The sequence below is a fragment of the Bidens hawaiensis genome, unplaced genomic scaffold (genome assembly GCF_021521415.1).
Source record: "Bidens hawaiensis isolate Kalapana, Puna unplaced genomic scaffold, B.hawaiensis_p1.1 tig00040535_1, whole genome shotgun sequence".
In the NCBI taxonomy this organism is placed as follows: Eukaryota; Viridiplantae; Streptophyta; class Magnoliopsida; order Asterales; family Asteraceae; genus Bidens; species Bidens hawaiensis.
In genome coordinates this window covers 16,220-160,398 of record NW_027497146.1, presented here as the reverse complement: position 1 = coordinate 160,398, position 144,179 = coordinate 16,220, and the positions used below count along the sequence as shown (strand labels likewise).

The window sequence follows — 144,179 nt, the reverse complement described above, 5'->3', positions numbered from 1 at the left end:
ACTCAAGGAACTTGGTGTTATATTCCTTGAGATTGGTTTCCACAACCTTGTGGTTCCACAACTTGGTTTGAATCTGATCCATTTCATTAATCGGACAAAACTTCTTCAATACCATAGCTTTAAATGTTGCCCAGTCTAGATTGTATAAATTCTCTCTACCCTTGATTCCAATCAGGGTATTCCACCACTCTAATGCCTCCCCCCTTAAACATCTGGGAGGTATATTGCACCTTCTCGCTTTCCGTACACTTGCTAATCAGCATAATTGATTCCATTTCCTCCAACCATCGGAGGGTATGCATCGCTCCCTTATCCCCGTGGAACTCTTTGGGGTTATAGACTTTAAACACCTTGAAATCACAACCCTCATTTATTTTAAGTTTCTTTATCTTTTCATGGAGGTTGTTTTCAGCAGTCGAGCTTTCATCACTCGCTTCTTTCTTTTTCGGTTCTTTCTCTTTCTTACTTTCCTTCTTTTCTGATTCCTTTTTCGATTCTATCTTTGATTCTCTTTTCGAAGTAGCAGATTCGCATTTACTTCGACTTGTTCTTTTGTTGGATTGCGAGGCAGTACGACTTTGATCATTCTTCAATATTTCATAGATTGGATTCACAGCCTCTTTTATTAGATTGCGGATACCAAGCACATAATTTTGTGGTATGGCTTGTATATTTTCCGCAGTTACTTCTTCTTGCATGATTTCTTTGATTGTCTTTCCTTTATTGTTTACTTGTGTTTCTTGATTACTATTTGCTTTAGACATGCTGTTACATGAATAAAACAAAATTTCAGAAAAGACACACTTTATATTACATTTATTTATCTTACAAGAAAAAGATCATAACAACTACAACAGTACATAGCTATGATTTCTAATCCTTAATCCATTTTGTAACAAGATTTTTCATCTTTTCACATTTCTTAGCAATCTTTCTCCCTATTCTCTTTTTGTCTACTTTCTCATTTCTCAGCTCGTCCATCACCGAATTTGGCGGGTTCGGATATCCTGTTGGTGCGGATGCGGCTGGAAAGAGATAAGCATTCTCTTGTGGATAGAGATGCGGGTTAGCAACGTATGCATGCATTTCTTCATCAGGGATGTTGTTGGTGTAAAACTCCTCGATGAGATTTGCCTCCTCCCGAATCTCTTTTGCTTGCTGGGAGATCGATGGTATTGATCCCTTATAGGATGGAAAAGAAGGATATTGATTCTCCTTATCTTCTACCTTGGAACCCTCCTCTTCCTCGGGGACTTCCTTGGATTCATAAGGATTCTTGATTGGTGATTGAACTAATCTCTTTTTGTATGGTAAGCTGACCCTCATCTTTGACTTATGACTTGGTTCAGCAATGGTCGGTGGGATTTGGTATTGATAACCCAATGGTGGTGATCCGAATTGCCATCCTCTTTGATCAGAGTGACAATTCATCCAGCTTGATGACTCCGATTCAGTTTCTTGCTTGATTTTACTCTGTACCACCTATTCTTCGGAAGGATGGTCTGTTGGAATGTCGGAGGGGTAATACTGGGGAACGTTGTCCTCGGTATTGTCGGAGATTTTGATTGGACATTGTTGACTGCCTGGAAGATACACAGGTTGACTTCCGTATGGTAACACCAGATTGATTGGTTGATCATGATTGAAAAAGCTAGTGTAGTAACTATTGCTACTTTCCATATCAGATGGTTCGTGAATGATTGTCGGTACTGATCGTATGGCTACTCGGTGTCTACGACCAAAGTAGTTAATATAAGATATCTGCACTTTAGTTAGGTTAGGGATAAGAGGTTTACCAATCCTATATTATCCCTACGAAGAATAATGATAACAATGATGATAATAATGGTTAAAGCATAGGTACTAATGTTTAATACCTAATTCGCTGAAACCGATGGCTCTGATACCAACCTGTCACACCCCGACTTAGGGCCTAGGCGTGTGACCATAAGTTGGTACCTGTTTTGTAAATATATAAGAGTTTATGGGTTAATTTTAGCGGAAGATTTTAGGTTGAATATAATATTAATTTACATTGAAAATTTACTCGGGAATTAAATACCCGAGTATTGGTTTACAAAAGATACGTTTTCATATTACAAGGATTTTATATCAAAAACGGAGCCATCTTGCACGCGCTTCTATCTTCATTAAGACTCCAATCCTTGTTAATGCTACTATTGCTTAATTACCTGCAATGGGTTGGAAAAATACGTCAGCTATATGCTGGTGAACACGTATGACTAAATAAAACATTTTAAATGACAATTACAATACAAATGTAGTTTTCTTGACAATCTCAGCGGAAGCATTTCTACTTCCGGTATATGTACCACTGCCCTACACACACAATGGTATTCCCCGAGCCAAACGGCCCTAAACTGAGAACTGGTCATAACCGTTTAAGCTTGTGGCTTCATTGCCTTTGATTGATTGACTGATTGGTTGAGCTTTAACAGTTATGTTTGGATCCAGACATATGCGTATTCGGTCTGAGTTGATATTATTCTCTACTTTGTATTATAATGTTTTAGAGATTACTCGATCTCATGTAGACATTTGATTGAATCGTTAAGACAAACACCCGTTCGTCTCATTGAGTATAAATATGTTTTGACTGATTGAAAAGGTTTGAACGTATTCACCTGTACCGGCGGTGTTGTAAACCTTGACTGATGGATTGATCGACTGTGAATGATATTAACCTATACATAAATAGGTTCGTATGAATGTTTTGAATGATGTTAAGCTATGATTGTAAGCTTAACCTTGAAATCGTCTATCTTTGATTGTGAATGAAAACACTTAGTTTTATGTGACGTTTGATGTAGCATGCTTTGGTCTAATAGGTTTTATCACGTTGGTAAGTTTCTCCAGGTAAGTAAACGGGTCCCTCGGTTGATTGGGATTTATGCGAATTACTTTTCCTTAGGGAAGAAACTTACTACTAATGATATCCCCCTTCCAGTTACTACATGCCCGTCAAAATATCTCTTTTGTTTAACATTACTTCATCAGGAAGTAACGTTTATGAAAACATGATTGTGAATGAATGTTTGTAAAATACGATCAAGGTTAAAGGCCATAGCCTCGATTGATAGTCTAAGCTATAATTCAAATAACTTAAACATAATTCCTACCTTAATTCGGATGCTTAGAATGATAATAAGATAAGGCAGGACTTGATCTACTCGCTTATGTGATTGTTAGCTTAATTACAACTTCGTTTCTTGCACGTATTACGAGAAAATGGCACGTCGGCTCGTCACGGCTATTGGGCACGCCTCCCTAGGTTAACTATGTGAAAATGAAGGTGAGTTTGGGATGAATGGGGTTCATACCCGTCCTCCCCTTTTATAGCCGTTTTTGGACCCTACCGCGATACGCGATAGGTCCATTGTGGCCCGTCGCGTATCGCGACGCCGCCATTTTACACCGCCTTATGCGGTGATGACACGTGGCCTGTCATATTGTGCCACGTGTCGACACGGTTTCAACACGTGTCCGGTGACTCACCAAGATCATCGCGCTACGCGATGGGTTGATTGTTACCCCGTCGCGTATCGCGATGGGAATAGATTTTCAAAATTTGCACTTTGGTCCCTGTACTTCTTAAGTTAGTATTTTTAAGCTTAAATTAAGAGGGTTAGGGACGTGGTGTTACAAGGTCACCTTAGCAAACACCACAGCGTTCGACTTAGTTAAGTACCCGTAAATATACACAACGGTGGTACTCCCTGCAGGAGAGCATCCTACGACCAAGTGTGGTGCGATCATGCCAATACATCGCATAGTACCACCTATGTAAGGATCCAGACATACGTATACTACAGCCTGAGGGCTTGGTTCATACCCTTTATTTATAACGGTTTTTTGGAACACATAGTTCCTTGTAAATAATTTCACAAAACAAGTTGACTCATTTTAAAATAATTAAAAGTTTGGGGGCGTATTCACATCCATCTCTTTAGGATCGGCTTCACTCACCGTCCAAGGGTCTTTCCCATCTTTATCTCGCACCTATAGTATGAGTATAAATATTTGTTAGTCCGATACACGATCCGGCTTAAGACCTTTAGTCTTATTTTATATCTCAATCCTCGATTGAACCTTTAGTTCAATTCTTGTTTACTTGAAAACCTTTAGTTTAAAAGTAGGTTATAAACCTTTAGTTTATATAGAAACCCGACGTTTCTTCTTCTCCAAGAAACGTAATCATTTTCTTTATTATTTAAGAATACTCTTTATTCATTAAATAATATTTTCATTACAAAGAATATATATATACATATATACTTACACACATATATACGTATTCATCATATTCAATAATCATATCTTATTCTTTTCTTTGTTATGTTTATTTTTCTGTCACACCCTCAAAATCCACTAACGGAGTTTTACCGTCAGAGGGTGTGAACTAACAGGATCGGAATCATTAGTTATAATCAAACCATAAAAACGTTTAAATGAAAATAAGTGCGGAAGCGTAAAAACCAAAGACAAAAGTTGCGTCATGCAGGACAACTTAAAAACCCAAGTAATAATAGTTAAAAACATGTTTGCATATCAGAATGTTCAAAAACCATGCATGATCCTATACCGCGCGCCCGTCTCGGCTACCTGAGAATAACATACTAAAAGTGTCAACACAAGGTTGGTGAGTTCACAAGTTTATATAAAATAAAGCGTTCAGCGTTTTGCGTTCAGCGTTTTGCGTTCAGATAGTGTTAAATCAATTATATATCGATAGGTAGCTAGCCTATACAACAAGAATAACTAAGTGTTCGACACCGAAGCTGACTGTTTATCAAGTGCCTTGCCACCAGGTCATCCAGACCATGGTATGTGTTAGCCAAAATTACACCCGCTCGACCTCCAGTCGAGTTTAGCGTTGGGTGGGGTTTGTCAAACCCAGTAGTACTACTTAACAGTGACTCGCTATTATCCAAATATTAACCGGTTCGATGTGTAGGACTTCAATTGTTTCGTTTGCCACTTAGCCTTTACAAGTGATATATAATTTACTAACAAAATCTTAAAAGCGTTTTCGGAGTATGTTATCTCCCCCAAGTGAAAAGCGTTTAAAACAGTTTAAAGGGGTAAGTGAAACTCACTGTTTGCGAAGAATTCCCAAAAATAAATCACCAAGTGATGCGCGTCACAGAAAACTCTCTCTAGCGTTCTAAAACAACAAGGAGATTTTCTAAGTATCGGAACTATTATCGAGTCTCTAGACCTGGCACATAATTCCTAAGCACAAGATACGTTTCGTGTTTGTTTGTGAATCGTGTGTGACTTAACAAGCACATTTGTGATACGCTACGTGTGTGAACAATCGTTTACGTGTCATGTATTAATAATGTACATCACTAGCAACTATTCCCCGCAGGGGCAATTTGGTCAAAACACCACAATTATTTAGCAAGTATTCCCCGCAGGGGCAATTTGGTCAAAACATAACAATTAACTAGCAGTTATCATGTTTCATGCATTTTCACAAAATTCAGCAGCTAGTTTCACCGAGACAGAAATTCTACTTGAAAGATTGTACTATTCCACTGATCATAGCATCTCAATTAATTTACCAAAAATCATCACACAAGCATACATGTATTAGGTTTCCAGAACATATTTTATTTTATTTTTATTCCACATAGGTTTCTCACAATAATCAAAACATTACAGCAAACTCATAACAGTCAAATTCATGCGCAACAGAATGTTATTTGAAATTCCCGTTAAATGAAAAATCCAACAAATTCAAGACCACTTGGGTTAGGTTCTTAACTCAACAAGTTATCTTCCAGAAGTGGAATCAACCCATTTGGTTTTGTAGTTCATGAGATATAATATTTATAACACAACCTAACAGCAGGTCTCAAAATTCAGATTTGCACAACGTTTTTGTAAAATCATAAAAGTTAACTTTTACACGTCCAAAAATTGCAAATTTATATTCTTTAGAAACTAGACTCAACCTAGTTTACTGTAGTATCAATTATCTCGACCAATTTTCAAATTCACACCCCGTTACAGTCAATTGAACATCAATAACACAATCTGTCCAGAAACTGTTTGCATCCAAACTCAACATATTAACTATCTATGGACCATAATCCGTTCATATGACCTTCTAGACACCATAATCACTATCCATGCACATCAATTACATATTACATCCATGATTAGGGTTTTACTTGAACTCAAAATCAAGAAACAAACGATTAACATGCAATAACACCAATACTAGCTATCAATTTGACAATCAATACATCTTTCAATCAAAACAAGACACATGAACACAATCACATATAAAAATCGGACCTAGGGTTTATAATTAACCCATTAAAATCGAAATTAAGCATAGAGGATGCATAGGATAGTTGTTTATACCTTCCTAGCACCTTAATCTTCAATCAAACTTGAACAATCTTGATTGTATGTGTGTGTGTGTGAGCCGATCGCAAGGGAGACAAGGGGGGGGGGGCTGCCGTCAATTGTGAGGGAGAGGAGAGAAAGAGATTAGGGTTCTACATATTATTAATAATAACAAGATGTTACACTTAAGTCCCTCAACTTTCAAATGTTACTTTTCTAGCTTAAATAATTTAGTTCTTGTTTCTTGTTTAGCATCACACATAATATAATCAAGTAACACATATGTCTAACACATAATTATCACATAATTATTGTTTTGAAATTTTTCGTTTATTCACCAATTGTTTGCGTCAACTCGTTTGCGTTTCGGTGCAATTCCCGAAAGACTACACATGTAGTAATTTGTCAAGCGTCATTTAAACCCTAGTTTAAATGTAATGAGGTGTGCTTTATGGATCCAATGATCTAAAGTTTGAATTGACGGAGTTGAGTTAACGGAGTTAACCTGAAATTGACGAATGTCACATTTTCTTTTATCGAGGTATCCTGTATAACCTCGACTTAAGGCTTAAGCCTTTAATATAATATTCGAATTATATTGTATTCATTATTACGCCTAACCTTTAGTGGCGTAAAGAAACCTTACGAAATTGAGCAGCACTCCAACGCCGCTTTACTTCTTTGATTGATTCTTTTCTTGACACGCGAATTGATAAAAACCAATCTTCAACACACGTTGCCACGTACTTGGAGAACAAACGCCATTCTTGGTATGCGGGTGGAGGGTGGCACGTACTTCAAGGAAACGTCGTTACACAAACGAGGGATCGAACACGTTTATCGAGAAAGTATGGCACGCTTATCGAGGTATGGCTAGAGAGAGAGTAGTGAGATGTGAGAGCTGATTTGGTGTGCAGAAATGAGCTGCCCTTGGCCGCTATTTATAGGCAAAAATTTGGATCCCATCGCGATTTGGCTGGCCCGTTGCGTACCGCAACGTAGGCCTGGCCAGTCACACACTAGACCTGCCACGTGTTGACACATGGCAAGCGCCGCTCCACGTGGCGTTACGTGGCGGCAGACGTTGCCACCGTGTGCCACGTGGCAAACGTGTCACACCTTGTTAGACACCCCATCGCGTATCGCGATGGGTGTTTCTTTTGACCTGAGCGCGTACCACTATGGGTCAAGAAAACAGAATTTTTCATTTTTAACCCTCAACTTTGGAATTTGGCCATTTCAGTCCCTAGACTTTGGAAAATTGACATTTTGAACTCGAAATTTTTACGTTGTTACATGCACAAAACCCTAGGTAGAGAGAGTAAATTCTAGAGAGAGAAAGAATTTTGGTGTGAGAATGAATGAGCCGTGAGCCCCCCCCTTTTATAGCTGATTTTGGGTCCCATCGCGATACACGATGGTCCCCCATCCTTAGCTGATTTTGGCACCGTATATTATCTGCCGCCATACCACAAGCTGACACGTGGTGCTGAGTCATCAAGGTCCATCGCAATACTCGGTGACCTTTCTTCTATGCTCATCGCGTATCGCGATGGCTTCCTGAATTAAATCTTTCACTTTTGGTCCATTGTCTTTTGGTAGTTTGTCACTTCTAGGTCTAACTTCCATTGTCCAAAAATACTAAGGCGGCTTACGGCGAAGCTAGCGTGCGAAGTGCAAAGTGCGCCATCAAATTGCCACATTGCGCCCATTGCCCTGAGCCCGTGCCCGTCGGGTGCTTCACACCCTCCGCTAGGACCATTGGGTGCATGCTAGGCATAAACGAATATTACTATGGAATTTATCTCTTTATAAAGAGCTTCCAAATCTTTACGACTTTCCATGTGGGATGGATTCTTAACTTTCTTATTTATACCCATGTGGAATGCTTTCATTTCTTTCATCTTTCCATGTGGGGTGGAATTTTCTTATTCCATATCCTTAACATGAGATGACTTTATTTATAAGATATTTTATTTCCTTAAAGAATGATTTTATTTTCTTTATTTAAATTTTCTCATTATTTATTTTATAGAATAATTTTGATCCTTCAACTTTACTAAGTTGTCAAATATGAACAAAAATTTTGGGGATGTTACAGTGGTGGTGGTGGATGATGGCGGTGGGTGGTGGTGGTTGATGATGGCGGTGGTGGGCGGTGGGTGGTGGTGGTGGATGATGGTGGTGGGTGGTGGTTAATGATTGTGGTGGGTGGTGGTGGTGTTGGTGGTGGGTGGTATGATTTTCAAAAAAGTTTTATAGACATCTATTCTTTTTATACAAAAAAAGATAACTTTCATCTAAAACCATCGAATTTAACTAATTTATAACAAAATCTATATTTTCTGACAACTCTTCTTTTTATACAAAAAAGTATGAAATTCACCTGAAATGCGTCGGATGCGGTGGGTTTCAAAAAAACGCGAAAACCGATAGCTTTTAAAAACTCACGGGGCCGATAACTTTAATTCGAAAACCATGGTTTTTCAGAAAAAGATTTTGGCAAAAAAACCATCGGCGCAGACAGATTTAGGAGTAACTTTCACGTACCTTTACACGTGTCACACTGTGAGTGGTTAACAAATCTTACGTCATGATTACCAATGTCACGTTGGAGATAAATTTGTATGAAATATTTTGGGAATCACTCTGTTCAAAAGTACTATTTGAAAATTTCTCTTCAAATTGACTATTTTGGAAAGAGACTTGTAGGTTGTGCTTTGTTAGGTATTTATTGTTATAAAACCAGATAGAAAGTGAAATAATGAATTAGAAAGTTGCAAATTTTTTAGTTATAAAATCAGATATGCCAAATTTTGATTACTTAATTTGGTGTGCTTCAAACATGCTATTCTTTTTTACTAATTTACTCTGGATTTTTACAAAAAATTACATAAACGACATAATTTAAACAATTTTAAAATTAATTTTTTCATATTAATTACAATAGTATTTCAAGATTATTTTATATAGGAGATATGAGTGATGACCCTGGCTTGCCAGGGTTCAAGTCCTGATCTTACCCGGTTTTACCGGCTCCTCGCTGTCATGCCGTTTGGCGGGCATTGGGGTCGGGTTTTAACCGGTGAATCCCTCAACAGGTGGACCGCTAGGGGCTCCGTCCGTCCGGACTAGTGGCCGGCTTGGGCTACTTTTAGCCAATGGGAGCCACGTACGGGGTACCCGGCGTTACTTAGTTGGCCGTTACAGAAAAAAAAGATTATTTTATATTTTCTAAAATTGGTTTAATAGTATTGAAATACAATATTTATTAATGAGATTTAATGTGAGCCGCACATTAGTCAAAAGTTGAAAGAGGTTGAAATATAAATGAACAAGGCATAAGAGCCACAAAAAAAAGGTGGATGCACATGTCTCCATAGTCAGGAACTAAATCAATTTTCCTATGGCGTTATTATCGGCTCTCTTTAACATTAATGTCTCTATATTTGTCATTTTTCTGGTATACCGATTGTTTCCATTTATATATATGGTCAACCTATTCGGTATACATATTAATCAAGGGTTCTGTTAAATATGATCTAATTATAATGAGGTGGTTGATTAAAGTTTCCCCGTATATTAAAATGTCTCATAGTTATGATTCCTAATATCGGTAATTTTTATCTATATAAATACTAAATAGTAAAAGTTGCGTTCTTTGTTGTCATACTTAAGGTTCGGCAAAACCCTAAACAACCTATTTGATGTACTCATATTTATTTCTATGTGGTATTGATTAGAGAAATTTAATAAGTGTTTATAATATAGACAGAAACGAGCACACGAACTATCCAATATGAGAAAACAACTGCTTAGACTTGAAACCCAAGCGACAACTAACTACTCTAAGGATCTAATGACTTTTATAACACCGGCAATCTAAGAAATGACACACTTGGTAATGCTAAGAATGATCAAATATGTGGTCAGTCTCACTAGTTTCTCTTAAACACACGTAATAATCGGGTTATCCACACCAGGGTAAAGGGTCACTAAGGTATCCTATAAGCAAATATCCAGCCAGTTATACCTCATTTATCTTCTATGGGTTGTTAGTAGCAACTACAGGGACAAAGGGACCGATTGATAACTCTAAGTCAAACGAAAAACAAAACTAGTGAAGACACCGCTCGTGATCACGTAACAAGCGTCTAACTTAGTAATGAAACGGGATAACTAGACTTGCTATCTCCGGGCAGTCTCAAGGAAGGTGCAAGCATCGAAAGGTGATGAATTACTAACAAGAATCCTATAACTAGCTTAACCAGAAAACAACCAAAACACCTAACTACCTAAGTAAATGATTTAATGCGCGTACCTAACCGACATGACACAAAATCATGCAGGCGAGATCACACAAAACTAAACTCAATATCCAATATGACTAATAAGCACATAAAGACATAATAAACATCAAAGGTGGACCGCTAGGGGCTCCGTCCGTCCAGACTAGTGGCCGGCTTGGGCTACTTTTAGCCAATGGGAGCCACGTACGGGGTACCCGGCGTTACTTAGTTGGCCGTTACAAAAAAAGATTATTTTATATTTTCTAAAATTGGTTTAATAGTATTGAAATACAATATTTATTAATGAGATTTAATGTGAGCCGCACATTAGTCAAAAGTTGAAAGAGGTTGAAATATAAATGAACAAGGCATAAGAGCCACAAAAAAAAGGTGGATGCACATGTCTCCATAGTCAGGAACTAAATCAATTTTCCTATGGCGTTATTATCGGCTCTCTTTAACATTAATGTCTCTATATTTGTCATTTTTCTGGTATACCGATTGTTTCCATTTATATATATGGTCAACCTATTCGGTATACATATTAATCAATATTAAGTTTCTCAATATTAAACGCATCCCATGATTCGCTAAAACCCAATAACAGTTAACAAACGTCATTATTCATCATAATCTAGGCATTACATCAAATTTAGCCAATAACAGTCATCTAAACGAAAAACAATCCAAATCAGAAGTGCTTGACATGTTCATAAATTCTAGAATTTGATTGAAATAATTTACTATAAAACGATTACAATAAAGTGGCAGGCAAACGGGCAACAAGTTGCGCCGCAACCCCCTTTTGAACAGCAAAGCCAATCCTGCTAAAAACGAAGTTTTGGGACCTAGAAGCTGAAGAGGTTCCGTGTACGACGCGCTGAACCCTACTCAAAAATTTCACAGCCTCTGGAGCCAGAAAACCAAATGTATCAAAGGCAAATGGTAGAAAGACATGTTGATTATCTAAACAAGCTTTCTCGTGTTTAACAACTTTGCCCGATTCAGCCTTCAACGCAGCCTGACCCACAACAAACCCACGGTCCCTGAGCCCAACAAGAGGAGACACTCCTGTAAGATCCACACAGGCGTGTTTCCCCCCTGCCCACCCGAACACAAGAATATCAGCTGGTCGTAAAGTAGACCTCCCTTCAATAGGATCCGTGAGAAAGTTAACAGGGGCCTCCTTTTTAGCAGAAATCCCTGCCCGTTTAAGAACATCACACAGAACATCCCTAACCAGATCATGTCTGTATTTAAAGCCAGGCAATTCTTTGCAATGCACCGCATGGTCACCAAAAGAATCCAAACAGACCTTACGACAAATTGGGCAAGGTTCATCCGTCGGGAACATAGGGATCATTAACCGGTACTTAAGGATAGCCCGATACTCCAAACCAGACATACGTTGGCCTAATCCTTCAATGGGGATGGCCGTTAGAAAATCCTGAGCATGAACCCAAACTTCAATCCAAAGCTCCAAGCAGCTCTATATTCTTGTCCTATGTCGTCTCTGAGCATAAAATCAATAGTTCAATTGAACAAACACATTTTATAACCCAATTACCATCAAAGGATGGATGGAAGTCCCCAAAATCTTTGATCACCATGATCATTAAACGAGATGCATTTTTATCATTCTATGTTAGTGGAGTGTGGCGTAATGTTAGGAAAATTAGTGGTGGTTCTTCACATCTTCATATCTTGAACTCGCATAATACTTCAAAGCTTCACGTTCCTTGTATGTTACCCATGAATACACAAAATTAAAAAAACTAAGCACAATCGAATCCATAGTCAAACCGAATAAATGTAAAGAAAAACTGACAAATAAATATATATACAAGAGAGTACATTTTGCACCCATGTTATCAACGAGCGGATCCACTTTGCAACCTCCTATGAAAAGTAACCCATATGCACGTATGACGTCTGCAAACTCATCCCTTATGCATTCAGAAATTACCCACATAAGTAATCCTAACCCGTTCTCTAAACCATGTTGACTGTAACATCCTGGAATTCTCAATAATAATATTTTATATATTATTATTAGTATTATTATTATTTATGATGGAAAAGTTTATTTGAAGTAACAAAGAATTTATAAAATAATAAAGATGAAAGGTTAAGTAGGCTAATTAAAGGGAATAAGTATGGACTAAAATGGAAAGATGGGCCTTAGGTCCATGGGCTTAAGGGAGTATAATTACCCCTTAAACCATAATCCTTTCCATTTTTATCCATTTCTACACCATAGTCTCCATACACACTCTAAAACACACACTCTCTCAAATTCACGGCCGCAAGCTAGAGAGAGATCCAAGAACGAAGTCAAGCTATATCTTGATAGATCTTTGATATACAAGCAAGATACAAGCTAACCGTAGCCTAAAAACGCATAAAAGGTATGTTCTTAATCTTTAAAGGTTATGTTTTCATGAATGATTTGCCCTAAAACTTAACCCTAGAGTAGATCGGGTATAGATAAATCATAAAGTTGCAAACTTGATTTTAAAATGGACTTAACAAACTCGAGGTTATATACGGCTCATAAAGAAACCCTAGATCTAGCTTTGAACGTTTTAAGCAATAAAGGTCCAAGCTTTATGGTTACACGGGTCAAGTCTTGGCCGAACATGGTTAGGGAAACGTTTACTGGATGATATTGGACCATAATAGGGTATTAAAGTCATGAAATGTAATTATAATGGTGATAAAACGGACCAAACTGTTCAGCTCGTTCGAATACATTGAATCAGTTCGATTATAAGGGGTATATTCGAATACAATATGGAAACTTGAATCCAATGGCCATGATCGCATACATTGATAAACTCGCATACAATGCTTGATTCGATTACACTAAGCCATTCGATTACGATGCTAATGCCCAAATACAATCTTACATTCGATTACATTGTATGTATTCGCATACAATGCACACATTCGAATACAATGTATAATTAGATTACAATCATGGACTCAATTACATTGTGCCATTAGATTACAATCATGGATTCAATTACAATGACTCATTCAATTACAATGTGATCATTAGGATGCAATGTGATCATTAGAATACAATGTGATCACTAGAATACAATATGATAATTAGAATACAATGTGATCATTAGAATACAATACGATCATTATAATACAATGTGATCATTAGAATAATTTGTGATCATTAAAATACAATATGATCATTAGAAGACAATATGATCATTTGAATACAAATGTATTCTAATCATATACCATTCGAATACAAAGGTATTCTAATACAAGTTGAATGCTAACACAAATTTATTCTAATCACATGCCATTAGAATACAAATGTATTCTAATACCATTAGAATACAAGATATTCAAATACAATGCTATTAGAACATACCAGACTTAACCATTTCTGGTGCAACCTAAAGAAAGAGTATATGATAAGGAAGTTGATACGTGTATATGATATACAATTAGCCATGCTCAATTGAAGAAATGAATCACTATTAACTCAGAAAGAAACCGGATACAGGTAAGTTTCTAGCCCCATTTCCTTTTATGTTTTCGGGGTTGTGTGTGTTTTGGATAAAAATCTGCTAAGGATAATGTATCCAAATCCGTAAAAGTGAGGAATAGTGTTATGCTAATAACAACGATTATATGAATGAAAATGGAGTGAACACCGATATTTGTTGCGAGGAAAAACCCTTTGATCTTGTTCAGATCAAAAGAAAAAACTTCCAGGTGATGACAACTCGTCGATCACCAATTTATTAATATCAAAAAAGGGTTATAATGGTTGTGGAGATTAGATCGATGTTACAGTAGTAGGTAACGTGTATAGAGAGAATAGTGAGTTTTGCTCTAAGAGTGTGTGAGTACAAGTGATATCTCTAATCGATCATATCTCGATGTTTATAAAGAAAATAAATACAACAATAAGTCCTATCTATCCGCAACTATTCCACTAGTCTTCCAACGTTCATTGACCACGTGCTGGTAGCTTCCAGTAGCGAAATTTAAGGTGGACCAACTCACATAGCCGTTACTTCTGTTGAACAATGACCTACACACATGAAACAATTGTTAGTTATATTAACCTCTGAGGATCCTTAATCTTCGACATGGTTCTGGAGCTCTTCGGGAGGATAACTGATCCAGACATATCTTCAAGGATAATATATCCTTAGCAGAGAAAATATCAGTCCTAACAATTGCCCCCAAAATGGCGGGTGATAGTGGAACACAACTGTCATTTTGAAATTCAAAACTTCTGCGAAAACAGGATGATGGGACGGTTTGCCAGATATATTTACCATTTGGCTCCTGAGATAATCATAACCGCATATATATGCCGCCCTATATCTTTCTTATAATCACATATCCAAGCGACGCATCAGGTATACATCTCTTTCTTCTCTTATTTTCTTTGTCTTTGTAATAATGTCTACTGTTTCGTCTTCTTCTTCTTCCCTTTCACACCATTCCAACCAAGCGTCCGACGAGTCTGGATTGTCTGAGATACGACCACAAAACCTAATAGCAAACCCTTCTATCGAAATCTGCAAGCTAATAGGCCCCGAAGTAGACAAACTTCGAGCATTGTTTCCATCGGGAACGGAGTTCCGTCCATACGATGCCAGAATCCGATGCGACGTTTACTCTCAGATCTGGGTTTGTATGTCGACTTGTCCTTTCTTGATCGGTTATTGCTATCCATTCCCTGCCTTTACCCAAAGCTTTTTTGATTCCACGGGCATATCCTATATTCAGGCTATGTCTATGGTGTGGCGAGTTCTCAGCACTACAGAAAGAATCATCGAGGAACAAAAGATCGACTTCGGTCTTCCAGAGCTTTCACATCTTTACACCCTTACTACCCATGGTCCTGCCCGATTCATCTTGAAATCCAAGCCTCGACAACTCCACCCGATCTTGAAAGTCACTTTAAATGATTCCTTCTGGAGGAATCAGTTTTCTTTGTAAAACGTGACTCCATACCTGGAGGGATTGACCTTCCTTCAAAGTGGGTTAGAAAGGGTAGGATCCTGGATCCTTAAAAAATAGTAGGATCCTTGATGCTTTAATTTTAACTCTGAATCTTCTTTTTGTTTGCAGTGGTCAACTTTGCTTCTTTGGGTAAGTTACCTGGTACAAAAGAGAAAACAAAACAGTACCTTGCACTGGATACCGAGGTTAGAACCTTTCAAGCCCGTTTCGTTGAAGCTTTCTGTGAAATCTCCTCGGGTTCCAGTATGTTAAGTAAGTCTATTACAGTAATTTTAAGGTAAATAAAATTAGTTAGAATACTTATCTGTTAACTTATCTTTTGTAGGCGTCAAGAAATCCCAGAAATCAGCTAGCAAGTTTTTCTTAGAAGACATTGATTGTATGGTCACCTCCCCGGACATCATGAAAGAAGCTTTGAAGGGAGCAACCAGTTCCGAGCCCAAGACTACAACGACCAGAGCTAAGTCCGTTGCTTCTAAAAGAAAGAGGTCCTCCGATCCCGAAACCCATTATGACACAGTCCTCTCTGTAAGTATCTTGTATCCTGATATTTTGAATTTTAGGATCCAATATCCTTCTACCCCTGATTACATGGTTGTATACAGGCTATGAATGCTTTCAAAGAGCATTATGAAAAGGTCATCAGCCAGATGAGTGAGAAGCTCTCAGGGCTAGGGAAAGCCAAGGTTGCCAAGGACAAAGCCATGATCCAACTTTCCAAGGACAAAAAACAGTTGGAGGATCAGCTATCCTTAGCGGAAACCCAGCACCAAGAGGCAGTGAAGCAGGCTACAGACGAGGCTAAGAAGTGGGCCGCTAGGTCGGAGTTTCAAGCACGGATTAAGATGGCGAAGGAGGCCGGTGATACAACTTTCGATAAGACGACCTGGGACGTGAAAAAGTGGAAGACTGCCTTGGAGGCTCTTGGTGGCGAAGATGATGAGGAGATGGCTGAGGAAAACGAGGCTGGGATTAGTGGTGTCAAGGAGATGGCTGAAGCCGGTGACAGAGAAGGTGCTGCAGAGGGTGAAGATGCAGCTTAAGTGGGCGATGAAGGATATAAAAGACAAGGCCCGAGCCCACTTTTTTGTTTGTGTTGATGTTTTTTAAGGATAATTTGGTTTGTAATAAACAATAGTAAGTAGGGTTTAAGGATCACTGATCCTCAAGACAATTCTCAGGGGTACCGAAGGTGGATGGATCATCTGTTTGTGGGGATGAAACCTTTGGTGCCTCTGACTTTTATTTTCCTGCACTTAAGAATAATTAGTAACACATGTTTAACCCGGGTGGATGGTCCATCTTTCGTATGGTGAAATCCGGGTTAAAAATTTTGGTAAGTCCAGGTAACTTATGCTTAATAATATAAAACTTTTAACTATCTATTTGTTATTTGTTATTTCAAAACTGTGTTTGATATATCTTTAGCTTTGTTGAAAGTTTTGAGAAATAATCTTGAATGAAAGATTTTAGGATAAACTATCCTAGGATAAAATATTTAGGATAAAATATTTTTAAAGAATAAATTGTAGGATAGAGTATCCTTAAAAATTTCTATAATAAAATATCCTCAAAGATATAATCCCCAAAATGTTTAAAAAATTATAGCAACTAAGACAATGTAAATCCGTTAACGGAAACCATACGAGAAGGTCTAGGTAGACCTAAGTTACCATAATTATTGAACCTTCAATGATCCATAGGATTTTGAATCCATAGAATTTTATCTTCGTGATGAACTTAAAAAATCTGTTGCAAACAAGTTATCACGTTAATTGGGATTAAGCCCATTAAGCTGGGGACAAGCCCAAATAATAAACTGGGGACAAGCCCGTGAACTTGGGACAAGCCCGTGAAACTGGGGACAAGCCCAAATACGGATATTAACTGGGGACTTGCCCAAATACGTATGTTAACTAGGTAAATTGCCCAAAGCGAGATCTAGCCCAAACGTAAGATAACGTGAAAACATTATAAACCAGTGGTATGGTACGTCTACCATAAATCGTAGGATTCTTCATATAGTCGAAGACAACGAAATTGTCAGCCACTAAGCATGTATTGGTCCCGCTGCACCGGACTACACGTTGGATAGCGTGCGCTACAGGCGAGAGTGTAGAAACTCTAATTCATAAGAAAGGTGAAAACCTTTAAACCTTAGGGGATATGACCATTGGGGGTCATATCCAATTGTGGGCTAGGCCAAGGGAAATAGTAAAGTACCTTGAATGTAAAGGAGAGGTGGCCAACCTCTTGGTTATTACACATCTTATTAATATCCTCAATTGATACTTAAAACTTGGAAGAAACAAATTGTTAAGAATTTATTATCCTGGAATTAATAATAGGAAATTGAAAAGAATAAGTAATCAGATAGATATTACCAATTCTGGGGATCCTTGATCCTCTAAGGATAATAGATCCTCACAGGATACTTGATCCTGATCAGAAAAAGTACTTCTTGAAGTGGATAGCATTCCATGTTCTTGAAATCTCCTGATCCTTATACTTTTGTTGTATGCCCCAGCTACCCGTTGTTGATAAGCTGCCATTTTGATCTTGGCTAGGTCTCTGAGTTCTTCAACAGTATACAAGTCTTCAAGAAGAATTTCTTTATTGGCTTCAGGATCACGGATGCTCGTTCTTGCTGTAGGAACCACCATTTCGGTGGGGATAACGGCTTCTGATCCAAACACCAATGAGAAGGGTGTTTGGCCTGTAGCATTTTTGGGTGTTGTCCTGTCGGCCCAAAGAACATAAGGTAGCTCCTCGGCCCACTTTCCCTTCTTGGATCCAAGCTTCTTCTTTAGATTGTTGATGATGATTTTGTTGCTCGACTCCGCTTGACCATTAGCTTGAGGATACACTGGAGTAGAGGTAATCATCTTGATGCCCCAGCTGTCACAAAAGTTATTGGTTCTTGTAAGGCCATGATTTTTATACTGAGGATCCTTTATCCTTGACTATCTTATAGATAGTTTATCCTTGAAATATACATCAGGATATAAAGGATCGACGATCCTCGGTATTGTTTGTTTACTAATGATTGCGTGACAGGTATATCAACTGTAAGACGAACTTGCATCAATTATCCTCACAAGACAACCTTTAGCTGGAGCATGGATCCAGGATCATACTTCAATGTAGCTGATTATGGATGAACTAATGTGAAGATAAACGCGTTAATATCAATAACGGCTATAAGACTCGTTCTCCCGCTTATATCACTTCTGGGTGGCTATTGGCACGTGGTCAAAGGTCGTGGAACGGCTAAGTGGAAGACTTCCTAATAGATAGGGAATATTGTTATTGTTATTATCTTATTTATACGAGATATGATCGAGCTAGAAACACATGTATCTACACACACACTAGAGCAGAACTGAACACTCTCTCTATTCACTAGCTTTCATTGTAATCTCGATCATAATCTCCTCAAACACTTGTAATACCTTTTTTGTTAATCAATAAACACGACGGTGATAGTTTTCACCGTCCGGGGGTTTTCTGTGCCGGAGACCACGATAATCATATACTCACCGACCAAAGGTTACCTTGTTGATCATTGACTAAAGTAATACGACCAAAGATTATCTTGATAATCCTTGACCGGAATTATTTTACCAACGATTGCCTCGATAAGTTTTGACCGAAGTAAGACTATCGTGATTAAGGGCTTTTTCCCTCGTGACCAAATCATTGTGTCCACCTATATTACAATCATACACTTGCTTTTACCGAGTTAGCACCTTACCTCACTTAACAGATTTGGATACGTGATCCTTGACAGATTTTTGTCCAAAACAGTTCTTTTCCCGATAAACTGGGAACCACTGTCACAAATAATTTCCGAAGGGATACCAAATCTAGTAATAATATTTCTTTTAATGAAAGATATAACCTCTTTTTCGCGTACTTTAACAAAAGCTTCTGCTTCTATCCACTTTAAAAAGTAATATGTCATTGCAAGCATGAATACTTTTCCTCCTGCTGCCTTAGGTAATTTGCCTACAATATCCATACCCCATTTCATGAAAGGCCATGAAGAGGATATAGGATACATAGGTTATGCTGGCTGGTGAAGGATGTTTGCATGTCTTTGACAAGCATCACATTTCTTTGAGTATTCCATTGCATCTCTTTTCATTGTTAGCCAGAAGTATCCTGTTCTTAGAATCCTAGAAAACATGGCTCTATCTCCGGTGTGATTACCACAATCACCTTCGTGAAAATCTTTGAGCACCTCTTGGATTTCAGGATCCTCGATGCACCTCAAGTATGGACCTGCAAGAGATTCATGTATATCATATCATTTAATAGAATATATTGTGATACCTTGAGTTTGAAGGATTTGGGATTCTCAGTGGTTGGAATCTCTCCAGTTTGAATGTACTTCTTGATTGGGAGGATCCATGATTCTTGATTATTCGAGGATAATGGATCCCAAAGTACAATTTCTTTGTCATTCGTTATCTCCCCAACTTCTTGTTCTCCTATTGCTGGTGAGAGAACATGAATGATTGGAATCTTCGTGTCTTCTGGAATTTTCAAAGATGAGGCTAAATTTGCCAGAGGATCTGCCCCAGCATTTTCTTCCCTTGGTACATGTACAATACTAAACAGTTCAAAGGATTTTGCTAATTCCTTCACAACATCTAGATATTTGATTAGTTTTTCTCCTTTAACAGCATATGAGCCATTAAAGTGGTTAGCAATCAATAATGAATTTATATATACTTGAATATACCTGATCCTCATGCACTTAGCTAATTGCAAACCTGCGATCAAAGCTTCATACTCTGCCTCGTTGTTCGTTTCTTGGAATTCACAGGCTATAGATTGGGGTAATATTTCCCCCTGTGGCGATTTCAGTAGGATCCCTAATCCTGTTCCTCTTACATTGGAGGCTCCGTCAGTGAAGAGTATCCAAGGATCCATGGTCTCTTCTAGTTGTTGGACCTCCAAGTCAGCTTCTTTCTGTAAGTCGCTACTGAAATCAGCCACAAAGTTCGCGAGTGCTTGTGACTTGATAGTTGTTCTTGGCTCGTATTGAATATCATATGCGCTCAGTTTCACAGCCCACTTGGCCATTCTACCTGACAACTCTGGCTTTCTAAGGACATTCTTGACAGGATAATTAGTTCTCAAAATAATAGTATGACTCTCAAAGTAATGTCTCAATTTAGTAGAAGCCATAATAAGTGCAAGAATTAACTTTTCTAAATGAGAATACCTGGCTTCTGCATCTAGAAAACTTTTACTTACATAATAAACGAGATGTTGTTCACCTTCATGATCCTTCACAATGACGGTACTTATAGCATTTCCTGAAATGGCCAGGTACAGATATAAGGATTCTCCATCCACGGGCTTCATCAGAGCTAGAGCTGAGGATAAGTAATCCTTCAAGGCTTTGAGCGCAGCATCTTGCTTTTCCGTCCACTCAAACTTCTTATTCTTTCTAAGAATGTCGTAGAAATCTTTGCACTTATCGGAGGATCTTGAGATGAACCTGTTGAGAGCGGCTATTCTTCCCGTGAGCCTTTGGACATCTTTAGCATTTGCAGGAGACTTCAAGTTTATGATGGCTTCTATCTGCTCGGGGCTTGCTTTTATTCCTCTTTTGGTCACCATATATCCTAGAAATTTCCAGCCTTAACACCAAAATGGCATTTTGATGGATTCAGTTTCATGTTATATTGGTCGAGGATATTGAATGTTTCTTCAAGGTCTCTAAGGTGATCCTCAGCTTTCTTTGATTTTACCACCATGTCATCTATGTATACTTCCATAGTCTTGCCCAACTGATCCTTGAACATCATGTTGACTAGTCTTTGGTATGTTGCCCCTTCATTTCTTAGTCCAAACGGCATAGCAATATAACAGTATATGCCGGTAGGAGTCATGAAGGCTATATCCTCTTGATCAGATGGTTCCATCTGACTTTGTTGAAATCCAGAGGAAGCGTCCATAAAGGTAAGCATTCCATGTCCTTCCGTTGCATCCACCATGGAGTCTATATGTGGTAACGGGAAAGGATCCTTGGGGCATGCCTTGTTTAAATCTGTAAAATCGACACATCCCCTCCACTTTCCATTCTTTTTTGAAACAACAACCACATTAGCCAACCATCGAGGATATTGAACCTCTCTGATCATACCGGCCTTAAGAAGTTTTTCAACTTCTTCTTGTATGATCTTGTTCCTCTCAGGAGCGAATTTTCTTCGCTTCTGATGGACGGGTTTAATAGATAAATCGAGGCCTAATTTATGAGTGATTAACTCCTTTGAAATACCTGTCATGTCTGAATGTTTAAAGGCAAAGGTAGATTTTCTTCGCCCTAAGAAGGATACCAAATCCTCCTCGATCTTGTTGGGAATATTGGATCCTAAGAACACCTTTACATCTGGATCCTCGGGGTCCAAGGATACTTCTTTAATGTCTTTCTCCCGAGCTTCCAGTACGTCTCTAGGATGTTGTTGTGGTTGCTATGCTATAGTTTGTTTGGTTGTTGGCTTCATTGATGAGGAATAATAGTTCTTGGCCTCCGCCTGATCACCAACAATCTTCACAACTCCCCATGGAGTAGGTAGTTTGATGCATTGGTGGTAAGTTGAGGCCACCGTTTCATTCCATGCAGCCATGGCCTACCGAGAATAACATTGCAACAAGAAAGGTTATCAATAACACAAAATTTTTGATATGAAGTTAACCCTTCAATATAAATTGGGAGGTTGATGTCCCCCAATGTCTTCTTGGTTTCTCCACTGAAACCGACTAGCACTGATGTTCTAGGGATGATCTCCGAATCTGGGATGTTCATCTTTTTGAGGACATCATGCTGGATGATGTTGACCGTGCTCCCACTGTCAACTAGGATCCTGCGTACATAATGGTTAGCGATAAATAAAGTAATAATCAAACCGTCATGGTGAGGATTCTGGATGTTTACTTTGTCTTCCTCATCGAAGAAGATCCTTTTGTCTGTCGTCAAAGTGGTGGATACTATTGGTCGGTCTCCGTTATCCAACTTAATCTCTTTGGCGAGCCTTTTTGCTGCGGAGAAGGAAGTTCCGCATATGTTTGATCCTCCAAAGATGAAATTGACCATTCGCACATCTAGTTCATCCTGGTGAAGATCCTGGACACTCGAATCGAAGAAGATTCTCTTATCAGTTATTCGAGTAGTAGGGATGAGTGGTCTTCTTTCATCGTCCAACTTGAATTCTTCTGCGGGACAAGAAGTTTGAACTATGTCGTAGTCTCTGGAGACGAAGTTGATCACGTGAGCTTCTTGTGGTGGTGGTGTTGCTTTTTGTGGAAGATCTTCAGGATCCTGGATCTTGGATTTCTTCCTTCCCAAGAGCTCTTTGAAGTGGCCCTTGCTCAGGAGGTATCCAATTTCCCTCCTTAAGCCAATGCACTCGTCTGTCATGTGGCCAAAATCTTCGTGGAAGGCACACCACTTAGACTTGTCTTTGAAGGTGGTTGACTTCTCGTTCTTTCGGGGCCACCTTGCTTTCTCCTCTAGATCCTTCATGGCATAAATCAAGCCATGGGTATCTACGGAGAAACAATACTCAGAGATGCAGGGATAGTCTTCATCGTCATCTCCTTCTTCGACTGCTCACACGTTTTGATTGTTGAACTTGTTGTACGGCTTTGAGTTGTTGTTCCTATACGAGGATCCTTTATTCTTGTCAGGGGATTCTTGTTTTGTCTGAGCCCCCAATCTTTCTTGAATCCTTTTGTCATCTTCCAGCCGTATAAACCTTAGTGCTCTGTTCCTTACTTCATCTAGAGACCTGCAAGAAGTCATCACAAGATCATCATAAAAGGGGGAGCCCCTCTGAAGTCCCATCTTGAAGGCTTCAACAGAAGTAGCCATGTCAAGATTAGGGATATTCAGAGCTTCCCTGCAGAAGCTAGTAACAAAATCCCTAAGGGATTCATCACTTGGTTGGATAACTCGGTATAAATCACTAGTTAACTTCTCAAATTTCCTGCTACAGAAAAATTAACTGTTGAACAAGTTAACTAAATGTGAAAAAGAACTAAAAAGGGAGGAAGACTTAGCAGCCATTTTAATGTTGATTCTATCAGTGTAGATCCGAATCCTTTGCACAAGCAAGCTTCCTTGAGTCCCTCAGGGATAGGATTGATCTCCATCCTTTCTCTGTATTGTGCCACATGTTCTTCAGGATCAGTGGTCCCATCGTAATTCTTCATGTTGGGGTTTGGAATCGCTTCGGGATTTCAGCATCACAGATAGGTGGAGCAAATCTGGTTAACTTGTGGCTTCCCTCAGGTATCTCAGGGATTGGTTGTATCACCCTGGGAACACTGGATATCATATCCTTGAGCTTCTGTAGCTTCTTGGCCATAGCTTTGTTGATACCTGCATCCTGCATTGGGACCACGGTTAGCGTTAAATGATATAGGAGTGTTGGGCGAAGGTTGGCATCCCGGATGAGTAGCTAGGATGAGAGGAGTCTGCGATAGGAGTTGGTCCTCCAGAAGCTATTGATATACGTCTATTTATACATCTCGAATCCCTTGTAAAGTTATGTTTATTTAATGTTTTGAGTTTGGTTTAGTTCGTGTTTTATTAGTCTTTTATTATTTAAGGTTTTGAGTCAATTTATTTATAGTTTTCATGTTTTATATCGTTTGGTGTCTTGAACGTTAAATCTAATTCTTTCTATCATCTCATAAGAAGTTTAAGTTCGTTTTGCTCGTTAATGATTACATGATTATTCCACTTAGTGTTTTGATTTGTTTGCATGTAGATGGTGGTTTGAAAGTCAAGGAAAAGAAGGTTCTAAGCGTTACCTGGAGTTCAAGGAAGAAGATTTATCAAGATTTTACAAGATATTTAATAAAATAAAAAAGAAAAATCTCCTCCTAGAGGGCGCCGCGCGACGGGGAAGGCTAGGTCGGTCGCAGGGAGCCTAGGCATCCTGATCAGCCATATTTTGTAATTTAAGGCCCAGATCGTTTATATATAAAGAGGGTTATAAACCTAGCCGATTGGAGAAGCTTTGGCAGCCGATTTTGGGAGAGAAAGAGCAAGTTTGTGAAGGTTTTGAAGCTACGAATCATTAGAGATCAAGGAGCTTTCATTCAATCGATCAAGAAAGGAGTCTTAAGGGTTTTATCGCTCTACTTTCTTCGTTCTTGTTATTTATCATGAATCTCTTTTGTTTTCTTTGTTTGGGATTGTTTTTAATAATGATTCTAGGCTAGACTTCATGTCTACCTAGGTTTGATGAACATGTGTTGATTTGATTCTTGCTTTGGACAATTGATTTGATTATGGTTTCGTTACTTTAATAGTAAAAGACTTGATTTTGCTTTCATGATGCATATGAATGTTTATTATCTTGGTTGATTATTAGCTATTTCTTCACATAGATCTTATATCTCTTGATTGTGTTCTTTAGATTTAGGGTTTATGTTTAATCATTACTTGGTGTTTTGAGTATTATGGTTGAATAGGCCTATTAGATCATAGAAGCTAGTTAATAGTTGGTTAGGGTTGTAAATGTACTGCTAAATTCCAATAGCTGTAAGGTGAGGAGTTGTTCATGTGTCTTGGTCAATCGCATGCTAGGATAAATTAGTGACAATATTCTTGCTTATTGTGTTGATCCATGTTCATGATGTCGTGTTTAGCTTATCAAGTTATCTAGGGTTTAGTGTTTCGTAAGATTTCTTGCTTTAGATACTATTAATTAACCCTAATTGATAACTGTAAGGAAATCAATATAACTGATTGCTTAATAATCTAATAATTATTCTTTAGGATTTTACTTGATGCGATTGAGGGTCCTTTAGGGTTTGTTAGATGAATACGTTTAGAAATCAGTTTCCATATCATATTAGTTGTCCATTGCTTGATGATTGTTGATGCATGGGATTCTTACCTAGGTAGATTCCTTCTCTGATTGGTTTCGATCTTGTGATTAATTGTTTGTTTTCTAGTTTACTTGTTTATTTGCTTTCGTAGTTTAATATTAGTTTAAAACCCCCTTAAAACATTAATAATAAATAGTCGTGTCGTAAGTTGAGTCTAATTAGTTAATTAACGTAATTTATAGAGTCCCGTAGGTTCGATATTCCAGATTACTTAGCTTTAGTACAATCGATCTGTTCACTTGCCGGTGTTTTGTGTAGTTGAGTCTTAGATCTAGTTTTTATTACTTGACTAATTTAGTTAATATTTAACTGACTGTTTCCAGCACATCAGCTATGGTCTGCATGGGGATTATATCTCCTTCATAGACTTCGGAGGATCGTTGATGTTGAACTCCTGAGGATCCTTGATTCTGAAAGAAGGATCCTTGAGATTGGGAATTATAGGATCCTTGGTGATATAACTCAGAGGATCCTGGTGGAAGGATGGATGATCCTTGTCGGAAGTATGGGGATCCTTGAGTTTGCTGACCCGGGACCCTTGCTGAAGGATAGATGATCCTGGCTGAACCAACGAGAATCCTTGAGTCTGTTGACCCATGGATCCCTGTTGAAGGATAGATGATCCTTGTGTGAACTAAGCCATGGATCCTGGACTAGTGAAATCCAGCATCCTGGGCATCAGGGCTGGCCTCTTAGTCTTTTTGAGATCTTCTATCTCACGAAGGATCCTCTGGTTGGTCTTGTTCTGCTGCTCCATGTATGCTTTAGCCTGCGAAACATAGATGAAACATCACTGTTAGTATTAACCACCGGCGCAGCAGCAGCAGCGGTTTTCGAGCTCTGGAAGACTGGTAGTTGCGTCTTGCTTCTAGCAGCAGCAGGCCGTTGTGCCCCCGTGATTGGCGGAGGCATCGGTGGCAAAGTCCTTGATGAGAGAGGAACCGATGACGACATGGTTGATGAAGCAGATATTGATTGAGAGGCCATTAATAGCGATATGGGTATAAAAAAATCGAAAATTGATAGGATTAATATGGATTATAGCACCAATTTCCCCATGGTGGGCGCCAAATTGTTTTGGATAAAAATCAGCGAAGGATAATGTATCCAAATTCGTAAAAGTGAGGAATAGTGCTATGCTAATAACAATGATTATATGAATGAAAATGGAGTGAACACCGAGATTTGTTGCGAGGAAAAACCCTTTGATCTTGTTCAGATCAAAAGAAAAAAAAACCCGGGTGATGACAACTCGTCGATCACCAATTTATTAATATCAAAAAAGGTTACAATGGTTGTGGAGATTAGATCGATGTTACAGTAGTAGCTAACGTGTATAGAGAGAATAGTGAGTTCCGCTCTAAGAGTGTGTGAGTACAAGTGATATCTCTAATCGATCATATCTCGATGTTTATAAAGAAAATAAATACAACAATAAGTCCTATTTATCCACCACTATTCCACTAGTCTTCCAACGTTCACTGACCACGTGCTGGTAGCTTCCAGTAGCGAAATTTAAGGTGGACCAAGTCACATAGCCGTTACTTCTGTTGAACAATAACCTACACACATGAAACAATTGTTAATTATATTAACCTCTGAGATCCTTGATCTTTGACATGGTTCTGGAGCTAATCGGGAGGATAATTGATCCAGACATATCTTCAAGGATAATATATCCTCAGCAGGGAAAATATTAGTCCTAACAGTGTGCATACTCAATGTGAATGTTAATACACTTACCTTAAATGGTAATTGTATGTCTTAATGACGAATATGATAGTTATGTTATTATTATGAATGAATGCTTGACGTTGCATGAACGATCTTCGGATATTGCACGTATCGTCAAGGAGTTTGGTTGTAGATGAATGATGTAAAGAATGCCTAGAGTGTTCATATGCTACGATGTAACTATCGTATATGTGAAGTATGTGTAAGCAGGTACATGGATGGTATGTGAGATCTACGTCCGGCATAGTAAGTTAGGATGGTAAATCCCTTTAAACTACTATCGGACCTAGACTCGATATGTGATAACGTAAATAAGGACTGTGAACCTTATTATTGTTCCTTATACGGATATTATATAACTTGGTATGCGTTCCTTCTATGGAGTACTTTCTATGGACAATATGTATGGTTCCTTCTATGGATCAGGTATAGGGCACCTTCTATGGATAATATGTAGTGATCCTTCTATGGAAAGTATATAGGGTCCCTTCTATGGGTAGCGTTTAAGGATCCTTTTATGGATAATATCTAGGGATACTTCTATGGATAGTTTATATAGATCCTTCTATGGATGATTCATGTTGTTACTTCTATGAATGATAGTAATTGTTCTTCTAATAGATATTATGAAATGGTCCTCTGGTCCTCTTACGGATAATTATAAAGTGTCAGGAATGAAGTTCGGCTAAGTATGAATATGTATCTTCGAATACGTATACGTGAATCTATGAGAATGAATTGTATGTTGCCTGATTATCTAGAGCTCACTCAGCGTAGCTGACTTTTAGTATGTACGCGTGTATATATGATCAATGAGCTAGCATGAGGAGGGCACCTGGCATGGATTGAACGGTTGACATATGAAGAAGGAAGAAATGACGTTTTAAATATGATGTTGTATTTTATGTTTTAAAGAAAAGATCGATTTTTTTGTATGGAATGATTGAAGTTAACGTTTCTGCGAAAGTTTTAATTAAATATGATTTGTAAGAACTGTGTTTATGAGTAATCCAACGTCCAAAGTGAGGCACCGGTATCGGAGCCTTACAAGTTGGATTCGGAGAAAAGTTCGAGAGAATTAAGCATTCTACATGCTTAGACTCGAACAGAGAATGGAATTTAAGTAAGAAAAGAAAGAAGATGCCAGTTCGAGAAATGCATGTGTCACTCAAGCAAGCTAAGTAAAGGTAAAGGTATGCCTAATTAATGTATTTTAATGTTAGCTTAATTGCAAAAGAAAATATATGTGAATGTTAGGGATAGGATTACTTGATTTTCTGATTGATTAACTGTTTAAAAGTAGAACTTAGCACAAATAGAATCATAAAGGGAAGTGTATAGGACACGGAAAATAACGTGATCAGCTGATCACAGCTGGCCACTGTTATTACCTGTTAGCCTTACTATCCTTGTACTTTCTTATATTTTTCGTAAAGTTTTAATGATGTTATAATATTCTTTAATTTCGGGACGAAATTCCTAAAGTAGAGGAGACTGTAACAACTGGATTTTTTTTGAAACATATATTTTACAAAAACCCGACCCATTTCGATGTTCGGTAAACTTTACCGCATTTATAAAGAAAACTAACTATTATTATATTTATTTTGTAATTAATTACTTTCATGTTTTGGCAAAACCGACCCACACCCAAACTTTTATCCCGAATTGTTTCCATCTTCATACTCCAAGGGCTAAAGAGAAATTAAGTTATAACCCATTCATAAACTGGTATCCAGACCCGTATCCTGATCCAAACCCCATACCTGTTACCCTTATTCACGAACCCGATTTCAATTTGGCATGTATTGGACCTCAATTTTCGTCGTGTTTATGGAAATTGAATCAATTACTACGTTATACTTACCAATCGCGGCCAAACCGAAAACATAATTATGTCATGTAGATCAATATGGATCCGTATTTCTTAATTCTTTGGCCGACCTCAACCCGTTTCTTGTTATACATGTAATCGTTGTTATAAATTCAATTAAACCTAGTTGCACAATCTTTATAACCTCGCAAACTAAAACCCTAAATCGAATTTTAATATAATTAATCTGGTCTGGTGTTTTTGATCCTCTCTTGGCCGACGGCTATTATACGCGTTTAAGCATTCAACCAACGTCTTTTAAGGTAATTATTATATGTATTCAGGACGTTTTAATCAAGGATTGAAAGCCCTAATCTAACTCAATCGATTATTAACAGGATTAACAGGTTAATGAATCTAGGGTTTATAGATAATTGGGTCTTTTGGCATATCTGTTTATTTCATTTCCTTATGATGTTTTAACAAAGTGCAAGCCAGCCCAATTGGCTTGTGTAAAGAGGATTAGATCTGTGTGGCTGGGGGTCGCTAGTTCGAACCCCCCAGCCCGTATTTTTGGTATTCTTTTGGAATTAATTCATTTAAGACATTCTAATAATATGTTTAACCAATTTAATTATACAATAAATATTATAATCAGTATTTTTTGTACAAACCGACAAGATTAGCATGTTGTTATCAGAACCTTGATTATCTGAACCCTTAACAACCAAACATTTTTTTAATTTTTTCTACATATTAACATTATTTAAGAGTAGTTTTATCATATGTTATATACATTTTTTTATTACATATATTAATCACAAGTTTACATATATATAAAATTTATGTACTAACAAATTTACATAGATGTCAAACAAAACATAGATATGTATAAAACTAATCTTCAAAATTGTAATTGTAGATATAGATATAAAAAGTGATAAAACTAATCTCAAAGAACATTAACATACAAAAATTTTTATAAAAAACGTTAGTTTTCAAGGGTTCTTTCAAGTTCTTAAATAATTTAACAGTTCTGTAATGATACTCATCATATATATATATATATATATATATATATATATATATATATATATATATATATTGTTAAAGGTTTTGAAAGAAAGACTTTACTAAGGTTTTAGATTAAAATGCCTAAAACGTATATTTTGTTAAAAATAATTATTTAAGACAAATATCTTTATATAATTTATTAAAAATCATAAATATTTAATTAAGTAATATTATCATAATTATGTATTTTATATATGTACTTAAACGATTTAATTAACCTTTTATTACTTATATATTATTAACATGGATATTAATTTATAAATTATAATATTTGATCAATAAAGGTGGTAGAAGCTATAATAAATCTAACTATTATATAAAGTAATAATAATTGGTCATCCAATTTCCACATTTCCTTTTATCTCGTCAATTATCTATATTTAATTTTCCGCACTCATTCTTTATTAGGCCATTTCGTCCGAGATTGATTTACCGTTCTCATCATTGCCTTAATATTATCTTTGATCATCTTCAGGTGAGTATTTCACTCTCCTTCTTTAACTTATTTTAAACGATTTGAGGACAAATGCATTCGTAGATATTTTTATATTATATATTACTCAACCGCAACTGTTTATCCTTGTGTGTTTATCAGTTTGCCTAACTTGCTATTTGCTTACTTGCTTTATTTGAATGCTACTTACTTACTTCGGCAACCGATGTCCATTTTTATGGCACGGTTTAGTCCTTGCTTGGTAACCAATGTCCATTTATATGGATTGGTTGAGCCGTTTCTTTATGGTTTGCTTTCTTTTTAGTTGTTTGATTGTTATGTGCTATGGCTTATCTGTATATCTCACAGGAACAGTTTGCACTTTTACTTATTAATATATAGTGTCTCAAATCTGGGGTTATATTCACTCAACATTGTGTTGACAAACCTATTTTATTTTTAACGCACATGCAGGTTGTCGTGTGATATGATTCTCAAGCTTGTATTTGAAGAAAACTTAGGTTGCATGCTAGGGAAAAAGACACAAGAATTAAAATATTAAATTTTGCTTTATTTGTTTAAATGTTAATTTATGAACTTTGGTTACTTTGATGTACTTGACTATTTAATAAAATTTAATAGATATTGACACTTTTATTATTTCATAATAGTACCTTGAGAGCTGTGACAATCAGTTCGCGCCCCGACATTTCTGCCGCAGGTTGGGGTGTGACAGATTGGTATCAAAGCCGAAGGTTTAAGATAGGTCGTTAGAAATTGCCTTCGACACATGTTTAGGAGCCCATACTTGCCATATGTTTACCTTTATGTGTTCAAAATTTGATTGTTTACAGCTTTCTTAGATAATTATTTATTTATTATCTATTGTATTGTTATGCACACACACACAAACTCTGAGGCTATGCCTCAACATTCAAAGTAAACTTTTCAAAAAAAGATAGATTGCTTTTATTTTGTGAAATTCCTTAAGAAATCCCACCTGTTTTTTTCGCTCATTCACCTTAGGGCTAGGTTATGTGGCATGTCCCTATCACAAATGAAAAGGGAAAGAGAAAGTGTGAGTTGGGCACTGGCAAAACGGTTCCAAGAACCAATGGTAAGACATTATTCCTTACCTGGGTGATAACCTGACTATAGTGCTCGACCCTATGGACCCGAGCGAGACCCCTTAATGCCATATGACCAACACCCTAAGCTGTCAACCGTAACCACGTTAGTGGTTGCATTTCTTATAATATTTTTAAACCGAATTCATGGTGGTTCGTGGCTTAAATTCGGTAACTTTACGATTATGGTTTTACGATATTTTAAGTGATTAGTTGGTAATCCCGACTATTCATTTCTTGACTTGTTTTCGTATTTTTGTTGGAGTAATCAACGTGGTGAATCACAAGATACTCCGACTATCCATATTTATTCCGATAGTTCGTTATTTAGTTTGGTCGGTTAAAACGCCGTGTAACGCTCATTGGGCCGACAAAACTTCATTGTATTGTTAATTCATTAATTAGTTGGGACAATCAAATTGCCATGTAACGCTCATGGGCTGTCCAACTCAGTTGTTTTTCGTTAGTTCATTGGTCCATTCAAATTGCCATAGAAAGCTCATGGGAGGCCAACACACAAACTTTGTTTCGTTAATTTTTTGTTAAGTTAACTCAATAAAATAAATTTTAATGTTTAAACTGACCACCTCTAATTATCACACATTAAACTTTTACTACATCAACTCATAAATATCTACGCAATGTAACCCTTACTTTACAATCTTTTACTTTTATTCCTCATGATATCACCTATTCTTAAAAGCAAAGTTGTCATAAAACAACTAATCTTCTATTAATGATTTCTTCAACTTACCATTCGCCTTATTAATGATTATTAGGTTGGTTAACGGCATAGGCTTTACGCTTGTTGCTATTGTTGTGGTTGTTGCGGTGATTGTTGTTGGAAGCAGGCTTGGGTTCGGCTTTAGTATCAACAGATGAATCGGTTTCGGTTTCGGTCTTGTTCTCCATATGATACTCCAATCTGCGTCAATCACAAATTGGGTGCTGAAGTAGACGGTGATACAGATGTGGACCCAACTCAATATCGGGCGATAGTAGGTTCTTTAATGTACTTAACTGCATCTAGGCCTGATATAATGTTTGCTGTTTGTCTTTGTGCAAGTTTTCAGGCAAATCCAAAAGAATCTCATTTGAAAGGTGCAAAGAGGATACTGCGGTATCTCAAGGGCAAGCCGAAGCTGGGGTTGTGGTACCCGAGAGGAGGAGACTTGGAGCTGGTCGCTTACACAGACTCTGATTATGGAGGGTGCAATCAGAGTCGGAAGTCAACAACTGGAGGATGTCAGTTTCTTGGTGGCAGATTGGTGTCGTGGCAATGCAAGAAGCAGACTTCAGTCGCAATCTCAACCTGTGAGGCATAATACATGGCTGCATCCAACTGCTGCTCTCAGGTTCTTTGGATACAACAACAGCTGCGCGACTATGGTCTGAATTTCTTACTTACTACTATTTGCATTGATAACACAGCTGCTATCTCAGTAACTAACAATCCCGTGAAACATAGTAAAACTAAACACATTGACATACGTCATCATTTCATACGGGATTGTGCTGAGAAGAAACTGATAATTCTTGAAAAGGTGGATACGCTTGATAATTTCGCTGATTTATACACTAAAGCGTTTGACAAATCCAGATTTCAAAACCTTATTGAACTAAATGGGATGATCAATCCCGAGTAACCATGCTTTTCTTGTGTTATTTAAAAAAAAAAAAAAAAAACGTCATTAATCGCTTAAAATTATGTCGGTTACATTAGTTTGAAGGACTTGTCTTCGGATATGTTTTGGTCCTCATCTTCTACTTGTAGATTTTGTGGATAGCCATTAACCAGATTACTGATAGTGACCGGGGCGGTTTATGATGAGTTTTTCGTTCTTTCGCTTAAAATTAGTCGATCATATTTAGTTAGAAGGACACATACTAGTATGTGGTCGGTCCAGCTGATCCTTTGGATCTTCGGGATAGCCGTTTACCTGAAGACTTTGTTTTGGTCGGGGCGAGTTTGGTTTAAATTTTGAAAGAAAAAGGGAAATGAAATTATTTTTCAAGTCTGTTACTTCGTAAGAAGTTCGTTAGCTATGTTAAACGGAAAATTGATCCAACCTTGGAAAATGATAGTATACTAATTCTGTGTGCTTAGCTAGTGAAGTTATTAGGCTTAAAAGGCTTTAGGACAATCATTGTATGCTATGGTAACTTTTAATGGTGCGTAAAAGTAGATGTGATACAAACTAAATTTACTTGATTTTACGTGGAAACTCCTTAAGAGTTTTGCGTGTCTTCATATATATCTTTTCGAATGATAGGCAGAAAAGCGACTACCCAGTCATACACGAGCCCATGTGTGTTCTGATTCCCGTGAAGATAGCGTCTCAAGATACTGCAGTGATCCAGATTCGGGACTTGCAGTAAATTTCTACTATGAAGTCTATGTTTGTTCGACAAAAAAAAAAAAAAAAATTAAAAATTAATTATTTTTGAAGTTATGGAAACATTATTAGAGATGACGAAATATCAAGACTTCTCAATCTTAGAGTAAGAAGAAGAACGGGAACCAGAAGAAGAGTCCTTACATGTTTAATCAGACACTATGGGTCGAAGTCAATTCGAGGTGACTTGGGGAAAGCCAAATACGCTTTGAGGATAGATAGGAGGCATCAATATTTCTGAGTTGTTGCCCACTTAAATTTTAAGGATTAATTGAACCTAACTCGTATCACAGAAACGATGAAAACCATCTTAAGTATATTACCTACTTACAACCTGTCTCTATATGTCATAATACAGCTAAACACGGATCTATGTTACAGTCACGTAGTTAGTATGATTCCTGTTCGGATCTTTTCTAAAACGTAGCAGTCCCTAGCAAGACTGAAATTTGATCCCTTATACTTTAAATTTTTTAAGTTTTTGTACTTAGAGAGTTTTATGATTTTTTATCTGGTTACTTAGAATTGATCATGTTATTTATTTCTTCTTGGAAAGTTTTATAACTTAATTGGAAAATTGTTAAAATTATAAGGTTTGGTTTTGTAAATATATAGGCGATGTTGTTGAACAGGCGAAGTTGTGGTTAACTTCGCCTAAGCGAAGTTATCTGTAACTTCGCCTGTACAACAGATCCCCTATATAAGGGATACTTAAGGTCAAAACTGTTCATCAGTTTATTAAAATTCAGCGAACTTATTCAATCTTATTCTCCGGCGAACTTGATCTTTATACCATTTACGTGTTATCTATTCCGATATACACACCGATCAAAGGTTCGAGATCTTACATTATCGTATATTACAAGTTCTTTCATGATAATCAAGGGTAGTTTCGACCCGGTTATTAACCTCGAACCAATCGGTTTTGAAACCGATTCTCTTAACTTGTGTTTTTACGTGTTAAACACCATACTGATCGTCAACATGTCCTTAAAACTTGTGTTTACGAGTGCTTAATCGTCTAAACTAGCCGAATCATCAACTGCACGTTGTTCCATGAATCTCACTGTCGCCGATTCAGATTCAGGCGAAGTTAGGGTTTAGGCGAAGTTATCCGTAACTTCGCCTGGAGCTTAAGTTCGCCTGAGGCGAAGTTAACATTAACTTCGCCCGAAGCTTAAGTTCGCCTGAGGCGAAGTTATCCGTAACTTCGCCCAGAACTTAAATTCGCCTGAGGCGATGTTGTGATGAGGCGAAGTTAACTTTAACTTCGCCTAAGATCAATTTTACTTAGTGTTAATTAGACGAATTTAAAGCTGAAGCGAAGTTGTTCCCAACTTCGCCTCAACTTTAACTTCTCCTATACATAGTTTATCACAACTTCGCTCATGGTAACAAAGCGAACTTGTGCTATGTCTTTGTGTCGTTCTAACTTGGTTAGTTTGTTGCAGATATGGCTGCGATAGCGGGTGCTGGTGGTGCAAGAGGCGATGATGGTGACAATCAGAGACAGTTTTTCCCGGGTCACAATATGTACATCACTCTTGACCCGGAGGCAAGCGGCGTGGACGATTACCGCGAGATTATCACGTTCCTCCTGCGCTCGAGGATTTTTCACGCGATTACCAACACGTTGCCGATATCTCTACCGAACATCGAAGACTTCTGGGAGACGGTAGAATATGATTGCCGTGTTGAGCCCCCGGTGATGAGAGCTACGGTGAATAATCAACAGGTTCAGTTCAACTCTGAACAGATCCGGGTGGCGCTACGGTTCGGAGACGAGACTCGAGACGACCCAACTGAGTTCGTAGCTCCTTTTCGTGATGGAGCATTTCTTCGAATGGGCTACTCTGGTCCATTAGGAGATACCCAGAGGAGGAAGGGTTTCCTTCTAGACCAGTGGCGCTTCCTCATGCACGTTATGATAGTGTGCATGTCGGGGAGGAAGGCGGGCACTGACGGCATGGGTGCGACCATGCAGTCTGCCTTGACTGCACTGACCTATAACAAGCGTTATAGCTTCAGCCAAATGGTCTTTTACGAGATAGACAGGCAAAGAAGGGCGATGTCTCGGGAGCGGTTCATCATGTACCCACGCTTTTTACAGATGATATTGAACCATGTGGCTCCGAGTCTACCTCAAAGACGCCCGATCAGATACGTAGAATCAGTGAGCAAACGTATCTTTGCTCAATGCCGCACGTCAAGTGCCAGGAGCAATCCTGAACGTCGTCCCAGGCATACTCCTCTATTTGGGTTTTTAATCAACCCAGAGTATGTTCCTGCTGGTGGGGACGAGTTCAGAGATCCTCAACCGCAACAGGCAAGAGCAACTCAAGCTGTTCCTGCTCCTGCTGTGCCTGTTGTATCAACTGCTGAGGATATAGACCTTGACGCGGCTTTTGGAGGTCAAGGCTACTTTGACATGGATCAAGTGGAAGAGGTGCAAGTCTCAGCTGCACAAAGTTTGGGTGTGAGTATGACTAGAGCAGCTACGTCGATGGCTGACTTCGATCTAGATGAGATTATGAATGAGGGGAGACGGTTGATGGTGTCTCGAGAAAGAACGATTGGGAAGAGGAAGAGAACGGAGGACGATGATGAGTCAGAAGAAGAAGAGGACATACATAAGCTGATTAGAAGATCTAGACGAGAGAGGACAGGTGCTGGCATGGGAGCTGGAGAGACATCAAGGACTGTACGATTTGCTCCGGCCGCACTGTCTGGTATGTCCATTGTTCCTTCTTCTATACAGGTGACGAGTACAAGCGCTGCGGATGTTCCGTGGTGGCTACATCAACGGCTGGCATTCCATCCACCGCTACCATCCAGACGCTTACTCAATCGGTGGTAGCTGCTCGTTTTGTGGAGTCAACGGTCGTCACAGCTGCAGGGATATCAGGTATGGTACCACCTGCGGTTACGCCTGCTTCTGGAGTCTCGCCTTCGCCAATGTCAGCTTCAGAAAGAATAGCTTCACTAGAGCGGATCGTGGCAGAACAGTCGAAGACTATTCAAAGCCTAGTGGAAGCAAATCAACTACAGGCATCCCTCCTGGTTGAGCACGGCAAAATTATAGATGCCTTGAAGGAGTTCTTGGCATCTCAGGGGGAGATGAGCTGTAAGGGCGACGAGCTCAGATCGAAGAAGAGGAATGACCGTGACGATGATCCCAATGCATCGAAAGATGCAGGTGGTGAGCTGCCAAGAACTTCTGAAGCTCTTGGTACTTCCACAGCTGAGGGGGAGTCTACTGACGTGGCTGGTGGTTCTGGTAATGATGTGGTGTTAGTTGAAGATGATGTGATAGATGCGCTGAAAGAACTGGACGATGACATGTTCAGTGACGATGTTCTGTTTGATGAAGATGTGCTACCGAGTGACATGATTGAGAAGATCGGTGAGCAGATAGAGATTGAAGATGGAATAGAAGAGGGGGAGATAGTAGAAGAAAACGTTGAACACGAGATCCCTGAGGTTGAGATGGATGAGACTGAGTGGGAGGAGCAGCCTAGGTGGAAGGAAGGTTGTGCTCATTGGTTTATTAAGACCAAGAAGCCTGCTGTTCCAGCCATGTTCAAGAAAAGTTATAACATCAAAGGCTATGCTGAGTCAAAGAAGGGAATCATCTGTTGGATTTATGATGAACAGATCAAGTTGTTTGTGGTGAAGCGTTATGATGGCATTCAATACTTCAAAAGAATGTTGAGATCTCTCAATACGTTGCCGGAATGCGAGGTGAAAGATTTGGGCAGGTTGGGCCTAATAAACAGAAGTGACAACAATATGGCAAGAATGATTGAGAAGATTGTGTGGAAAGAAGGCGTAAAAGAAAAGAAGTTTGAACTATTTAAAGCCACAGAAGGGAAAGCTCGTGGAGGATACAGAGAGGGGATTGAGAGCAGATGGCAAGCCATGGATGGTGATGAAGTACAAGCCGATCCGATGCATCAAGGAGGTTCCAATGAAGACTATGCCTCAAGATGTATTGAAGAATCTGAAATGGTGGTACGTTGATTGCCAGACTGCTGAAGCCGTGATGGAAGACGAAGATGAACAAGAAGTGCTGAGGGTGTACGACCCGATGCATCTTGTTAACTTATCGAAAGCTGATTTGCAAGTGTTGAACGAAAAGAAGATATTCTATATTCCTGCTTGGAAGGATGAAGCAAGGAAATATCAGCGAGTAGTCACGGTGTGTGTGAGAGAAGGAGTGCACGCATGAAGATACAGGATTACGAGACAAGAGCTGAAAGATCAAGATATGAAGCTACTGCCAAGGGGGAGTCTGTTGGTGCATAGATGTCAGTAGTTCATATGTATAAAGTCTGTAATCGAGTCTGTAATATTGTTTATGTAATTGTTTGTTTAGAAGCGAAGTTGTTGACAAGTTCGCTTAGGCGAACTTGTTAACCAAGCGAAGTTGTTGACAAGTTCGCTTAGGCGAACTTGGTCAACGAGCGAAGTTATAGACAACTTCGCCTGAGGCGAAGTTGTCGTGTATTTATATTGTTAACTGTTTACGGTTTTAGGTTAATCAGTTGGTCAGTTAGTGTTTTGGTTGATCGAGTTCAGTTTACGTGAAGTCTATTGACGTGAGTCTGTAAGTAACACGGTTCGGGTTATCAATATAACGTGAGTTTTGTTCGTATCGTGTGTATGTGTGTTTGTGTGATTATATTCTACGTCCGTAACGATCTACACAGGGATTCCGCACCTGTGTATATCGGGATATCTCGTGTGATCCGTCCAGGGAACCTACAATTGGTATCAGAGCTCTTGCTCGATTGTGTGGTTCGGGATATTCACGCGGGTGTAGAATTCGTCTCATTTCGGGTGTTACCGGGACGAGTTTGTGGTGTTGTTGCTCATTCTAGCTTCCTACCAGTGTGTTTTGTTGGTACATGTGTGTCAGTAGTTCGTAGTCTAGCATTTGTAATCGAGTCTGTAATGCAATTATGTTTTGATTATGTTTATATTTGTAACACGCGAAGTTGTCAATAACTTCGCTGATTCAACAAGTTTGCCAGAGCGAACTTGTTGACAACTTCGCGTGTTACAAATATAAACATAATCAAAACATAATTGCATTACAGACTCGATTACAAATGCTAGACTATGAACTACTGACACACATGTACCAACAGACTCCCCCTTGGCAGTAGCTTCATATCTTGATCTTCAAATCTTGAGTCTTGTAATCTTGCATCTCTACGCATGCGCCCCTTCTCTAACACATACCGACACCACCCGTTGATATTTCCTAGCTTGATCCTTCCAAGCAGGAATGTAGAAGATCTTCTTCTCGTTGAGCACTTTCAGATCAGCCTGCGATAGATTAACAAGATGCATCGGGTCGTAAACCCGAAGTACTTCTTGTTCATCCTCATCTTCCATTACCGCCTCAGCTGTCTCACAATCCACGTACCACCATTTTAGATCTTTGAGCACGTCCTTGGGCATGAACTTCATCGGTACTTCTTTAAGGCACCGGATCGGTTTGTATTTCATGACCATCCAAGGTTTTCCATCAACTCTCAGACCTCTATCCTTGTCTTCGACAAGTTTCCCCTTTTGTGGTTTCAGTAGCTCAAACTTTTTCTCTTTAACGCACTCTTTCCACACGATCTTCGCAATGATTCTAGCCATGTTGTCTTCACTTCTGTTTATCAATCCCAATCTGGCTAAATCTTTTACTTCACATTCTGGCAGTGTGTTTAGAGATCTCAACTTTCTCTGGAAGTACTGAATGCCATCGTATCTCTTGATCACGAAGAGCCGCAGCTGCTCGTCGTATAACCAGCAGATAATACCTTTCTTGGCTTCCGCGTATCCCTTAATATTGTAACTTTTTCTGAACATCTTAGGGACCGCCGGCTTCTTCGTCTTTACGAACCAGTGGGCACAACCCTCCTTCCATTTCGGTTGTTCCTCCCACTCAGCATCTTCCTCCGCGTTCTCATCACCCAACTCTGGTCTCTCAACCTCCGGAATCTCGTGTTCCACGGAGTCATCAACAATCTCCCCTTCCTCTAACACGTTTTCAACCGTAATCTGCTCTCCAATCCTCTCGATCTCATCAACTGGCAGCACATCATCTTCAATCATAAAATCATCATCCTCCTCATCCAACTCTTTCAATGCGTCGATAACATCTTCAACATCAGCATCATCATCAACCGCTACCACGTCGTCACCAGCTGCATTTGTAGACTCCCCCTCAGCTGTGGAAGCCCCAAGAGCCTGAGAGGTTCTTGGCAGCTCACCACCTGCACCTTCCGGTGCATTGGGATCATCGTCATGATCTTCTCTCCGTTTCGTCCTCAACTCATCTCCCCTACAAGTCTTCTCCCCCTGAGATGCCAAGAATGCCTTGAAGGCATCTATAACTTTACCGTGTTCAACCAGGAGGGCTGCTTGTAGTTGATTGGATTCCACTAGGCTTTGAATGGTCTTTGTCTGTTCAGCAACAATCCGCTCTAGTGATGTAATCCTCTCGGAATCTGAAGTAGGCGTTGGAGTTGGCGGGACATCAGCAGCAGAAGTGACCGCAGGTGGTACACTTGGTAACCCTGCAGTAGTAGTGATGGTCGACTCAACAAATCGTGCAACTACCACCGGTGGATTAAGCAGCGAAGTTATTGACAACTTCGCCTATGGCGAAGTTGTCATGTTTATATACTGTTTCAGCCGAAACAGTTAGAGTTGGTTGTTTAGGGTTTTCGTTTCAGCTGTTCACTTCGTGTGTTACGTGTCATTGTCTGTAATAGTGACCTCGGGTCACGTGTTTGTTATCAATATAACGTGTTTTGTTTATTGCTTGTGTGTTCGATCTCTACATACTCTACACTCGTATCTACCTACGCAGGGATTCCGCACCTGCGTTGTTAGCGACATCCCGTGTACGATCCGTCCAGGAACCTACATGTTTAAGCCTTCAAACCGTCAAAATCGTCGTTAAAATCCGTTTTTCAGATCTGCAGAAAGTTCAAGTTCGTCAGGCGAAGTTGCTGTTCATCAGGCGAAGTTGCCGTCAGGATTCGTAGGGTTTCAGCGAAGATATAAGGAGAAGCGAAGTTATTCACAACTTCGCCTACCTCCTCAACTTCGCCTAACTCAGCGAAGTTCTTCTCAAGTTCGCCTAGTTCAGCGAAGTTCTCTTCAAGTTCGCTTACTTTCTAAGTTAGCTTATCCTAAGCGAAGTTATTCTCAACTTCGCCCAGTTACGCGAATTTAAGGAGGATCCAGCGAAGTTATTACTTAAGCGAAGTTATACTTAACTTCGCCTACAGTACTGTTTCGAAGAAATTTTTCTAACTTCGCCCTTTTCAGAATTTTTCCGGTTTCTTAGTCTTCAAGAAGGATGTCTTCAATCAACATTTCAGAGCTTGTCAAGATGGAAGTTGAAGCGGGGTCGGCTACAAAGGCCCCAAGATTACTGAAAGGAACCGACTTTGTTGCGTGGAAGGATCGGTTCATACAGTATGTTAAGTACCAGGATGCGAAGATGTGGGTGTGCATCCAAGATGGATATATTCCACCGATCATGGAGTATGAGGGTCGAGATCAAATAAAGAAATACAGTAAAATGGAAGAAGAGGAGAAGAAGATGTATGAAGCCGAAAGCAAGGTTCATGCTGCAATCACAATGGCTCTTCCACAGGAGATCCTCCATACTTTCAGAAAGTATACATCTGCTAGAGAGCTTTGGGAAGCTCTTGAGAGCAGATTCGAAGGAAATGTAGGCATTAGGGCCTCAAAGATAAAGCTACTTAAAACTCAATTTTCAGTCTTTAAGTACTTAAAGAACGAATCTCTTGATGATATTATCACGCGATATTATCATCTAATGACTGAATTGAGTAACTACTCCATTTCATACCGAGAAGAAGAGATTGTAGAGAAACTTCTCGATGCTCTCCCACCAAAATGGGAGATGTATACAGTGCTGATGAGGGAAGACAAGGACTTCCCTACTTATGATCTTGAAACCGCTGTGAACAAGCTCAGAACTTTTGAGCTTAATATGGTAAGGAAAGAAACTTCTATGGATCAGGTTCAAGATCCAGGCATGTACGGTGCGAAAGTAAACTCCAATACAAGTTCAAAGACTGATTCTGCTGCCTACTACTCGAAGGGTGAGTCGGGTGCTAATTCTTCACAGGAGGGGCAAGTGTCAGTAAACTCAAATGGGGATGTTTGCTTTGTTGCGGGTGGATCAAGTGGTACTCAACAGTCAGCAAGCAAGATTAGTGGATCTTCAAGTTCTTCAAGCAATAATTACTCTAAGATGCCAATGAGCGTCAAATCTGCTGAAGAGCAGTTTGGCCTCTATGCTTCATTTATTGCTTCATACGAAAACTATATTCAAGGAAAGGTGGTTGATCCGGCGATGCTAGATGAAGACTACGACCAGATCGATGCTGATGATCTGGAGGAGATGGATTTGCAATGGCAGATGGCCATGATAGTGAGGAGAGTGAAGAAGTTCATGAGAAAGACGGGAAGAAAGTTTGTCGGTGGCAGGCCAGGATTCGACAAGTCTAAGGTGAGGTGCTATAACTGTCAACAAAACGGGCACTTTGCCAAAGATTGCAGAAACGAGAGAGTTGAACGTGGTCAAGGCAGGCCTGCACAGCACACTGGGAATAATAAAGAAGTCAATGCCATGTTGTCTAGAGAAGCAGGTGAATACAACTGGAACCTGCATTTGAATGAAACTAATGAGCAGGCTAATATGGCTAAGGTTGAGAGTGAAGAACGTGAAAAGACTACCGGAGAAGAGAAAGCTACTGGTAAGGAAAAAGCTTTCATGGCAGATAACAATGATCAAATCTCCGAGGTAAGTTCTAAATCTTTTTGTACTAAATGTGAGAATTTGTCTGAGCAACTTGCTACTATAACTGATCAGTATGTTCGTTTAGATGCTGAATTTAAAACTCTTAAAGAAGATCACCACTTTACGAAAGCAAGAGAAAACAGTTACAAAGTTAAAATAAAAGCATGTGAAAAAGATGTTAAAAGCTTAAAAACTAAACTTGCTGAAAAAATTGAAGTTATTGATCTTAGTTATGAGGTTTTAGAAGAAAAAACTAAACTGATTGCTGAACGAGAAAAGCAGATTGCTGACCACCAGGTGAAAGTGGTGGAACTGAACCGAAAACTAGAACAGTTCAGAAATTCCTCAGCTATTCTTGATCACCTTGTTAGTGATCAAGGTACCTCTACAAAGAGAGGAGGAATTGGTTATCACGAGGTTCCACCACCGTATAACCACAATTACACTTTTAACCCTAGTGTACAGAAATCTGCTGATTTTGAAGTTCCTCAGACAGTTCCTATCAAGGTTACAAGTAAAGATTCAAGTGTTAGTAGTGGCGAAACGAGTTCGCCTGTTTCAAGTGTAAATATTTCTGTTACGAGTCCAGTCTCATCGGATTCGGATAAGTTGTCCGAATCGGGTAAGACAAAAGAGAAGGTAGTGTTACCCACTGGTGGAGATAAAGATAAATCTTCTAAAAAGAGTACTCCACTCAACCCGTACGTCCCACCTTATGTGAGACGAACGGCTGGTAACACTGCCTCTACATCCAAAACAACATTTGAAAAGAAAATGGAGTATAGGTGTTGTTTTCGGTGTAATAAGGTAGGACATCTTGTTGCAGATTGTCCTCTGACGCCAAAATTCAGAGGCGTGAGACCTATTAAAACTGAGCATAAGTCTACTGGTAATTTTAATACTGTTAAAAATAAAAACCCTTTAAAGTTTCGAAATGTAACTAATTCAGGTTTTCACAGAAACAAACCTCAGTTTTACAATGCTAATAACCAAACCGCAAGATATAATTCTTTCAATACACATAGGTTTGGAAGGCCTCACACTCAATTTCCAATGAGATTACCTACTAGGACTGACAGGAATTATCCAAATGCTAACTTTGGAAAGCAGAAGTACGGGATGTATAGATCCAAGACCAATTGGTCTTGGGTCCCTAGATTCTAATCATTTGCTTTATTGTGCAGGAACAGTTGAACAGGGCTGCCCACAGTCTTTGGATTGTAGATAGCGGCTGTTCCCGGCACATGACGGGCAACAAATACTTGTTGCACGACTTAAAACCTGTTCAGGGAGCGAGAGTTAGTTTTGCTGGTGAAAGTGGAGGAAGAATTACTGGGAGAGGAACGGTGTCCAATGGGAAGATGACACTTGAGAATGTGAATTTTGTAGAAGGGCTGAAGCACAATCTGCTGAGTGTGTCGCAGATTTGTGATAAGGAGTATACTGTTCACTTCACGAAGAATGAGGCGATCGTGTTGAAGCCTGGTTTTCAGATACCAGACGAGTGGATAGTGATGAAAGCTCCACGTGATACAAATACATATGTGATGGATATGAGGTCTACTGAAATGGCCACTGGAGAATCATGCTTAATGACGAAAGCAAGCGAATCAGAATCCGAACTATGGCACAGAAGGATGGGGCACATTCATCTTCGGAAGATGAACCACATTGTCAAAAATGGGCTTGTGATGGGCGTTCCCTTGAAAAGTTTTAACTTTGAAGACAAATGTATTGCATGCAAGAAGGGAAAGCAACACAAGAAATCCCATCTCACCAAGAAGGTCAACTCAATTGCCAGTACTCTAGAACTGCTTCACATGGATCTCTTCGGTCCAGTGAATGTACAAAGTCTAGGAGGTACTTCTTACTGCTTGGTGATCACTGATGACTACTCGCGATATTCGTGGGTATATTTTCTGAAATCGAAAGATGAGACGGCTCAAATGGTGAAGAATTTGGTTACTAAAGTTGAGAACGTCATGAGTAAAACTGTTAAGTTCATCAGAAGTGACAATGGGACGGAGTTCAAGAATTTTGAAATGGAGATCTTCTGTCTTCAGAAAGGAATTGAACATCAATACAGCGCTCCGTATACTCCGCAACAGAATGGAGTGGCTGAAAGGAAGAACCGAACTTTAATTGAAGGAGCCAGGACTATGCTGGCAGATTCGAAGCTTCCTGTGATGTTCTGGGCTGAAGCGGTTGCTACAGCCTGTTATGTTCTGAATAGGGTGTTAACAGTTAAGAGACTTGGTAAAACTTGCTACGAGCTTATGCATGGAAGGAAGCCCAACTTGAGTGGTCTTGAACCGTTCGGGTCCCCTTGTTCGATCTTGAAGAAAAATTCTAAATTTGGGGAAGTAGCCGATGAAGGAATATTAGTCGGTTATGTTGTTGGTACTCCCAACAGACGGGTCTTCAATACTTCGACTTGCAAGGTGGAGGTGGTGTGTAACACTGACATCACAAGTTACCAACCGCCAAAACCTAGCAATGGACCTGCTGAGCTTTTCGACTATGTTAAGCTTTTTAAGTCGTTTAACGTACCGGATTTGGAGATTTCTGAAGAAGAAGAAAGAGCTGCGACGAAGATGATACTCGATGAGGAAGAAAATCTATTACAAAGACAACTGATTGATAAATGTCAACCTTCCTCATCAAACACTATCGATACCCCTGCTGCCTCAACTGAAGAAGAATTTATCAATCCTTTTCACTCTCAGCATGAAACAACCATTGATGAGATCTCTTCTAATTTGGAAGATAATTTGCATGTCGGTTCTGTTCCGACCACGAGGATTCATAAAGATCACCCTTTGGATAATGTGATTGGTGATGTGTCCTCAGGTGTACAAACGAGAAGTAGCTTGAATGAACATACCTGTGTTTATACAAGCATTAAGGAGACAGGAATAATCGATGAATGCCTGTATACCTGTTTTATAAGCCAAGTTGAACCGAAGAATTATCAAATGGCTTTAAAGGACAGCTCGTGGGTCGAAGCCATGCAAGAAGAGTTGGCTCAATTCGAGAAGATGGAAGTTTGGACTTTGGTTGAAAATCCAAAGAATGTGCATGCGATAGGCACAAAATGGGTGTTCAAGTGCAAGAGAGATGATAAGGGGATCATTATAAGAAACAAGGCGAGGCTTGTCGTGAAAGGTTTTAATCAACAAGAGGGGATTGATTATAACGAAGTGTTCGCTCCTGTCGCCAGGTTGGAAGCCATAAGATTGTTTTTGGCGTTTGCTGCTCATGAAAAGATGAAGATGTTTCAACTAGATGTGAAGAGTGCGTTTTTAAATGGGAAAGTTGATGAGGTTGTGTATGTTGAGCAACCTCCGGGTTTTCCTGACCCAGACTATCCAGATCACGTGTACAGGTTGAGCAAGGCATTGTATGGATTACATCAGGCACCTCGTGCCTGGTATGCAACTTTATCGGATTACTTGCTCGAAAATGGTTTTGAAAGAGGGAAAATTGATAGCACGTTGTTCTTCAAAAGAGATGGAAGTGACATCCTGCTGGTACAAGTCTACGTGGATGACATTATATTTGCTGCATCAAAAGTCTCCATGTGTCAGGAGTTTGAAACCGTCATGAAGAAAAGGTTTGAAATGAGTGCTATGGGTGAACTAACTTTCTTTCTAGGATTGCAGGTTGATCAGAGGAAGGACGGGGTGTTCATTCATCAGACGAAGTATGTTCATGATGTGATCAAGCGCTTCAAGATGGAGGACAGTTCTCCATATGATACTCCAATCTGCGTCAATCACAAATTGGGTGCTGAAGTAGACGGTGATGCAGATGTGGACCCAACTCAATATCGGGCGATAATAGGTTCTTTAATGTACTTAACTGCATCTAGGCCTGATATAATGTTTGCTGTTTGTCTTTGTGCACGTTTTCAGGCAAATCCAAAAGAATCTCATTTGAAAGGTGCAAAGAGGATACTGCGGTATCTCAAGGGCAAGCCGAAGCTGGGGTTGTGGTACCCGAGAGGAGGAGACTTGGAGCTGGTCGCTTACACAGACTCTGATTATGGAGGGTGCAATCAGAGTCGGAAGTCAACAACTGGAGGATGTCAGTTTCTTGGTGGCAGATTGGTGTCGTGGCAATGCAAGAAGCAGACTTCAGTCGCAATCTCAACCTGTGAGGCAGAATACATGGCTGCATCCAACTGCTGCTCTCAGGTTCTTTGGATACAACAACAGCTGCGCGACTATGGTCTGAATTTCTTACTTACTACTATTTGCATTGATAACACAGCTGCTATCTCAGTAACTAACAATCCCGTGAAACATAGTAAAACTAAACACATTGACATACGTCATCATTTCATACGGGATTGTGCTGAGAAGAAACTGATAATTCTTGAAAAGGTGGATACGCTTGATAATTTCGCTGATTTATACACTAAAGCGTTTGACAAATCCAGATTTCAAAACCTTATTGAACTAAATGGGATGATCAATCCCGAGTAACCATGCTTTTCTGGTGTTATTTAAAAAAAAAAAAAAAACGTCACTAATCGCTTAAAATTATGTCGGTTACATTAGTTTGAAGGACTTGTCTTCGGATATGTTTTGGTCCTCATCTTCTACTTGTAGATTTTGTGGATAGCCATTAACCAGATTACTGATAGTGACCGGGGCGGTTTTGATGAGTTTTTCGTTCTTTCGCTTAAAATTAGTCGATCATATTTAGTTAGAAGGACACATACTAGTATGTGGTCGGTCCAGCTGATCCTTTGGATCTTCGGGATAGCCGTTTACCTGAAGACTTTGTTTTGGTCGGGGCGAGTTTGGTTTAAATTTTGAAAGAAAAAGGGAAATGAAATTATTTTTCAAGTCTGTTACTTCGTAAGAAGTTCGTTAGCTATGTTAAACGGAAAATTGATCCAACCTTGGAAAATGATAGTATACTAATTCTGTGTGCTTAGCTAGTGAAGTTATTAGGCTTAAAAGGCTTTAGGACAATCATTGTATGCTATGGTAACTTTTAATGGTGCGTAAAAGTAGATGTGATACAAACTAAATTTACTTGATTTTACGTGGAAACTCCTTAATAGTTTTGCGTGTCTTCATATATATCTTTTCGAATGATAGGCAGAAAAGCGACTACCCAGTCATACACGAGCCCATGTGTGTTCTGATTCCCGTGAAGATAGCGTCTCAAGATACTGCAGTGATCCAGATTCGGGACTTGCAGTAAATTTCTACTATGAAGTCTATGTTTGTTCGACAAAAAAAAAATAAAAAAAAATAAAAAAAATAAAAATTAATTATTTTTGAAGTTATGGAAACATTATTAGAGATCACGAAATATCAAGACTTCTCAATCTTAGAATAAGAAGAAGAACGGGAACCAGAAGAAGAGTCCTTACATGTTTAATCAGACACTATGGGTCGAAGTCAATTCGGGGTGACTTGGGGAAAGCCAAATACGCTTTGAGGATAGATAGGAGGCATCAATATTTCTGAGTTGTTGCCCACTTAAATTTTAAGGATTAATTGAACCTAACTCGTATCACAGAAACGATGAAAACCATCTTAAGTATATTACCTACTTACAACCTGTCTCTATATGTCGTAATACAGCTAAACACGGATCTATGCTACAGTCACGTAGTTAGTATGATTCCTGTTCGGATCTTTTCTAAAACGTAGCAGTCCCTAGCAAGACTGAAATTTGATCCCTTATACTTTAAATTTTTTAAGTTTTTGTACTTAGAGAGTTTTATGATTTTTTATCTGGTTACTTAGAATTGATCATGTTATTTATTTCTTCTTGGAAAGTTTTATAACTTAATTGGAAAATTGTTAAAATTATAAGGTTTGGTTTTGTAAATATATAGGCGATGTTGTTGAACAGGCGAAGTTGTGGTTAACTTCGCCTAGGCGAAGTTATCTGTAACTTCGCCTGTACAACAGATCCCCTATATAAGGGATACTTAAGGTCAAAACTGTTCATCAGTTTATTAAAATTCAGCGAACTTATTCAATCTTATTCTCCGGCGAACTTGATCTTTATACCGTTTACGTGTTATCTATTCCGATATACACACCGATCAAAGGTTCGAGATGTTACATTATCGTATATTACAAGTTCTTTCATGATAATCAAGGGTAGTTTCGACCCGGTTATTAACCTCGAACCAATCGGTTTTGAAACCGATTCTCTTAACTTGTGTTTTTACGTGTTAAACACCATACTGATCGTCAACATGTCCTTAAAACTTGTGTTTACGAGTTCTTAATCGTCTAAACTAGCCGAATCATCAACTGCACGTTGTTCCATGAATCTCACTGTCGCCGATTCAGATTCAGGCGAAGTTAGGGTTTAGGCGAAGTTATCCGTAACTTCGCCTGGAGCTTAAGTTCGCCTGAGGCGAAGTTAACATTAACTTCGCCCGAAGCTTAAGTTCGCCTGAGGCGAAGTTATCCGTAACTTCGCCCAGAACTTAAATTCGCCTGAGGCGATGTTGTGATGAGGCGAAGTTAACTTTAACTTCGCCTAAGATCAATTTTACTTAGTGTTAATTAGACGAATTTAAAGCTGAAGCGAAGTTGTTCCCAACTTCGCCTCAACTTTAACTTCTCCTATACATAGTTTATCACAACTTCGCTCATGGTAACAAAGCGAACTTGTGCTATGTCTTTGTGTCGTTCTAACTTGGTTAGTTTGTTGCAGATATGGCTGCGATAGCGGGTGCTGGTGGTGCAGGAGGCGATGATGGTGACAATCAGAGACAGTTTTTCCCGGGTCACAATATGTACATCACTCTTGACCCGGAGGCGAGCGGCGTGGACGATTACCGCGAGATTATCACGTTCCTCCTGCGCTCGAGGATTTTTCACGCGATTACCAACACGTTGCCGATATCTCTACCGAACATCGAAGACTTCTGGGAGACGGTAGAATATGATTGCCGTGTTGAGCCCCCGGTGATGAGAGCTACGGTGAATAATCAACAGGTTCAGTTCAACTCTGAACAGATCCGGGTGGCGCTACGGTTCGGAGACGAGACTCGAGACGACCCAACTGAGTTCGTAGCTCCTTTTCGTGATGGAGCATTTCTTCGAATGGGCTACTCTGGTCCATTAGGAGATACCCAGAGGAGGAAGGGTTTCCTTCTAGACCAGTGGCGCTTCCTCATGCACGTTATGATCGTGTGCATGTCGGGGAGGAAGGCGGGCACTGACGGCATGGGTGCAACCATGCAGTCTGCCTTGACTGCACTGACCTATAACAAGCGTTATAGCTTCAGCCAAATGGTCTTTTACGAGATAGACAGTCAAAGAAGGGCGATGTCTCGGGAGCGGTTCATCATGTACCCACGCTTTTTACAGATGATATTGAACCATGTGGCTCCGAGTCTACCTCAAAGACGCCCGATCAGATACGTAGAATCAGTGAGCAAACGTATCTTTGCTCAATGCCGCACGTCAAGTGCCAGGAGCAATCCTGAACGTCGTCCCAGGCATACTCCTCTATTTGGGTTTTTAATCAACCCAGAGTATGTTCCTGCTGGTGGGGACGAGTTCAGAGATCCTCAACCGCAACAGGCAAGAGCAACTCAAGCTGTTCCTGCTCCTGCTGTGCCTGTTGTATCAACTGCTGAGGATATAGACCTTGACGCGGCTTTTGGAGGTCAAGGCTACTTTGACATGGATCAAGTGGAAGAGGTGCAAGTCTCAGCTGCACAAAGTTTGGGTGTGAGTATGACTAGAGCAGCTACGTCGATGGCTGACTCCGATCTAGATGAGATTATGAATGAGGGGAGACGGTTGATGGTGTCTCGAGAAAGAACGATTGGGAAGAGGAAGAGAACGGAGGACGATGATGAGTCAGAAGAAGAAGAGGACATACATAAGCTGATTAGAAGATCTAGACGAGAGAGGACAGGTGCTGGCATGGGAGCTGGAGAGACATCAAGGACTGTACGATTTGCTCCGGCCGCACTGTCTGGTATGTCCATTGTTCCTTCTTCTATACAGGTGACGAGTACAAGCGCTGCGGATGTTCCCGTGGTGGCTACATCAACGGTTGGCATTCCATCCCCCGCTACCATCCAGACGTCGGCTCCGGAGATCGTGTCACTACCACCGCCAACGCTTACTCAATCGGTGGTAGCTGCTCGTTTTGTGGAGTCAACGGTCGACACAGCTGCAGGGATATCAGGTATGGTACCACCTGCGGTTACGCCTGCTTCTGGAGTCTCGCCTTCGCCAATGTCAGATTCAGAAAGAATAGCTTCACTAGAGCGGATCGTGGCAGAACAGTCGAAGACTATTCAAAGCCTAGTGGAAGCAAATCAACTACAGGCATCCCTCCTGGTTGAGCACGGCAAAATTATAGATGCCTTGAAGGAGTTCTTGGCATCTCAGGGGGAGATGAGCTGTAAGGGCGACGAGCTCAGATCGAAGAAGAGGAATGACCGTGACGATGATCCCAATGCATCGAAAGATGCAGGTGGTGAGCTGCCAAGAACTTCTGAAGCTCTTGGTACTTCCACAGCTGAGGGGGAGTCTACTGACTTGGCTGGTGGTTCTGGTAATGATGTGGTGTTAGTTGAAGATGATGTGATAGATGCGCTGAAAGAACTGGACGATGACATGTTCAGTGACGATGTTCTGTTTGATGAAGATGTGCTACCGAGTGACATGATTGAGAAGATCGGTGAGCAGATAGAGATTGAAGATGGAATAGAAGAGGGGGAGATAGTAGAAGAAAACGTTGAACACGAGATCCCTGAGGTTGAGATGGATGAGACTGAGTGGGAGGAGCAGCCTAGGTGGAAGGAAGGTTGTGCTCATTGGTTTATTAAGACCAAGAAGCCTGCTGTTCCAGCCATGTTCAAGAAAAGTTATAACATCAAAGGCTATGCTGAGTCAAAGAAGGGAATCATCTGTTGGATTTATGATGAACAGATCAAGTTGTTTGTGGTGAAGCGTTATGATGGCATTCAATACTTCAAAAGAATGTTGAGATCTCTCAATACGTTGCCGGAATGCGAGGTGAAAGATTTGGGCAGGTTGGGCCTAATAAACAGAAGTGACAACAATATGGCAAGAATGATTGAGAAGATTGTGTGGAAAGAAGGCGTAAAAGAAAAGAAGTTTGAACTATTTAAAGCCACAGAAGGGAAAGCTCGTGGAGGATACAGAGAGGGGATTGAGAGCAGATGGCAAGCCATGGATGGTGATGAAGTACAAGCCGATCCGATGCATCAAGGAGGTTCCAATGAAGACTATGCCTCAAGATGTATTGAAGAATCTGAAATGGTGGTACGTTGATTGCCAGACTGCTGAAGCCGTGATGGAAGACGAAGATGAACAAGAAGTGCTGAGGGTGTACGACCCGATGCATCTTGTTAACTTATCGAAAGCTGATTTGCAAGTGTTGAACGAAAAGAAGATATTCTATATTCCTGCTTGGAAGGATGAAGCAAGGAAATATCAGCGAGTAGTCACGGTGTGTGTGAGAGAAGGAGTGCACGCATGAAGATACAGGATTACGAGACAAGAGCTGAAAGATCAAGATATGAAGCTACTGCCAAGGGGGAGTCTGTTGGTGCATAGATGTCAGTAGTTCATATGTATAAAGTCTGTAATCGAGTCTGTAATATTGTTTATGTAATTGTTTGTTTAGAAGCGAAGTTGTTGACAAGTTCGCTTAGGCGAACTTGTTAACCAAGCGAAGTTGTTGACAAGTTCGCTTAGGCGAACTTGTTCAACGAGCGAAGTTATAGACAACTTCGCCTGAGGCGAAGTTGTCGTGTATTTATATTGTTAACTGTTTACGGTTTTAGGTTAATCAGTTGGTCAGTTAGTGTTTTGGTTGATCGAGTTCAGTTTACGTGAAGTCTATTGACGTGAGTCTGTAAGTAACACGGTTCGGGTTATCAATATAACGTGAGTTTTGTTCGTATCGTGTGTATGTGTGTTTGTGTGATTATATTCTACGCCCGTAACGATCTACACAGGGATTCCGCACCTGTGTATATCGGGATATCTCGTGTGATCCTTCCAGGGAACCTACAATTGGTATCAGAGCTCTTGCTCGATTGTGTGGTTCGGGATATTCACGCGGGTGTAGAATTCGTCTCATTTCGGGTGTTACCGGGACGAGTTTGTGGTGTTGTTGCTCATTCTAGCTTCCTACCAGTGTGTTTAAGCCTTCAAATCGTCAAAATAGTCGTTAAAATCCGTTTTTCAGATCTGCAGAAAGTTCAAGTTCGTCAGGCGAAGTTGCTGTTCATCAGGCGAAGTTGCCGTCAGGATTCGTAGGGTTTCAGCGAAGATATAAGGAGAAGCGAAGTTATTCACAACTTCGCCTACCTCCTCAACTTCGCCTAACTCAGCGAAGTTCTTCTCAAGTTCGCCTAGTTCAGCGAAGTTCTCTTCAAGTTCGCTTACTTTCTAAGTTAGCTTATCCTAAGCGAAGTTATTCTCAACTTCGCCCAGTTACGCGAATTTAAGGAGGATCCAGCGAAGTTATTACTTAAGCGAAGTTATACTTAACTTCGCCTACAGTACTGTTTCGAAGAAAATTTTCTAACTTCGCCCTTTTCAGAATTTTTCCGGTTTCTTAGTCTTCAAGAAGGATGTCTTCAATCAACATTTCAGAGCTTGTCAAGATGGAAGTTGAAGCGGGGTCGGCTACAAAGGCCCCAAGATTGCTGAAAGGAACCGACTTTATTGCGTGGAAGGATCGGTTCATACAGTATGTTAAGTACCAGGATGCGAAGATGTGGGTGTGCATCCAAGATGGATATATTCCACCGATCATGGAGTATGAGGGTCGAGATCAAATAAAGAAATACAGTAAAATGGAAGAAGAGGAGAAGAAGATGTATGAAGCCGAAAGCAAGGCTCATGCTGCAATCACAATGGCTCTTCCACAGGAGATCCTCCATACTTTCAGAAAGTATACATCTGCTAGAGAGCTTTGGGAAGCTCTTGAGAGCAGATTCGAAGGAAATGTAGGCATTAGGGCCTCAAAGATAAAGCTACTTAAAACTCAATTTTCAGTCTTTAAGTACTTAAAGAACGAATCTCTTGATGATATTATCACGCGATATTATCATCTAATGACTGAATTGAGTAACTACTCCATTTCATACCGAGAAGAAGAGATTGTAGAGAAACTTCTCGATGCTCTCCCACCAAAATGGGAGATGTATACAGTGTTGATGAGGGAAGACAAGGACTTCCCTACTTATGATCTTGAAACCGCTGTGAACAAGCTCAGAACTTTTGAGCTTAATATGGTAAGGAAAGAAACTTCTATTGATCAGGTTCAAGATCCAGGCATGTACGGTGCGAAAGTAAACTCCAATACAAGTTCAAAGACTGATTCTGCTGCCTACTACTCGAAGGGTGAGTCGGGTGCTAATTCTTCACAGGAGGGGCAAGTGTCAGTAAACTCAAATGGGGATGTTTGCTTTGTTGCGGGTGGATCAAGTGGTACTCAACAGTCAGCAAGCAAGATTAGTGGATCTTCAAGTTCTTCAAGCAATAATTACTCTAAGATGCCAATGAGCGTCAAATCTGCTGAAGAGCAGTTTGGCCTCTATGCTTCATTTATTGCTTCATACGAAAACTATATTCAAGGAAAGGTGGTTGATCCGGCGATGCTAGATGAAGACTACGACCAGATCGATGCTGATGATCTGGAGGAGATGGATTTGCAATGGCAGATGGCCATGATAGTGAGGAGAGTGAAGAAGTTCATGAGAAAGACGGGAAGAAAGTTTGTCGGTGGCAGGCCAGGATTCGACAAGTCTAAGGTGAGGTGCTATAACTGTCAACAAAACGGGCACTTTGCCAAAGATTGCAGAAACGAGAGAGTTGAACGTGGTCAAGGCAGGCCTGCACAGCACACTGGGAATAATAAAGAAGTCAATGCCATGTTGTCTAGAGAAGCAGGTGAATACAACTGGAACCTGCATTTGAATGAAACTAATAAGCAGGCTAATATGGCTAAGGTTGAGAGTGAAGAACGTGAAAAGACTACCGGAGAAGAGAAAGCTACTGGTAAGGAAAAAGCTTTCATGGCAGATAACAATGATCAAATCTCCGAGGTAAGTTCTAAATCTTTTTGTACTAAATGTGAGAATTTGTCTGAGCAACTTGCTACTATAACTGATCAGTATGTTCGTTTAGATGCTGAATTTAAAACTCTTAAAGAAGATCACCACTTTACGAAAGCAAGAGAAAACAGTTACAAAGTTAAAATAAAAGCATGTGAAAAAGATGTTAAAAGCTTAAAAACTAAACTTGCTGAAAAAATTGAAGTTATTGATCTTAGTTATGAGGTTTTAGAAGAAAAGACTAAACTGATTGCTGAACGAGAAAAGCAGATTGCTGACCACCAGGTGAAAGTGGTGGAACTGAACCGAAAACTAGAACAGTTCAGAAATTCCTCAGCTATTCTTGATCACCTTGTTAGTGATCAAGGTACCTATACAAAGAGAGGAGGAATTGGTTATCACGAGGTTCCACCACCGTATAACCACAATTACACTTTTAACCCTAGTGTACAGAAATCTGCTGATTTTGAAGTTCCTCAGACAGTTCCTATCAAGGTTACAAGTAAAGATTCAAGTGTTAGTAGTGGCGAAACGAGTTCGCCTGTTTCAAGTGTAAATATTTCTGTTACGAGTCCAGTCTCATCGGATTCGGATAAGTTGTCCGAATCGGGTAAGACAAAAGAGAAGGTAGTGTTACCCACTGGTGGAGATAAAGATAAATCTTCTAAAAAGAGTACTCCACTCAACCCGTACGTCCCACCTTATGTGAGACGAACGGCTGGTAACACTGCCTCTACATCCAAAACAACATTTGAAAAGAAAATGGAGTATAGGTGTTGTTTTCGGTGTAATAAGGTAGGACATCTTGTTGCAGATTGTCCTCTGACGCCGAAATTCAGAGGCGTGAGGCCTATTAAAACTGAGCATAAGTCTACTGGTAATTTTAATACTGTTAAAAATGAAAACCCTTTAAAGTTTCGAAATGTAACTAATTCAGGTTTTCACAGAAACAAACCTCAGTTTTACAATGCTAATAACCAAACCGCAAGATATAATTCTTTCAATACACATAGGTTTGGAAGGCCTCACACTCAATTTCCAATGAGATTACCTACTAGGACTGACAGGAATTATCCAAATGCTAACTTTGGAAAGCAGAAGTACGGGATGTATAGATCCAAGACCAATTGGTCTTGGGTCCCTAGATTCTAATCATTTGCTTTATTGTGCAGGAACAGTTGAACAGGGCTGCCCACAGTCTTTGGATTGTAGATAGCGGCTGTTCCCGGCACATGACGGGCAACAAATACTTGTTGCACGACTTAAAACCTGTTCAGGGAGCGAGAGTTAGTTTTGCTGGTGAAAGTGGAGGAAGAATTACTGGGAGAGGAACGGTGTCCAATGGGAAGATGACACTTGAGAATGTGAATTTTGTAGAAGGGCTGAAGCACAATCTGCTGAGTGTGTCGCAGATTTGTGATAAGGAGTATACTGTTCACTTCACGAAGAATGAGGCGATCGTGTTGAAGCCTGGTTTTCAGATACCAGACGAGTGGATAGTGATGAAAGCTCCACGTGATACAAATACATATGTGATGGATATGAGGTCTACTGAAATGGCCACTGGAGAATCATGCTTAATGACGAAAGCAAGCGAATCAGAATCCGAACTATGGCACAGAAGGATGGGGCACATTCATCTTCGGAAGATGAACCACATTGTCAAAAATGGGCTTGTGATGGGCGTTCCCTTGAAAAGTTTTAACTTTGAAGACAAATGTATTGCATGCAAAAAGGGAAAGCAACACAAGAAATCCCATCTCACCAAGAAGGTCAACTCAATTGCCAGTACTCTAGAACTGCTTCACATGGATCTCTTCGGTCCAGTGAATGTACAAAGTCTAGGAGGTACTTCTTACTGCTTGGTGATCACTGATGACTACTCGCGATATTCGTGGGTATATTTTCTGAAATCGAAAGATGAGACGGCTCAAATGGTGAAGAATTTGGTTACTAAAGTTGAGAACGTCATGAGTAAAACTGTTAAGTTCATCAGAAGTGACAATGGGACGGAGTTCAAGAATTTTGAAATGGAGATCTTCTGTCTTCAGAAAGGAATTGAACATCAATACAGCGCTCCGTATACTCCGCAACAGAATGGAGTGGCTGAAAGGAAGAACCGAACTTTAATTGAAGGAGCCAGGACTATGCTGGCAGATTCGAAGCTTCCTGTGATGTTCTGGGCTGAAGCGGTTGCTACAGCCTGTTATGTTCTGAATAGGGTGTTAACAGTTAAGAGACTTGGTAAAACTTGCTACGAGCTTATGCATGGAAGGAAGCCCAACTTGAGTGGTCTTGAACCGTTCGGGTCCCCTTGTTCGATCTTGAAGAAAAATTCTAAATTTGGGGAAGTAGCCGATGAAGGAATATTAGTCGGTTATGTTGTTGGTACTCCCAACAGACGGGTCTTCAATACTTCGACTTGCAAGGTGGAGGTGGTGTGTAACACTGACATCACAAGTTACCAACCGCCAAAACCTAGCAATGGACCTGCTGAGCTTTTCGACTATGTTAAGCTTTTTAAGTCGTTTAACGTACCGGATTTGGAGATTTCTGAAGAAGAAGAAAGAGCTGCGACGAAGATGATACTCGATGAGGAAGAAAATCTATTACAAAGACAACTGATTGATAAATGTCAACCTTCCTCATCAAACACTATCGATACCCCTGCTGCCTCAACTGAAGAAGAATTTATCAATCCTTTTCACTCTCAGCATGAAACAACCATTGATGAGATCTCTTCTAATTTGGAAGATAATTTGCATGTCGGTTCTGTTCCGACCACGAGGATTCATAAAGATCACCCTTTGGATAATGTGATTGGTGATGTGTCCTCAGGTGTACAAACGAGAAGTAGCTTGAATGAACATACCTGTGTTTATACAAGCATTAAGGAGACAGGAATAATCGATGAATGCCTGTATACCTGTTTTATAAGCCAAGTTGAACCGAAGAATTATCAAATGGCTTTAAAGGACAGCTCGTGGGTCGAAGCCATGCAAGAAGAGTTGGCTCAATTCGAGAAGATGGAAGTTTGGACTTTGGTTGAAAAACCAAAGAATGTGCATGCGATAGGCACAAAATGGGTGTTCAAGTGCAAGAGAGATGATAAGGGGATCATTATAAGAAACAAGGCGAGCCTTGTCGTGAAAGGTTTTAATCAACAAGAGGGGATTGATTATAACGAAGTGTTCGCTCCTGTCGCCAGGTTGGAAGCCATAAGATTGTTTTTGGCGTTTGCTGCTCATGAAAAGATGAAGGTGTTTCAACTAGATGTGAAGAGTGCGTTTTTAAATGGGAAAGTTGATGAGGTTGTGTATGTTGAGCAACCTCCGGGTTTTCCTGACCCAGACTATCCAAATCACGTGTACAGGTTGAGCAAGGCATTGTATGGATTACATCAGGCACCTCGTGCCTGGTATGCAACTTTATCGGATTACTTGCTCGAAAATGGTTTTGAAAGAGGGAAAATTGATAGCACGTTGTTCTTCAAAAGAGATGGAAGTGACATCCTGCTGGTACAAGTCTACGTGGATGACATTATATTTGCTGCATCAAAAGTCTCCATGTGTCAGGAGTTTGAAACCGTCATGAAGAAAAGGTTTGAAATGAGTGCTATGGGTGAACTAACTTTCTTTCTAGGATTGCAGGTTGATCAGAGGAAGGACGGGGTGTTCATTCATCAGACGAAGTATGTTCATGATGTGATCAAGCGCTTCAAGATGGAGGACAGTTCTCCATATGATACTCCAATCTGCGTCAATCACAAATTGGGTGCTGAAGTAGACGGTGATGCAGATGTGGACCCAACTCAATATCGGGCGATAATAGGTTCTTTAATGTACTTAACTGCATCTAGGCCTGATATAATGTTTGCTGTTTGTCTTTGTGCACGTTTTCAGGCAAATCCAAAAGAATCTCATTTGAAAGGTGCAAAGAGGATACTGCGGTATCTCAAGGGCAAGCCGAAGCTGGGGTTGTGGTACCCGAGAGGAGGAGACTTGGAGCTGGTCGCTTACACAGACTCTGATTATGGAGGGTGCAATCAGAGTCGGAAGTCAACAACTGGAGGATGTCAGTTTCTTGGTGGCAGATTGGTGTCGTGGCAATGCAAGAAGCAGACTTCAGTCGCAATCTCAACCTGTGAGGCAGAATACATGGCTGCATCCAACTGCTGCTCTCAGGTTCTTTGGATACAACAACAGCTGCGCGACTATGGTCTGAATTTCTTACTTACTACTATTTGCATTGATAACACAGCTGCTATCTCAGCAACTAACAATCCCGTGAAACATAGTAAAACTAAACACATTGACATACGTCATCATTTCATACGGGATTGTGCTGAGAAGAAACTGATAATTCTTGAAAAGGTGGATACGCTTGATAATTTCGCTGATTTATACACTAAAGCGTTTGACAAATCCAGATTTCAAAACCTTATTGAACTAAATGGGATGATCAATCCCGAGTAACCATGCTTTTCTTGTGTTATTTAAAAAAAAAAAAACGTCACTAATCGCTTAAAATTATGTCGGTTACATTAGTTTGAAAGACTTGTCTTCGGATATGTTTTGTTCCTCATCTTCTACTTGTAGATTTTGTGGATAGCCATTAACCAGATTACTGATAGTGACCGGGGCGGTTTATGATGAGTTTTTCGTTCTTTCGCTTAAAATTAGTCGATCATATTTAGTTAGAAGGACACATACTAGTATGTGGTCGGTCCAGCTGATCCTTTGGATCTTCGGGATAGCCGTTTACCTGAAGACTTTGTTTTGGTCGGGGCGAGTTTGGTTTAAATTTTGAAAGAAAAAGGGAAATGAAATTATTTTTCAAGTCTGTTACTTCGTAAGAAGTTCGTTAGCTATGTTAAACGGAAAATTGATCCAACCTTGGAAAATGATAGTATACTAATTTTGTGTGCTTAGCTAGTGAAGTTATTAGGCTTAAAAGGCTTTAGGACAATCATTGTATGCTATGGTAACTTTTAATGGTGCGTAAAAGTAGATGTGATACAAACTAAATTTACTTGATTTTACGTGGAAACTCCTTAAGAGTTTTGCGTGTCTTCATATATATCTTTTCGAATGATAGGCAGAAAAGCGACTACCCAGTCATACACGAGCCCATGTGTGTTCTGATTCCCGTGAAGATAGCGTCTCAAGATACTGCAGTGATCCAGATTCGGGACTTGCAGTAAATTTCTACTATGAAGTCTATGTTTGTTCGACAAAAAAAAAAAAATTAAAAATTAATTATTTTTGAAGTTATGGAAACATTATTAGAGATGACGAAATATCAAGACTTCTCAATCTTAGAGTAAGAAGAAGAACGGGAACCAGAAGAAGAGTCCTTACATGTTTAATCAGACACTATGGGTCGAAGTCAATTCGGGGTGACTTGGGGAAAGCCAAATACGCTTTGAGGATAGATAGGAGGCATCAATATTTCTGAGTTGTTGCCCACTTAAATTTTAAGGATTAATTGAACCTAACTCGTATCACAGAAACGATGAAAACCATCTTAAGTATATTACCTACTTACAACCTGTCTCTATATGTCATAATACAGCTAAACACGGATCTATGTTACAGTCACGTAGTTAGTATGATTCCTGTTCGGATCTTTTCTAAAACGTAGCAGTCCCTAGCAAGACTGAAATTTGATCCCTTATACTTTAAATTTTTTAAGTTTTTGTACTTAGAGAGTTTTATGATTTTTTATCTGGTTACTTAGAATTGATCATGTTATTTATTTCTTCTTGGAAAGTTTTATAACTTAATTGGAAAATTGTTAAAATTATAAGGTTTGGTTTTGTAAATATATGGGCGATGTTGTTGAACAGGCGAAGTTGTGGTTAACTTCGCCTAGGCGAAGTTGTGGTTAACTTCGCCTACTTCGCCTGTACAACAGATCCCCTATATAAGGGATACTTAAGGTCAAAACTGTTCATCAGTTTATTAAAATTCAGCGAACTTATTCAATCTTATTCTCCGGCGAACTTGATCTTTATACCGTTTACGTGTTATCTATTCCGATATACACACCGATCAAAGGTTCGAGATGTTACATTATCGTATATTACAAGTTCTTTCATGATAATCAAGGGTAGTTTCGACCCGGTTATTAACCTCGAACCAATCGGTTTTGAAACCGATTCTCTTAACTTGTGTTTTTACGTGTTAAACACCATACTGATCGTCAACATGTCCTTAAAACTTGTGTTTACGAGTGCTTAATCGTCTAAACTAGCCGAATCATCAACTGCACGTTGTTCCATGAATCTCACTGTCGCCGATTCAGATTCAGGCGAAGTTAGGGTTTAGGCGAAGTTATCCGTAACTTCGCCTGGAGCTTAAGTTCGCCTGAGGCGAAGTTAACATTAACTTCGCCCGAAGCTTAAGTTCGCCTGAGGCGAAGTTATCCGTAACTTCGCCCAGAACTTAAATTCGCCTGAGGCGATGTTGTGATGAGGCGAAGTTAACTTTAACTTCGCCTAAGATCAATTTTACTTAGTGTTAATTAGACGAATTTAAAGCTGAAGCGAAGTTGTTCCCAACTTCGCCTCAACTTTAACTTCTCCTATACATAGTTTATCACAACTTCGCTCATGGTAACAAAGCGAACTTGGGCTATGTCTTTGTGTCGTTCTAACTTGGTTAGTTTGTTGCAGATATGGCTGCGATAGCGGGTGCTGGTGGTGCAGGAGGCGATGATGGTGACAATCAGAGACAGTTTTTCCCGGGTCACAATATGTACATCACTCTTGACCCGGAGGCGAGCGGCGTGGACGATTACCGCGAGATTATCACGTTCCTCCTGCGCTCGAGGATTTTTCACGCGATTACCAACACGTTGCCGATATCTCTACCGAACATCGAAGACTTCTCGGAGACGGTAGAATATGATTGCCGTGTTGAGCCCCCGGTGATGAGAGCTACGGTGAATAATCAACAGGTTCAGTTCAACTCTGAACAGATCCGGGTGGCGCTACGGTTCGGAGACGAGACTCGAGACGACCCAACTGAGTTCGTAGCTCCTTTTCGTGATGGAGCATTTCTTCGAATGGGCTACTCTGGTCCATTAGGAGATACCCAGAGGAGGAAGGGTTTCCTTCTAGACCAGTGGCGCTTCCTCATGCACGTTATGATCGTGTGCATGTCGGGGAGGAAGGCGGGCACTGACGGCATGGGTGCGACCATGCAGTCTGCCTTGACTGCACTGACCTATAACAAGCGTTATAGCTTCAGCCAAATGGTCTTTTACGAGATAGACAGGCAAAGAAGGGCGATGTCTCGGGAGCGGTTCATCATGTACCCACGCTTTTTACAGATGATATTGAACCATGAGGCTCCGAGTCTACCTCAAAGACGCTCCGATCAGATACGTAGAATTAGTGAGCAAACGTATCTTTGCTCAATGCCGCACGTCAAGTGCGAGGAGCAATCCTGAACGTCGTCCCAGGCATACTCCTCTATTTGGGTTTTTAATCAACCCAGAGTATGTTCCTGCTGGTGGGGACGAGTTCAGAGATCCTCAACCGCAACAGGCAAGAGCAACTCAAGCTGTTCCTGCTCCTGCTGTGCCTGTTGTATCAACTGCTGAGGATATAGACCTTGACGCTGCTTTTGGAGGTCAAGGCTACTTTGACATGGATCAAGTGGAAGAGGTGCAAGTCTCAGCTGCACAAAGTTTGGGTGTGATTATGACTAGAGCAGCTACGTCGATGGCTGACTCCGATCTAGATGAGATTATGAATGAGGGGAGACGGTTGATGGTGTCTCGAGAAAGAACGATTGGGAAGAGGAAGAGAACGGAGGACGATGATGAGTCGGAAGAAGAAGAGGACATACATAAGCTGATTAGAAGATCTAGACGAGAGAGGACAGGTGCTGGCATGGGAGCTGGAGAGACATCAAGGACTGTACGATTTGCTCCGGCCGCACTGTCTGGTATGTCCATTGTTCCTTCTTCTATACAGGTGACGAGTACAAGCGCTACGGATGTTCCCGTGGTGGCTACATCAACGGCTGGCATTCCATCCACCGCTACCATCCAGACATCGGCTCCGGAGATCGTGTCACTACCACCGCCAACGCTTACTCAATCGGTGGTAGCTGCTCGTTTTGTGGAGTCAACGGTCGTCACAGCTGCAGGGATATCAGGTATGGTACCACCTGCGGTTACGCCTGCTTCTGGAATCTCGCCTTCGCCAATGTCAGATTCAGAAAGAATAGCTTCACTAGAGCGGATCGTGGCAGAACAGTCGAAGACTATTCAAAGCCTAGTGGAAGCAAATCAACTACAGGCATCCCTCCTGGTTGAGCACGGCAAAATTATAGATGCCTTGAAGGAGTTCTTGGCATCTCAGGGGGAGATGAGCTGTAAGGGCGACGAGCTCAGATCGAAGAAGAGGAATGACCGTGACTATGATCCCAATGCATCGAAAGATGCAGGTGGTGAGCTGCCAAGAACTTCTGAAGCTCTTGGTACTTCCACAGCTGAGGGGGAGTCTACTGACGTGGCTGGTGGTTCTGGTAATGATGTGGTGTTAGTTGAAGATGATGTGATAGATGCGCTGAAAGAACTGGACGATGACATGTTCAGTGACGATGTTCTGTTTGATGAAAATGTGCTACCGAGTGACATGATTGAGAAGATCGGTGAGCAGATAGAGATTGAAGATGGAATAGAAGAGGGGGAGATAGTAGAAGAAAACGTTGAACACGAGATCCCTGAGGTTGAGATGGATGAGACTGAGTGGGAGGAGCAGCCTAGGTGGAAGGAAGGTTGTGCTCATTGGTTTATTAAGACCAAGAAGCCTGCTGTTCCAGCCATGTTCAAGAAAAGTTATAACATCAAAGGCTATGCTGAGTCAAAGAAGGGAATCATCTGTTGGATTTATGATGAACAGATCAAGTTGTTTGTGGTGAAGCGTTATGATGGCATTCAATACTTCAAAAGAATGTTGAGATCTCTCAATACGTTGCCGGAATGCGAGGTGAAAGATTTGGGCAGGTTGGGCCTAATAAACAGAAGTGACAACAATATGGCAAGAATGATTGAGAAGATTGTGTGGAAAGAAGGCGTAAAAGAAAAGAAGTTTGAACTATTAAAGCCACAGAAGGGAAAGCTCGTGGAGGATACAGAGAGGGGATTGAGAGCAGATGGCAAGCCATGGATGGTGATGAAGTACAAGCCGATCCGATGCATCAAGGAGGTTCCAATGAAGACTATGCCTCAAGATGTATTGAAGAATCTGAAATGGTGGTACTGCCAAGGGGGAGTCTGTTGGTGCATAGATGTCAGTAGTTCATATGTATAAAGTCTGTAATCGGGTCTGTAATATTGTTTATGTAATTGTTTGTTTAGAAGCGAAGTTGTTGACAAGTTCGCTCAGGCGAAGTTGTTAACCAAGCGAAGTTGTTGACAAGTTCGCCTAGGCGAACTTGTTCAACGAGCGAAGTTAAGGACAACTTCGCCTGAGGCGAAGTTGTCGTGTATTTAAGTAGTTTAACTGTTTATGGTTTAAGGTTAATTAGTTGGTCAGTTAGTGTTTTGGTTGATCGAGTTCAGTTTACGTGAAGTCTATTGACGTGAGTCTGTAAGTAACACGGTTCGGGTTATCAATATAACGTGAGTTTTGTTCGTATCGTGTGTATGTGTGTTTGTGTGATTATATTCTACGTCCGTAACGATCTACACAGGGATTCCGCACCTGTGTATATCGGGATATCTCGTGTGATCCGTCCAGGGAACCTACATCAACACTCCTCTAGTTCTCATGATCGACGTTTGGCTACTAGAATCATGAAGGAGTTTGCTGCTGCTATGCCCACAATCATCACTCAAATCCAAAGCCTCAACTCCAATGGATCTGCTACTTCGTCTGCACCGAACAATTCTGATTTCCGCAACTTCCTGGGCACTAAACCCCAATCCTTTCTTGGTGAGGAAAACGCCACCAAATTATTGCAATGGTTTGAAGAGATGGAAAATATTTTCATCCACTGTGAATGTCCGGACGCCAAACAGACTAAGTTCGCCTCGAGCAAGTTCGAGGGTCGAGCTGTCATCTGGTGGAATGCCCTGAGGAATGACCAAGGGTCTAACTTGGTCGTATCCATGCCTTGGGAGGAACTTAAGGAAGCAATTAAGAAAGAGTTTTGCCCGGAATATGAGCTGCAGAGGCTTGAAGCTGAATTTTGGGAACTCAAGCAAGATAGCGGGGATAACTGTACCTACTCGAACCGCTTCCGTGAACTTAGCCGAATAGTACCCCACCTTGTAACCCCCGAGAACCGCGGCATTCAGAATTACATTCGCGGTTTACCAAACATTTTTCGTGATGCTGTGGTGAGTCGTGACCCGTTAACCATCAGGGAGGCGATGGACCTAGCTGCCTCCCTCACCGACAATCATGTTAGGGATGGAACCTTGTCTCACAAGGATTCCAAGCCTAATTCTAACAAGACCGAAACCGATTCATCTGTTGATACTAAAGCCGAACCCAAGCCTGCTTCCAACAACAATCACCGCAACAACCACAACAATAGCAACAAGCGTAAAGCCTATGCCGTTAACCAACCTAATAATCAACATCCTCCTAACCAAAACCAAAATACCCAAAACAAGAAGGCTTATGTCGGACCTTATCCCCTATGCGTTAAGTGTAACCATCACCACTCTGCTCAATCCTCTTTCCGACTATGTACCAAATGCAATCACTTTGGCCACCTTGCTAGCACTTGTCGTGTCCCGCCTAATGCACAAGCCGCCTCACCTGCTCAACCCGGTGTCTCTTATACCCGTGCTTGCTACTAGTGTGGAGACCCAAACCACCTCCGTAATATGTGCCCTCAGCTTATTCATGCCCATCAAGCCCAAACCATGACTGTACCCTACTACTTGTCACACCCCCAAATTTCCACTAACGGAGTTTTACCGTAAGGCGGGTGACAAACCAAGATCCGAACACATTAATCACACCAAACGACATCTATATGGTCTTAAAAGTTTTAACAAATCAAAATAAAATGTTCAGAGTACTTAAGTGCTAGTGCGGAAGCAAAACAAAGTGCGGGAGCCATCTCCCAAACAAGTTTAAATAATTCATGGCGCTACAAGCGCAAAACCAATATCAAATAAATGTTTTCAAACTTAAACCAATGCGAGTCCATGCATGCAATGTTATCCTAATCCAAGTGCTTGCTAGTGACCTGAGGAAAACATGCTAAAAAGAGTCAACACATATGGTTGGTGAGATCACAGGTTTTCAAAGTAAGTTATGCTCTATCAGTTCATAAACATTTATAAATAAAAGTGGCCCATGGTTAACTACACTTAGTTAACTCGTTGCCGCATAGTGTTATATTTCCATCACGACCGAAGCTGACTAGTTATTGCCTCAAGTCAAGTATTGCCAAAACTTAACAATGTTTGGTCAAAGTTACACCCCGTTCGACCTCCAGTCGAGAATAATGCAGGGTGGGGTTTGTCAAACCCAATAGTACTATTTAAATTTACCACGCCAGTTAACCTTAGTTAACGGTCCGATGTTCGTGAGGACTTTCCATGGCAAAGAAACACTACGTTATAAGCAACCAAACGGTTGTGTAAAGATTTAGAGCAAGTAAAGTAAAACAGTTTTGCATGTTTCCTCCCCCAAAGGAAAGGTATAAAAGTGGGGCCGTAAACTCACCTTGTTGGTGCTTCGGGTATTACACAAATCCGACCGAAGTAAATGCGTCACGTGCTAAGACCCTAAAAATGCAAGTACGTAAGTAACTTGTGGGATGGTTCCTAGAACCACTAGTATCCAACAATCTCCCATTGTTTTTAAAAAAAGACTTTTGACCAAAGTTTGACTTTTGTTGACTTTGACCAAAGTTGACTTTGACTAAAGTTTTGACCTTTGACTAAAATATTGACCTTTGACTAAAAGGTTGGACTTAGAATGTTTACCTTATAATTCTAGTCACACTTAGTCAATCATCAAGTATACACACTTAGCCATATTCCTTGCAATTCTATGATCAATACACTTTCACAACATCACAAGCAAGACTAACTATTTAGTCAACTAGTTCTAAGTTGACTTAAAAAGTCAAAGTTCTAATTTACCACAACTAACATATCACAATTTGCAATTATCTCAATTCAACCAACACCTTTATCACCTTTAACAATTTATACCACCTAAACCGATTTTTCTCATCAATCAAAACTCACAATTAAATTACCAAATAAATCACACATGTACACATCAGTATTAGGTTCAACATATATTTTTCTCACAATTTTTGGATTTACCAATTCGTCCAGAATATTCATATACTACAACAACATGATTTATATTTCTACAACAACACAGCAGTAATCAAAAATTTATCAAAAATTCCATATTTGTCCAATTGATGCAAGACCAATTGGACTAGATTCCTAATTCAATTTACAATATCCTAGAAGTAGAATTATATCCATATCTATTTTTATCATCAAGTTATGAAATTTACAACTCAACTCAGAAATTATTATCCCTAAATCAGCTTTGCATCCTGATTTTATAAATTCATAAAAAGCACTCAAACAGAGTCCAAAAATTAAGTTTCCGAACTTTCTGAAAACTAGATTCAAAGTACATGTTCATAAAATCAAAAATCGATCAAAAACTCAAACATATCATCAAGTTATCCACAATGCAATCCGGAACATCAAGTCTGCCAACAAGCAGTTTTAGGCACAATCCACTACAAATCACAACTTTTCTATCCTTTTGATTCAAAATCATCAAGAAACATTTATGATTCAAAATCATCAAGAAACATTCTTACCAAATCAAATTTCATGTCTTATTTTTATCCATTTGATTTCATAAGAGAAGTAAAAACACATGTATTTATAAAAGACTCAAAAATACTAATCAAGACACATTCAAAAATCCTTTTTACTTGTCAAACTTTGATCATCCCCTTTCATGATCCAACCATTTGGATACAAGGTTCATATGAATTAAAAGAAAAAGAAACATATAAACATAATAATCTACTCACTTTGCTTGATTTTTAAACCCTTGTTTACCAAAATCACCAACTCTTGTGTTATGGAGAAAATACTAGAAGATGATTGTTTGTATGAAAGAAAATGAGAGTATGTGTATGTGTGTGAGTATCACGGCCAAAGAGAGAGGAAAAGGGAAAGGAAAAGGTGTTGGCATCCAATAGTTGTAACCTCCTTGTTATTAACAACCCTTTATGATTGATTTAATGAATAAAATTACTTAGGTTAACTTTTATTAACTCATGTGTGACATGCTACATATTTTAATAAACATTTCCTATGTAACATAACCTAAGGTTCCATTTAAATAATAAACATGTTACATGACATACAATATAACCTATTTAATCATTTAGCTTACTTACAATCACATCATCATGTAATAACCATAATATAACATATTAATCACATAGCACATTATACTTATCATACATGTTATATGACATGTTTATTATAACATGCAAGACGAGTTTATTATCCTAGTTATAATTAGTCACTTATCCTTGTTTAAGTCACCAATGACACGTTGACTTAAATATACGCATACATGACATCACATGTACAAGAGTTCATACTCATAGTTAACAGAACTAACTGAGTTTATAGACATAGTCAACAGGATTTAACTGGGTTTAGTTAACAGAGTTAACTTAAAAATGCCGGATGTCACGTCATCCCCTTGTTGAAAGAATTTTCGTCCCGAAAATTAATGTGATGTCACCACTAGACTGGGACATGAAAGGGATAAAAAAAAATTTTAGGTTTGTCACATCATCCCCTTGTTAAAAGAATTTTCGTCCCGAAAATTTAAATCGTACCTATGGTTTGGCTTCAGGTTTGAATAGTGTGGATACTTTTCTTTCATCTGGTCTTTGCGCTCCCATGTGAACTCTGGTCCACGCTTAGAGTTCCAACGAACGCGAACAATAGGAGTTTTACTGTGCCTACGGGTCTTTACGTCCTGATCCATGATTTCCACCGGCTCTTCGATGAAACGTAACTGTTCGTCCACTTCTAGTTCCTCCAAAAGAACTATCAAGTTTTCGTCAGCCAAACACTTTTTAAGATTTGATACGTGGAAGACGTTATGTACCCCGCGGAGTTGTTCCGGTAAGTCCAACCTATAAGCCACTGGACCGATTCGTTCCACGACTTCGAATGGCCCTACGTAACGCGGGCTCAACTTTCCCCGTTTTCCGAAACGAATGACACCCTACCACGGTGCCACTTTTAATAAAACTTTGTCCCCGACTTCAAATTCCAAAGGCCCTCTACGCTTATCAGCATAACTTTTCTGACGATCACGTGCTGCTGCCATACGGTTTCGGATCTGAACTATCCTCTCCGTCGTTTCATGAACTATTTCAGGGCCAGTTAGTTGGCTCTCACCCACTTCCGCCCAGCAGAGTGGTGATCGGCATTTACGCCCATACAGAGCTTCAAAAGGGGCTGCTTGTATGCTCGTATGGTAACTGTTATTGTAAGAGAACTCAACCAAAGGCAAGTGCGTCTCCCAACTGCTCCCAAAATCGATGATGCACGCCCTTAACATATCCTCCAATGTTTGTATTGTTCGCTCGCTCTGACCGTCTGTTTGTGGATGATAAGCCGTTCTCATATCCAGTCGTGTACCCAACGACTTTTGCAACGATTTCCAAAAGTTTGAGGTAAACCTAGCATCACGGTCTGAAATAATCGATATCGGCACACCATGACGGGAAATGATTTCTTTAATGTAAATGCGAGCCAGCCTATCCGTCTTGTCCGCTTCCCGGATGGCTAGAAAATGTGCGGATTTGGTTAATCGATCCACTATGACCCAAATCATGTCGCAACCGCTGGGTGTCTTGGGTAGTTTGGATATGAAATCCATGGATATCTGTTCCCATTTCCCCATAGGAATTTCGGGTTGTTGAAGTAATCCCGGCGGTTTCCTATGTTCTGCTTTCACTTTGGCACATGTCAGACACTAAGCCACGTACCCAGCAATTTCCTCTTTCATACTCGGCCACCAGTATAGCTCTTTTAATCATGGTACATCTTATCTGATCCCGGATGTACTGAGTATCGGGATTTGTGTGCTTCGTCCATGACCAGTGTTCTTAGATCCCCATAACGCGGTACCCAAATTCGATCATGGTAATACTGAATGTCGTCCGACTTAACCTCTGAGTTCCCGTCTACACCGCGCAAAGATTCGGCATCGAAATTCTCGGCTTTCAGAGCTTCTAACTGGGCATCCCTGATCTTTTCGGGTAGACCAGAGTGAATCGTTAGTTGTAAAGCCCTAACCCTCCTGGGCTTCAAAGTTTCTTTTCGGCTCAAGGCGTCAGCCACTACGTTGGCTTTACCCGGATGATACTTAATAGCACATTCATAATCGTTAAGCAACTCGACCCATCGTCTCTGCCTCATGTTCAGTTCTTTCTGCTCGAATATGTGCTGGAGGCTCTTATGGTCAGTGTAGATCGTACACCGGGTTCCATAGAGGTAATGCCTCCAGATTTTTAGTGCAAAGATGACGGCTACAAGTTCTAAGTCATGGATCGTGTAGTTCTTTTCAGCGGTCTTCAGTTGTCGAGAAGCATATGCGATGACCTTTTCCCGTTGCATAAGCACACTCCAATTCCTTGCAGTGAAGCATCGCAGTAAACAACAAAGTCTTCTACTCCTTCGGGCAGTGATAGGATTGGCGCACTACACAGCTTGTCTTTCAGAGTTTGAAATGCTGTGTCATGTGCCTCGGTCCACTTATACACAATGCCCTTGCGGGTTAAGGATGTGAGTGGTTGAGCAATCTTGGAAAATCCTCCAATAAATCTGCGATAATAACCAGCTAATCCCAGAAATTGACGGATCTCGGTGGGAGTTTTCGGGTTTGGCCAATCCTTGATTGCTTCAATCTTGGACTGGTCCACTTGGATTCCCTCCCCACTTACCACGTGGCCCAAAAATTTTACTTCACGCATCCAGAACTCGCACTTTGATAATTTGGCATACAGTTGTTCCTTCATGAGTAGCTCCATCATTAATCGCAAGTGCTCTTCATGTTCCTCCCTTGTCTTCGAATATATCAAGATGTCGTCTATGAACACAATGACAAATTTATCCAAATAAGGTTCACAAACACGATTCATGAGGTCCATGAATACGGCTGGGGCGTTTGTTAACCCAAATGGCATAACGGCGAACTCATAGTGTCCATAACGAGTACGAAACGCTGTTTTCGCAATGTCTTCTTCCCGAACTCGGAGTTGGTGATAACCCGACCTAAGGTCGACCTTCGAGTAGTAACTGGATCCTTGCAGCTGATTGAACAGATCATCAATACGTGGCAAGGGATACCGGTTCTTGGTCGTCACCTTATTAAGTTCCCGATAGTCGATACACATGCGTAGAGTTCCATCCTTCTTCTTCACGAATAGGACTGGGGCTCCCTACGGGGATGAACTGGGGCGTATGAAACCCTTATCTAGCAGTTCTTGCAACTGCTTAAACAGTTCCTCTAACTCCTTCGGAGCAAGGCGATACGGTGCACGAGCTACAGGAACAGCTCCTTGTGTCAGGTCGATTTGGAACTCCACTTGTCTGTGAGGCGGAAGGCCAGGTAGGTCTTCGGGGAAAACCTCAGGAAAGTCTCTAACAATAGGGATCTGGTCGATTGAGACCTCCTCCTCCACAGCCTCGTCAGTACCTTTGTCGGTGATTAGGGCTAAGATCGCAGTATGGCCTTTACGCAGTAACTTCTGTGCCTTCATAAGGGAAATGATCCCAACTGTCGCACTCTCTTTCTCACCATGAACAATGAGAGTTTCTCCCCCAGGGAGAGGTACGCGGACGATCTTCTCGTGACAGAAAACCTCGGCTCGGTGCCCGGACAATCAATCCATCCCAATAACTAAGTCGAAGCTACCAAGTTCAATCGGCATAAGATCTATGGGAAACAAATGACTAGACAATTCTACGGTACAACCCTTCAAAATATGGGACACTTGGATGATTTTACCATCTGCTAACTCGAAAGTGTACTTAGACTCTAGGGCAGATGGGGTGCTATTAACCATTTCACAAAATTTAGTTGACACGAAACTTCGATCGGCCCCGGTATCAAATAAAGTTAGCGCATAACAACCATTCATTTTTATTTACCGGTAATAGTTACGGAGTCGTTAGAAGTCTCACCTGAACCACCACCAATAACGAAGGCTCTTCCTGTTGGTGCATAATGTCAGTAGTTCATAGTCTAGTGTCTGTAATGTTAATTATGTTTTATATATGTCTTAAGCGAAGTTGTTAACAAGTTCGCCTAGGCGAACTTGTTAGTCAAGCGAAGTTATGGACAACTTCGCCTGAACATGCCAGGCGAAGTTGTCGTGTATTTATATTACTAGGTTACGGTTTGTTTATGTTGTTGAACTAGAGAGTTCGTGTGTTCGTTGTTCATCGAGTTCATTGTAACGTGAGGACGAGAGTCTGTAACAGTGATATTACATCACGTGTTTGAGTTATAATACATAACGTGTGTTCGTTTATTCGTGTGTTCGTGTGATTCGTGTTCTATACTCGTAACGATCTACGCAGGGATTCCGCACCTGAGTAGATCGAGATATCTCGTGCGATCCATCCAGGGAACCTACAATTGGTATCAGAGCCTTAGGCTCTTATGCCATGGTTCGAGATCTGCGTTTTGGTGTTTCTGGCACGTTTCTGTTCGTTTCTGGCCGAACAGCGCCGCAGGCGAAGTTATTGTTCATCAGGCGAAGTTGTCGTCACTGTTCGTAGGGTTTAGGCGAAGATATAAGGTTAAGCGAAGTTATCCACAACTTCGCCTACCTCACAAGTTCGCTTATCAGCCAGGCGAAGTTATGGACAGGCGAAGTTAAGGAGGAGCGATGTTAACTTTAGGCGAAGTTAACTTTAGGCAAAGTTATTTTGGTGTTTTCGTCTGTATGGCCAGGTGTACACGATTATTGTGAGACCGGAGATGTTGTTCCGTCAACGAGTGAAACTTGTTATCTCTGGGTCTTACGTGTGAACAAATACGTGTCAACTCTGGATATGGAGTTGAGTTTGTGAATGGGATATTGATTGAAACTGGATATTGACACATATTTGGGTGTTTGTGGGCAATGAAATTGTTGTTGTTCGAGGTTGACCAACTGAAGAAAGTCAAATTGAACTGAAGGTTTTTGTCATTACTGGATTGCGGTCAGAGCATATTATTTATGTTATTTTCAAGGCGTTCGAGAATTGGATCCTGAAACGTGATGCTTATTTATTAGAGTGAAAATTCTGGAACAAGTTGGATTTAATCGGGAACTAAAGTGTTTATGTTCTTGATCGTTATCCCTGGTGATTGAAGATGCTTCGGATTAATTAATGGTCATGTGTTAGATTCTGTCAAGGTGGTTTTGTGATGAAATTGATCACTTGATGTTGAGTAGTTGAAGATTAAACCTTATCGTATGCCGACGAGTTGGTGAAGTTGTGGAGGAAGCCCAACTTCACGTGTTGGTGAAGTCAGATGGACTCACGTGATTGGTTGAGATGATCTATTGGCACGAGGATGCATGCATTTCAAAGACCTCAATCGTTATAGTCGGAGAAGCTTACACTGAAGGGGAGATCTGATATGGAAGACGCTGGGTGATTGGTAGATTTGTGAAGCTACATGACAGTTTCAGACACGGCTGGTTGAAGGGCAAACAGAAGATCATCAGTTAAGAGGGAGTCTGTTGGTGCATGTTTTTGTAACAGATGATCTTTCGTGTTTGTTAGAATTGAGAGCAACGGTCAAAGGGGAGTCTGTTGGTGCATTTTGTGACCGTCGCTATGCAATTCTGACCAGCGGAACGCCACAGGCGAAGTTAGAACAACTTCGCCATAGGCGAAGTTATAACAACTTCGCCATAGGCGAAGTTAGCACAACTTCTGCCATAGGCGAAGTTATATCAACGGTCAAGACGGGAAATGATAGAGACGATGATCCCAATGCATCGAAAGGTGCAGGTGGTGAGTTGCCAAGAACTACTCAAGCTCTTGGGACTTCCACAGCTCAGGGGGAGTCTGCAGGTGCGGCTGGCAGTCCTGGTGGTGATGAGGTGGTGATGGTTGATGATGAAGAAATGGGAGATGATGTGATTGATGCTTTGAAAGAATTAGATGATGATATGTTTAGTGATGATGTGTTGTTTGATGATGATGTGCTGCCAATTGAGGAGATTGAGAAGATTGGCGCACAGATTGTGATTGAAGAAGATGTTGAAGAAGGTGAAATAGTAGAAGAGAATGTGGAGCATGACATTCCAGGTGTGGAGAAAGCAGATATGGGTAATGAGACAGTAATCGATGAGACTGAATGGGAAGAGCAGCCTAGGTGGAAGGAAGGCTATGCTCAGTGGTTCGTCAAAACGAAGAAACCGGCGGTCCCTACAATGTTTAAGAAGAGTTACAATATTAAAGGCTATATTGAAGCGAAGAAAGGGATTATTTGCTGGATCTATGATGAGCAGTTGAAGCTCTTTGTGATTAAACGGTATGACGGCGTTCAGTATTTTAAAAGAATGTTAAGGTCGTTGAATACACTGCCAGAATGTGAAGTGAAAGACTTAGCCAGATTGGGTTTAATCAATCGAAATGATGATAATATGGCTAGAGTCATTGGGAAAATTGTATGGAAAGAGAGTATAAAAGAGAAGAAGTTTGAGCTGTTGAAACCGCAGAAGGGAAAACTTGTTGAAGATAAAGAAAGGGGAATGAGAGCAGATGGCAAACCTTGGATGGTAATGAAGTACAAACCGATTCGGTGTCTTAAAGATGTGCCGATGAAGACAATGCCCAAGGATGTGTTGAAGAACCTTAAATGGTGGTATGTTGATTGCCAGACTGCTGAAGCCGTGATGGAAGACGAAGACGAACAAGAAGTGCTAAGAGTGTATGATCCGATGCATCTTGTTAATTTATCGAAAGCTGATCTGCAGGTGTTAAATGAAAAGAAGATATTTTATATTCCTGCTTGGAAAGACGAAGCGAGGAAATATCAGCAAGTAGTCACGGTATGTGTGAGAGAAGGAGTACATGCATGAAGACAAAGAGATTGAAGGTTACAAGACACGGGCTTGAAGATCAAGACATAAAGCTACTGCCAAGGGGGAGTCTGTTGGTGCATAATGTCAGTAGTTCATAGTCTTGTGTCTGTAATCGAGTCTGTAATGTTAATTATGTTTTATATATGTCTTAAGCGAAGTTGTTAACAAGTTCGCCTAGGCGAACTTGTTAGTCAAGCGAAGTTATGGACAACTTCGCCTGAACATGCCAGGCGAAGTTGTCGTGTATAAATAGTCCTAGGTTACGGCTGTTTGTGGTTAATCGTTTTAGTGTTCGTTGTTCATTGAGTTCATTGTAACGTGAGGACGAGAGTCTGTAACAGTGATATTACATCACGTGTTTGAGTTATAATACATAACGTGTGTTTGATTAAAAAAAAAAAACGTCACTATCGCTTAGAATTATGTCGGTTGCCTCAGTTTGAAGGACATGTCTTAGGACATGTTTGGTCCTCATTTCTACTTGTAGAATATGAGGATAGCCATTAACCAGATGACTGAAAGTGACCGGGGCGGTTTATGATGAGTTTTCATTCTTTCGCTTAAAATAGTCGATCATACTTAGTTAGAAGGACACATACTACTATGTGGTCGGTCCAGCTGATCCATTAGATCTTCGGGATAGCCGTTTACCTGAAGACTTTGTTTTGGTCGGGGCGATTGATGTTAAAATTTTTTTAAGGGAAATGAAATTATTTTTCAAGTCTACTACTTCGTAAGAAGTTACTTTACTATGTTTAACAGAAAATTGATCCAACCTTGGAAAATGATAGATATACTGCTTTTGTGTGCTTAACTAGTGAAGTTATTAGGCTTAAAAGGCTTTTGAACAGTCATTGTATGTCATGGTAACTTTTTATGGTGCGTAAAAGTATATGTGATACAAACTAAATCTACTCGATTTTACGTGGAAACTCCTTAAGAGTTTTGCATGTCTTCATATATATCTTTCCGAATGATAGGCATAAAAGCGTAATACCCAGTCATACACGAACCCGTAAGTGTTCTGATTCCCGCAAAGATAGTGTGTGAAGAAACTGCAGTGATCCAGATTCGGGACTTGCAGTTGTTTACTACTCTGAAGTCTATGTAAATGTTTATCATAAAAAAAAAAATTAATTAGGAGTTATTGAAACATTCTATAGCTGAAAATGTCAAGACTTCTCAATCATGGAGTAAGAAAGAGAACGGGAAGCAGATGAAGAGTACTTACAAACTTAATCAGACACTATGGGTCGAGGTCAATTCGGGGTGACTTGGGGAAAGCCAAATACGCCTTGAGAATAGATAGGAGGTATCATAATCTCTGAGTTGTTGCCCACTTAAATTTTGAGGCATAATTGAACCTAACTCGTATCACAGAAACGATGAACACCATCTTAAGTTATTTACCTGCCTACAACCTGTTTCTTTATGTCATAATACAGCTAAACACGGATCTATGTGACAGTCACGTAATTAGTATAATTCCTGTTCGGATCTTTTCTAAAACGTAGTAGTCCCTTGTAAAGACTGAAATTTGATCCCTTAAACTTTAATTGTTAAAAGTTTTCTTTTTATGTAGTTGTATGCTTTTATATCTGGTTACTTGGACTTGATCGTGTTATTTAATTCTTAAAGGGAAGTTTAAAAGTTAATTGAAAAATGTTCAAATTATAAGGTTTGATTTTGTAAATATAGGCGAAGTTGTTAAACAGGCGAACTTGTGAATAACTTCGCCTAGGCGAAGTTAACCGTAACTTCGCCTGTATAACAGCGCCCCTATATAAGGATTTTCAAAGGTCATTCGTTCATTATTCTCAAATATCAGCGAACTTATACTCTCCGATTTACCTGCGAACTTAGCGATCTTACCTGTCGATTCATCTTTGTTATCTTTCTTCGATTTCAATCAGTATTCAAGGTGTGTTTGGGTTCTTATATCTGATAATCGATGTTCATGTTGTTAATCCTAGGTTGTTTCGACAACCGGTTAATGACCTCGGACGATCGATCCTTAAACCCGATTTCAAACCTTGTCTTCACGTGGTCATGTACAACCTGGTCGTCTAGTTATCCTTAAAATCTTGTGTTTAAGAATCCTAAATCTTCACATTAACAAGAAACATCAAGTTTTCTGAAGTTTGAAACGACCTTACTGTCGCCGATTCAGATTCAGGCGAACTTAGGGTTTGGGCGAAGTTATCCGTAACTTCGCCTGAGGCTTAACTTCGCCTGAGGCGATGTTGTGGTGAGGCGAAGTTATCATTATCTTCGCCTGGACCTTTTTACTTATTAGTTATTAGACGAACTTAAAGATGAAGCGAAGTTGTTCCCAACTTCGCCCCAACTTTAACTTCGCCTATACAGATTTTATCACAACTTCGCTCATGGTAACAAGCGAACTTGTGTTATGCCTTAACGTTTATCTAACTTGGTTCGTTTGTTGCAGATATGGCTGCAGTAGCAGGTGCTGGAGGTGCTGGTGGCGATGACGGGGAGATAACCAGAGACAATTCTTCCCTGGGCACAACATGTACATTACCTTAGACCCAGATGTGAGTGGTGTGGAGGATTACCGCGAGATTATTACATTCCTCCTTCGCTCGCGGATATTCCACGCGATCACAACTACTCTGCTGATATCCTTACCCAATATTGAGGATTTCTGGCAGACGGTGGAATACGATTGTCGCGTTGAGCCCCCGGTTATGCGAGCAACCGTCAACAATCAAGAAGTTCAGTTCTCTTCTGAACAAATTCGGGTGGCTTTACGTTTTGGAGAGGAGACTAGGGATGACCCTACAGAGTTTGTTGCTCCGTTCCGCGATGGAGCATTTCTACGAATGGGCTATTCTGGTCCATTGGGCGATACACAACGGAGGAAAGGTTTCCTGCTTGATCAGTGGCGCTTCCTCATGCACGTAATGATTGTCTGCATGTCTGGGAGGAAGGCGGACACTGATGGTATGGGTGCGACCATGCAGTCAGCAATGACTGCTCTGACTTATAACAAACGTTATAGCTTTAGTCAGATGGTCTTTTATGAGATCGATAGACAGAGGAGAGCGATGGCTCGTGAAAGGTTCATCATGTATCCAAGATTCATTCAGATGATCTTGAATCATGTTGCTCCCACGTTGCCTCAACGACGTCCAATAAGATACGTGGAGAGTGTGAGCAAACGTATCTTTGCTCAATGCCGAACATCCAGCGCGAGGAGCAAGCCTGAACTGCGTCCAAGGCATACTCCACTCTTTGGGTACTTAATAAACCCGGGGTATGTGCCAGCTCGTGGGGATGAGTTCAGAGACCCGGCACCACAACAGGCAGGAGCATCTCAAGCTATACGTGCTGCTCCTGTTGTGTCACCGGAGGAGGAAGTGGACCTTGATGCAGAATTCGGAGGTCAAGGATTCTTTGATATGGATCGGGTGGATCCAGAGGAGAACGTTCAGATCCCAGTTGACCGTGTCTCGACTGTGCGTGTTACTAGAGCAGCTACGACGGTGGCTGACTCAGATCTTGATGATGTTATGGATGAGGCGAGAAGGATGTTGGTGACTCAAGAGAGGACGTTTGGGAAGAGAAAGAGGACGGATGACGACAGTGAGTCAGAAGAAGAAGAGGATATTCACAAGTTGATTAGACGTTCAAGACGGGAAAGGACAGGTGCAGGTATGGGAGCTGGAGAGACTTCAAGAGTTATACGATTCGCTCCGCCCGCACTGTCAGGTATGTCGATTGTTCCTACATCACTACAAGTCACAAGTTTAAGCGCCACCGATGTACCCGTGGTGGCTACAACATCATCTGTTGGCCTCCCGTCTATCACACTCCAGCTGACGACTCCAGATATCATATCGTTGCCGCCTCCAACGCTTACTCCGTCGGAGGTTGTTGCACAATTTGTTGAGTCGACAGTCGTTGCAACTGCAGGGTTGTCGGTCACGATACCACCTGCGGTTACGTCCACAACTGCTTCTCATGTCCCGGTTTCATTCGAAATCCCTCCTCAGTATACTGAAGACATATCTCACGTGAGGTTCGATTTCGATGCAACCCTATCAGACTCGGAGAGAATAGCTGCACTTGAGCGGGTCGTGGCAGAGCAATCCAGAATCAATCTTATCCAGACCCAGGCTATTCAGCGCCTAGTAGCAGAAAATCAACTACAGTCGTCCCTCCTGATTGAACATGGGAAAATTATAGATGCTATGAAGGAGTTCTTGGCATCTCAGGGGGAGACAAGCTGTAAAGGCGACGAGTTAAGGACAAAGAAGAGAAATGATAGAGACGATGATCCCAATGCATCGAAAGGTGCAGGTGGTGAGTTGCCAAGAACTACTCAAGCTCTTGGGACTTCCACAGCTCAGGGGGAGTCTGCAGGTGCGGCTGGCAGTTCTGGTGGTGATGAGGTGGTGATGGTTGATGATGAAGAAATGGGAGATGATGTGATCGATGCTTTGAAAGAATTGGATGATGATGATATGCTAGATGATGATGTGATGTTTGATGATGATGTGCTGCCAATTGAGGAGATTGAAAAGATTGGTGCAGAAATTGTGATTGAAGATGAGATTGAAGAGGGTGAGATAATTGAGGAAAATGTTGAACACGAGATCCCAGATGTTGAGAAAGCTGATATGGGTAATGAGATGGCAAATGATGAGACTGAATGGGAGGAGCAGCCTAGGTGGAAGGAAGGCTATGCTCATTGGTTTATCAAAACTAAGAAGCCTGCTGTTCCAACCATGTTCAAGAAAAGTTATAATATCAAAGGCTATGCTGAATCAAAGAAAGGAATTATCTGTTGGCTATATGATGAACAGCTAAAAGTGTTCGTGGTGAAAAGATATGATGGTATTCAATACTTTAAGAGGACGTTGAGATCTCTCAATACATTGCCTGAATGTGAGGTGAAGGATTTGGCTAGATTGGGGTTGATTAATAGAAGCGACGACAACATGGCCAGAGTTATTGGGAAGATAGTATGGAAAGAAAGTATTAAAGAAAAGAAGTTTGAGTTATTAAAGCCACAGAAGGGAAAGCTAGTGGAAGATAAAGAAAGGGGAATGAGAGCAGATGGCAAGCCATGGATGGTGATGAAATACAAACCGATCTGATGCATTAAGGAGGTTCCAATGAAAATTATACCTCAAGATGTGTTGAAGAATCTTAAATGGTGGTATGTTGATTGCCAGACTGCTGAAGCCGTGATGGAAGACGAAGACGAACAAGAAGTGCTGAGGGTGTATGATCCGATGCATCTTGTTAATTTATCGAAAGCTGATCTGCAGGTGTTAAATGAAAAGAAGATATTTTATATTCCTGCTTGGAAAGACGAAGCGAGGAAGTATCAGCGAGTAGTCACGGTATGCGTAAGAGAAGGAGTACATGCATGAAGATTACAAGACAAGTGCTTAAAGATCAAGATATGAAGCTACTGCCAAGGGGGGTCTGTTGGTGCATAATGTCAGTAGTTCATAGTCTAGTGTCTGTAATCGAGTCTATAATGTTAATTATGTTTTATATATGTCTTAAGCGAAGTTGTTAACAAGTTCGCCTAGGCGAACTTGTTAGTCAAGCGAAGTTATGGACAACTTCGCCTGAACATGCCAGGCGAAGTTGTCGTGTATTTATATTACTAGGTTACGGTTTGTTTATGTTGTTGAACTAGAGAGTTCGTGTGTTCGTTGTTCATCGAGTTCATTGTAACGTGAGGACGAGAGTCTGTAACAGTGATATTACATCACGTGTTTGAGTTATAATACATAACGTGTGTTCGTTTATTCGTGTGTTCGTGTGATTCGTGTTCTATACTCGTAACGATCTACGCAGGGATTCCGCACCTGAGTAGATCGAGATATCTCGTGCGATCCATCCAGGGAACCTACACTTCCCCTGCCTTCACCTCCGTTGTTACCATTCCCATTGTTACCATTCTTCCCGTTGCCATTTGCCCCTCCGTTACCAGCATTCTTCAGTTTGGGGCAGTTTCTCTTAAAGTAACCCTCCTGTCCACACTCAAAACACCCTTTCGGGGCCTCTTGAGGTGGGGCTTGTTTCTGGGGGTTGTCTGCTCGGCAAAACTTGGTTTCGTGGCCATGTCTGCCACACTTGTTGCAACGGTACTTATCACATTTCCCCGCATGATGGAAGTTACACTTGTTACACTTTGGGAGTTTCCCCTGATATCCTCCCTGTTGTTGGTTCTGGCTAGGGTAGTTGTTCCTGCGAGGAGACTCAAACCGACTCTGTTGATTGTGGCCTGAAGAGGTGCTCTTGTTGTTGGAGTTGTTGTTGCTACTACTCTCCCACTTGCGTTTATTATCGGATGTGCCAGTAGCAGACTTCTTGGACGGGAGAGTGCCTTGTTTGACGGCTTGATCAGTTAACTTATGAGCTAACCGGACGGCATCGTGAATGTTGGCGGGATTTGCTGACGTCACCATACTCTGGATCTGCGGAGTTAAACCGTCAATATACATTTCGACCCTCTTATAAGCAGGATCGACCATTTGAGGGCACAGTATCGCTAACTCATGGGATCGTGTCGTATAAGCCTCAATGTCGGAACCCTCCATCCGCAAATTCCAAAACTCATGCTCTAACTTCTGCACTTCACCACGCGAGCTATACTCGGTCTTGATCAGATTTTTGAATTCCTCCCATGACATAGCATTGGCCGCATTTAGACCCAACAACTGAACTTGGGTATTCCACCAAGTAAGTGCTGACTCCTCGAGAGTCCCTGTAGCAAACTTCACCTGGCTCGCAGCCGGGCAATTACACATAGCAAACACTGATTTTGCCTTCTCTATCCAGCGCAGCAAACCGACAGCCCCCTCGGTGCCTTTAAACGCATGGGGTTTACAATCCATGTAGTTCTTAAAGGTGCACCCTGCGGCTCCTAGATTTTTGGTTCACAAAGTAAGTGTTAGTGCCTGAGTTTCGATAGGTCATAATGACAGCAGAGTGCATACTTACCCCCTGCCGCCTGCCCCGGAATCTGGGCGGCTGCAATCGCTGCGGTCACATGCTCGTTGATGAGTGCCGCCAGTTCTGCTGGAGTGAGGTTGATGCTGCCCCTGACATGGCCACGTCCACGTCCCGACAAAATCCTACGCTGTCGTGAACATAGTCCGGATTAATGCCTTAATTCTAGTACGTCAATAACAATCAAACAACTAATTTATGAACATCACAACACAAGTTAAGAAAACAATACTTGAAAAGATAACTTGTAATCCGATTACAATCATTCAATTCAAACATCATAGTTCAAAAATATCCTCTGTTGGATGGGAACAACCCTCCCACCTAGGTTCATAAAAGAAAGAAATCCAAACGAATATCAACTGACGATATCACTCGTCAGATACTCCCGATGACCCGCTCACCTCGGGCTCCTCCTCGGGGTCTTCCTTCGGATCCTCCTCGGGGTCCTCTTCTCAGTCATCTTCAGGGTCCTCCACTGGGTCCTCTGGAGGTGCCAGCCGGTCCTCCAGATCCCGAATACGGTTACGAGCAATGTTCAGTTCGTTAGTCAGATCTATCACCCTGTCTGCAAGCATCTGCATCTTCTCACCTAGCCTCTCAACTTCAAAGGTTAACTTGTAGTGCATCTCTGACCTCTGATCGCAGAGCTCCCTCAAGAAATCCATCTTATGCTTGGCTCCACTCTGTTTCTGCGCTAGCTTAGCAATGTCCGACTTCATACCCTGTTTCCCACACTGCGGCTTATCCAGGCCAGAAACAAGTACAGCTATCACCCGCTCAGGAGGGCATGGCAGAGCGGGTAGAGTAGGGAAAAAAGGACCTACAACAGCTAGGGGTGGAACCTCCTCCTTCTCAATCATCATGGTCAACACCTCTGGGTACCATTCCCAGTCGCACTGGGGCTTAGGCAAGAACGTGTGCTCGGGTGAAGACTCCTCAGCAGTAGATGTGCCAGCATCAGGGATGGTCCGCTGCCTCTTCAGTCTCGGGGACGCAGGTGGTGTGCTCTCCTCAGCGATGATAGGTGCTTTCTCACGGGCGTGATCAGCTGACGACGAAGACATACTGTGACACAAGGGTTGGGGTTGGGATGAGTGAGTGGTATCTCATGTATATATGTGCAGTGTAACTAATGCATCATGAAAAGCTATAGACCGGACTGCAACCTATATGAAATGGTATGCAACCTGGTTCGCTATAACCAATGGCTCTGATACCAATCTATCACACCCCCAAATTTCCACTAACGGAGTTTTACCGTAAGTCGGGTGACAAACCAGGATCCGAACACATTAATCACACCAAACGACATCTATATGGTCTTAAAAGTTTTAACAAATCAAAATAAAACGTTCAGCGTACTTAAGTGCTAGTGCGGAAGCTAAACAAAGTGCAGGAGCCATCTCCCAAATAAGTTTAAATAATTCATGGCGCTACAAGCGCAAAACCAATATCAAATAAATGTTTTCAAACTTAAACCAATGCGAGTCCATGCATGCAATGTTATCCTAATCCAAGTGCTTGCTAGTGACCTGAGGAAAACATGCTAAAAAGAGTCAACACATATGGTTGGTTAGATCACAGGTTTTCAAAGTAAGTTATGCTCTAACAGTTCATAAACATCTATAAATAAAAGTGGCCCATGGTTAACTACACTTAGTTAACTCGTTGCCGCATAGTGTTATGTTTCCATCACGACCGAAGCTGACTAGTTATTGCCTCAAGTCAAGTATTGCCAAAACTTAACAATGTTTGGTCAAAGTTACACCCCGTTCGACCTCCAGTCGAGAATAATGCAGGGTGGGGTTTGTCAAACCCAATAGTACTATTTAAATTTACCATGCCAGTTAACCTTAGTTAACGGTCCAATGTTCGTGAGGAATTTCCATGGCAAAGAAACACTACGTTATAAGCAACCAAACGGTTGTGTAAAGATTTAGAGCAAGTAAAGTAAAACAGTTTTGCATGTTTCCTCCCCCAAAGGAAAGGTATAAAAGTGGGGCCGTAAACTCACCTTGTTGGTGCTTCGGGTATTACACAAATCCGACCGAAGTAAATGCGTCACGTGCTAAGACCCTAAAAATGCAAGTACGTAAGTAACTTGTGGGATGGTTCCTAGAACCACTAGTATCCAACAATCTCCCATTGTTTTTAAAAAAAGACTTTTGACCAAAGTTTGACTTTTGTTGACTTTGACCAAAGTTGACTTTGACTAAAGTTTTGACCTTTGACTAAAATATTGACCTTTGACTAAAAGGTTGGACTTAGAATGTTTACCTTATTATTCTAGTCACACTTAGTCAATCATCAAGTATACACACTTAGCCATATTCCTTGCAATTCTATGATCAATACACTTTCACAACATCACAAGCAAGACTAACTATTTAGTCAACTAGTTCTAAGTTGACTTAAAAAGTCAAAGTTCTAATTTACCACAACTAACATATCACAATTTGCAATTATCTCAATTCAACCAACACCTTTATCACCTTTAACAATTTATACCACCTAAACCGATTTTTCTCATCAATCAAAACTCACAATTAAATTACCAAATAAATCACACATGTACACATCAGTATTAGGTTCAACATATATTTTTCTCACAATTTTTGGATTTACCAATTCGTCCAGAATATTCATATACTACAACAACATGATTTATATTTCTACAACAACACAGCAGTAATCAAAAATTTGTCAAAAATTCCATATTTGTCCAATTGATGCAAGACCAATTGGACTAGATTCCTAATTCAATTTACAACATCCTAGAAGTAGAATTATATCCATATCTATTTTTATCATCAAATTATGAAATTTACAACTCAACTCAGAAATTATTATCCCTAAATCAGCTTTGCATCCTGATTTTATAAATTCATAAAAAGTACTCAAACAGAGTCCAAAAATTAAGATTCCAAACTTTCTGAAAACTAGATTCAAAGTACATGTTCATAAAATCAAAAATAGATCAAAAACTCAAACATATCATCAAGTTATCCACAATGCAATCCGGAACATCAAATCTGCCAACAAGCAGTTTTAGGCACAATCCACTACAAATCACAACTTTTCTATCCTTTTGATTCAAAATCATCAAGAAACATTTATGATTCAAAATCATCAAGAAATATTCTTACCAAATCAAATTTCATGTCTTATTTTTATCCATTTGATTTCATAAGAGAAGTAAAAACACATGTATTTATAAAAGACTCAAAAATACTAATCAAGACACATACAAAAATCCTTTTTACTTGTCAAACTTTGATCATCCCCTTTCATGATCCAACCATTTGGATACAAGGTTCATATGAATTAAAAGAAAAAGAAACATATAAACATAATAATCTACTCACTTTGCTTGATCAAATGCTTAAACCCTTGTTTACCAAAATCACCAACTCTTGTGTTATGGAGAAAATACTAGAAGATGATTGTTTGTATGAAAGAAAATGAGAGTATGTGTGTGTGTGTGAGTATCACGGCCAAAGAGAGAGGAAAAGGGAAAGGAAAAGGTGTTGGCATCCAATAGTTGTAACCTCCTTGTCATTAACAACCCTTTATGATTGATTTAATGAATAAAATTACTTAGGTTAACTTTTATTAACTCATGTGTGACATGCTACATATTTTAATAAACATTTCCTATGTAACATAACTTAAGGTTCCATTTAAATAATAAACATGTTACATGACATACAATATAACCTATTTAATCATTTAGCTTACTTACAATCACATCATCATGTAATAACCATAATATAACATATTAATCACATAGCACATTATACTTATCATACATGTTATATGACATGTTTATTATAACATGCAAGACGAGTTTATTATCCTAGTTATAATTAGTCACTTATCCTTGTTTAAGTCACCAATGACACGTTGACTTAAATATACGCATACATGACATCACATGTACAAGAGTTCATACTCATAGTTAACAGAACTAACTGAGTTTATAGACATAGTCAACAGGATTTAACTGGGTTTAGTTAACAGAGTTAACTTAAAAATGCCGGATGTCACGTCATCCCCTTGTTGAAAGAATTTTCGTCCCGAAAATTAATGTGATGTCACCACTAGACTGGGACATGAAAGGGATAAAAAAAAATTTTAGGTTTGTCACATCATCCCCTTGTTAAAAGAATTTTCGTCCCGAAAATTTAAATCGTACCTATGGTTTGGCTTCAGGTTTGAATAGTGTGGATACTTTTCTTTCATCTGGTCTTTGCGCTCCCATGTGAACTCTGGTCCACGCTTAGAGTTCCAACGAACGCGAACGATAGGAGTTTTACTGTGCCTACGGGTCTTTACGTCCTGATCCATGATTTCCACCGGCTCTTCGATGAAACGTAACTGTTCGTCCACTTCTAGTTCCTCCAAAGGAACTATCAAGTTTTCGTCAGCCAAACACTTTTTAAGATTTGATACGTGGAAGACGTTATGTACCCCGCGGAGTTGTTCCGGTAAGTCCAACCTATAAGCCAATGGACCGATTCGTTCCACGACTTCGAATGGCCCTACGTAACGCGGGCTCAACTTTCCCCATTTTCCGAAACGAATGACACCCTTCCACGGTGCCACTTTCAATAAAACTGTGTCCCCGACTTCAAATTCCAAAGGCCTTCTACGCTTATCAGCATAACTTTTCTGACGATCACGTGCTGCTGCCATACGGTTTCGGATCTGAACTATCCTCTCCGTCGTTTCATGAACTATTTCAGGGCCAGTTAGTTGGCTCTCACCCACTTCCGCCCAGCAGAGTGGTGATCGGCATTTACGCCCATACAGAGCTTCAAAAGGGACTGCTTGTATGCTCGTATGGTAACTGTTATTGTAAGAGAACTCAACCAAAGGCAAGTGCGTCTCCCAACTGCTCCCAAAATCGATGATGCACGCCCTTAACATATCCTCCAATGTTTGTATTGTTCGCTCGCTCTGACCGTCTGTTTGTGGATGATAAGCCGTGCTCATATCCAGTCGTGTACCCAACGACTTTTGCAACAATTTCCAAAAGTTTGAGGTAAACCTAGCATCACGGTCCGAAATAATCGATATCGGCACACCATGACGGGAAATGATTTCTTTAATGTAAATGCGAGCCAGCCTATCCGTCTTGTCCGCTTCCCGGATGGCTAGAAAATGTGCGGATTTGGTCAATCGATCCACTATGACCCAAATCATGTCGCAACCGCTGGGTGTCTTGGGTAGTTTGGATATGAAATCCATGGATATCTGTTCCCATTTCCCCATAGGAATTTCGGGTTGTTGAAGTAATCCCGGCGGTTTCCTATGTTCTGCTTTCACTTTGGCACATGTCAGACACTTAGCCACGTACCCAGCAATTTCCTCTTTCATACTCGGCCACCAGTATAGCTCTTTTAAGTCATGGTACATCTTATCTGATCCCGGATGTACTGAGTATCGGGATTTGTGTGCTTCGTCCATGACCAGTGTTCTTAGATCCCCATAACGCGGTACCCAAATTCGATCATGGTAATACCGAATGCCATCCGACTTAACCTCTGAGTTCCCGTCTACACCGCGCAAAGATTCGGCATCGAAATTCTCGGCTTTCAGAGCTTCTAACTGGGCATCCCTGATCTTTTCGGGTAGGCCAGAGTGAATCGTTAGTTGTAAAGCACTAACCCTCCTGGGCTTCAAAGTTTCTTTTCGGCTCAAGGCGTCAGCCACCACGTTGGCTTTACCCGGATGATACTTAATAGCACATTCATAATCATTAAGCAACTCGACCCATCGTCTCTGCCTCATGTTCAGTTCTTTCTGCTCGAATATGTGCTGGAGGCTCTTATGGTCAGTGTAGATCGTACACCGGGTTCTATAGAGGTAATGCCTCCAGATTTTTAGTGCAAAGATGACGGCTCCAAGTTCTAAGTCATGGATAGTGTAGTTCTTTTCAGCGGTCTTCAGTTGTCGAGAAGCATATGAGATGACCTTTTCCCGTTGCATAAGCACACATCCAATTCCTTGCAGTGAAGCATCGCAGTAAACAACAAAGTCTTCTACTCCTTCGGGCAGTGATAGGATTGGCGCACTACACAGCTTGTCTTTCAGAGTTTGAAATGATATGTCATGTGCCTCGGTCCACTTATACACAATGCCCTTGCGGGTTAAGGATGTGAGTGGTTGAGCAATCTTGCTAACCATTACGTGCGCAGGATCCTAGTCGATGGTGGAAGCTCGGTCAACATCATCCAACATGACGTGCTGCAGAAAATGAACATACCGGACTCGGAAATCATCCCGAGAAAGTCGGTGCTAGTGGGTTTCAGTGGTGAAACCAAGAAAACATTGGGGGATATCAAACTCCCAATATACATCGAAGGGTTAAACTCTTACCAAAAGTTTTGTGTTATTGACAATCTTTCTTGTTGCAACATTATTCTTGGCAGGCCTTGGATACATGAAATGAAGGCTGTAGCCTCTACCTACCATCAGTTCATCAAACTACCAACTCCTTGGGGAGTGGTAAGGATATATGGTGACCAAGTCGAAGCCAAAAACTACTAATCCTCATCAATGAAGCCGACATCTAAACAAACGATAGCATAGCAATTACAGTAACATCCTAGGGACGTGCTGGAAGCTCTGGAGCGAGACACAAAAGAAGTATCTTTAGATCCTGAAGATCCAGACATGAAGGTGTTCCTAGGATCCTGTATCCCTGACGAGATCGAGGAGGATATAATATCCTTTCTAAAGCGACGAAAATCCACATTTGCCTTCAGACATTCAGACATGACAGGTATTTCTAAAGAGGTAATTACTCATAAGTTGGGCCTTGATTATTCTATAAAACCCGTCCATCAGAAACGAAGGAAATTCGCTCCTGAGAGGAACGCGATCATACAAGAAGAAGTTGAAAAACTTCTTAAGGCATGTATGATCAGACAGGTTAAGTATCCTCGATGGTTAGCTAATGTGGTTGTTGTTTCTAAAAAGAATGGAGAGTGGAGGGTGTGTGTCGATTTTACTGATTTAAACAAGGAATGCCCCAAGGATCCTTCCCGTTTACCACATATAGACTCCATGATGGATGCAACGGCAGGGCATGAGATGCTTACCTTTATGGATGCTTCCTCTGGATTTCAACAAATTCAGATGGAACCATCTGATCAAGTGGATACAATATTCATGACTCCTACCGGCATATATTGTTATATTGCTATGCCGTTCGGACTAAGAAATGCAGGTGCAACATATCTAAGATTGGTCAACATGATGTTCAAGGATCAGTTAGGCAAAACCATGGAAGTCTACATAGATGACATGGTAGTGAAGTCAAAGAGGGCTGAGGATCACCTTAGAGATCTTGAAGAAGCATTCAATATCCTTGACCAATATAACATGAAACTGAACCCGTCAAAATGTCATTTTGATGTTAAGGCTGGAAAGTTTCTAGGATACATGGTGACCAAAAGGGTAATAGAAGCGATCCCTGAGCAGATAGAAGCCGTCATTAATTTAAAGTCTCCTAGGAATGCTAAAGATGTCCAAAGACTGACGGGAAGAATAGCTGCCCTGAACAGATTCATTTCCAGATCCTCGGAGAAGTGCAAAGACTTCTATGATATCTTGAGGAAAAATAAAAAGTTTGAATGGACTCGAAGGCATGAAGATGCACTAAAGGCTCTTAAGGATTATCTATCCTCAGCGCCTGCTTTGATGAAGCCAATAGATGGTGAGCCGCTGTCCTTATACTTAGTTGTGTCAGAAAATGCAATCAGTGTTGTTCTAGCCAAGGATCATGAAGGAAACCAGCACCCGGTATATTACGTAAGTAAAAGCCTGTTAAATGCAGAGGTCAGGTATTCTCACCTAGAAAAATTAATTCTTGCTTTGATTATGGCATCAACCAAGTTGAGACACTATTTTGAAACACATGCTATTATTTTAAGAACTAATTATCATGTTAAGAATGTGCTTAGAAAACCAGAATTGTTAGGAAGGATGGCCAAATGGGCTGTGAAATTGAGTGCATATGATATTCAGTATGAGCCCAGAACAGCCATTAAGTCACAAGCACTAGCAGACTTTGTGGCTGATTTCAGTAGTGACAGGTAAGAGGAAGCTGATTTGGAGGTTCAACAATTGGAAGAAACCAAGGATCCTTGGATCCTCTTTACTGATGGAGCATCCAACGTAAGAGGAATAGGATTGGGTATCCTACTGAAATCGCCACAGGGGGACATAATACCCCAGTCCATTGCATGTGCATTCCAAGCTACCAATAATGAAGCGGAATACAAAGCTCTGATCGCAGGTTTGCAATTAGCTAAACATATGAGGATCAGGTATCTTCAAGTATATGTAGATTCGTTATTGATGGCTAACCACTTTAATGGCTCATATGCTGTTAAAGTTGAAAAACTAATCAAGTATCTAGATGTTGTGAAGAAACTATCAAAGTTCTTCGATTCTTTTAGTATTATACAGGTACCAAGAGAAGAGAATGCTGGGGCAGATGCCTTAGCAAATTTAGCTTCATCATTGAAGATTCCAGAAGATACGAAGATCCCAATCATCCACATACTCTCACCAGCAATAGGAGAACAAGAAGTTGGGGAGATAACAACTGACAAAGAGATAGTGCCTTGGGATCCATTACCCTCAAGTAATCAAGGATCTTGGATCCTCCCGATCAAGAAGTTCCTTCAAAATGGAGAGATTCCAGCAACAGAGAATCCTAAGTCCTTCAAACTTAAGGTATCACAATACATTATATTAAATAATATTCTGTATAGAAAATCTCTTGCAGGTCCATACTTGAGATGTATTGAAGATCCTGAAATTCAAGAGGTGCTCAAAGACTTTCACGAAGGAGATTGTGGTAATCACACCGGAGGTAGAGCCCTATTCTCTAGAATTCTGAGAACAGGATACTACTGGCCAACTATGAAGAGAGATGCTATGGAGTATTCAAAGAAGTCTGACTCGTGTCAAAGACACGGCAACATTCTACATTAGCCAGCAGAGCCTATGTATCCTATATCCTCATCATGGCCTTTCATGAAGTGGGGCGTGGATATCGTGGGTAAGCTACCTAAAACGCCAGGAGGAAAAGTATTCATGCCTGCAATGACTGATTACTTTTCAAAGTGGATAGAAGCAGAATTTGTTCAAGTCCGCGAAAAAGAGGTGATATCCTTCATTAAAAGAAATATTATTACTAGATTTGGTATCCCTTCAGAAATTATTTGTGACAATGATTCCCAGTTTATTGGGAAAAGAACCACTAACTTTTGTGACGGTTGGGGCATCAAGATGATTACCTCCACACCAATTCATCCTCAAGCTAATGGTCAGGCAGAATCAAGTAACAAGATTATCATCAACAACTTGAAGAAGAAACTAGGATCCAAGAAAGGCAAGTGGGCCGAAGAGCTACCATATGTTCTTTGGGCTGACAGAACAACACCAAAGAATGCAACAGGTTAAACACCTTTCTCATTGGTGTTTGGCTCAGAAGCTGTAATCCCTACGGAGATGGTGGTTTCTACTGCCAGAACAAGCATCCGTGATCCTCAAGCCAACAATGAAATCCTTCTCCAAGATCTAGATACTGTTGATGAGCTCAGAGACCTAGCTAAAATCAGAATGGCAGCATATCAGCAAAGGGTAGCTGGAGCATTCAACAAGAATATCAGGATTCGAAGATTTCAAGAAGGAGATCTAGTTTTGAGGAAAGCCTTGCAAAACACAACTAATCCAGCAGATGGAAAGCTAGAACCTAAGTGGGAAGGCCCCTACCTGATCGAATCAGAATCAGGAAAGGGGGCATATCATCTACTTACTATGGAAGGTGACCGACTACCAAGAGCATGGAATGCTATCCATCTCAAGAAGTATTTTTTCTAATCAGGATCAAGTATCCTCAGAAGGATCAAGGATCCTGAAATTGGTAATATCTATCCGATCACTTATTCATTTCAGATTCTTATAAATTTAAGGATAATATATTTTTAACATTTGTCTTTTTCCAAGTTTTAAATAACAATGCATATTTCAATAAGAGATTCAAAGTCTAAGAGGTTGGCCACCTCTCCCTCACACTTAAGGTACTTTACTATTTCCCTTGGCCTAGCCCACGATTAAGGTATGACCTTGATGGTCATATCTTCCAAGGTTTAAAGGTTTTCACCTTTCTTACGAATTAGAGTTTCTACACTCTCGCCTGTAGCACACGCTATCCAACGTATAGTCCGGGGCAGCGGGACCAGTACACGCTTAGTGGCTGACAATTTCGTTGTCTTCGTCTATATGGAGGTCCTACGATTTATGGTAGACGTACCATACCACCGGTTTATAACATTTTCATGTTATCTCACGTTTGGGCTAAATCCCGGTTTGGGAGAGTCCCCAGTTGACATCCGTATCTTTGGGCCAGTCCCCAGTTTGGGCTTGTCCCCAGTTTTTAGGCTTGTCCCCAGTTTAACACCAGTTGCATGGGCTCGTCCCCAATTTATTTTATGGGCTTGTCCCCAGTTTGTTGGGTTTAATCCCAGTTAATATCATATGTTTTTTGCATCAGGTATCCTAAATTCAATTACGAGGATCACAAAAGGATCAATACTTATGGGAGAAGGATATACAGCCGGAAGGGAAGTTCCCAAGGAAACTCCATTATGCCCAGCTTGTCAAATCTCATCTGTTTTGTAGGAAGTTTGATTTCAAAGGCAAAATGACAGTTGTGATCTTATCACTACCACCATTTTGGGGGCTATTGTTAGGGCACGGAAATTTGACACTGTGGATATGTTATCCTGGAATGGATCAATTATCCTTATAATATGTTGCAGATCCTGGCAGGATCAATGATCCTCAGTACTTATTATTTATTAACGATTTTCCTTTGTTATCTTGATATTTTTGGCAGGTATAACAGCTAGTTACCAGGTCCAACCTATAATCTCGCTATCAAGTTAAGAAAACGCGTGGATAATGAAGGAAACAGCTCTAATTATGGAAAGGCTTGATTCTAGGCTAAATTTAGGGATATTTGATATTCTTTTCCTATTTAAATTGATATTATGATCAGTTAGAAGGACACATTGTATACACACACACTTGAGCATTCTCTCTAGCACAGCTCGTTCACTTAGCTATCTTTGTAATACTGATCAATATCTCCAACAATTGTAACACCCTTTTTTGATTAATAAAGTGGTGATAGACGATTTGTCATCACTCGGGGTTTTTGTGCCGGCGATCCGAACCAGATCAAGGGCTTTTCCCCGTAACAAATCTGTGTGTTTGTGTTTGCAATCGATACATACTTGTTTTCATCACCATAGCACTAATCCTCACATAACAGATTTGGATACGTTATCCTTAGCAGATTTTTGTCCAAAACAGTATGGTTTTAGATGAATGATTTAAAAATGCCTAGAGTGTTCGTATGTTACGATTTAATTATCGTATATGTGAAGTATGTGCAAGCAGGTACATGGATGGTATGTGAGATCAATGTCCGGCATAGTAAGTTAGGATGGCAAATCCCTCTAAACTACTATCGGACCTAGACTCAATATGTGATAGTGTAAATAAGGACTGTGAGCCTTATTAGCGTTCCTTATACGGAGATTATATAATTTGGTATGCGTTCCTTATATGGAGTACCTTCTATGGATAATATATATATGGTTCCTTCTATGGAGTACCTTCTATGGACAATATGTATGGTTCCTTCTATGGATTAGGTATAGGGCTCCTTCTACGGATAGTATGTAGTGATCCTTCTATGGAAAGTATATAGGGTCGTTTCTATGGGTAATGTTTAAGGATCCTTCTATGGATAATATCTAGGGATCCTTCTATGGATAGTATATATAAATCATTCTATGGATGATTCAAGTTATTACTTCTATGAATGATAGTAATTGTTCTTCTAATAGATATTATGCAATGGTCCTCTGGTCCTCTTACGAATAATTATAAAGTGTCAGGAATGAAGTTCGGTTAAGTATGAATATGTATCTTCAGATACGTATACGTGAATGTATGATAATGAATTGTATGTTGCCTGATTAACTAGAACTCACTCAGCGTAGCAGACTTTTAGTATGCACGCAGGTAAATATGATCAATGAGCTAGCATGAGGAGGGCACATGGCATGGACTGAACGGCTAGCATCTGAAGATGGAAGAAATGACGTTTTAAATATGATGTTGTAGGTTATGTGTTAAAGAAAAGATCGAATTTTTTGTATGGAATGATTTAAGTTAATGTTTCCGCGAAAGTTTTAATTAACTCTGATTTGTAAGAACTGTGTTTATTATTAAATCCAACGTCCAAAGTGAGGCACCTGGATCGGGGCCTTACATTGACCTCCTAAGTGTTTTAACTTTATGCTTTCTTTATTTTTCTAAAAATGCCTATCTTTAAAAAAAGGTTTATTAAATTTTAATAATCCCTATAAAATGGTATTAGTCGATAATAATCTCATGTCAGTTTACCGCCATTGGTCGTCCCAATTTTAAAAAAACTGGCCCCCAATGGTCCCCTAGGATTAACGACATTATGTTTTGAAACTGACCGATAATAATAATAATATCAATTCTGTTTCGTTGTTTTGGAGCATCATTTTATACTATGATTTTTTACATCAATCGAATTGTATCATTCTTCTATCAAAAACACTAAAACATATGATTAAAAATCGAAAAAAATATAACTTTGTTAAGTTCTTTTTAACCGGGGGGGGGGGGGCATTGGGGCCAACTTTTTTAAAATTTAAGAGCGTCAATGGCGACAAATTGACTTAGGATTATTATCGGTCAATGTCACTTAATATGGATTATTAAACCTTGATAAACCTAAAAAAAATCAAGTTTTTATTTGCTCTTTATTAATGTTGTTTACCTGTTGGGGCCTTGTGTTATATCTATATTATATATAAACGAAACCTTTAAAAGCTCTCTATTTGCACCCTACATTCTCTCAAGCCACCAGATTGCATTATTTGTAAATGGAGGTTTCTCATGCACATTATCGGAATTCACGGGTATGGGGTCTTGCTAGACTCAGATATTCCTTAAACGGGCTATAACATTTTATTAATTAAAAATTAATCTCACAAAATTATTGATGTGAAAATCCTATAAAATAAGGATATACTAAAAATTATTATATTATCTTTAAAAGATATTATTTATAATTAAGAAACAAAATTAATAGTAAAAAAGATAGCGGGTCTTGGGTCTCACTAAACCCAAATACTTTTAAATCGCTTTATAACATCTTAGTTATTTGCGAAACTCTTTGATCATCAAACTCTAAGTATATATTATTAATTTACTTACATCAAATAAAGTTAAACTCCAAAAAAGTATATAAATATTAAATACAAATGATAAAGGATCAAATATAAATATCCCTAATCGTACATTATGTACGCGACTCGCATCCCCATCGATTTCAAATAACACGCGGTGGCAATATTGTAATTTTCATCAAATCTGATTCGTTGCTCCCATCAATTCCGTCCGCCTTCAACATGACCGTTCATCAATCCGTCACCATCCAACGATTTTGTCCACCGTCCACCATCCAATGATTCCGTCCACCGTACACCATCTTCCTCCGCCGAGACTTGTTCACAGGTCAGTTGATAAAATTGAACAACTGAAATTGAAATTGTTGAACTAATCGATCAATTAAACTTTGAAATTGGTCCAGTTAATCATCAATTTGAAGTTTCAATTGATCAATTTTGAGTTTTGAGTGATGGGTTTTAACACGTTTAAAGTTTTAAGCGCCATTTGCAGAAACCCAGTTGCAGACGTTCATATTTTGTTCATATGATCGAATCAATGATCAAATTGACGGTCGATTTGATAACTGATTGATGATTACGAGATTATATGGAGTGATTTCAGTGTTCAATTTCATGTTACAGGTGTTTAATTTTTTTGGTTAGTTTAGAAGTTCTGTTTAGAAGTTCTGAATTTCTAAACGTTTTTGAACACCTAGAACTTCTTAGAAGATTTAAAGATGTTCATTGTTTTTTGAACACCCAGAACTTCTTAGAACGTTTAAAGATGTTCATTGCTTTTTGAACACCCAGAACTTCATTGAACGTATTAAAACGTTTAAAGATGCTCTTTTTTTGTCAGAACGTTTAAAGGTCTTCAGCTTTGTTTCAGAACGTTTAAACATAATCTTTTGAGTCCTAATCAGAGCTCGATTGAGTTAATTATTTTTGCAATTCCATAATCGATTGATGAATCTAAATACTTCTACACATCAATTCAATTGATTAAATAATCATTTTTAATCAATTTTGAAGATTTCTTGATGTTCAACGACGTTCAATTTTGATTTGGTCTTTGAGTTTTGAGATTTCATACTTTAAGCTGTGATTAGAGTTTAGAAATTGGATTAGATTGAGCGACAAGTTCCGAATTTGGATTAGAGTTGATTTTTAATCGACGAATTTTGATCGCGAACTACTATTGGGTTATTTACGAAATTGTTACCCGCGCGTTTTTTAATCAAACGCTCTGGAATGTCGTGTACCTAATGTACGATAAGCCATTATTGTACGTTAACTCACCCCAAATACAAATAATTTAAAACAACACCCGTAATATTTGGGATAAAAACTAGTATATCATATTCTAAAGTTACAAAATTGTATGTTTCTTTAAATCATGTTAAAATAACATTCTACATTATGTGTTAAAAGCTTATGTTTTTAAAAATCATTTTTAAAAAATATACAGTTTGTAAGTTTAGAGAATAATATATTGATATATGCAATACCTCCTTACCATTTCAAACTGTACTGGTCATATATTTTCAAAACCTCGTATATAGCTTATACGGGTCAAATCATGTTCTTCTATCTATTTGCACATTTATAAAAGGTGAAAACATATGTAAATTATAAAAGGTGAAAATTCATATAGTAAGAAATTTTTTGGTGTCATTCGACTTTAATTATTTGTTTCAATGATGTGCAACTTTCCTTTTAAGACTTATCTGTTTCAATGATGTGAAATTTTCTTTATATTAAGACTTACTAAATATATGTAGTATAAATGAAAAACTCAAGTTATTCTGCCATGGAAAATAAAAACAAGAAGAATTTGAAGCCTAAAAAATTATTTAAATAATATAAAAAATATTAGTAATAAGCTATAACTCAAAATATAAATAAAAAAAAACCTAAAAATGTTACTCCTGTCGTCATTGTTAAAACACACAAACACGCAATATTAAAGAAAATATATTATTGTGTCTTTTTATATATCGTTGCGTTTTTTTATTTATTTTCGTTATTGATTGTTTTTTCATTGATATTATATTTTTTTTATATTGTGTCATATTACTTAACATTGTGTTATATTTTGTTCGGTGTTGTGTTATATTTTGTGATTTATTGTGTGTAGTTTATATATCATTGTGTTTTTTTCGTTTATTTTCATCATAATGTCTTTCCTCGATATTGTGTCTTTTTGCCATTTTTTTCTTTTGAACTAGCAAAATGGAGAAAGCATTTTAGTTTTTTTACTTTTATTTGTTTTTATTTATATTTTATGTTATAATTTTTTTTATTTTTCTTGAACTTTTTTAAATGGTTTTTCTTAGGCCAGGAATCCTTCTCACGTCTTCATTCTTGCATCTTTGTATTTTAACATTTCCCTATAATTAAAACACATATAAAATTTAACAACTATTTAATGATAATTTATGTAATATGGAAAACAAATTTGTTATATAATAACATCAAATAATATTACGCTTATATATTTACAATACTTAATATGAAAGGTTTTTTTTTTTTTGAAACGACCAACTAAGTAACATCGAGTACTTTATATGCGGCATCCATTGGCTAAACATAGTCCGAGCCGGCCACGAGTCCGGACGAACGGAGCCCCTAGGCCCTGGCAGTCCACCTATTGAGGGATTCCCCGGATAAAACCCGACCTCAACGCCCACCAAATGGCAAGACATCAAGGAGACAATAAAACCTGGTGACATCAGGACTCGAACTCTGGCAAGCCAGAGTCATTCCTCATATCTTTAATATAAATTGATAATAGTAAAGTTTGAACCCCTTACCTATTACTAGTAAAGTGAGTACTTTAAGATTTAGCCATATCCAATTTAATATGAAAAGGTTTTATTTTAAATTAAAAAATTACAACAGCTTTAAAATAAATATATACATACTTTGTTGAATTTTACGCCCTGCTTGCGGTGTGCGCATATAATGTATATATGTGTGAACCCTCGGGTGGGCAAAAGTAAAATTGCACTAATTTTGACGTTATTTTACTAATCTCGTGAAAATAACGTTAAAAGTGGCGGAAGGTTAATCAGGCATCATGTGGTGGCGTTGATAGCCGAAAGACAAGGGCACATGCACCGATCAGCCGGTGTCCCGATGATTGAGTGCTATGTGCCTTATGTCCAAGGCTTGATGCAAAACTACTATCGAGCCGGGGGTCTCACCGGAAGCAGCCTCTCTATCCCTATGGGATAGAGGTAAGGCTGTCTACATCTTACCCTCCTCAGACCCTACCATAGCATTGCTATTGGTGGGATATACTGAGTACGATGACGATGATTTGTTGAATTTTAGTCTGTAAAACCCGAAAAGGCATGCCAATTTCTTTTGTGGTTGCATTTCAGGCATAAGGACTTGTACAACAGTGACTAGAGAGCAATAAAGATAAGGAATATCTGACGACAAAGATAAGATGCATGGCCTTTGAGTGCCACGTTGCATGGTGGGACCCACGTGTCTCCTTCAAAATCGGAAAAAGAATGGGACACGTGAACCGTGGAGAAAAGTCCAGTACACATCTATATCGCGTGCTCATGAGATGAGTGGGTTACGTGGATGGTGATTCACGTACCCTCTGCTCGTACGGAACGGCTTAGATTGCCTTTTGACCACCCTTCAAACTTGATCATAATCATTCATATTTCCTTCCTTTACCCACCTATTCGCTTTTTAACTCATTATTCATTTATATTCTATACCTTTGTTGCATTTTATATTGTAGATCTAAGTTTTTTCAATAATTTAATAATAAAAGTTCTTTCTTTAGAGCCGCACAGGGAGGATTGTCTACATATTTCGTACAGGTAATTCAATAGTAAAAAGCCATCGTCAACTGACTCAAACCAGTTATATAAACCCTTAAACGCCTTCAATTTATCTCCAGTTCTGAGAAATTTACCCGTCCAAAGTTCTGATGTCCCTCCAAAAATATTATATGTCTGTCACTACGCCACATTGGAAATACTTTAATAATAAAAATTGATTATTTGTTATGAAACGTATATAGTTTACATTTTTTATTTTAGTGACACTATTTAAATCACTTTATGATACATATTATGTTGAAAATAGTTTTATTGGAAGGTGAAATCTTTTTCCACCCGATAGTTGTTCAGATATTGTGCTACCACTTTATTTACAAAAGTTAGATGCAATTTATAAATCAATGACACACAAGTTGCTTGCTAAATAAAACAAAGAAATATAGATTATAGACTTTATAAAGGAGATTCTATAGCAAGGTATCAATTAAAGATCTTGAATTAAGTAACAATTAAACGAATAAACTTGGACTAAATAACTATAAGAAAACATAAATTTTTATATTAAACTCCTCTATTTTTAGAATTGCAATTTAGGTCTATAGGATGGAGTCATGTCAACCTCTCTCCTGGTATTATTTTTCCTTGCGACTTAAAAGAGTTAAAACAATATTTCATCCCGTCTCGAACTAGCCCGCATGGTTGCAAAATCAGCTATACGATACTTGTTAACAAAAACGTGTATCTTGTAAGATTTAACCATTCAAACTAGAGCTAGAGGTATAGACGAGCCAAGCTAGTCAACTTTTGAGCTTGCTTATGCTCATGTTTGGCTCGCGTAGCTTAAGAGAACTCAACTCCTACACAATATCTTTGAGCTTTTAAATACAATGCTTGAGAAAACATGTTTTGGGGAATTTCTTGAGACTAAGAATGTAAAAGTTTAAATGAGAAAGTATATAAACAAAAATTATTCACAGCAGAAATGTAATTTTCGCCTTTGATGACGACCGAATGCATAAAAAGAACTTGCAATAATATGCATGCAAACCTGTTCCTTCAACTTCTGCACTAGAAAGAGGCCAAATATTGACGACAGAAGGCTATTAATGATACAAGATACAATAATCAAAAACCTAAAAAAGACCACAAAATAAGACAAAACATGAGATAACTTGTAGACATCATATCGATCTGACAATCTCCACAATAACTTGCAAGGGTTTCCAAAGGGCAAATACGTAAATCTGCATGATTATTTTCTCCAAAAAGAATATATATTAGCATGAATAATTGGAACACCAAAGGTATCCCTCTCCACTACAGAAATAGCGGCCTTAGTGGAAAAGAAAAAATAATAATAATATCGCATGCACGACTTCAAAAGTAGGACAATGCTACCTAAAATGACGTAGGCGGCTGAATTAAAATACTAATCCTTTTTTGGTTTAAGTCGGTTAATCGGAAACAGGTTTTGATTAAACTATCTTCTCTATAAAGAAACAATTTTTTTTTCTTAATTTGTGCAATTTAAATAAAATATTTTTTGTATATTTCTTTAAGGGTGAATTAACGTACAATAATTGTTTAACGTACATTAGATACGTGAAATACGTTCAAGGTTAAAAAACTAAAAACGTTCAAGACAAATTCTAAACCCTAAAACATTCAAGGATAAACCTTAAAAACGTGCATGCTTAAAACCTGATACTTTCAAGGTTAAACCCATCACTCAAAGTCAAAAATTAATCGATTGAATCTTTAAATTGATGATTAATTGAATTGATTTTAAAGATTAACCGATCAATTGGCTTCAATTTCAATTTCAATCATTATCAAAAAGCTTAACAAACATGTGTCAACAACAAAAGGCGATGGTGTCTCAATTCATCGAACGCATGTTGCTACTGAGGTATCGTCAATTGCAAGAACTAATTGATGAGCAAAGTCGTCGTCTTCTTCTTCTTCTTCTTCCGAATTGAAGTTCCTATCGATGCTGAGATTGTTGTTGCTCGCTATTTTGATTGAAGAAACCCTAGATCGCTAATCCGATTGTTACTGCTCACTCAGTGGCGGATCCAAGAATTTTTTTCGGGTGGTGCACTACTTTAGATGTTTCAATTTCATAAAGTCGGGTAAAAATTTCCGGGTCGGTTTGAGGTTCGGGTCGGTTCGATGGTTCGGGAAAAAGTTCATTACATAACAAAAAATACGATAAAATAATAAAAGAAACTAACAAAAACTAACAAACTAACAAATTAAAACCAACAATCTAACAAACTAAAACTAAATTTAGCAAATAACTTAACAATTAAGTAGCTAACACTTAACAATTAAGAACAGTTAACATTTAACAATGAATCATGAATGTAAACTTACCTTCAAAGTGGGAGGATAAGAGGATTCGAGTAAGAGTAGGCAATGGCAGAAGGACGGGGACGGCTGAGTGGCAGACAGAGACGAGGTTGACGGCGTTCCGCGATGGTCGGAGTGACGGGGACAAGTGGCTGACCTGACGGAGTGAGGCTGCCGGCGGTCAGGAGTTGAAGAGGTTCAAGGACTGGGGCGGACTGTGGAGGCTGGAGAGGGGCTCTAATTGTGGGCTGGTTATGTTTGAAACCCTAACTGATGTTTGGGTAAGTTATTAAAAAAAAAGAAAAAAAAAGTTTCAAAACCAGAATCGAACCTGCAACCTCTGGGTTACAAAACCAACATGTTACCATCTAGACAAGCGCTTCAAATGTTTATAGAGTGGTTCCTTTCTAATTTATAAGGTGGTTCCTTTATTATGTTATATATATATAACTACACTATTATTTCAAAACTAGGGTGATTCCAAGGAACCACCCGTTAACATCGTAGATCCGTCCCTGTGCTCACTGTGCTAGTTAAAACCCTAGACCGCTAACTGAATCGACGGGTATACAGGTAGCGTACGATTTGTATGATAGAATTATTGTGTCACATCCTTTTTCTATTTCTTTAAGTATAAATAAATATACATATATATATAATCATTTAAACGCTTGTACATGAATTCAAATAAGTTCATGTGTTTTTTTTAACGATTACCCTTAATTATATTTACAACTTTTTTTAGTTTTTTTTAATATTGAAATCTTATGAAAATGCTTAGAAATTTACCTAACTTCATTCAAGTATCTTTCTATTTAAGATGCAAACAGGAAATAAAAGAACATTTCTGTTCTTGACAAAAAAAAAAACATAACGAAACATTATTCGCTTAAAGTAGAAATTTATTTTTAGAAGAAAATAGACAGAATGAAAGAAACAATATATGCTATCCCCACAATGGGGGATTGTTTGTCCTTTTGCGGTTAAAAAATGGGCCAAATATCTAGGAAAGAAGTTCTAGATAATGGACACATGGCCTTCTAATCGCACACGTGTCCATTTTACACCCCTCAATTATGGGATCACCGTATTTATAGTATTGTACCCATAAACCTGTTCAATTTGGAAACCTGGCAACCCAACACATCACAATTATTCACTTCTTGCACATGCTTCCCTTTTGGTAGGTCATTCATATTACCACCGCTTTTAATATAGTGTTTGCCCTACGTTTAAACTCAATGGATAGAGTAACATGCCCGAAAATGTTAAAAATATGAAATCTTTTATTTCTCAACAAGTTTTCGAAAGGCGGAATTTCATTAGAAAATTAGCGAGTAGCTAGCCAGGGACGGCTCAACCTCTTTGATTACATAAAACGATATTTAAAAACGAGGTCTGTTTTGTAAAAAGTTTTGTTGTTTTAAGTTTAAATGTCGCTCATACCATACATATTAATCCAAATCCCAAAATACAAATGTATAATTATTAGTTTTGAAGGCCTTAGAATATAAGGGGTCTAAAGCACTAGCTTCATGAGCTAGCCGAGTTCTGAAGTTTATTACATTAAAAAAAAAATCCATTTAACCCAATTAACTCTTACTATCCTTTAGCACGAAACTATCAAGAGAAAGCTTGGTATCATTATTTCTTCCACAATCTTGGTTGGTATAGTTTTTGAATTGTTAAATATCTTGTTGTTCATTTCTTTCCACATACGTCAAATAGTAATCCGAGAAACGGCTTGAATCAGTTTTAGTTTCTTTTGTTAGCCGGTGACTTGCGACGATCTATAGCATCACCGAATGGAAAAACAAAGAAATGTGGAATATTTGATCAAACTGATAATACTTTGTCAACCGAGTTCTTCAACTGACATGATGAGATTAATAAGTGTTCCACCGTCTTGGAAACTCCAAGCATAATGGACATGAGTTTTTATAAGGAGAAATATATTTTAATCTCTAAATTAATAAATGTACTTATAAGACCAAGCGTAGTGGAGGCGGTATCCCAAGAGTTTTTTCCATAACGTCGGGTAACACCACCCCCTAGGTGTTATGGGGAAGCGTTTTCTACATAACGCGTATTCTGCATGAGTTTGTGTGTGGGGAGATGAGAGAGAGGAGAATAAATGTAATTATTGTAGGAGAGTTATGGCGTTTTGCCCGCTACGCCACTTTTTGCAAATCTCTTTATGGATGACGGGGATGTCACATGGCGCATAATGCCTAAGAATGAGACGTTTTGACTACACATGATCTAAGAAATGTTAGAATCATATACCTAGCTACATGATAGGTTTTTATAATATAAGATGTTATCCTTTTTCTTATTAAATTTTGACTTTTACTTTATTACATATTAACTAGTTTAAATGGTAAGGAGTTATAGTACATGCAATAGACAACTTCGCTTGTATTAAGGCATTTCAAGTGGAGAAATAAATCCAGTTTAATATATTTCTTTTATTATGGATAAGGACAATCTCTGAAGATGTAGGTGAAGTAGCTTAATGCAGCTTGAAGTAACTAATTATATATGTAGTTAGTGTAAAGTAATGATCAAAAGAAGTAACTAGAATGACAGCCCATGTTACTTGCAAAAAAGAGTATGTTCCATCTTTACACGTACCCTAATTAGGAAATATAAAGTTGAAATTTTACGCAGGAATCACTTTGTTATAAGGTTACAAGAGTATAAGACCACATGATCTGTTTATTGAGTATAATGCCCGATTTGTGTTACGTGGTATCCGGTCTATTATAATAAGAAAACAGGCTTCATTTATACACTGCCTAAGTGCCTATAGAATAAACAGACTAAAATCATTTTTAGTTATGTTTTGTAACGGCCATTCGCATATAGTGAACATGTTTCCTAAAACATATATTAAGGAATTTTAAATAAACAGAAATGATTATTTTTCGTAAATGCAAGAAAACTTGATAATGTTAAATGTCGTTTGAAATAAGATTATTATAAATATGACATAGATTTGTATCCATATGATATAAGGTTGCATGTAAGTTCGCAACGTTTGATGTAAAACAACACATAATAAACATAAGATGGTGATAAAATAGGATTGTTTAACACATAATTATCGGTTTCTTAGACAACATTAACTTTTTCTGAAAGATGCAAACAAATTTTTACACTAGGTTGAATAAATGCATGGCCAATCATGACGGTCAAATGTTTACTTGAGTTATCTTTAAAGTACGAAATTTTTTTGATGTAAGCAGCATGTAATAAACGTAAGATGGTGATAAAATAGGTTTGTTTAACACAACATTATCGGTTTCTTATACAACATAACTTTATTTGAAAGATGCAAACAAATTTTTACACTAGATTGAATACATGTATGACCGATCATTACGGTCAAATGTTTAGTTATATTATAAAATACGAATTTTTTGTGGTTAAATTACAACTATTTAGTACAAATTTCATATACCAAGACTAATATAGAGAAATAATTTTAAGTAATATATAAACGAAACCTTAAAAGTTTTATGGTTGCTCCTCATTACTTCTCAAGTAGGGATGAGATCAGGACCCTACCCGAACCTATACCCATACCTGTACCCGAAAGTACCCGTACATAAAATCGGTAAATCTTGGTACCCATACTCGTACCCGAATTATATGGTACGGGTATGGGTACCGGTACGGGTATAGGTATAGATACTTTGGGTACGGTACTCGCTTTGGTACCCATTTGTTCTTTTTGAAAAATATCTCCACTAAAATAGATTTCGGTAACGATACGGTAACGACAATCAGTTATCTTTAATACCAAAACCGTAATACCACAACCACAACCGTAATACCTTAACCAAAACATAATATCAAAACAAAAAATTAAATAAATCACCATGATATAAAATCCATTCAAAATCAAGTATTAATACTAAAACATGCAAAGTATCAAAAAAAAAATTATCAAAATGTTTAAAACAAAATTAACTTATACAAAGAAAGTCACCATTCGTTTAATCTTTGCTAGTCATCTTTCCATTTTCCCTTTTCCTTTTCTTTGTTTACTGTTTCCTCAATTTCTATAGAAAAACAAGAGAGAAAGTTAATACATGTTATTTAATGATATACACAATTTCACATACATAAAATAAAAATATACGAATATACAATATATGAATATACACATATAGATTGAGAATGAACTTATTCAACTAATATATATTATGTTTTGAAAATCTCGCTTGAAAGTTAAGTCATGGGTGTTTGAAATCTAATAAAAACCCTACATATTCTAAACGGGTACCGGTACCCATAATACCCGTACTTGTACCCGAAAGTACCCGTACCTATAATCGGGAAATTTGGGTACACATACTCGTATCCAATAGACACGTACGAGTACATGTACAAGTATTGAACAGGTACGGGTATGGGTGTTCGGAAAAAAAAAATCTCATTCCTATTCTCAAGTAACCAAACTGTTTTATTTGTAAATGGAGACTTCTCATGCATTTGACCCGAATTCACGGGTATGGGTCTCATCAAACTTATATAGCCCTTAAACGAGTTATAACATATCACAAAATATTTGATATGAAAATCCTATAAAATAGGAATATACTTAAAATTAATATTCGATTTTTTTAAAAGATATTATTTATAATTAAAATACAATATTATAGTAAATAAAATAAGCAGATCATTGGTCTCATCAAACTCATAACTTTTAAATGAAGTTATATTGTCTTAATTAATTATGAAACCATTTCATCATCAAAATTTAAGTATATTACTAAATTTCTTGTAATAAATAAAAATAAAATACAAAAAAATATATATAAATATAAATAAATAATGTAAAATAACTTTGTAATAAAAAAGATAAAACCTAGTATAATATATTGTAAGTGTTGATGTTTGGCATCTTTTCGCCAAAATTAAGAATTTGACTTGTTACGTTTGCAGTCCTTTATTTACTTGTGTAATTAATTAATACATCATTACGATTTACGAGTTGAATTTATGTAAACGTGTTCAAGTTGCCATATCTCGTTTGATATTTTCAGTTGGTTTGAAGAGAACTAATATATGTTAGTGAATTGATCATTGGTGTATGAACGACTGATCATGAGTTGCATAATCTAAGAGTTGTTGGTTTTGCGACACGATCAGTGGTGGATCCAGGAATATTTTCCAGGTGGTGCACTGTTTTTAGATGCTTCGGTTTTATAGGGTCGGATATAAAAAAATTTGGGTCGGTTCAACGGTTCGGTTGTATATTTACTAAATTCAAGCCTTTAATAATTAAATTTAATTTCAACAATCAAATTTGTGACATCTATACTATAATCTACTTGTGCTGAAAATTCATTATGTTTTTGTTGCATCCAAGAAGGATTGTTCATGGTCCGATTTTGACGGTTTTTATGTCAAACCGTGAGGCAAGCCGTTATTAATGGTTTTTTATTATAGAAAACCGAAACGTCAAAATTTAAAACCAAACCATTACTAACAATCTGGTTACATGAATTAGATTTTATTTCACATTTGTATAAAATGTATAAAATATCATATAAAAAAGTTGCCTGCAAATTGTTCAAGCATAAGAAATTAAGATGTCCAAAATAACTATCTGTATAAAGATAAATATGTGCATTTCAAAAGAAGTAAAAAAATTAAACCAATGCCCAACTTCTAGAATTGAAACCCGAACATTCACCTTAACAACCAAGGCCTTAGCCACTCCACCACTTTTCTAGTTTTGTTAAGCAATGCACTCCAATTTTATAAGGGTTCACTCAAGATTTTATATATAGCATTACGCTATATTTTGAAACTCGGGTGGTTCCCGTGCACCCCCTACCTCCAAGGTAGATCCGCCATGAACACGATCCATCTTTATAAGCCAACTTGACTAAAAAATAATAATCTTTTGATAGAGAGTGAATTCAATTCTGTAGTAAATGTATTTATCAAAAAGAAGCATGCATGCTCGTTCGGCGGTAAGCTCAAAACATAATAAATGGCTGCATTTTCATTTGGAGAATCCTTCTATCTTATTATAAAGGTAGTGGGTGTGAACGAGATGGAGGGAGTGAACGAGATGGAAAGTGATGTGGCGAGAAAGCCTATGGGAAACACTGCCCCACATGCTCAGGATCGGGAAGGGTAGGAGGGAGCACAAGTTTCTCTAGCCGATGAAGCCGTTTTTAACGATCAAACATTTAAAAAAGTAAACATATCAAATGACTAGTTTGTTTTTTAAATATATTTTCTTTAAATTTCTATGCAACTAAATCAATTTTCAATATAAACTCTCTCGTAGTCTAGTGTAGATTTTTCACCTTCGAGCTCGGACGATAATAACTCTTTTGATGTTACAAACAACATTGCGGATGCTATGACTCAAACCATGTCCGTCATCTTTTTGGATTAAAAAATTCATATATAAGAATGTATATAGACATGGATTATATTTTTAAAAATTTGTCTTCCATTAAAAAAACAAAACCCTATACCAATCGTGATTTTTTTTGTACAATATTTTTTTGTTTGTTGTGCATGCTATACAAACTATCTATAAAGATTTGAGTTTATTAAACTCATGGAGGATATGGTTTTCCAATGTATATATCATCTCCAATAGGAGATTCTTATGTGTGTTTAGAAGAGAGAGAAAGTGACGTGGAAAAGCGAGATAATTATGTGGATGAGAAAGATGATTATGTGGAGGAGAGAAAGTAAGGTGAGATTGTTGTTGAAGAATCTCCAAGAATGTGTTTTTGAGTAGAGATTGAAGAGAAATGAGAGAGAAGAGAGGGATGGAATTTTGATGGGCCAAGTGCCATCATTTGAAAACACCATCTAAAAATCTATCTATTTATCGGTGATGCTCTTACCAATTTTAATTTAAAATGTAAATAATTAAATATCTAATAACTGAAGTAAACTGTGGATGAGGTAGCGGTCTTAATTGCGTATCTAACGCTCCACCGCCTTCGGAACTGGTCTATGAGCGTCCCTTAATTAAAAATTAAAAACTATATATATAGATGTTTACTCATTACCTCCTCAAAACATCATTCTATTTTCTCAAGGTTCCACTCGTTATCTTCCACCTATCTCCACAAACACACGTGGCAGTCATCTTTCGTAACTTTTACGCTTTCTCCTTTAGCATCTTTCGTTATTTTAACCGTTGTGGAATATGAAGAGACAGGGTTTACCTTGGTCATAATCTCACAGTGAGTATAAATTTGTTTTATCTTTTAAAATAGTAGTAATTAAATACCATATCTGAGAATCATCGTGAAAAGGTTAATAAATCTGACAAAAAGAAAAAGAAAAACAACTTAAATCATGAAATACTAGGGATGACTATGGAACAACGAGTTTTTTACCAAAATGGGTTGGGGAAAAAAGTATTTTTCTAAATAAGGATTTTGAAAAGTATTTACCAAATTAGGTGTTTTTAGAACCAACATGTTTTTGTCCCTCTGGCTTTTGATACATTTGGCTCCTTGGCACCGGAAGCTATCTGTTTCCTAACCAGTGTCCAACAGGTTGTGCATAGCAATGTGTCGACTCCAAAGGGGCAGGGGTATGTCTTTAGCAGGTTAGGGTTTGCAATTCAGAAAGGGGTGGCAGCGCAACTTGTTGCCCGCCTACCTGCTATATTGATGTAATATCTATGTTTATATTGGCAATGGAAACTTTTTAAAGTAATATAATAAATAAATGAATAATAATAACAAAATTCACACTTTTATTTCCGTAGCATTTTTTTTTCTAAAATACTTTAAAAAATGTTTTGAAAACTGTTTTTTAAATTTAAAAAATTTTGTTTTACTAGACCGATTCAAAAACAGGGTTTTAAATTACCATTTATGAGTTTTTGTTTATCTTTGTTGTTTTTGTTAAGTGTTGTATTATTAGTTTACAAGTTAGTTTTCTTAATGATAGTTAAATTTTGAATTGGATTTAATATCGATATTGATATCGATGATGTTCAGTCGAAAATGATTCGGTTTGCTATAGATACTAGTTCGGTACCAACACTCGAAAGAATTACGATATTAAAATAACATATAATATTAAAAACATTTTTGTTTGAACAAAATTTATGCCAAAATGTCTAGAGAAAAGATAAACATAACTACAAAAATCATAAAAACAAATGCGGTTACCGATTCCGATAAAACTGATAGTGGGCAACCATATCGATCGGTTAGAATCGTTTTGTTTTATCACAATATTGGTAACGATACAACAATAATACTCGTGTAACTTACAAGAAAAATACACTTTAATCTTTTGTGTTAAAACAAAAATTACCAATATATTGCAAAGAAAGAAATTACAACTTGGTTTGCTAACTATTTAAATAGCATATGCTAATGAATTTATGTACATGGTTAATTTAATGTTTAGAAGTTTTTTTGTTTTTGCTATTTCGTGTAGACATTTTTCAAAAAACCATTTTCATGAATAATATTATAAAGAAAATGATCGATAAAAAATATATAAAAAAGCTGAAAAGTAAGTTATATTATATTATAATTTATCTTTTTTCTATCTTATAATCTTATATGGATTAAAAAGGCTTAATATAAATTATCTTTACCCAATAAGATTAGGGATGAGAAAAGTAATTTTATCCAAAAATACTTAATTTGGTAAATACTTTTCAAAATCCCCATTTAAATAAATACTTTTTTCCATAACCCCATTTTAGTAAAAAACTCATGGAACAACTACCTTCTATGTATTTATTTTTTTAATATTATTTTCTTGAACTCCTAAATAAATAAATAGGTTAGGCATACTCTATACATTATAATATATGGTTATTAGTCGTTAAAAAAATTTGGTAATAGATGGTTAGTCCATAGTAACAGGAATGTAATAAATGAGGAACCATATCATTTATGCAAATGTGACTAACCGAACTTAGCCAATGTTAGTCAAGTCGTTGAGCTTAATAATTTTTTAAGAGGAAATCGTTTAGCAATGAAATATGAATAAACGAACATCGAATTGATATTAGAAATCGATCTAAATATTTGATACACGCCCTAGAGAGCAAACTTTTCTCTTCTCTTTTCTACGAGTTTGTCATATCGAAACAAAATATGTACACTAACCATAAAACCAAAAAGTTTTGCCTTATTGATATTAAAGAGTTTGATAAAACTTTGTTTTTAAGGATTATATGTTCGCGTCCCATGATTGTAAAGAAAATGTGTAAATTAAAAGTAAACTTAGAGAGTGTGTGAATAGTTCTAAAAAATATTTTGTAAGATATAAAAAACACTATTAGGAAGTTATTAAAAAATATAGTCTTGCAATAAGGTTACACCTTGCTATGATCTCTCATTTTGTTAATGAAAAACTAATATTGAAGAACAAGTTAAAAATCTCTCGCGTTACGGCAGCTTAAACTTGATGCGTGAAGAAATATCCTAATGACTCCGTCAGTTACCTCACTGGAAACCCTATATGATCTAGACCTTATCTTTGTACCTGCTATAAATAGGGGCGTTGCGACGGAGACACATGGGTAACTCGGTAGATATCGGGTCGTTTGCTACGATACTGTAAAACATATATATATATATGCTGTGTCCGAAGTTGAAAACTGAAAATGTGAGAGTTAAAAAGTCTAAAAGTTATTGCAAAGGTTTAAAAGCTAAAGTTTTTATGCAATTTGTATAGTGTATAAGTTTTGTAGAGAAAATTGAAATGTTAAAATACTTGTGTCAATCGAGTAAATGTGTGAAACTTTGATTAAAAAGTTTTTAGGAACAATTTGTGGTGGTAATGGTTGAAAGAATGCTCTTTTTATTAGAAAAAATAAATTTATTAGTTTTTCTATTTTTCATGTAATTTTTATAGCTATAATGTATTTTGATTAGTTTAGTTTTTATATATTACTCGTATTTTAAGTCAATATTATATAAAATGCAAGGGTGAAGAGGGTTTGATAATAAAAGTGGGATAGATCGAGTTTCATAATGTTTATGATAACATTTGATAAAACATCAAACCCCTTTAGATCTTCATACAATCATATTAGATTGCAAAATCTTCTTAAACATCCATCATATGGACCCCATGATATAAATACAAGTGATGTGTTAGTAGTTGGTAGTCCCAAGCCACACTCTAACAAAAGCCATAGTAGAAAAATCTAATATTCCATGGTCATGGCTCGACGACTTAAAAACGTTTCACCAAGGGAAAAACAACTATTGTCGCATTCTCTCAAAACACCATAGCCATTAGCCAGCATGTGTTTGTTTCTTTTCACCAAGGCATCAATCACTAGACCCTATGCATTAAATTTAACACGGATACATTGTAAGCATGTTTGCTGTAGTAAACATTTAACACGTCTATAGATGTAGAATGCTAGCTAGTTCGCCACCACATCTCATTTTTCAAAATCACTTATTTCATTTTTAATAATTTATTCATTTATTTTCACGTCATCATCGCCTTTTTATATTTAGACAAAATTGCAAAAGACGTCCTTTATGTTTGCACGGTTTTTTAATGGACGTAATTTGGCAAATTTAATGACAGAAAACATCATTTGTGTTCAAAAACCTTGCATTTGTGTTCAGAAAACATCAAACAAGGATGGAGACGGTTGGTGTGCAATCGGAGGTTTGGTGGTCGATTTTATATCTAATCGGAAAAATCAAACATAGAAGATGGAGATATAGACGATTAATCTCACAAATCATTGATTTAATCCACGAATTCCTGTTAGTGTTCTTTCCCTTTTCTGTCACGTCACCACCAGTACTCTGTTACTAGTGGCCGTAAGAAATTAGGGTTTGTTACAGGTGGGCGGTGGTGGTGATGGAAGTCGACAGGTGGTGTTTATGTTAGTAGTAGTGAAGGCGGAGGCAGGTGGTGGTGGAGTCTGTAGTAGTGAAGGCGGGTGGTAGTGGTGGTTGTGATGGAAGTCGGTTGGTGGTTGTTTGTTGGTGATGGTTTAGTTTAGAGAGAGAGAGAGAGAGAGAAATGTTTATTTACTCAAAGATCAAATTTTTTTGTTAATTACACAAATAACCCCTGAGGGGGTAAAAAGACTAAATTGCCCTTACATGAGGTGCACATGACTGGTTTTAACGAGAAAAACTAACCCTCATTAGTGAAAAGGACGAACCATGCAAGATTTTTTGAACAAAAAGGATGTTTTCTGTCATTACGTTTGCCAAAGGACGTCCATTGAAAAACCGTGCAAACATAAAGAACGTCTTTTGCAATTTTGTCTTATATTTATTTGATTATATTGGTTTTTTATTTTTTTTTTAAATTTGTATTACATAAAGTAGAAGAATTTGTTTTGAAAGACTAAACTTACATGAATTCAGAGTATAACAATTAAAATACATTTAAGAGTAAGTAAATAACTTAACATTACGTTTAGCTCTAATTTCCCAACACACTTTCTAGTGCCTTGCTAATATTTCACGACGCGTTTGTGACTTATCCATGAAGGGTATTAGCAATTGGCATGTCTTGGTTATAAAAGAAGTGATTTATATGGTCCTTTAACGCAGTCAAGACTGAGGCTTTGGTATTGAAAGATTCACAAATCTTCGCAACTATCTCGATGTCGTCTTTAGATGATCTCGATATCGCTTGCGTCCTTGCATTTTTTTTTTGAGACAACAATTTTGCCTCATTCAACGCTTATTTAATCGTGGCAGGGTGAACGCTCAAAGCGGTTATGCTATATTCACTGATTCGGATGCCTTTGTCCTCTTAGATTGGATATCGACTGACTCATGGCACTTTTGTTGGTCGTTAATAGTCGACCACAAATTTTCGAGTTGAACATTTCTCCAATATATAAATACTCTTTCCAAGCCATTTCCATACTATGGTCATCATAACAACCACTACTCCTTTTATGCTTTGATGCAACTGTACATTGCAAAATTTAGTTTGTGTTTTATTCGACGAAGTGCAATCTTAAGTTGTTAACGAATCTTTGAGCGCCTCAGATTCTCGCCCCTATTAAAATAATGATTGACCTAGTATTGGAATCAAAAAATATGTGTATGCAAGCCCTAGCTAGTAATTTTATGTCGGTTTGTGTCCACTTTTAAGTCTTAGCATTTCCTCTCTTTTTTATGATAGTACTCTTAAGATGTGGGGATGAGCTGGATTTGAATGCGAATTGAATGTTTGGGTGTTAAAAATTGTGTGAAACATGTACATTAATACCTAATGTTTTTGAAACTCGAAGAACCCATAACTTTAAGTATTTTATATTATTATTTAAATAACAAGTTTCTATACTAGTTTATTACAAAAAAAAAATTCATTATCATACCAAATGACAAGTTTCTAGGCCAAGAACACTAACAACAATAAGAAGTATTCTTTTATATAAATAAGCAGTCAATATTAAACAGGTTTTAAGCTTTGTAGATTAGTTAGAAACGAAGTTAAGAAATATGCCGATAACACAAATAATAGCTATTCTTTCACATACGACAAGAAACCATGTCGAATAAGTAACCCAAACCACAATAATGTATATACGCCCCAAAAACAGTAATACCAACAACAAAAGAGCGTGTAAAATGGGTCGCTCAAACATTTGTTGAGATAATGTGACAAAAAGATGGGTGAGACTGTTTGATTTTTTTGTTTTTTACATGCGGACCCCCCCAAAAATTTATATTTAGCTTATTTCTTTCCTTTTATATAAAATAACAATAAACGGTATCTTAGTCATGTTATTGAATACATAATATGTTTTTCAATATACATCCACTAGAAGAACAACCTTGGCACGTTTAAGTGAACAATAGTAACTAGTGTCTAGTGGTGTGAAAAAGAACATGTAACATGAATGACCACATGTATCATATGTATAATTACTTCTAAAAAAATCACCATCTAATCAGGGTAGGTAACACCTATAAACAATTAGAAGGTATCTTTTCTAAAGAAAACGTCCTCAAAAGTTACTTTCACCCTAATTCCCAAACAAATAGAAAGATTAAAGGCAAATTGTATTAAAATAATCTTACCTTTTATGTATAACCCAATAATAATTTCAACTGAGTTATTTCCTTCTAATAGTCACACATTTTTTAATCTTTTTTGGTTTATGATCCCCCCGTTAAAAATAGCTAACGACGTTAGTATAATGCTGATGTGGAATGATGTGTTAGCAATTAAAAGTCCCACATAGACTTTCTTGATTATCTGACTTTTATTAATTGGATTTGTTCAAATTCGACACTAAATCGATCTGTAACATCCCGAATTTTGTAACGATAAATCAAAGAGGTTTATGATTTAAAAACGAGTGTTAATATTTAATTAATATTAAATATAGAAAGAATCATGGACTTGGGTAATTAAATGGATTAAGATGGTGGGATGGGCCTTAGGTCCATAGGCTTTAAGGGATATAAATACCCCTTAAACCATCCTAAAACCCTAACTTCTCATTCCATCTTTCCATAATCCCTACACACACCCAAAACACACACACAACCCAAACCAAGATCCGAAGGCGAAAACCCGAGCTTGTTGGTGTTGGAACGTCATGACAAACCAATATCAAGACTTTACCGTGTTCATAGTTCGACTCGTTTAAGGTACGTTATAATTAGGAATCGTTCGTTTAGGTTCGGTTTTGTTTGGAAATTCATAGATCTGTTTTAGTAGGTTAACAACGAATCCAACACAACAAATCCTACTAAAATCTGTTAATGTTTGATAGGTTTATTGATAACCTAAAGGAACCCGTAATATGAATGTATAAATCGCACCCCTTGAACATGAATGTTTGGCTGTTTTGAGGGTTAGGGTTTGTAGGCGCTTGGATACCGAATCCATTGATACCTAAATCGAGTTATTTGGTTAAGAAACGAAGATGGTTATGGGCGGATTAAGAACGAACAGTGGCTGCAGCTGGGCAACTTCGCCGCAGCTAAGTTCACTAAGGTTAACTTCGCCCACTAATAAATTCGCTTCTGTTTAACTTCGCTAAGCAAGTTCGCTGCAGCAAGTTCGCCTGGTTAACTTCGCTGCTGGTTAAGTTCGTTTACTGACATGTTCGCCTAATGATCAAGTTCGCCAGATGATTAAGTTTGCTTGATGACTAAGTTCGCTTAATAACTAAGTTCTCTTAATGATTAAGTTCGCTTAATAACTAGGTACGCTTACTGATTAAGTTCGCTTGATGATTAAGTACGCTTAATGTTAAGTTCGCTTAAAATGCTAAGTAAAAGCAATCCAGTACTAGAGCACGAATCGGACTAACGAATTAGGCTTAATTCACTATAACAAATGAGAAGGTGAATAAAATAATAACTTAAAATCCAAATGGAAAATGTGTTAAGACAGTTAATGGAAATAACCCCAGCCAGGGGCTCTGCCCCTTGGACCCCGCTAGGGGCTGCCGCCCCTAGAACCCCGCTGCCAGGGGCGCTGCCCCCGGACCCCCGTTCGTTGTGGGTAATAATTGAACCAGAAAGACGATATGGGTAGTGATAGTTAATTGATACATGTAATTGTTATATAGTTAGTCGTGCACTACTCAAGAAAGAAGTAACCATTAACGGAAGAAGTAACCAGGTTCAGGTGAGTTTCTAGCCCCACTCCTTGTTATGTTTTCGGGGCTGTGTGCATACTCGATGTGTTTAGTTAATACACTTACCTTAAGTGGTAAGTGTATGCCATATATGATATATGTGATAGATATGAATGAGTGACTGTCGGTACGCGAACGATCTTCAGATATTACGCGTACTGTCAGGTTGTAAATGAAGATCCGAATGTTATATATGGATGATGTATGATCATTATAAATGAATGCTTGGCGGGGCGTGAACGATCTTTGGATATTGCACGTACCGACAAGGAGCATGATTGTTAATTGAATGATGTGAGGAACGCCTAGAGTGTTCTTATGCTATGATGTGTTTATTGTATATGCGAAGTAAGTGTATGCAGGTACAGGAATGGTACGTTAGTTCTACGTCTGCGTAGTAAGTTAGGATGGCAAATCCCTCTAACTTCTGTTGGACATCGACTTGGCAGGTGATGGTGTAGTTAAGGACTGTTGGCCTTATACGTGATAGAGATTATAGATGTAAACGTAGATAGGGACAGTGGGCCTTATACGTGTTGTAGGTATGGACGTCAACGTAGATAAGGACTGCGGACCTTACACGTATTGTAGATAGGCGTCAGCACAGGAAAGGACTGTGGACCTTATATGTGCTATATTTGTTTTGTGGTAGCATAGGGGAGGACTGTGGACCTCGTACGTGCTATGGTTTAGGTTGCAACATAGGGAAGGACTGAGGACCTTGTACGTGTTGTTATAATAGGATGGTACAGGGAAGGACTGCGGACCTTGCACGTACCAAAACTTGTGAACATAGGTAAGGACTGCGGACCTTTTACGTGTTCGCGACCTTGTGTACATGCATAGACGGCGGACTATGAACGTACTCTCGATAGTCTGAGGTTAGTGATTGTAGATATGTATGTATGTATGGTAGTAGGGTAATTGATTAAGTACGGATATGTATCTTCGGGTATGTATGTATGTATGTATGATATACGTATGTATTGTGTGTCGCCTGATTAACTAGAACTCACTCAACGTAGCTAACTTTTAGTATGCACGCAGGTATACATGTTTGTCGAGATGGCATGAGGATGACACGTGGCATGGATTGAACGGTTGGCATCTGAAGATAGAAGAAATGATGTTTTAAATATGATGTTTTATGTTATGGTTTTAAAATAAAGATTAAATGTTTTGTAACAGATGATTGATGTTTTATATTCCGCGAAAGTTTTAATAAACTTTGATTTGTAGAACTGTGTTTATGAGTAAATCTGACGCTAAAGTAGGGTTACCGGGAACGGGGCCTTACAAGTTGGTATCAGAGCATAAGTTCGAGAGATTTAAGCATCCTACATACTTAGACTCGAACAGAAAATGGTACTAAAGTAATAAAAGAAAGAAGATGCAGCTCAAGATAGCCATGTGTCACTCAAGCAAGCTCAGTAACGGTAAAGTATGTTAAATAATGTATAACGATGTTCTCTTAATTGTTAGAGGAAGGATACATGCAGGATTAGGGATAGTATTTCTTGATTGATTGATTGATTAACTGTTTAAAAGTAGAAACTAGCACAAGTGAAATCACAAAGGGAAGTATGTAGAACGTGAGGAGTAATGCAAATAGTTAATTACACTTGATGAACGTCATTAACTACTTACTTTACGAACCATGCGCTAAATAATTCCTAGAGTGATAACATTTGTGTTTCCTTATAGGATATGAATGGCGGAGCAAGAAGGTTTGTTGGTAAGGGAGGTCACACTGGACGCCCTTGTGGGCCACGTGTTGTCCGGGAACCTTCTGAAGAACCAGTTACTACCACGAGGAAGAAGGAAGGTGAAACTCTGCAAGGACCAGGCAGCGATGAAGGGTATCAACTGGATCCCGTTGTTCAAGCCGCCATTTCTCTAGCTGTAGCTGCTACAGAGGAGACATTGCGTCCTGGAAAGTCTGCCAAAGGACATGCAAGGACCACTGAGAGGACAGGAGAGACCGGTGAGAAAGGTGATGGCAATGAAGGAGGAGCGAAAGGAACCAAACGATCTGCGAATGTCGGGGAGCATGCAGAGAGGAAGACACAGAAGAGGGCAAACAGAGAAACATGCAAAGTGTGCGGAAAGATGCACGGTGGTGAGTGCAAATGGGGTAAGGGTACCAACGTTTGTCCTATGTGTGGTAAAGCTCATGGTGGAGAGTGTAGGTTTGGATTGAATGCCTGTTACAAGTGTGGGGAGGTGGGGCATTATGCTCTAGAATGCACTGCAAGGCCTGCATGTTACAAATGCGGTAAAACTGGTCACACGGCAAGGGAGTGCAAGGGAACGGAGGCGAGATGCGCGAAAGGGATATGAGCGTAGGCCAAGGGAAAACTGCAGAGATAAGAGCTTGATGATGGAATAATTGTTTAGACAATTGTTTAATTTTGTTTTAAGTATGATTACCTAAGAAGTTGTTTTGTGTTAGGGTTTAAAACTTATGCTTATCTATGACGTGTAATATATTGAGTTTGGCTATGAATGATTATTTATGTTATGATAAACTGTCGTACTAGGCAATGGTGATAAATGGTAAGATGGGTATCGTACACCGTTTGTGTTTTTCCTTTTAGAATACGATGGCTGGAACTGGAGAAATTGCTGGAACTGGAGGTCGTACTGGGCGTCGTGGCAGGCCTCTTCTTGTTCGGCAACCCTCTGTAGAAGCAGCTTCCAACACTGGAGACGAAGGAAGCGCAGCTGGAGGAAACCCGAGCATCAACGAAGGGGTTCAACTTGACCCTGCGATTTAGGCAGCCATTGTTCAGGCTGTAGCCGCTGCTGTGAAGAACCAGAATCCCGAGAGATCTTCTGGAAGCCATGAGAGAACTGCTGAAGGGTCAGGGGGAAACAGTAAGGAAAGATGATGAGGGAGAGAATGGTGACTCGGGTGAAGTTGGATATGTGAAAGCTGATGATGGAGAGAAAGGCCGAGGTAGGTGTAACTACAAGTCCTTCAAGGGCTGTGACCCGCCGAAGCTAACTGGTTTGGGAGACGCGATCGCTACTCTCCAATGGATAACCGCAATGGACAAGATTATCAGAATTAGCGAGTGTCGTCCTGACCAAGCAGTGGGTTATGCCACTCAGTCATTTGAAGATGAGGCTATGTACTGGTGGGAAACGGTGGAACAAAGGAAGACCCGAGGAGAGACTGAGGCAATGAGTTGGAAGGACCTGAAGGAATTGGTGATGAAAAGGTTCTATGCTGATGCTGAGGTTGAGAGGACCGAGATGAAATTTCTGAATCTGAAGGCGGGAAAGATGCCACACCGCGAGTATACTACTGAATTCAACGGACTATCTAGGTTGGTGCCTGACATGGTTGACACTGAGGCTAAGAGAATTAAATGTTATGTGAGGGGATTGCCACAAAAAGTCCGCACGTTAGTCAGGGCAAATAAACCTGCTACTTTTAACTCGGCTGTCGATCTTGCAGAAGTGGTTTATGCTGACCTGGCTGAGGACGATGTGGTGGTGGGGGAAGGGAAGGAGAAGAAATGGGCTACCTCTGCTAAGCGGTCTGGCGATATGGTGACAACAACTGGTGAGAGGAAGGCTAAGGTTGGAAACAAGGATGCATGTAAGACGTGTGGGCAAGTACACCAGGGAGAATGTAAGACTGGGACAGACAGGTGCTATCGGTGTGGAAAGAGTGGACATTACTCTCGAGAATGCCCTGTTCGTCCGAAGTGCTTCAAATGCGGAAGAGCTGACCACATGGCTAGGGATTGCAAGGAATCAGAGACGGGAGGTGCGAAGGGGGTAAGGACTTAGGACAACTGCAGGGAGGAGCACTCGACGAAGGAATAATTGCTTATGCAATAGCTTTGTTAAGTTTAGCTTATGTTTGATCTATGAATGACTGGACACGTGTTTCTTTTTATGTACTTAATTCAAAGTTTAGACCGGTGTTTATTGATTATGTTACAAATTGTCTTGGATGCATGTTGGTTATGATAAATAGTTGTGTTGTGTTAGAGCGTCATCTTAGGCGTTGGCATTATTATATAAAACAAGGTTCCATGGGAAGACGAGACGAGACTTGAGACATCGAGAACCTCATGGACAAGCTACCATAACAGCTAAAACACATGATCACCACTCAATGACTGCAAGTCAGGAGTAAGAAGGATAACCCAGGAAGCAAGGCGATTCAATAAGTGTGCGACTATAGGAAGTTTTCCTTTTACAAGGAATAAGTTAGGTTTCGGGGACGAAACCTCTTTAAGGAGGGAAGACTTGTAACATCCCGAACTTTATAATAATAAATAAAAGAAGTCAATGATTTGAAATGAGCGTTAATATTTAATTAATATTAAATATAGAAAGAATTAAGGACTTGGGTAATTACATGGGTTGAGATGGTGGGATGTGCCTTAGGTCCATGGGATTTAAGGGATATAAATACCCCTTAAACCATCCTAAAACCCTAACTCCTCATTCCATCTTCCATAATTTCTACACACACCCAAAACACACACACACTAGCCGACTATCGGCCGAGAGGAAGAAAGAGAAGAAGGAGCGAGATTCAAGGTTAGATATAGATAAATCCGAGCTTTAAGGTTCATAAGCAAGCTAACCAAGATCAAACGAACACAAAAAGGTATGCTCTTGATCATAAAGTTTACGTTTTTATAAACGCTTAGCCTTGAAACTTAGAACGAGAATAGATCGGGGGTAAACGAAACGTAAAGTTGTAAACTTGATGCAAAAACGAACTTAATGGACCTACGGTTATGTACGGCACGCTTAAAATAAACCCTAGATCTAGTATTGAACGTTTTTAGCTTTAAAGATCAAACTTTATGATTCGTTCAGGTCAGGTCTTGTCTGAATATGGCCGTGGGAACAATTACGGGATGGATAACATCATATTAAAGGTCTGCATGATGAAACGAAATGGACAGTGGGTTAACATCAGAACTGGTAGCTACAGCACGATAACTTCGCTACCTGCAAGTTCGTGTGATGTTAACTTCGCTATATGTAAGTTCGCATAATGTTAACTTCGCAGCATACAAGTTCGCATGATGTTAACTTCGCAGCATACAAGTTCGCGTGATGTTAACTTCGCTATATGCAAGTTCGCATGATGTTAACTTCGCAGCATACAAGTTCGCCACTGATAAGTTCGCTCAAGTTAAGTTCGTCTGCGGCTAAGTTCGCTTAACTTAAGTTCGCTTAAGTTAAGTTCGCTTAACATGTATGTTCGCTTACATTTATGTCCGCTTATAAATGCAAGGTGACGAATCAGATAGCGAATTAGGCTTAATTAGTTATGAAGGATGAGTTAACGAATTAGAGAAATAACTTAAAATTCTAGTGAAAAAATGTGTTAAGACGGTTAATGGAAATCATTCATGTTGGCTAAACAAACACAGATTCAACTCGTAACATAAAACACCACTTAACAGTACTAACATAAAACAACTGAGATAAGCCACTTATTCTTCTGCAACCATCATAATAGCTAATAGATCATCCTTTCACGCGTCTCCCCTTCCTCCTCCCACTGCCACGACTTCTCCACACTCCCTAGCTATGTGACCTGACTTACCACACTTATAACATTTCTGGTCCTCGGTGCACTCACGAGAGATGAGTCCCTTCTTCCCGCATCGGTATCACTGGTTTGGACCAGCCTTGCATTCTCCCAAGTGCATCTTCCCGCACACTTTGCATGTTTCCCTGGTTGCCATCTTATGGGTCTTCTTCTCCGCATACTCCGCGACATCTGCAAGCCGTTTGGTTCCTTTCTTCCCTTCCTTATCTTCCACTTCCACATTATCTGCCGCCAGATCATCATAGACCATCTCTGCTAACTCAACTGCAGACTCAAAAGTAGCAGGTTTGTTAGCCCTGACTAACATGCAGACCTTCTGGGGAAGTCCTTTGACGTAGCACTTAATCCGTTTCGCCTCAGTGTTCACCATGTCAGGAACCAGCCTAGACATGCGATTGAATTCAGTGGTGTACTCGCGGTGTGTCATCTTGCCCGCCTTCAGATTCAGAAACTTCATCTCGGTTCTCTCAACCTCAGCATCAGCACAGAACCTTTACAGCACTAACTCCTTCAGGTCATTCCACCTCATTGCCATAATCTCTTCTCGGGTCTTCCTTTATTCCACAGTTTCCCACCAGTACATAACCTCATCTTCAAATGACTGAGTGGCGTAACCCACTGCTTGGTCGGGACGACACTCGCTAATTCGGATAATCTTGTCCATAGTGGTTACCCATTGGAGAGTAGCGATTGCGTCTCCTAGACCAGTCAGCTTTGGTGGGTCACGCCCTTTGAAGGATTTGTAGTTGCACCCATCTCGGCCTTTCCTCTTATCGTCAACCTTCACTGACTTAACCACACTCGAATCCTCCCTCTCCCTTTCATCATCTTTCCTACCATCTCCTCCTGCCCTTTCAGCAGTTCATTCACGGCCTCCAGCAGACCCCTCCGGAGTCATGTTCTTTACAGCAGCTGCTACAGCTTGAACAATGGCTGCTTGAATTACAGGATCTAGTTGAACCCCTTCGTTGTTGCCCGGATTTCCTCCAGCCACGCTCCCTTCGTCTCCGGTGTTGGAAACTGTTTCTACCGAGGGTTGTCGGACCAGACGAGGCCTGCCACGACGTCCAGTGCGACCTCCAGCTCCAGCAATTTCTCCAGCTCCAGCCATCATATTCTAAAAGGGAAAACACAAACGTCATCACTCAAAGAATTATTTAGCACGTGATTCGTAAGGTAAGTAGCTAATGACATTGATCAAGTGTAATTAACTATTTGCATTGCTCCTTAGGTTCTACATACTTCTCTTCGTGATTCACTTGTGCTAGTTTCTACTTTTAAACAGTTAATCAATCAAACACTCAAGAAATCCTATCCCTAACCTACATATATCCTTCCTTTAACAATTAAGCGAACATTTTTATACATTATTTAACATACTTTACCGTTATTGAGCTTGCTTGAGTGACACATGGCTATCTTGAACTGGCATCTTCTTTCTTTTCTTACTAAAATCACATTCTCTGTTCGAGTCTAAGCATGTAGGATGCTTAAATCTCTCGAACTTTGCTCTGATACCAACTTGTAAGGCCCCGTTTCCGGTAGCCCTACTTTAGTGTCGGATTTACTCATAAACATAGTTCTACAAATCAGAGTTTATTAAAACTTTCGCGAAAATGTTAACTTAAATCATTTGTTACAAAACATTAAATCTTTTCTTTGATACCATAACACAAAATATCATATTTAAAACATCGTTTCTTCCATCTTCAGATGCAAGCCATTCAATCTATGCCATGTGCCATCCTTATGCTAGCTCCTCAGTCTACTCACCTGCGTGCATACTAAAAGTCAGCTACGCTAAGTGAGTTCTAGTTAATCGAGCAACTTATCATACAACCACTACATGCGTCATATACGTATCCGAAGACACGTAGTCCACTATCTAACCTGCTCACCTTACCACTTAACCTCTTATTTACCGCTACCACTTTGCCACTTTAATAACGTATAACGTTATGCCACTTTGCCACTTTAATAACGAAGTCACGTATAGGCTTACCCTACCACGTACTATCGTCATGCCACTAACACACTTACTAGACTCTTGCCACTTCTAACACGCTCTACCTTTACTTGTCTACAACACCCTTCATATCATTACATCATTAGCATAATAATTAAGTCACACCATAACATTTACACACTTATAACCACTTAGAGATCGTTTCCCTTGATGACACGTGCAATATCCGAAGATCGTTCACGTACCGACAAGCAATCATATAATCGTTACCTCGTATATCATCTATAGCATACACTTACCACTTAAGGTAAGTGTATTCACACTTCACATCGAGTATGCACACAGCCCCGAAAACATAACATAGAAATGAGGCTAGAAACTCACCTGAACCCGGTTACTTCTTCCGTTAATGGTTACTTCTTTCTTGAGTAGTGCACAACTAACTGTATAACAATTACACGTATCAATTAAATATCACTACCCATATCGTCTTTCTAGTTCAATTATTACCCACACTAACGGGGGTCCGGGGGCAGCGCCCCTGGCAGCGGGGTTCTAGGGGCGGCAGCCCCTAGTGGGGTCCAAGGGATTTTAATTTTCCATATGGATTTTAATTTATTATTTTATTCACATACTCATTCGTTAGCCCAATTCGTGGTCTAGAACTGAATTACTTTTACTTAGCATTTTAAGCGACCTTAACGTTCAGCGAACATAACTTGGCGAAGTTATAAGTAGGCGAACTTGTACACACATAGTTTAGTGTCCGGCGAACTTAGTGTTCAGCGAACTTGGTGTTCAGCGAACTTAGTGTGGCGAACTTGCCTAACAACGAACTTATACCTTAAGCGAACATGTCAGTGGGCGAACTTGCTTGCAAGCGAACTTGCGTGCAGGCGAAGTTGGCTTGCATGCGAAGTTGTTCAGCAGCCGCCGCTGTTCGTCTTTAATCACCAAAATCATCTTCGTTTCATCAAGAGATTCCTGGATATGATGTTAACCGAACCCATGATCATTCCCATGGTCTTTCTTGGGTAGAACTAGGCCCGGAGAAGCATAAAGTTTGGACCTTTAAGCTTAAAACGTTCAATAACATAACTACGGTTTATCTTAAACGAGCCGTGCCTGGCCGTGGGTTTGTTAAGTTCGTTTTAACGTCAAGTTTGCAACTTTTCGTTTCATTTATACCCGATCTAATCTCGTTCTACGTTTCAATACTAAACGTTAATAAAAACGTAAACTTTAAGATCAAAACATACCTTTTCGTGTTTGGCTTAGTTACGGACTTTAGATCTTGTATTTATCTTGTGTAATGAAGGATCTATCAAGAATCACGTTTGCTTGGCCTTGGATCTCACCCTCTCTCTCGGCCGTGTATAGTGTAGGTGTATATGTGTGTCTTTGAGTGTGTAGAGAATAGGATTAAAAGAAATGAGGGTTTAGGTTTTAAGGGTGGTTTAAGGGAGTATTTATACTCCTAAGGCTCATGGACCCTAAGCCCATCTTATCCATAATCCCATCTTGATTAATCTAAGCCCATGATCTTTTCTCTATTAATTATTAACGCGAAAACACTAAACGTAACTTTCTTTATTAAATATGAAAATTTTAGGATCTTACAAGTCTTCCCTCCTTAAAGAGGTTTCGTCCCCGAAACCTAACTTATTCCTTATAAAAGGAACACTTCTTATATTCGCTCACTTATTGAACCGTCTTCGCTTTATGGGTTAATGGTTTTAAAATAAAGATTAATTGGATTTGTTCAAATTCGACACTAAATCGATCCATATCTAACGTAAGTGTTCTACCACTGTGAAATTCGAAACTTGGCCATCGTGAAAGAACAGAAGCCCTAATGCAATTCGGTACCTATAAAACATACACGACACGAATGTAAGAAATTGGTGAATTTCGGGTGCTCTAGACTCGAAAACAGAACCGATCCACTATGTTCGTACACCCAATTTGCTTGTGCCACGAGTGGTGATTTAATTTGGATATTGTTCTTCGCCCTCTGTATCAACAGCAGCAGTAGGGTTTTGTGAATGTTGATTACGATGGTGACAACGGTGTTCACTAGTAATTTAGTGTGAGTGACGATGGTGCTCGTCGGAAGGGGGAACTTCGTTTTCCAGCTACTCTTCATATTGCAACTAGTTCATGGTTACAATAAACTTGTCAATTGGTGTCAAATCTAAAAATCTTGGGGTTCCGTGCTCGATATAAGGCATACGAAGAGGATGAACCCATTCGGTCCAATTTTGGGGTTCTATGCTCTATATTTTGTTGCAGATGTTGAATTAGGGCTCTAATTAATCATCTAGAGTTGAATGGGGTGTTGAAATCCACATAATATGGCTAAAGGCAAAAAAGAAAATAAAAAAAAGCCACGTCACATGCCAACACATCAAGCCACGTCAGTATTATACTAACGTCGTTAACTATATTTAACGGGATATCATAAGCCAAAAAGATGATAAATGTGAGACTACTAGAGAGAAATAACTCAGATGAGATTATTATTGGCCAATACATAAAATGTGAAATTATTTTAATCCAATTTGCTAAGAATAAAAGATATGTTGTATTGATAATTTAAAAACAACTAATATTAAGTCTTTTGACCTCTAAAACATTAGTCTATATATAAATTAACATTTTGATTTAGTTTTTACTCCTTAAGGAATGCGTATTATTTTCACCATACATATAAACTGATTCATAAGTTTCAAACATTGGCTATAACACGTAAAAAATTACTCATTTGATTCGATAATCACTTGTGGTAGCCCTCTTAAACCTAAATATTCATAACTTTTTTTAGTTTAATACAAGTTGTATGGAATGGACTCAACATAGTAAAGCCACCTCATCTATCCCACTACAATATCGATAGGTGGGGCAGCGTTCACGCTTCCCTTCTCGCATGGTGGAATTTTTCTTTGTTGCAACTATGGATCTTGATAGATATCCCATTGAATAACGCTTCTCTCACACGCTTGGTACACATCAATGACACCTCCTCAGCTTCTCTAGATATCCCATTGAATAACGCTTCTCTCACATGCTTGGTACACATCAATGGCACTTTCTCAGCATATCCATGTCCTGCCTAAGCCATACTGCACTCACTAATTCCACCCTCAAAGAAATGATTTTACCCTTATACACAAAACAATTTAATTAAACCAAACAATCCCCACTTCATCATCTCTTTTCATCGTGTTGATTATTCCTTTTTGTCAACAAACTCCATCCCAAAATCCTAAGTCAAGATCTTGATCAACATATGCATACATCACAGCTTACAAGTTCGTTTTCAAATTTAAAGAAGGAAAAAGAAATAAAAAAACAAACACAACATAGTGTTATTGAACGTTCTTCAAAACATGCATTTAGCATGTGCATTTGTAACATGTCATCCATCCTTCACAAAAAGATCCACTGGAGCTCCACGAATTTGGAGGGAATGACCTATAACATAGCTCAAATAGAAAAATGTGTTATATCAGTTGTTTGACTACATAGCGCTTTGCACTTGTGTTGGTCTTGAAAGATTACCCTAAAAACAACTTAAGTTCACCTCAAACGAGAGCTGAATCGAACCATAAACAACAAAATTCCATATTTTTGTTAACGGTATATTGTGATTCATTTTATTCACAAGTGCTTAAGGATTGATAACATGAATATAGTTACCATGGTAATCATATGGTGCCTAAATGATTATTTTAAATTCATACCTTTTCCATTAGTCATCATAGAATCCCATATGCAAGTTTTACTTAAAAGTGATATTGTATAAGTAGGTTTAAAAGGTCGAGTACTTCCAAAGAAGTTCACCTAGTTAATAAGAATCGATATTGTGGTCAACCTAAGCCATAATCACATTTAATCAGTGGACTTAAGCCGATTTTGACTTAAAAATAAAACATAATTCGTATTTCAAATGTTATTAACATATTTTGTTATAAATATTAGTAAAATAATGATATTTGACATATATATATATATATATATATATAATATCCAAAAATTAATTTTCTTTATATTTACCATGTCCGGGTATTCCGAGAACACCCAACTACACAATCGACCTCGTAGGGGCCGCCTAACGATTTTTGTAGGCTTGGCTAAAACCATTAAATCAAGGCTTGATGAAGAGATGAGAAGTATATTTAATGGTAACGTCAGAGTTAGTGATCAAACGAAAATGGTGTTCGTCCAAAGCGTAATATCGAATATAATGACTGAAGAAACACTAAGTGACCCGGTGCAGATTATAGATAATCTGAGGGTTAAGTAATGTTTCCCACGAGAATGAGGTCCAACAGAGACGGTTGTTCTTCAGGGGACCTGCAAAACAAACACCGTAAGCTCGTCACTGAGAAGGGGGGGTTCCTCCTTGTGACCACCCTCCGGCGTGAGAATCAGACTAGATTGCTCTGAATATAAGTGTATATTAAGAGATTGCTAGATAACAGGATATCAGATGATCTTACCATTCCAAGATGTTGGAGTATTTATAGCCGAAGGTAGGTTTCCTAGAAGGTACAGCCGGCTGAATAGTATTCCTGTTCTGCCAACAGTGGACTATGCACAGGCCATACTGGTTGGTGGATAGGTTACGGCCAACAGTAACAAAGTCGGCTGCACTATTCCACCAACTGTAGATTATGCACGTCCCACCTACTGTGGATTATACGCAGGCCATGCTGGTTGGTGAATAGGTTACAGCCAACAGTAACACTATTCCACCAACTGTAGGCTGCGCACGCCCCACAGTAAGAGTTGGTGAGTAGGCAGCGGCTAATAGTGACAAACAGTACTAGAGGGTGCTCCTCCTCGTACTGTTGTCGGTGAGCTGTCACCCTGTGATTGGCTCATGGGCTGTTCTGGTCAGATTGTCTGTCCTATCCATACCTTGGTAGGTATAGTACAAAAGATCTTTCAGAATCATACGGACTGGCTCATTTTGGCGGGATTGTTCCCGCCTTGCTCATTCCTTCATGTGACTACTGAAGTAGCTATTGTCTTGTGCGTGTAGCCCTGCTGTCTGCGGGTAGCCTTCCCTGATGGCTTGTATCCGCAACTGCGGGAACAGGCGGGGTACTTCACCATTGGGAGGCTTTCCCTGCGTGTACAGCTTGCGTACTGCGCGTAAGGTTCTCTGAGCATGGTGGGTCCTGCGGTAGCAGATGGCCTTTGCGCAGACGTCCCTGTTCAAGGTGAGTCTTGCGGGACCAACTGGGCTCTGCTGGGACCTACCTCTTCAAGTCCCCCCAGTCCAATGTTCTTCTCATGAATGTTTAATAAAGTGAGGTGAACTTTTGGACTTTAAGCAAGGGGTTTTGAAAAGGGTTTTTAGTTTTAAGGTTCTCCGTGGGGATTCTTCCCGCGGGTTTCCTAATGTCACTTGCAAAAATTCCCGATTTTTTTGCTTGATCTTTGGGTATGATGCGGGTAGGTATGTAACCTTCTCACAAGTCAGGAGCGTTGAGTCTTACTTGTATATAGTCTCCATGGGGTTCTGGTGGTTTTCAACATAGTGATCAATTATGCTAAGACCACCAATTCCATCACGGAGTTTCAAACAATATAATTCTCGACGTTCCCGTTGTGCGGGGATGTTATTCCTCTATCCGCAAGCATTGCCCAGAAAATCCTTCTTGGTTTCAATTCTCTGCGGGGCGCTAGGTATGTGAAGGGTTTTGCCTTAACACTGTACCTGCATCCGTCTTACGGTTACTTGTTTGCCAAGGTTTACTTGGCTTCAATTCCCTGCGGGTGCTAGGTATGTGAAGGGTTTTGCCTTAACACTGTACCCGCATCCGTCTTACGGTTACTTGTTTGCCAAGGTTTTCTTGGCTTCAATTCCCTGCGGGTGCTAGGTATGTGAAGGGTTTTGCCTTAACACTGTACCCGCATCCGTCTTACGGTTACTTGTTTGCCAAGGTAAGGGGTGTTTTCCCGCCTACTTTTGAATCTTTTTTGAATTTTGAATTTCGAAATTCGAAGAGTTGGTGGAAAGATAGGAACAGTCCAAACATCTGAAACGTCGTGCGACGGTTTCTTCTGACTGTGTCAGGACGTGCAGGAAGTTATGGTGACGTGACAGTACATGGTCATTCCAGACGCTTTTTCAGGCGCGTGGGCGCGATTTTTCGGGCGCGTGGCCGCGAAATTAATGGTACGCGTCCTGTCAACAGCTGTTGCCAGCCTGCTTTTTGCCACGTGTCATAGTTTCATTGCACCTTCGATTTCTCTCTCCTCCGCATTAAATTCATCGAATTAATTGCGATTAGTATATAAAGGGGGAGAGGGCTCTTTGCAATCCACACCTTCACCCTTCTCTTCTTCTTCTTAGCGATTTCCGGCAAATACTCCCCTTTTCAGGCAAGCATTTTCCCGAAATCGCTTTCTTCTTTCTGCAAAATGTCTTCTCGTGATCTTGAGTCTTCGGCCGATGACAAGAGTACTGCTGGTGAGTGCCAGTGTGCTCTGCCCGGCGATCAGTACCGGTATGTTGTTAGGAAGTTCATGCTCGATCCTTTCGAGCCTGAGTTTCCTGAACCCCATCAGACCGTGTACGATGCCCCCAGAGGCAAGATCGGGGTTTATGCAGCATTCTTTGTCTATGGGAATCTTAGGTTCCCATTGACAAAGTTTGTTTACCGTGTCCTTGAGAGGCACGGTGTTCATCTGACCGAGTTGCACCCCATGGCGGTCGCCAAGATTCGCCATTTCGAGTGGGTGTGCCGGATTTTGGGCCTCGAGCCCCATGTTGACCGCCTGATGACCTTCTATACTTGGAGGTGCATCCAGGGGTGGTATACCCTGACAACCCGTATCAAGGGTTTGAAGATTTGTGCGACCGAGCGCAGTCTCCGTTCGTGGAAGCGGGAGTTCTTCTACATTTCTGCCCGCGCCATCCCCATCGCCATGAAGTTTAAAAATGGCCAAGCAATTCCGAGCATTCACGCCATCAACTACCAGGAGGCGGAATGGTTCTCGAAGATATCCCGGGTCCAATCTCCGGTTTTCCGGTTTCCGGAGTCCGGGATGGTGATGTTGGGGATGAGCCGAGTGTGGAAAGAGGCGGATGCGCAAAAAATCCCGATCGTCCTCGAATACGGTTCGAACTCTATCCCTTACGGTATGCTCCGTTTCTTTTTGCTTATACGAGTTTATCTTCTAACTGTTTATTTTCTTTCAGAGGGGAACGACTTGGAGTCGCTCCTGCACCCGCGGGAAGCTGACGGTCCCGCGCGGATGGGTACTCGTGCTCTAGACGAGAACGAGTTGCCCATCCTGGAACAAATGGCGGATCGGTTCGTGGAGGCATATCCCTTAGGCCACGAGATCCTGAGCCACCGGCGGCCAGGTAAGGCGCTATTCCATCCTCAACCCCTCAATGCTGTACCCGCTGTTGGAATTCCTGACATCCCGTCTTCTTCTGAGGAATCCGCAGATGGTCCTTCGTTGGTGCGGAAGAAGAAGGCTGCCGGCGGTAAAGGGAAGGAGAAGGCGGCCTCCACAGCCGATCCAGTGATTCTATCTGACACCGAGTCAGATAGTGAAGAGGTGGCGGGGAACCCCGGTGGTGAGAAGACCACTTCTCCGGAGGCTACGACTGTTACCTCCGGAGGACCAACGACGACGACGGTTACCGGCATCAAGAGACCGGCTCCATCGGGTTCGTCTCCGCCCGTCCGTACGTTCAGGCTCAAGAAAACCCGTAAGTACAAACATCCTTATCTTTGTAGATTTATCATACTTCATAAATTTATTGTTAAAACACTTGTCTTCTTTGTGCAGGCGTGGATGTTGACGCATTCCAGGGTGGAGCGCAGAGGAGTACCTCTCCGCCAATGACGGTAGGCTCGGTCAGCCTACCTGAGGCGTCGACCCAGGCGCCTGCGCCTGCTTCCACTGGTCCAGTTGCTCACTCATTTGAGCTGACTGTTCCAGCCGAGATGTCGTCACCGCCGGCGGTGAGTGCGATTTTTACAGCATCCTTCACCGAGCCGGCGGTTACTGTTGCTGCTGACTCCGCGGCGGCGACTGCGGCGGACATCATGCCTCCGCCATCGACTGCGGCGGAAACCATGCCGCCTCCGCCATCGGCCTCGACGGCCGAACCTTCAGGTACGCGCGGGGCTTCTCGCCAATCTTTGTTACCTTCCCATCTGCCTGACCTTTTGGATGGATTTCCCTTAGGTTCAGGTGATGGGTTCGGTGGCTATCGGCCTGTGATCGACCCTACAGGTGCGTAGGGTTCTTTTGGCCTTTATGCATTTTTTATCATCTTTTCCTAACTGCTTTGTTTCTTTTGCAGTGTCGGATTCCAATGAAGTGTATGTTCCAAGAAGGAACATTCGCCGAGGAACAACCCTTCGCACACCTGTGGAGTGCGTGGACTGGGCTCGCCACGCTGCTCCCCATGGTGCGTTGGGGGAAGCCATGGTTAGCTACCAGGAGGGTAGGCTAACCAACGAGCTTCGGGTTCTCCTGGCCCGGATGCAGCCACGCGTCGAGCTGCTTTGTCGTGAAAACGACAAGTTGAAAGCAGCTCGCGTTAAAGAAGTATCTCAGGCGCGTGCTCTCCGGGAGGAGAACCAAAAACTAATCGCAGTAGCTGCGGAGAAGGAGAAGGCCTTCAAGGCCCTCGAGGTTGAGGTTCAAGCGCGACTCGAGGCCCGCTCCAAGGCTGCCCAAGCTGTTAACGAACAGCTTCGGCTAGCTAAGGAGACTGCGAGGAACGCGACCGAGAGGGCCACCAAGGCTGAAGCCGTTGCTGAGCCTCTCCGCCTGGAGAATGAAGAACTTAAAGCCAAATTAGAGGCTCTTCAACAGGCTCATGACGCCTTGGCTATGGAGGATGCGAAGAAGCTTCAAGAGATCCTGGACCAGAGGGGCGTGCTTGCGCACACCGAGCGGAAGCTTAAGGGCGTTGAAGAGGCCGCTGCAAAGGATGTGCTTCTTGCCAATCTTAATAAGAGCGAAGCCGAACGCGCCTGCACCCAAGCTCAAGCCGCCCTTCAAGAAGCTCTGGTTGCCAAGGAATGGCTTCTTCAAGAAGCGTTGTCTCAGTATTTTAGCTTTATGTCTTCACGCTTTCCTTTGTAAAATAGAAGTGTTTCTTATACTTGTACATTTTTTGTAGGTTGTGCATCGGGTCTTTTCAGAGACATCTTACGACGATGCTATTAGCGCAGCCCTCAACGCTTCTCATGAGGATGGGGAACGGACCGGCTTCCTGCTTGGTCTAGGGTTTGCTGAGAAAGGCGTCCCGCCTTCCAACTTCCCTTTGTATAATGCGGATACTGAAACTATTTACGACCAAGCAGTGAACCAGTATGCTGCCTTCCCGCATCCGGTGGTGGAGAAGGTGAATGAAATTGCTGCTGCTGATGATGGGATAGCTATCCTTAAGGCTTTCCTTGAACTGCCACGCTCTTCTGACGGCGCTGGTCCAAGTGGAAGTGGCCCTGAAGCCTGATCCTGAAGATCCCTTCCCGCTGCTAGGATAGGTTTAGTTTGTATAGATTTACTTTGTAGGCGGGTAGTTACCCGGCCATTTTTGTAACGAACAATTATGAAATATAAATCTTTGTGCGGCTAAGACCGCTTCTTTCATTGGATTCCTTGCTTTATATGACTTGCATACTTTAGTTTAAATTAGCAATTTTCCAAGTGTTTTAGAATAAGTTAACCTTTGAACGTGGTAGATGATAGGTTGAAGTTTTGCTTCCTCTTTCGTGATTGTGCGGGTAGGACCGTCACTTGCACTTAGTAGGATGGCTAAACTTTTACCCATATTTGACCTGCGTGTAGGTTTTCCTCATCCTTTTTTAGTATAAGTTAACCTTTGAACGTGGTAGATAAGTTGAAGTTTTGCTTCCTTGTTCGTGATTGTGCGGGTAAGACCGTCACTTGCACTTACAAGGATGGCTAAACTTTACTTACATCTGACCTGCGTGTAGGTTTTCCTTATTTTTAGCGTTGTTTATGCGGGTTTTGCCGCCTTCCACACGTAACGACTTACTTCTTCCCCATTTATGCAGTGAATACCGGCACTAGTGTGGGAAGTTCATAAGTATAAAGGTAAAGTTATCAACACATTGTGAAAGGAGAATCATTTCCATTAGAAGTGGCTCTAGGCCTTTTCTTTACAAGTTTGGAATTGATCTACATATAACATTTGCGTAATTGAGCTCCATTCCATGTTCTTGGGATGGGAGTACCATCGAGCCTTTCAAGCCGGTATGCGCCTTTTCCCAGGACTTCTTTGATAATGTATGGCCCCTCCCAGACCGGGGCCAGCTTTCCTGGGCGCTCTTGGTTTGAAGCCTCATTGTAACGCAGTATGTAGTCTCCTATACTGAAGTTGCAGAGTTTTACCCGCGTGTTGTAGTACTTTTGCATTTGTCGTTTGTAATTCTCTTCACGCACTGCGGCTAAGTCTCTGCGTTCCTCGGTTAGCATAAGGTCTAACCGTCTTTCCGCATCATTGTCTTCTGGCTGGATCAAGACCCTTGGTGAGGGTAAACCAATTTCGACCGGGACCATGGCTTCAGTGCCATAAGTGAGACTGAACGGGGTTTCCCCCGTACTGGCCTTTTTCAGCGTTCTGTTTGCCCAAAGGACGTGCGGAAGCTCGTCCACCCAGCCGGATCTGTGTTCCAAGAGTCTTTTCTTTATGCCATCGACGATGCTCTTGTTTGCTCTTTCCACCTCACCATTACCTTGCGGGTGTGCCACTGAGGTAAAGGTGTGGGTGATTTGAAGTTCTTTCAGCCACTGCTGTAGCTTCTTGTCAGCAAAGTTGGTGCCGTTATCGCTCACCAAATTCTGTGGAAGTCCAAAACGACAAATAATAAATTCCCAAATAAATTTTTTGATATGTTTTGCGGTTGTTTGGGCTAAAGGTTTTGCTTCTATCCACTTGGTGAAGTAGTCGATGGCTACCACTAGGAACTTAACATTTCCTGCTGCTGTAGGAAATGGGCCTGTCACATCGATGGCCCACTTCTGAAATGGCCAGGAAGAAGTGACTGGAACAAGTTTATTCTTCGGGCGGTGCGTGTTGGGTGCGTAAAGCTGGCAAGACCTGCATTTTCTGATGTATGCCAGTGCATCCGTATGCATCCCCGGCCAAAAGTATCCCGCGTTGTTTAGCTTGGCTACAACAGTTCGGGGACCTGCGTGTACTCCACAGATGCCTTCGTGTACTTCCCTTAGGAGGTAGTCAGCATCTTGGTTGTCCACGCATCTCAAGAGTGGGCCAAGAAAGTTACGTCTGTAAAGGATGTCATTGACGAGTTGATAATTCAGTGCTTTACAGCGTAGTTTTCTTGCCTGTGTTTTTGACTCTGGTAGTGTTCCTGCTGCAAGGTAATTTATTATTGGTGTCATCCACGTTTCTGTACCGGTTTGGATGACACAAATTTCCTTGTGCGGGACTGATGGTGCTTCGAGGAGTTCAATGCGGATGTCCTTTCCCAAGTGGGTGAAGGCTAGTGATGCAAGCTTGCTTAACGCATCCGCAGATTTGTTTTCACTGCGCTTGACGTGTATGACTTTACAATCATTAAAATCACGCATAAGGGTTTTTGCCTGGGCGAGGTACAGGGCCATTGTGTCGTTCACAGCCGTGTACGTCCCATTTATTTGGTTGGCCACCAGCATGGAATCCACGTGGGCTTCCAAGTTTTTCACTCCCATCTTACGCGCAATTCTCAATCCGGCCAAGAATGCTTCATATTCGGCTTCGTTATTCGTACTTGGAAAATCCAACCGAATAGCGTAAGTATATTCTTGGCCTGCTGGGTTGGTTAATTTTAACTCTGCGCCTGAACCCTCGTTACTGGCTGCTCCATCAGTGTAGAGTCGCCAGACATCATTGATGTCCTGTGCTGGGGAGGGTTGAGCCTCCTCCTGGCACTCTTTCTCCCGCGAAGCGGGGACTTCTGCAATAAAATCGGCCAGGACCTGGCCTTTTATGGCTGGTTTTGGCTTGTACTTAATTGCATATTCTCCCAATTCAATTGCCCATTTGGCTAGACGTCCCGATAATTCGGTTTTGCCTAGAACGTTTGAGAGTTTGAAGTTGGTGAGAATGGTGATTGGGTGGCCTTTGAAATATCGTCTTAACCTGCGTGACGCGTGTATAAGTGCTAAGACTAATTTTTCGAGGGTAGAGTACCGGGTTTCTACGTCTGTTAGTACACGGCTAACATAATAGATTGGCATCTGGATGCCTTTTCGTTCTATTAGCAGGACTGCTCCGGTTGCTCTATCTGTTGCGGAAAGGTATAGGATTAACTCCTCTCCCGCTTGTGGTGCTGTAAGTGTTGGGAGTTCGATCAGGCGTGACCGAATCTCCTGAAAAGCTGCTTCCGCTTCTGGTGTCCAGCGGAAGTGCGTTTTCTTTAAGCAGTTTCTCAATGTTGACACGAAAGGAAACGACTTATCCGCATGGTTTGCCAAAAAGCGATTAAGTGCGACTAGTCGTCCATTCAGTGTCTGAGCCTGTTTGATGGTGGTAGGTGATTCCATTTTAACAATGGCTTCGACCTTTTCAGGGTTCGCTCTGAAGCCATCTTTAGTAACAATGACTCCCAAGAACTTCCCTTCTTCCATCCCAAATGAACACTTGCTCGGGTTGAGCTTCATGTTTATCTTTCTGAGCATGTTGAAAGTTTCTTCAATGTCTTTCAACATCGCTTCTGGCTCGGGGCTTTTGATGACCAAATCGTCCATATAGACTTCCAAGTTTCTCCCGATTTGGGCATGAAACTCTTTGTCCATCAGTCGTTGGTACGTGGACCCTGCATTCTTAAGTCCGAATGGCATCATTTTATAACAAAATGTACCATCGGGCGTCCGAAATGTGGTTTTGTCCTGGTCATCTACGGCCATGTGGATTTGATGGTACCCCTTATACGCATCCAAGAGGCATTTAAGGCGAAATGGTGCCAACGAATCCACCTTAAGATCAATTTCTGGTAACGGATAACAATCTTTGGGGCATGCTTTGTTCAAATCTTTGAAATCTATGCACATGCGCCATTGTTTGTCATTCTTCGGTACCATTACGGGATTTGCAACCCATGTTTGATATCTACTAACGCGTACGATGCCTGCGTCAAGGAGTTCCTTGACTTGGGTTCTACACGCGTTAGTTTGTTCAGGCCCCATTACTCTGCGCTTTTGTACGACTGGCGTAACAGCCGGATCGCACTTGAGCTTATGCTCTGCCTTACTTCGGGGTACACCAGTCATGTCAGCTGGTGCCCACGCAAAGATGTCAGCGTTTTTTTGCAGTAAGCGTTTGAGTAAGGTGCGGGTGGGATCAACGATTGTTGGTCCAATGGTAACGGCCTGGTCGGGGTATTTGCCATTGAGGGCCCATTTTTCCGGTTCGGTGATGGTTGGTTTAGCCACTTTCGGTTTGGGTTTAGATGAGACAGATGCGATGCATACCTGGGGAATGCCAGTGATCATCGCTACACCCTCAGCTGTTGGCCATCCCATCATGCCGCGGACTGAAGATACCACGGCGTTGAATCTTGCCATCCCGTCTCTTCCGAATAGGATGTCGTACGTGTGGTGTGGCTTTCTCATCACGACAAAATCCACGTCTTCTGTGCGTGAATGATTCCCATCGGTAAGAGTAACGGGGAAAGATAGGATACCCAGGGGGGTTTCCGTACTGCCGTCAAACCCTTCCATTGAAGCGTAGACCGTTTCCAAGCGTTCTTTGTCTTCATCATCCAGCTTGTCAAAGAACTGCCTGTACATCACTGTCGACGAAGCGCCATTGTCAGCAAGAGTGCGGGAAGTGATGTAATGCCCCAGCTGGCTTTTGATGACGATGGGGCCTTCTTTGCTGGGGCCTCCTGGCACTCGCGGGAAGCGCACCTCAGCTTCCTTCCACGCGCATGGTTCTGTCACTCGTCTTTTTCTTCCTCCGACCTTGCCATGAACCATGTTGATGCTGATGTCGACGGGCTTTCGTCCGTTACCTCTGTACCGGTTGTCATTCCTTCCTCCCTTCTTGATTGATGCCACGAGATGTGCAAGTCTTCCATCCTTGACAAATGTCTCAACAATATCCTTCAAGGATGTGCACTCTTCAGTACCATGACCCTTTGTCCCGTGGAAATCACAGGATTTGCTTTGATCCGCATTAGGTTTCTGCCGGATCAATGGGGCTTTTGGCCATGGCAATTTTTCCGTGGCAAATATCTCCGTGACGCTCTTGGTGAGTGGCGTCCACCGGTGTTTTCGGTTTGAAGGGTGTGTGTTGTCCCTTCCGCCAACAAGAGGGCGAGAGCTGGATGAGGTGTCAAAGTTTACCCTTGACTGCCAAATACCTAGCCGCCTCTTTTTGTTCTGCCGGGCGGTCCTAACGTTGTTCTCCCTTGTCCTCAGCGTGTAGAGGTGTGTACTCTGGGGAAGATCTCTTCCCAGCTGCTTCTCCGTCTCGGCAAAGCGCTTGGCTGCCGTCATGATGGCATCCCATGTGGATGGCATGCCGTCCTTACCCGTCAATGTGCGGATAAGCTCTGGGTACTCGGCGCCCTGGATGAAAGCGGCGCGAACAAGATCTTCACTTATGTTGCCCAGACTCAGCTTCTTGGAGTTGAAGCGGGTGATGAAGTCTAGTAAAGATTCATCCTCCTCTCTAACGCAGTTGAGGATCGTCCACTCCTCTTTAGTATACTTCCTCTGCTGGCTGAAGTGCTGGCTGAACTTGTTCTGAAAGTCCGCCCAGTCATATATGTGGTGGACCGGTAAACGATCGAACCATGCCCTGGCTGCTCCAACCAGAGTCATCTGGAACATGTAACACCACGTGGGTTCCGTCCAGTTACTGACGGTAGCCCCCGCAATGAACCTGTTCAAATGGTCGTCTGGGTCGGATAGACCATCATAAGTGCCAATGTTGGACATTTGTTTGGCACTTCTCGGGGCGATTGCTTCCACAATGTCCCTTGCAAATTTTGACTTTCCTGCATTCGTAGCAGTTGGTCTAAAGGTTTTGGAGAAGTCACGCGGGTTTCTCTCCGCATTTGTTGGTTTAAAGGCTTCCCCAAAATTCCTTTTTGGCTGGGAGTCTGTTTCCTTACGCTTCCCTTTCGCCTTATGGCGAGGGTTTGCGTCGGTATCGGACTCCTCCCTCTCGTCGTCTGAGTACTCGCCCTCGCTGTTCATAATGAGGTGTTGGCGAGTACTGCCGAATTCGTCAGCCTGTTGAACTGAACGCAAGCGTTCGTCCAACTCAGCTTAGAACTCTTTCTGACGTGCTTCGGCCCACGCCTTCACTTGATCTAGTGTTTGGCGAGGGACCCTCGTTCGTTTTTCCAGCTGGGCATCGGTGAACCCCAGTGGAATATTTACTGCACTTGCCCCGGCTTGGGTAGTCGGGGTAGTGTTCGTAAGGATTGTATAACCGCCGGTGTTCCCCCCAGTTGCTGGGGTTGTTACCGGGGTTTCTTGGTCGGTTACTGGCCTTTGGACCGGAGTAACGTTAACCATTTCTTCAGAAAATTTGAAAAAACTAAATTAGTTCTAGCTTTTATGCACGGATGGCGCCAATGAAGAAACACTAAGTGACCCGGTGCAGATTATAGATAATCTGAGGGTTAAGTAATGTTTCCCACGAGAATGAGGTCCAACAGAGACGGTTGTTCTTCAGGGGACCTGCAAAACAAACACCGTAAGCTCGTCACTGAGAAGGGGGGGTTCCTCCTTGTGACCACCCTCCGGCGTGAGAATCAGACTAGATTGCTCTGAATATAAGTGTATATTAAGAGATTGCTAGATAACAGGATAGCAGATGATCTTACCATTCCAAGATGTTGGAGTATTTATAGCCGAATGTAGGTTTCCTAGAAGGTACAGCCGGCTGAATAGTATTCCTGTTCTGCCAACAGTGGACTATGCACAGGCCATACTGGTTGGTGGATAGGTTACGGCCAACAGTAACAAAGTCGGCTGCACTATTCCACCAACTGTAGATTATGCACGTCCCACCTACTGTGGATTATACGCAGGCCATGCTGGTTGGTGAATAGGTTACGGCCAACAGTAACACTATTCCACCAACTGTAGGCTGCGCACGCCCCACAGTAAGAGTTGGTGAGTAGGCAGCGGCTAATAGTGACAAACAGTACTAGAGGGTGCTCCTCCTCGTACTGTTGTCGGTGAGCTGTCACCCTGTGATTGGCTCATGGGCTGTTCTGGTCAGATTGTCTGTCCTATCCATACCTTGGTAGGTATAGTACAAAAGATCTTTCAGAATCATACGGACTGGCTCATTTTGGCGGGATTGTTCCCGCCTTGCTCATTCCTTCATGTGACTACTGAAGTAGCTATTGTCTTGTGCGTGTAGCCCTGCTGTCTGCGGGTAGCCTTCCCTGATGGCTTGTATCCGCAATTGCGGGAACAGGCGGGGTACTTCACCATTGGGAGGCTTTCCCTGCGTGTACAGCTTGCGTACTGCGCGTAAGGTTCTCTGAGCATGGTGGGTCCTGCGGGAGCAGATGGCCTTTGCGCAGACGTCCCTGTTCAAGGTGAGTCTTGCGGGACCAACTGGGCTTTGCTGGGACCTACCTCTTCAATGACGTTTAATAACTAAGCACCTTTAAACTAATGTCAACATATTACAACCATGAAAAGATGTCGATGCCGTAAAATTCTAAGAGCATTCACTTTTGGTCCTCTAGTCTCATCCTCCTTAAAATATAAATTTTTCGTTAAATATAGGAACCCCCTATTTAGGAAATTCCATAAACATATCATAAATGAGAATCTCTATCACCATTTTTATAATTATATTAAAAAAATACTATATTTATTATATCTTTTTTTGAATTAAATTATAACTTTTTATTATTTTATCATTACATTTTCTTTCTTATTCATTCATAATCATTTTATATAAATATTAAAAAAGTATAAATTATGTACAATGTTTACCAAAATTTACTCATGAGTTTTCGATATCTTATCTAGACACAACTATTCTATATAACATGGAGAATAATATGAAGGATTTGTTTGGGATGCTCTGAGATGTGAAAAGCTATCATGTTTTTAAATTTTATGATATGTATATGTAGTCTTTTTAGTTATATGGAAATGAAGATAACAATTCTCAACGAGGGGATGATCATGATGTATCCATACCCATTTCTATTTCTAAAACTAAAAAATACCTAAAAAGTTACTCCTCTCATGGGTAAATATTAACCATGGTTAAAGAAACCTCACCATAACCACTCTCTCTCTCTCTCTCTCTCTCTCTCTCTCTCTCTCTCCCAGCGGTTTATATATGTAGAAGAAGTGGTAACCAAAGAAACCTGCAAAACCGAAAAACACTCGCTTTCAACATAACCAACAGGAAAACAAAAAAGAAAATGGTCGGAGACGACAACCACAACCACCACGGCATGATGGTCCACGTACCTCCATGGATGGACGACACCTCTCCACACAGCCCCAATGCCACCATCTTCGAAGACTACGCTTACTTCCTCCGAAACGACTCCGCTTTACGCCACTACCTCGAAGACGACCTCGACCCAGACGGATCTGACTTCGACATCACCTCCGAACCCTTCTCCTCCGACACCTTCCGCATGTACGACTTCAAGGTCCGCAAGTGCGCACGTGCTCGCTCACATGACTGGACCGACTGCCCCTACGCCCACCCAGGTGAGAAAGCCCGCCGCCGTGACCCCAGGAAGTATACTTACTCCGGTGCCGCCTGTCCAGACTTCCGTAAAGGAAACTGTAAAAAGGGTGACGCCTGTGAGTTTGCTCACGGCGTGTTTGAGTGCTGGCTCCATCCTCACCGGTACAGGACCCAGCCGTGCAAGGATGGAGCCAACTGCCTCCGTCGTGTGTGCTTTTTCGCGCACACGCCGGAGCAGCTACGAGTCCTGAGTCCGCACGCCCACGTGGGTGTTGACTCAGGGCTCGTGTTCTCGTCGGAGGCTTCGACGACCCCGCCGTCGGAGTCTCCGCCGATGTCCCCGGTGACCGGCTCTCTCAGCCGGTCGCTCGGGTCGGTGTCGGTGAGCGACATGCTGTCGTCTCTCCGACGCCTTCAGCTTAACAAAAACTCTTGTTCGCCTATTGGAGTTGGAGCCCCTTGGGGCATGCAGATGGGTCGGGTTGTTTCCTCACCCGGATCCGGGTTGTATAGTCTGCCTACTACTCCGACCCGACCCGTGGTTCGACGCGGGCTCGGGTTTTCGGAGATTTGGGAGGAGCCGGTGATGGAAAGAGTGGAGTCGGGTCGGGATTTGAGGGCGAGGATGTTTGAGAAACTCAGTAAAGAGAATCCGATGGACCGGGTTGACCCGAACCCTGGGGAAAGTTCGAACCCGGATGTGGAGTGGATCTCGGAGCTTGTGAATTGAATATGGTAACCAAAACACCCTAGTACTACCTTCCAAAGTGGTTAATTAAATTTTAATTACGGATTATTATTAATATTATTATGTGGTTAGTTTATCAAGGGTTATGTGGTTAGTTAATGTGTTTTAGTTATAAAGTTATCATGTAAATATGGATATGAAGGGGGTGAAAGAAGTGTATTTTGTTGGGGGGTTTGGATCTCTGAATGAAGAGAGGGTGGAATTATTTTTCTTTATTATTAAAAAGGATTTTTATGTTACGAGTTATTTTCTTATTAATCTCATCTTATCTCACCCAGAAATCTCTTAACTAAAATTACAGACCGAACAAGTAACAACTCTTGTTTAAGCTACCAAGTTTTAAGTGGAATAACCGGCTACGAGTCGGGTATCATTGATATTTATTTAGTGGTTTTTGTGTTTGTGTGTTTACTTTTGGTATAGAACTTGAAACTTTTTCACGACTAGTTTGAAACGATGGTTTGAAACAACGGTTTGTCGCAATCCCTTGCAAGTTTCCTAGTCGTGTGACTCGTGTCATGTGTTCATTTTTCACTAACCTTACCTATCAAGTCACGGACACTAGATTTGAAAATTTTCAACAAACATATACCATACCAAAAATGTTTCAAACACCATAAAAAATGAAAGGATTCCTAAAAAAAACATTTTTGGGAAAAAAATTCCCTATCAATTGAAAGTTGCAAGTGAATGGTTTTCCTTTTTGGATCGAATTTCTGTTTTTGTTATGTTTTGTGTCTCACTTTAATTTACTTGCACACCACCGGTTTGTAGTTGCCAGAGAGTACTTTACTCGTGATTAAAACTTAAGCTTCTACTTGTATAAACTTTGTTACTAAATAACAACTAAGGTTTGTTGTTGTTATCATTGAATAAGTGATAATACCTTTTCTCTCTCTAAATCATTAGAAGTGACTAGAACAAACACTTTATATACCTCCATTGATTATATGGTTTCTTTCAATAAATATTCCAAATCAAAACTTGGTATTTTCAGATAACCGTCGTTTTCTTTTCTTTGATCTAACAGACGATATTCGCAATTATCAAACCTAGACTTGGTTCTATATGGATTTTTTATAATGACGTGTCCCATACCATGTTAAAACTAGACTACACTACATAACTACTTATATTTCTATAGATAAAAACTTATTCTAAGCCGTCTTTTGGTCTTTCGTTCTAGTTTAAGGGTGTGTTTGGGACTTCTTGTTTAAGGAAAAAAGGTCTTTTTGTGATAAGGTAAAAAGGTATTATGGGTTTCCAATAAGGGGTTTCCAAAAAGTGTTTGGATTAATATAAGATAATAAGTTCTTTTTTTAAAAAGTGTTTGGTTTAACTTATTGATGTAAAATGACTAAAAAGGACAATTTTTTATGGCAAGGGTAGGTGGTTAAAGAGTTGGGTGGAATGGTGGGATGAGGGTGTAATGGGAAGTTGTATTGATAAGGAGATAAGTTAGGAAATCCTAAACTTATTGAAAACTTATATTTTAGCCTAATAGATAAGGAGAAATAGAAAATGACTTTTGTATTGCCAAACACTATTTTAACACAAAAATAACTTATTGTATCACAATAAGTTATAAGGAGAAGAAAATAAGGAATTCCAAACACATCCTAAATTGAATTCCATATATTTTATAAAACTATTGACAAGATAAGATTTTGTTCGAATATATGTTACGAGTTATTTTATGTGGTTTTAAAGCTTTAGTTTAAATTGAATTCCATATAATCTGTGAAACTATTGTCAAGATTTTGTGAGAGTAATATTAAGACTTATTTTATGCAATTTCAAAGCTTTATATTATTTTGCTCTTTTCG

At 40.0% G+C, this 144,179-nt stretch overlaps 1 pseudogene; it reads left to right on the top strand.

The window, feature by feature from the left end:
• Positions 1–141,327: 141,327 nt before the first annotated feature.
• LOC143592120 (zinc finger CCCH domain-containing protein 20 pseudogene) lies at positions 141,328–142,610 on the top strand (annotated as a pseudogene).
• Positions 142,611–144,179: the final 1,569 nt, after the last annotated feature.